The sequence below is a fragment of the Rattus norvegicus genome, chromosome 2 (genome assembly GCF_036323735.1).
Source record: "Rattus norvegicus strain BN/NHsdMcwi chromosome 2, GRCr8, whole genome shotgun sequence".
Taxonomy (NCBI): Eukaryota; Metazoa; Chordata; class Mammalia; order Rodentia; family Muridae; genus Rattus; species Rattus norvegicus.
The window spans coordinates 229,275,688-229,419,866 of record NC_086020.1 but is presented as its reverse complement, the minus strand read 5'-3'; the positions used below and the strand labels follow the sequence as shown (position 1 = coordinate 229,419,866).

At 43.1% G+C, this 144,179-nt stretch overlaps 3 protein-coding genes, 1 long non-coding RNA gene and 1 pseudogene across 8 annotated transcripts; 3 read left to right on the top strand and 2 right to left on the bottom strand.

The window, feature by feature from the left end:
* The first annotated feature begins 5,879 nt into the window (after positions 1-5,879).
* On the top strand, positions 5,880-7,753 carry Metap2-ps4 (methionyl aminopeptidase 2, pseudogene 4; annotated as a pseudogene).
* A 16,439-nt stretch (positions 7,754-24,192) lies between these two features.
* Positions 24,193-52,652, top strand: C2h4orf17 (similar to human chromosome 4 open reading frame 17). Of its 2 annotated transcripts, NM_001134579.2 has the most exons (9): positions 24,208-24,439; positions 30,321-30,410; positions 35,733-35,936; positions 39,105-39,169; positions 45,936-46,079; positions 47,148-47,229; positions 48,192-48,393; positions 50,257-50,300; positions 52,259-52,652. In NM_001134579.2, exons 2-9 carry the CDS (start codon positions 30,338-30,340, stop codon positions 52,447-52,449), a joined length of 1,005 nt encoding a protein of 334 aa, NP_001128051.2. In that variant the 5' UTR covers positions 24,208-24,439; positions 30,321-30,337; the 3' UTR covers positions 52,450-52,652. The 2 variants fall into 2 exon arrangements, with proteins under 2 accessions (XP_063138296.1, NP_001128051.2); XM_063282226.1 differs by lacking the exon at positions 30,321-30,410 and having other exon boundaries at positions 24,193-24,439; positions 52,259-52,599.
* Positions 51,253-52,260, bottom strand: LOC134485979 (uncharacterized). Its single transcript, XR_010064457.1, has 2 exons — positions 51,597-52,260; positions 51,253-51,529 (listed from the first exon to the last, which is right to left on the bottom strand). It is a non-coding gene; the product is annotated as an uncharacterized LOC134485979 (long non-coding RNA).
* Positions 52,653-62,293: 9,641 nt separating the features above from the next.
* On the bottom strand, positions 62,294-77,014 carry Trmt10a (tRNA methyltransferase 10A). 4 transcript variants are annotated; one of them, XM_017590789.3, is made up of 9 exons: positions 76,375-76,695; positions 74,241-74,270; positions 73,113-73,308; positions 72,213-72,375; positions 71,085-71,156; positions 70,094-70,168; positions 68,343-68,492; positions 65,948-66,053; positions 62,294-64,218 (listed from the first exon to the last, which is right to left on the bottom strand). In XM_017590789.3, the coding sequence occupies exons 2-9, from the start codon at positions 74,242-74,244 to the stop codon at positions 63,962-63,964; spliced, it is 1,023 nt and encodes a 340-aa protein (XP_017446278.1). In that variant the 5' UTR covers positions 74,245-74,270; positions 76,375-76,695; the 3' UTR covers positions 62,294-63,961. The 4 variants fall into 4 exon arrangements, with proteins under 4 accessions (XP_017446278.1, XP_038958037.1, XP_038958038.1 ...); XM_039102109.1 differs by having other exon boundaries at positions 74,241-74,341; positions 76,375-76,648; XM_039102110.2 differs by lacking the exon at positions 74,241-74,270 and having other exon boundaries at positions 76,471-76,641.
* Positions 77,015-92,216: 15,202 nt separating this feature from the next.
* On the top strand, positions 92,217-133,366 carry Mttp (microsomal triglyceride transfer protein). Its single transcript, NM_001107727.1, has 18 exons — positions 92,217-92,375; positions 98,753-98,940; positions 100,112-100,255; positions 105,602-105,709; positions 107,357-107,473; positions 107,753-107,892; positions 108,629-108,779; positions 109,763-109,920; positions 111,276-111,444; positions 112,121-112,228; positions 116,713-116,925; positions 118,337-118,548; positions 120,648-120,745; positions 120,838-120,959; positions 122,269-122,496; positions 128,329-128,453; positions 130,468-130,638; positions 131,981-133,366. Exons 1-18 carry the CDS (start codon positions 92,315-92,317, stop codon positions 132,156-132,158), a joined length of 2,691 nt encoding a protein of 896 aa, NP_001101197.1. The 5' UTR covers positions 92,217-92,314; the 3' UTR covers positions 132,159-133,366.
* The last annotated feature ends 10,813 nt before the right edge of the window (positions 133,367-144,179 follow it).

Below are 144,179 nucleotides of genomic sequence, written 5' to 3'. Positions count from 1 at the left end.
GCGTGCGGCTATAATGTGGCTCTCGGTGTGTGGCAGAGGTCTCATCTAAAGATAAGAGACTAGCAGTCGCCTCAGGCCTGAGTCCAGTAGAGGACACTGCAGCAGAGAGAAACTCCTGCTTGATGGTGTAGCTGTGCAGAGGAGCCCCAATTGTCACACCTAGTGTCTTGCAGGGTGGTGGCAGTGCCATCCTGGGAGTTAAGGTTAAGAAGTAAGTTTAAAGCTGTGATTGCTCACAAGACAAAAGCAGACCTCGAATCGATAGGCTAATGATTCTCTGCGAGCATTAGAAAGCAAGTATAAGTTAAACCTAGAGGAACTAGACAAATCAGTGAACTAGAAACTCAAGGAACAATAGAAACAAAGACATAAATAAAACAAGATAAAGACCAAAGAGTCCGTAGCCAAACTAGTCAAATGAAAGACCAAGTTAATGAAATAAAAGAAAGGAGAACAGACAACAGAGAATCATGAGAAAAAAATACTTGAACATTTTATATTCAAAGAGCTGGAAAGTCTCGGAGAAATGAATAAATTCAGAGACATATAACATGTAAAATTTGTATTAAGTAGATATAAACAGCTGATCTGTAATGAACAAAAACATTGATATAGTAACAGTCTTCCAATAAGGAAACCTCAGGACAGTAGGATTCCGTGTTGAATTCCTCAACACATTTTAAAAAATGCTAACAACGGTACTTTTCAAATAATTCCATATTATCAGAAGGTACACAGCAAACTAATCCTGTTAAGAGAACACCCTGATGCCAAAGTTAGATACGAAACATACTCTAGACCACGCCTGATGGAAGTGTGCAAAACTCTTTAACGAAAGGCTTGTAGACTGTTGGGGTGTAGGAATTACTTCACAAACCACACAAACACCGGGCTAAGTCAGATGGAGAGGGTTTATGAGCAGAGACCCCAGGACTGCTTGACAGGTTAATAGTTCAGAGTCGGGAATTGAACCATGACCCTAAACTAAGTTAAGACCCTACAGGGTTTTTAAGCCCCAAATCCACAAACAGCTGTGTCAAGTTATTTTGCCAACCAGGATATAATGATAGGGGATGTCCTTAGAAGCACATCTTTGTTGTATATTTATCCTGCTCCCACTGGTTGGGGTTTCAGCTGTGACGGGGGATTTGCCTGGTCTCACGTTCATGTCCTAACTTACCAACCAGGAGTCAGTTACCCACATACATGTCTCTTTCTGCCAAGTAGGATGTCAGTACCAAAGACCTCCTTGGGAACTGAAACTTTACTAGACCACTACTCAGAATGGAAATCTTATTCCAAATAGTTTCTTAGATTGGTGCAGGTGTCCCTCTTATTTTGGGATCCACCCCAGGAGCAGCTTATACCATAAAAGCTTGTACACAGGTACAAGAACTGCTGCTGGGTGGTTGGTTCAGGTCCCAGATTATTGTGGGTAACTATACAAAGCATACAAATGACCGTGATTGGCTTCCAAGGGCACAGAACATAACAAAGCATACAAATGACCGTGATTGGCTTCCAAGGGCACAGAACATAACAGGATACGCAACCAATCTGGGCATTAGGACGTTTCCTAGCAACAGCGGAAACATATGAGAAAGTCTCCTTATAGTGGCAGGCTGGTCAGGTAACTGTTACTTAGGCCTTAACATCTTATCTAGGCTTTAACATTCCATTCAGGCCTTAGTACTTTACTTAGACTTCAACATATACTGAATTTAATAATGCATTAAAGATGGGCATAGCGACCCGTGCCTTTAATCCCAGTACTTGAAAGGCAGAGACAGACAGACAGACAGACAGACTTCTGTGACATCGAGGCCACCCTGGTATACTTAGTGGATTCCAGTACTCTCAGAGCTAAATAGTGAGACCTGACTTTAAAAAAGAAAGGAAAAGAAAAGAAAAACAACAAAAATACCCAACCCCCCCCCAAAAAAAAGCAATACATTGAAAAGATCATACGACACAAATCAGTTGGCTTCCTTCAGAGATGAAAGGAAGGATCAGCATCTGCCAATCAGGAAGCTTAGTGCAGTTCATCAGTAGGTTCAGGGCAGAAATCACATGTCCATTTTAATAGATGGAGCTTGTTTCATCCCAAAGTTAAGGAGGGTCTGTCCTGAAAAGAACCCACACAATCCAGACACGTGGGCAAGTTGGGAGGACTCTGAGAAACGTGCTCTAAGAATAAAGGTTTGGGACTCGGTGTGCTTGTCTCAGGGCCTGTATTCCCACTTGGTAACCTCGTCTAGCGCAGATGCAAGAGAGACAGAGTCTACACTGCTCATGTGTCTCATGGTGAGGAAACTCCTAGTACACTGTCCCATTCACAACCAGGAGCAAATATTGGCAATAAGTTGATTCCAGTCGCGTGGATTATGACTCTGATTTATTGCTTGGGTTTTTTAAGTGTTTGAGCTGACCGAGAAAATGTCCTGGAGTAGCTTAGCTATGAGGTCCTAGAAGCCTCCAGAATTTCCCAGCAGCAAGAGTCCCCCGAATATCGAACTGCTACTGAAAATCAGAAGTGAACCATACATGAGTTGCCCACCCGCCAGATTCTCCAGCAGCAGGAAGGTTCCAGAATGCAGGGTTTTCCATGCCCCGACCCACAGAGGCCCAGGTATATGGAGACTGACTGATTGCCATTCTTTTTGAGCTGCCTTGCCTAGTCTGTGAGGGCACGAGACCTACTGGGTGGTGTTAGCATGGGGTTATTAGCTCTAGTTTCTCAGAACACATTTCCTTTTATTTCTCATTAGCTCATCCAGGATGCTGGCCACCCTGTCCCATAAGGACAGAAGGAATAGAGAAGAGCCTTTGAAGTCAGAAGAGCTAGCTAGCATATCAGCTCCAGGGGTGGCCACACGTGCTTAAGGGGACACACTGTGTACTTGGGAAACACAAAGAGAAGCTAACTGTTCCCGTTTGTGGCTTCTTGGGAGGTGTCAGTGAGAGAGAGGTGTAGGGGCATTTTTAAGGCTACCACGAGGAAAGTCATTGCATAAACATGGAAATGGAAGTCAGTGGACTGTTGAATTCTCAGCAGAGCTGTGGAACTGTAAGGCCCAGAAGCACTCAGTCGCCCGGCACCATGGTAAAACATTGCTGAATTTTGATCCACCTTATCAATCACCAAACCTTTGAGGGTGGCCTTCCTGCCTTTGTTTCTCACCTTCTCTCAGCCCAATGCTGAAAACGTCAGCTGTAAGCAACCAGCTGCAAGCTGAAACCCATCCTTCCCTACCTTCTGCAGCTATGCCAGGCCTTGTGGGGATGAGGCATGCCAGGGGCAGGGCAGTGGAAGAGCCCCAGCTCTGCCCTGATGTGGGAGGCTAATCCTCTGTGAGGCACTGGATGCCAGCTCCCAGGGCTGCCTTGGAGACCATGCTTGGCAGTGTCAGCACAGTCGCCTTTGCACGCACACCCAGCCCAAGAGAATAATGAGGATTTTTTTCTTTCAAAGCAAGACAGGGATGCCACATGTGCTTTGAATAAAGTCTTCATTTGTCCAACTTCCAGCCAACTGCTGTTTGATGTGAATTTCAACTTGAGAAGGTCAAGTACTGTGCAGAAAAATAAACCCCAGTTGGTTTTCCTTCTGGTCCTATCTCTTTAAACACACACAGACACAGACACAGACACAGACACAGACACACACACACACACACACACACACACACACACACACACAAAGCACACACATAAGCACACGCACACACATGCACACACACAAGCACAAGCACAACCACAACACACATACACACACAAACACACACACAAAGCACACACACAAACACATACACACACACACACACACACACACACACACACACACTTGCCTGTGTGAGGATCTAGGGTAGGTAGGTGGTGGTGGTGGTAATGTTTCCATGTGTCTATCTAGGACATGTTGAAAATGGCTTCTGGTTACTAAAGCCTAACAGTTATTTCAGAGACTGAGCCTGGAAGCTTCTCCTTGCAACAAACACTAATGAGTCAAGTTCATTATGTGTTTTCTCTTTTAAGTCTCTTTCCAGTGTTTTTGAGAGTCTGAACCTACTCCATCTTGGGACTGGCCTCCATCTTGAGAGAAACTTGACCTATAGCTGAACCTAGGCTGCACCCAAGTACCTGGAAGGACCCCACGGCTTGTCCTTGGCCCACACCCCAGAGCTGCTTCCTAGCATCAGTCAATCAAAGATTAGTCTGATTGTTTCAGATGCTCTTTCGGACCCTTGTGACTGTTCAGGGCTTTGCTTCAGAGCACCCACCTGTCAGCTTACAATGTTCACCACTAGGTGCTTTCCAGGCTGGAACCCCCTCGCTTGCTCACCATCTCCTATAAAGCCTTGTCCTGCTGAAAGCTCGGAGCCACACCCCCCCTTTCTGCTGCGTCAGAGATGGCATGGCCCAAGCTCGAGCTTCTAAATAAAGACCCTGGTGCTATTGCACTACCTTCGGCTCCTTGGTGGTCTTCTGGGGTTCACGAACACTTTCTGGCATAACATTTTCCTCCTGGCTTGCCTCAGTAAAGTACTGGGCAGGAGCCCAGTATGTTATCAGAAGTGTGTGTAGGCCACATCTTCACTGCAGAGGTTTGAGCCCTACTCAGATGTTATTTTTTGAAGTACCTTGGCCTTCGATCCTGTGGTGGGTGGTGAGAGGGGTCCATGCTCCCCTTGAACGTTTTCACCTCTGCTTCAGCCTGTTTTACGTTGACAAATCTTTGTTTTAGCAGAGAGGTCCCAAGCTTCTATAAGAACAGGCAAACACCTCCTTTGTTTTCTGAATCCTGGACACATAAATGTGCAGCAAACACTTGAGATGAATGTTTTCTTGACATAGAGAAGAAATTTCTAGCCCTCGATTCAGGATTATTTTAAACTCATTGTCATTAAAAGGATAGAACCATTTACAAATAACGGTATAACAGTCCTGCGCTTGGGGGAGGGAGGACGGAAGTCACCAGTATCTACCCGTAATCTACTGATTACCGGAAGGAAATGCAAAAGACAGCAAGGACACATTTAGATTTAAGTTCACAGAAATCACGACTGCTTTCATGGACACTGGCTCTGACATTTCTGGCTGCTTGTGGAAGTCAGTGAAGCATGAAAAATCCCAGGATGTAAGTTAAAAGATCCTCAGAGGCCCAAATCTTTCTATGGAATATATGCTGAAATATAAGACAGTTTGCAAGGACAATGAAGATTGTGACAGAGAGGGAAAGACACACAGACTTCCACATAATTTTATAAAATGCACAAACCCCAGGACCAGTCATTCCGTTTGTTTTCTTTTATCTCCTCCAAACTCCATTGCTCTGCAGTCACCATGAGTCAGCTATTTCTGCTCTGACTGCTCTGCCCTGAGCTTCTTGTGGTTTTCACTGCCACCTTACGAGATCTAGGATAGTCACCTCCCTAGACTAACGCCCCACTCTTGTATCAAATATTTTCAGCTCCCTGAGTCTGAGAACTGATGGTGTCAATGTTTCTGACTGTGGTGAGATTCTGAATTCATACCAACTATGCTCCAAAAAGATCGATAGACTAGATTCCAATCGGGTATATTTTATTAATTTATAATGTCAGGCCATAAAACTATGTTTTCCTGGTAGTACTAAAACATGATGGAGATGTAATATTAAGAACATTTATGGGGGCTGGGGATTTAGCTCAGTGGTAGAGCGCTTACCTAGGAAGCGCAAGGCCCTGGGTTAGGTCCCCAGCTCCGAAAAAAAGAACCAAAAAAAAAAAAAAAAAAAAAAAAAAAAAGAAGAAGAAGATGAACATTTATGGCTTCCGGCGTTGCTGGTGGAGGTGGGTGAAGAAGGAGCGGGCCCTCCCCGCTCGTTCTCGCTCCCACCCTCTCTCTCTCTCTCTCTCTTTCCCTCTCGGGCAACATGGCGGGCGTGGAAGAGGCATCGTCTTTCCGGGGCCACCTGAATGGCGACCTGGATCCAGATGACAGGGAAGAGGGAACCTCCAGCACGGCCGAGGAAGCCGCCAAGAAGAAAAGACGGAAGAAGAAGAAGGTCAAAGGGGCTGTGTCAGCAGGGCAACAAGAACTTGATAAAGAATCGGGAACCTCAGTGGACGAAGTAGCAAAACAGTTGGAGAGACAAGCACTGGAGGAGAAAGAGAAAGATGATGACGATGAAGACGGAGATGGTGACGGTGATGGTGCAGCTGGGAAGAAGAAGAAAAAGAAGAAGAAGAGAGGACCAAGAGTTCAAACAGACCCTCCCTCAGTTCCAATATGTGACCTGTATCCTAATGGTGTATTTCCCAAAGGACAAGAGTGTGAATACCCACCCACCCAAGATGGGCGGACAGCTGCTTGGAGAACCACAAGTGAAGAGAAAAAGGCGGTAGACCAGGCTAGTGAGGAGATTTGGAACGACTTCCGAGAAGCTGCCGAAGCACACTGGCAAGTTAGGAAATACGTCATGAGCTGGATCAAGCCTGGGATGACAATGCTAGAAATATGTGAGAAGTTGGAAGACTGTTCCCGAAAGCTCATAAAGGAGAATGCAGGCCTGGCCTTTCCCACTGGGTGTTCTCTCAACAACTGTGCTGCACATTACACTCCCAATGCTGGTGACACGACAGTCTTCCAGTACGACGACATCTGTAAGATCGACTTTGGAACGCATATAAGTGGTAGAATAATTGATTGTGCTTTTACTGTTACTTTTAATTCCAAATATGACATATTATTACAAGCTGTAAAAGATGCCACCAATACTGGAATGAAGTGTACTGGGATTGATGTCCGTCTCTGTGATGTTGGTGAGGCCATTCAAGAAGTTATGGAGTCCTATGAAGTAGAAATAGATGGGAAGACCTATCAAGTGAAACCCATACGGAACTTAAATGGACATTCAATTGGGCCATATAGAATTCACACTGGAAAAACAGTGCCCATTGTGAAAGGAGGGGAGAAGAGGTGTATGCCATTGAGACCTTGGGTAGCACAGGGAAGGGCGTGGTTCATGACGACATGGAATGTTCACACTACATGAAAAATTTTGATGTGGGACACGTGCCAATAAGGCTTCCAAGAACAAAACACTTGTTGAATGTCATCAACGAAAACTTCGGTACCCTTGCCTTCTGCCGAAGGTGACTGGATCGCTTGGGAGAAAGTAAATACTTAATGGCTCTGAAGAACCTGTGTGACTTGGGCATTGTAGATCCATATCCACCACTCTGTGACATTAAAGGATCATACACAGCACAGTTTGAACATACCATACTGCTGTGCCCAACCTGTAAAGAAGTTGTCAGCAGAGGAGATGACTATAAAAACTTAGTCCAAAGCCAACTCAACGTCTTTATTTTCTAAGCTTTGTTGGAACACATTATACCACAAGTAATTTGCAACATGTTGTCTGTTTTAACAGTGGACCTGTGTAATGCCGTTATCCATGTTTAAAGGAGTTTGATCAAAGCCAAACTGTCTACATGTAATTAACCAAGGAAAAGCCTTTCAAGACTTTACTGTTAACTGTTTCTCCCGTCTAGGAAATGCTGTACTGCTCACTAGTTAGGAATTACTTACACGTTTTGTTTTGAAGACCTAAGAGATGCTTTTTGGATATTTATATTGCCATATTCTTACTTGGATGCTTTGAATGACTACATACATCCAGTTCTGCACCTATGCCCTCTGGTATTGCTTTTTAACCTTCCTGGAATCCATTTTCTAAAAAATAAAGACATTTTCAGATCTGAGAGCCACATTTTAATGTCTACGCTCGTAACTCTAAACAGAAAGCAGCTTGAGTGTGGATGGTGTTATCTGACTGTGCATACAGCAGATACCACAGATTCTCTTCAGGCATGGTGGCTACAAGGTCTTCATGTGTATGAAGCAGGCAGGAATGAGTGCAGTTGAGGAATGTGTTTTGTAGAAGCATATTTAAAATGTCTCCCCCACCTCTCATAGGAAGATGTACTGATTTAAGCATCGTGGGAGGGATCACGGTGCCAACTGGAAAAACCTTGATGTAGTGAATGTCCCTTAACCCATATATGTATTCCACATTAGAAAACCAAATCAACATTAAAGCCACAAGCAAAAAAAAAAAAAAAAAAAAAGGTAAAATATCCTAGGAATGGCAGCCATCGTGACACTTCAGGATGAACTAAGTCGATGCCATCCCTGGAAAAGGTGGTCAGAGGTAATATTTGAGTAATTCTGCTACTGTGTTACGTTCTAGATTCATTTTTGTTGCTATGATAACATCCTGATAGAAAGAAACTTAGGGAATTCTAGTTACAGTCCACTGCTGTGGGGGAGCAGCAGTATATACAGCTTGAGAGAGCTGACGGCAGTCAAGAGCAGAGAAAAATTAAAGCATCCAGACCTGCTCCGCGTATCCTTTCTCATACAGTTCAGGATTCCTTGTCTAGAAAATAGTGCCACCCACAGTGGACTGTGTCTCCTAGCATCAATAATCAATCAAGACAATCTTCTACAGACATGTTGATGGGCAAACTTGATTCAGAGAGTTCTTCAATTTCCCAGTCATTTTCTAAGGTGTATCACATTGACGTTAAGAACTATCACTATATACTAACATATGATATATAATCAATTTTGCGGGTTATATATACATTTATACATTGAGAACTTACAGGTAAACATTTAAGAAGCCATGGTTCTGAGTCTTTTGATAGGTTTTTTTTTTTTTAATTGGTCTAAAATGCAGTCTGAAGGGGCATGTAAGGAATTGGGACTTAGTAACTTTAGATAATTTGCCTTTGGTCTTATAGGTAATGAAATGTATAGTTTGGCTTATAAATGTTGCTAGTCTATTTGGGTGCAGGGGGTGGGGTGGGGAGGGAAAGGGGAGGGAAAGCCTGGGAGAGTGGGGCCTAAAACTGAGGTGAACTAAAGTCTCATGCGATAGTCAACTTTATTCAGAGCATCAGACAATTTATACTTTGAGGGTTAGGGGAAGGGCTGGAGAGATGGCTCAGCGGTTAAGAGCACTGACTGTTCTTCCAGAAGTCCTGAGTTCAAATCCCAGCAACCACATGGTGGCTCACAACCATCTGTAATGAGATCTGATGCCCTCTTCTGGTGTCTGAAGACAGTTATAGACCCACATAGAACAAACAAACAAACAAACAAACAAATAATAAATAGATAAATAAATAAATAAATAAATAAATAAATAAATAAATAAATAAAGGCGTGTCCAGAGTAAAGTGTAAGATCACAGGGACAAACCGCACATGGCAGTGTTTTTCCGTAGAGACATTTGAATAGCCAGAGTAAACGCCTATTTGCTGCACGTGGAGGGAGCATGAGCGCCCATGTCAAGAACAATCCAAGTTATGAAGAGATTGCAAGACTCCGTCTTGTTTACTTGGAGTTATCCCACAAGAGCTCAGAAATCTAACACAACTTCATTCGTGGACTGTGTTCCGGCCATAAACATTTCATGTGTACCATAATATACACATAATGTATTCTCTCTTGGCAAAGTCATACGGGAAACAGATTTAGATCAGGTAGTAGCTCATATTGACATGAAGGCAAAATTTATAGTTGTTTCTTTTAGAATTCTTTACAGTTTCTTTGTGAATGTCAAGATAGTCTTTAAAATGTAAAAACTAGACTTTTTATTTTGGTTACATTGGGCTGGAATGAGTAAATTCCACTGACTGATATTATAGCAGATCTGGCTATTGGTTGGAAAGAGTTGTTTCAGTAAATCAATGTATTACATTTTAAGGCAATATTTCTTAACTGTGGTACACATTAGGAAGACTAGGAAAGTGGTTAGAACACAGAAGACCAACTCTCACACACTCTTCTTCCAACCAAATACGAATGCATGGAAAACTTTTTCCATTGATTCCATGAGAGGTCACCATGGGAACCAATTATTACTCTAGTCTGACAGTGCTGTGACCATAAGCTATGGCTCATGCGATCACTCTGCCAAAAGACTGGGAGATAGAAATTAAGTAGAAGGAAATTCGTTGGAGTTTGGCTTTGATTAAAAATAGAAAAGATTTATGTCTCAAAGATCCATCTTTGAATGTATTAGATGGGCTGAGGGTGTTTATACAACACATTAGGTTACAATGAAGGAGTGGGTAGAGAACCCCATTGTAGGGAGACTTTCTCTTCAGGTCACATATGTGTGCACTTGCACATGGAGGCTGAAAGTTGACGTTGGGAATTTTTCATGACAGCTGTCCAGCTATTTATTGAGATGAGTTCTCTTGCTGAACTCCATAGAGCTCACGTTTGGGCTAGCTAGTTGGCTTGCTCCAGGGATCTCCTGTCTCAACCTCCTGCATGCTGGGGGCCATCTTGCCCATTAAGCATTTATATGGGTGATGAGAATACAAACTCCACACTTAAGTCAAGCTTGCAAGACAAATGATTTACTGCCTGAACCATCTCCCCAGACCCTAGTGGGTGGATTTTTCAAGTCTAGAAGTTGGAGAACCCTGATCAACCTTAACCTTCAATAAAATCCTAACGAGACAAAGACTCAGACCAACCACATCTTTCTGGTCTATCTCGGTTTCCCTTGCTAAACAATACTGTTCTTTCATTGGGATCTCACTTATCAAGGATCTCTTACCCATTTCTTTGATGCCTAGTTTGCTTTTGGGAGAGTCCTCTTGAGTAGTCATCTTATCCAAGGACTGAAGTAATCACCCGGCTTGTTGTGAATGATACAGCTATTTTCATTGAGTGAGACCAACTATTACCTAACAAGAGAAAGCTGGAGGCAAGTTGAGACCTGAGGTGTAACCCTGTCAGAGAGGTCTCCTTAAGAACAAGTCTGCAGTCTGGATTATTTCCAAAGAGAAAAACTTCAAGTTCAAACATAGAAATGGTTTAGCTATGCCTAAGCTGTGGTAAATTTGTTTTTCTAATTAGAAGTGTACCTGACAGAGTGGTATACACCCAGAACACCTAATGAGCAAAGACAGAAGAACGGCTTAAAGTTTGCGGCTAGCCTGTTCTACCTCACAGTTTCAGGTTAGGGAGAGTTGTAAACTGAATGAATGAATGAATGAATGAATGAATGAATGAATGAATGAATGAAAAACAAATCATTGCAATCTGACAAGGATTAGGGTTTATTGGTGGTGGGTTCATTCCCACAGCTGAGACCTAGTCTTGGAAATGTTCACTTCGGCATTCATATCTAGGGATTTCTGAGACATTTCAACACTTTGTGGGAAAATGGCATAAAAGATTTTGTGTCAGAGAAGTTCTTAAAAGCCAGAGATAGTTCTACATTTCTCCAGTGTATAAAGAAGGGAGATGACTTACTTTCCTCCAAAGTAATTTGTTGGGAATGACCTCGGTCAAGCAGATTGTTTTCTTTACGACTTAGTGAGCTTTCCTTAAATAATTGAATGTAGTGCTTACGGCTCATTAATCCATTATCTAATTTAATCATTAACCCCTGCAAGCTAACTAATCTTGTAGTTTATTTTAAAGATGAGACCAAGACGCAACACAAGCTCAGAGGAAATCTCAGGAAGGAATGAGAAGCTCCCTGAAGGACATGGGACCTATGCGTGGATTGTGGAAATGTTTATAAGCTAGCTAAGCAAAAGTGGGGGAGAAGAAGAGAAAAAATAGAATAAAATGGAATGGGGGGCTGGGAATAGAACAGTGTGCTGGGCCCTAAGACAACTCCCTTCTATCAATGCGCAAAGCCCTGGGTAGGAATTCTCGAGACCCCACATCCAAGGAGCGCATGTTTGAAGCCCTTGCTGTCCTGTTCATCCATGTGCATGCACAGTCTCACCACCATGAATGGGGGTCTTGTACAGCTGGTCACAGCCGGGTTGACATGGGTTCCACAAGCTCTTAGACAAACATGTCCTTCTCTCTGGTCCCCCTCCTCCTTTAGTGATCTGCTGTACCTTCAAGGGGCCAATTGCCCCCTTCCCCTCATCTCTCATCTTTTAGGTCCCTGTTGGATTTACCTGATAGATGCCATAAAAGGAGTTTAGATTTACATAAAATCAAACCAGGGTTTGTCTTTCAGATTCACTGGATATGCGACATTGGGAAATGATTTCTTGTTCTCTACATTTCCCCCCCTCATCTGCAAATGGAGAAGGTTTATATATACAGAAAATACTGAGCAATGCTTAGGAATTCAAGGTCTGAACTCTGACACCAATTTAAAACGACTGCAATTTTTGACATATTACCTGATTTCTGCAAACCTCATTCTCTGCATCTATAAAAAGATTTAAAAGCACATACCCCATAGCGTTGTGAGAGGAAATGAAGACATCTAACATATGAGTCACTTGACATGCTCTCTGACAAACGGGGAACAAGCAACAGGTATTAGCTCTACCGCCATTGTCGGCTCAAGTGACTTCCCCGGATGAGGTAGCTGCCTTCACTACAGCATCCTCTGGAGCACTGAGTAACTTCTGTGTGCTTTCCTCTTTCTGAACTGTTGGCCTTTGATGTGCTTACAAGTGATACAGAATTAAGTGACATAGAAACTGTGGACTAAAACTCAAAAAAAGAGGTGAATGCTGTCTCACGTGTGTGTGTGTGTGTGTGTGTGTGTGTGTGTGTGTGTGTGTGACTCTCTGAGAAGAAAGAAGGCTGGGTCGAGTAGAGTTAACCTCAAATTCATGTCTACCCAAATGCCAGAGGGTGACACTATTAGGAATGATTTTCGTGCATATATTTTTGTCCATTAAGGTTGGACCTAAATTCAACATTCAGTGTCTTTGTAAGAAGGTTTCGTGAGAGCTTGTAGGTAGGATAGCTGACGAGAAGGCTGCACCTGTATGACTCAGTGAGGAAGGAAGTCAAAACAACACAAAGAACACTCTGCCTTGAAGAAAGAAAAAAGGGGAATGCTCAAAAACTCTACACTCTCTCCCTACTTATTCAATATTGTACTCGAAGTACTAGCCAGTGCAATCAGAAAACAAAAGGAGGTCAAAGGGATACAAGTTAGAAAGGAAGAAGTCAAAATATCACTATTTGCAGATGATATGATAGTATACTTAAGTGACCCCAAAAATTCCACCAGAGAACTCCTACAGCTGATAAATAATTTCAGCAAAGTGGTTGGATATAAAATTAACTCAAAACAAATCAATAGTCTTCCTCTACTCAAAGGATAAACAAGCTGAGAAAGAAATTAGGGAAACGACATCCTTCACAATAGTCTCAAATAATATAAAATACCTTGGTGTGACTCTAACCCAGCAAGTGAAAAATCTGCATGACAAGAACTTCAAATCTCTGAAGAAAGAAATTGAAGAAGATCTCAGAAGACAGAAAGATCTCCCAGGCTCATGTATTGGCAGGATTAATATAGTAAAAACGGCCATCTTGCCAAAAACAATCTACAGATTCAATGCAATCCCCATCAAAAGGTCAATTCTTCACAGAGTTAGACAGAACAATTTACAAATTCATTTGGAATAACAAAAACCCAGCATAGTGAAAACTATCCTCAACAATAAAAGAACTTCTGGGGGAATAACCATCCCTGACCTCAAGCTGTATTGCAGAGCAATAGTGATAAAAACTGTATGGTATTGGTACAGAGACAGGCAGGTAGATCAATGGAATAGAATTAAAGACCCAGAAATGAAACCACACACCTATGGTCACTTGATCTTTGACAAAGGAGCTGGAAAAAAGATAGCATTTTCAACAAATGTTGCTGGTTCAACTGGAGGTCAGCATGTAGAAGAATGCAAACTGACCCATTCTTATCACCCTGTACAAAGCTTAAGTCCAAGTGGATCAAGGACCTCCACATCAAACCAGATACACTCAAACTAATAGAAGAAAAAGTGGGGAAGAGTCTCGAACACATGGGCACTGGAGAAATTTTCCTGAACAGAACACCAATGGCTTATGCTCTAAGATCAAGAATTGACAAATAGGACCTCATAAAATTGCAAAGCTTCTGTAAGGCAAAGGACACTGTCAATAGGACAAAACAGCAACCAACAGATTGGGAAAAGATCTTTACTAATCCTACATCTGATAGAGGGCTAATATCCAAAATATATGAAGTACTCAAGAAGTTAGACCGCAGGGAGATAAATAAGCCTATTAAAAAATGGGCTACAGGACTAAACAAAGAATTCTCAACTGAGTAATACTGAATGGCTGAGAAGTACCTAAAGAAATGCTCAACATCCTTAGTCATCAGGGAAATGCAAATCAAAACAACCCTGAGATCCCACCTCACACCAGTCAGAATGGCTAAGATCAAAAACTCAGGTGATGACAGATGCTGGTGAGGATGTGAAGAAAGAGGAACACTCCTCCATTGCTGATGGGATTGCAAACTGGTACAACCATTCTGGAAATCAGTCTGGAGGTTCCTAAGAAAATTGGACGTAATACTACCTGAGGGCCCAGCTATACTGCTCCTGGGCATATACTCAAATGATGATCCAACATATAAAAGAGACACATGCTCCACTATGTTCATAGCAGCCTTATTTATAATAGCCAGAAGCTGGAAAGAACCCAGATGCCCTTCAACAGGGGAATGGATACAGAAAATGTGGTACATCTACTCAATGGAGTACTACTCAGCTATTAAAAACAACTTCATGAAATTCTTATGCAAATGGATGGATCTAGAAAATATCATCCTGAGTGAGGTAACCCAAACACAAAAACACATGGTATACATTCACTGATAAGTGGACATAGCCCAAAAGCTCAGAATACTCAGGATACAATTCACAGATCACATGAAGCTCAAGAAGAAGGACGACCAAAGTGTGGGTGGTTCAGTCCTTCTTAGAAGAGGGAACAAAATACTCATGAGAGAAAATATAGAAACAAAGTGTGGAGCAGAGACTGAAGGAAAGGCCATCCAGAGACTGCCCGACCTGGGGATCCAGCCCATATACAGTCACCAAATCCAGACACTATTGTAGATGCCAAGATGCTTGCTGACAGAAGCCTGATATAGCTGTCTCCTGAGAGACTCTGCCAGAGCCTGACAAATACAGAAGTGGATGCTCACAGCCAACCATTGAACTGAGCACAGGGACCGCAATGTAGAGAAAGGACTGAAGGAAGTGAAGGTGTTTGCAACCCCATAGGAAGAACAACAATATCAACCAGTCAGACCTCCCCGCCCCCGCCAGAGCTCCCAGGGACTAAACCACCATCCTAAGAGTACACAGGGATGGACCCATGGCTCCAGTCATACATGTAGCAGAGGATGGCATTATCTGGCATCAATGGGAGGAAAGGCCCTTGGTCCTGTCAAGACTTGATGCCCCAGTGTAGGGGAATGCCAGGGTGGGTGAATGGGAAGGGAGTGGGTGGGTGGGTGAGCACCCTCATAAAAGCAGGGGGAGGGGGATGGGAATGGGATAGGGTGTTTCTGGAGAAGAAACCGGGAAAGGAGGACCAGGAAAGGGGGTAACATTAGAAATGTAAATTTAAGGGTTGGGGATTTAGCTCAGTGGTAGAGCGCTTGCCTAGGAAGCGCAAGGCCCTGGGTTCGATCCCCAGCTCCGAAAAAAAAGAACCAAAAAAAAAAAAAAAAAAAAGAAATGTAAATTTAAAATATCCAATAAAAGGGGAAAAAACAACTTTACAAGGGGCTATGCTGGGATATTTCACGGATGCACGGGTGTAGCGGTGACTTTAAGGAACACACACACACACACACACACACACACACACACACACACACACCAGTTTAATTTTGAGATGACTTGACTAGCTCACTATCTGGGCACTTCTAAAACTCCCCGCAGCCAGCAAACACTCCCCTCCAGTATTCCTGGCTTAACACCTCCTAAATCCGTATTTTATCTTTGCTTCTCAGGCTCCTTCTGGGCCGCCCCCTATCTGTGCAGCCCCAGACACTTCTGGGCGCTTTCCTCCTTGGACTGGCATTTCTGTGGTTACTCCCTCCCATTCTTTCCAGCGTGGGTGGTCCGTCCCACCCCTTCTCCTGCACGCCCTTTCTACCTCCTTCCTTCCCGCCACCTCAAAAACCAATTGGGGACAGGAGCCTTCAACACTTGGACATGCAGTGTCCCGATTTGGCGGGGGGTGGGGTGGGGGGAGGATTTAGACAAAGCATTAGAACCAATCCGCAACACGGAGGAGAGAGGGCAGTGCCTGAACAGAAAGGAAGCCAAGCATCCTGAAAGCTTCTGCAGATGACCTGCTAATGAGTTCTCCTCTGCGAACCCAAGGTGTCCAGATAAAAGACTCGGCATGTACTTTTCTAGGGGATGCCATGGGAGCAAATGGCTGTCGTCCTGTAATGTCAGGACAGTGTGACCAGAGACATAGGTGCACTGAGGTGTAGTCATAATGAGTTATTAGAGACTTGGCTGTTCACATTCAAGAGATCCCGGTGACAGATTCATGTCGCCGTGATGGGACAGTTATGTTAGGGACAGTACTCTCCAGACAACACTCACGAACTCTTTGAAGCATTTAGTAAAAGCTGTTTATCACCATATATTTCAAAGACAATGCGGGGTTTAAATGACAGTATTAAATGAATGTGTATCTGCCAATGTTTATTGGTATTCTGTCTTAGCTCCACCCACACTGCTAACAGCCAGGTATGCTCCACCCCATAGTTGCCTGGCAACAGCCAGCTGTGCCTGACACTATAAAATGGTCTGCTTGCCCCTTCCTTTTCCTCTTCCTCCTCTCTTACTCCCCTCTTACCCTCTCTTACTCTTTGTTCTCCTGTTTTTGCCCCCTTTCTCCTTCCCACGTGCCCATGGCCCGCAGCCTTTCCTCTCCTCTCCTCTTCTCTCATTAAACCTCTCCACGTGGAACCATGTTGTCTGGGTGTGTTCTGTCCAGGCACAGGCCGAGATTTAAAACCCTAACAGTCTAGCGCCCTTTGTTTATTTGAGACAGGATCTCTAATGAACGTTCAATATTCCTGCCTCAGCCTCCCAGGTGCCGGGATTAAAGGTGTTCATGGCTGTAGCACTGACCTTGAATACTTAAGAGTTTTAATTAAGGGATAGCCTACCATGCAAACTATTCTTTTGTTTTTGTTTTTATGACGTGTAATTTTGTTAGTTTGTTTACATGAGCTTAAGATGCTCCACTAAGACTCACTCATTTTGTCATTTCTTGGGAATTTTTTTCTTGCCAAATTCAAACAGATGTACTCAACTCATAGGACAACAAGCAAGCAGTGGAAAGAGGGAAGCCATTCTGGCATGGGTCTATCTCTCTCAGTAGCGGGAGGCACAGGGCAAAGACGGTGCTTGGCGGGCTCACTTTAGGAATTATCCCATTAATTTTGGACCATGCTTAGTCATAGGAAGTGGACTCACAGAGGTAAAGGCAGGGGGTTGGAGGGGCAGTTACTACATGCTACACTATGATTTGAATTGTGCGATGCCTTCAGTCAGGTAAGCCCTGGTAAGTTTCAGGCACAGTTACAATAAGACAGTGGGAATAAGACGAGGGTGTGAAAGGTGCAGAGGGAGACATTGTGCTGGCCCAGTGACAGGTGTGTATATTATCCTATATAATCCCTATAAGTCACAGTTCAGACTTAACTGCAGTATGTCCTTTACTGTTTTCCCACCAGTAACACCATGTCTTAAACTAAGAGTGTTTATGTAGTTTAATCCCACGAAGCAAGGCTTGCAGAAATCCCAGCACGGCGAGAGTTGTCCTGCTTTCAGTTAGTAAGATGGCCGCCAACCTGAAGCTACCTCATTTTCCTCCTTCCCTTTCAGGCACAGTGATGTAGCTCACCCCACTTTCTTTTTAGGGGAAATGGTCTCCCAGACAGCATCCTAGGGGAGCCCCTTTATGATGATCTACAAGAACAGGGCTGCCCGTGCAGCTCTAGGCTTCCACTCGCCATCAGACATCTGCTTCCTGCTCAGAAGCCAACATCCAAGTGCAGTCACAGAGACCGGAGAGGATGGGCAGAAAGTGCCTGCTGGTGGGCAATCTTACTGTGTCCTGGACCACGTTCCACACTTAGTTCTTTTAGAGGAGAAACCAAGAGGCCACTGAATAGTGTAAACATTTTAATATTTGAACTATCATGTTATAAAAAATGATTTACTGAAAAAAATACAGAATAATACTTTTCGTCAGCTCCCCAATTGCTCTGACCCTTGAAAATCTTTTCCAGAGATTTATTGATAACCTATCAACTTCTCAGTTACTCAACTTAAACATACCATTTATTTTCAGCTAAAACTAAACATGACAAAAATCGCTAAATTTCTACAGAGTTACTAAACTTGGTTCCCTTTGTCTTGATGGATCATCCTAAGACTAAGGATCTTATTATTCATCAAATTCCCCCACGGGCTTTCCACCAGAGCCAATATGAGTATGGGTTCTAGATCCTAATCTGGGGACTCTCCTATAAAAGCATCCCGAAGAGACCCTTTCATTACCCTCAGGACTAAGAACGCCTCTTCCCAGGGTTCTCAGTTTTGCTCAAGCACTTCTGAGCCTGTTAGGCATTCTCGTGTTAGGTAGTTCACTCTGCTCGACCTGAGTCTCAACCTGTGAGCATTCACAGCTCAACCTCAACCAACAGGAAACAGAACAGCCCGGAGGGAAATTCAAAGAAAAAGCCATCCGTGTTTCAAGCGTCTGTCCACTAGTGGAGGCCTTCAACTATGGTGGCCCAGTAGCTTACTGCGAGGCCTGTACATAAGCTCCCAATGACACCTAAGTCTCTGAGATGAAGGTTTAATATTTACGGAACTGAATAACCATAGCAAGATCTGCTTCCCAGCTTCCTCTCTATCCTAGTCTTGGACCGTGTTGTCTGTCATACTACAGCCCGTTGCTGCCACCTAGTGGCCCATGTAACATTTACAGACTTGAAGCGAAGACGAACAACACCTCAGAAAGCCGCTATTGTTTTAAATAAGCATGAACGGCTCCTGACTTTCCTCTAATCACATATTTCTTCCCCTCACGCGCATTTCTGTGTGTGCACCGGTGGACGGGACACATGCGCACAAGGAGGTGTACGCATATGTATGGAGGTCAGAAGTCGATGTTGGTTATCTTCCTCAATCACTCCCCACTTTACTTTTGTGTTGTAATCAACTACAAAATGTATTAAACATAGGACAGAAAAGAAGCTATTGATCAAAGTCCATTCTTACTAAGTTCCCTGCAAAGTCGGGGACAGAAAGTCACTACACTTTTGATCCAAGCTATGCTTTTTCCTGACTTCAGATGGCAGATTCACGAAGCCAAACTCCACAGTCAACCTACGTACGAATGAGTGGTCTTGCTCTCACCATGCAGCCTAAAGGGCAGAGGCGACGATCTCTCATGGCCAATACTGAAATAGCGCCAGGTTTGAGCCCGGGGGAACCCGTGCTCAATCACCATATCCTGGTCCTTGCCCAGGTTGTGTAGCCTACCATCCCCCGCCATCCCCACATCCGGAGGGGTGGGTGAACCTGCTATGCTGGAAGGCGGGTTGCAGCAGGCATGGAAAGACACAGTCTGAAAATTCGACACTATTCTCTGACACAAAGTCTCACAGAGAGGAGAACTCAGATTTCTAGACTGGCCTCAGACCAGAAAGTCCCTGGATCCGCCCTTCTACTGGGATCACAGCACTGGGATCACAGGCAGGCTAGTCAGCATGTGGCTTTTCATGTGGGTGCTGGGGACCTGGACTCGTGTCCTCATGATGGTGTGGCAAGCACTGAACCAATAGAGCCACCTCCCCGACCCTCTGTAGGCACATCTTACGAAAGTAAAAAAAAAAAAACAACAACAACAACAACAACAACAAAAACCCTCCTCAGGATCTTTGAAAGGTCCTGTATGGATGTACCAATGGAAGAGAAAGGCGATTAAACCGACACTTGAATAGCAGCTCTTCTCCCAGTGAAGAAAACCCCTCCTTTGCAAGAGAAGAGGTGTGCAAAACAAAAACAAAAACAAAACCGCTCAGTGTTGAGTGCTAAGAAGCAACCTGAAAGCTCGCCCCAGTGTAAGGCTGCTCACTCCACCTTTCCACATCGGAGCTCCACAGACGTCACCCCTGTGGACTCCTTTTGCTCAGATAAGAAACTCGATCACTCAGCCAGTCTGGACACAGACCAGGTCCTCACTGTGTGACCCTGGAGGACCTATTCATGTTTTCTGAGTTTCAATTGGGAGCACTAGAAAGGGATTAACTATGCTATGTACATATACACACGTGCACACGCGTAGCCTGCAGAACTCTCAGACAATACCTTTCTGTAGGTTTAAGTTGCTACTAACTCCAAAAAGATTTGTTAAGGAGACACAGGAAACAAATATATGCGCAATTTTTCTTTTCCGTAGGTATTTCTGCATTATTGATGTGTCTAGTTTAAAATTTCAAGGAATATAGTTATGATCGAGTACTTGCCTAGCATGTGCAAGATTCTGCCTGCAAGCCCCAGAACTTCAAAGATGCTGTGCTTGCTGTGTTTGGTCCCAGGACCACAAACAAAACAAAACATAACAGGACACAACAAGGGAGAGAGTGCTTATAGCAAATGATTAGAAAAGGACCTAAACCTAGCAGGAGATGAGAGAGAGAGAGAGAGAGAGAGAGAGAGAGAGAGAGAGAGAGAGAGCGAGCTTTAGTTTCTAAGTGTTTAAAAATAATGTGCCTGTACTTTTAGCCAGGTGTTATGACACAGACCTGTAATCACAGCATGTAGGAGGTTCCTCAAAAGTTTGAGGCCAGTTTGACCAATAAAGCAAATTTCATGCCAGCCAAGGCTATATAATGAGATCTTGTCTCAAAGAGAAAAAAATCAGATGACCGAACACACACAGACACACACACACACACACACACACACACACACACACACACACACACACACTTCCACACATCAAATGATCAAATAAATGTAATAAAAAGAATTAAGTTGGTGGGTATGTTAATTGTCCTGGGACCGTTGATCGTTCCATATAGTGTAACAAGGCAGTCCTGTGTGTACTATAAAAACATCAAATTATGTCAACTAAAATTGTAATTAAAATGAGGCAGTACAGTTTTTAATAGTACAAGATCTTCTACAAAAGGGGTTGGGGATTTAGCTCAGTGGTAGAGTACTTGCCTAGGAAGCACAAGGCCCTGGGTTCGGTCCCCAGCTCCGAAAAAAAAAAAAAAAAAAAAAGATCTTCTACAAAAGTAGTTTTGCGGCAAAATCTTTGAGGAAACTATGTCTGCATACAGACTGTTTTGAGGGCTTACTCTCAATGCCTCCGCTCTGCCCTCTGCGTTCCTCCCTTACAGCTTCTCTTTCCCTTCCCAGGAGACCATTTTCTTGAATTTCAAGGTTTGTTTCTTTTTCCAGGAGATTCAGTAGACATTATGTGCTTGCAAATCACTTTACCAATAGTCTTACTATATTTCCATTTAAACTCTCCAACTTATTTTCCACCTAACTTTTCCAAATGCATTCATGTCAGACACGTAATTGATGGAATTTTACTGAACCTTGCAGCCGCGTATCCCATGGTAGACTGGCCTGCTAGGAAGAGATTGCTTCCTCGATGTGTCTTACGTGGACTGCTGCCACACCCACTCCAGTAGAGTCTGTGTGACTTGAAGCTCTTATGCTTCGTTTCTATCCAGAACAGAGGCATGTACCTGGAATGGCTTGGCCTCCTGGAGGCCCTGGCCGTCTCCCTACAAAAAGATGGTGACTAGGATCTATGCTTGCAGTGGAGGTGCTTTCTGTGTTCTAGCCTTGGTGATCTTAGCAACTTTAAGCCTGTCAGCAATATCTGATTTTAAGAATACAGCAGTGTGGGAAGATGGTCATGTACCTTTAGATGTCTCAGGACATCAAGTTCAGAGACAGAAACGTCTCACACCATCATGATCCTGATGAACTCAATGGCTGTGATGAACTCATCTGCTGCAGCCATTAGTTCCCAGGAAATAGGAGAGAAATTAATTGCAGCTACTAAGAACATGACTGTTCCAGAAAAGCCTTTCCCCCCTTTTGGGAAAGTTTTGTTTAGCATGATTCAGAGTAATAGTGACTCTTTTAGAAAGACCATGGATAAGTTCCAACAAGGTGAACAAACTTATCAAGAGTTAACTAGAAGGAAAAGAGAAATTAACAGTGAGCAAGAAATGACAGAAATTATAGAATGGTTACAAATGTTTCCATATTATTCTGAGGGGCCATAAACATAGAGTTTAAACCTTATTAAAACAAAGGTAAATGTTGAATGCATATCTGGTGCCCACAAGTCTGGCAGTGTAATTGCAGTTTTCTAAACTATTGTCTGCAGCTGAGAACTGTTTCCTAGACTGTATGTTCTGCTTTCCTCCTTGCAAGGGACATTTGGTGGGGTGATGAATAAGAGCTGGATGACTGCCAATTGTGATGCACCTGCTCTAACTGCTTAAATCTATGCCAAGAAGTAAAGCTTCCAGCAGCACACACCTCAAGTTTGTGTCTGTCTGTCACGCCGAATCCGTTCTCTACCTGAAATCCAAGCCTTGGTCCCTCTGCGGACACACTCCCCTTAGTGGTCTTGTGCTCGAGTATAAATGTTGGCGCTAAGGTGGAGTTTCTGAGCTTTCCATTCTGTCCGAATGTGGAGTTGGATATAGCAGTGATTGTACCTAGTTTCAATGCTAGCGACATTGGATGTGAGTTATCGTGGTGGACACACACTCCAGAACACTTGGTGTTATAAGGTAGTTTCAGTTTGCTTATTTCCAGTCACCCACAAAGACCTATTTGTTATGCAAGTCCACAGCTTTGCTCTTGTAAAATTCCCATGCATAATGCCCATCCCTTTTCCAGTTGTAGCAGGGCGCTAGCCCTTAGTGGGTCCACAGACCTTAGCACAACTGGCTCCATGATGAAAGTGCTATTCAGGCCGTAAAACTCAGCATAGAGACAGCACCGCCTGCCATAACTGAAGCAAAGACCTAATCCATCAAAGGCCATAATTCTGGGAAAGTCACCAAGTGCACTGACCTTGCTTTTGGGAGTCTCTGGTTCTGCTTCTGGCTGTCTTTGTTAACTGAAGAGCGTCAGCCCAGGACATGGTTTTGTGCTTAGAAGCTCACCCTAAGAAGGGCTTGGTGCTACACTGGGATCCCCAACACTCGGTATAGGTTATAGGCTGACTAATAAAGAACTTTCTATTGATTTAAACCCATGTCCGAGCAGTCTTCTCCTGTGGAAACCCCACAACACTATTAAATTGTTTGTGCTACACATATAAACATTCTTAATGTATTTATGCCCCCGGTCAGTTTCACGTTGCTCTAATAAAATGTAAGAGACCAGCTAACTTACAAAGAAAAAAGGTATGTTCAGCTCACGGGTTGGGAGGTGGACTGATGAACAGTATGCTGCCAATTCTATGAGACTTCACGGCAAGGATTGTGGAGCAGGTGAGAGGGGCGAGAGGGATGAGGGGGAGTTGCACATGACAAGATAGCAAACGGTAGGGAGTTAAAATGCAGTTTCTGAGGAGCTCAGGAAGACAAGAACTACATTTCTCACTGTTAATGCTCCCAGCTAGTGTTTTTTAAAAAATATTTATTTTTTCACTTTATGCATATGAATACACTGAGGTTCCCTTCAGAGACACCAGCAGAGGGCATCAGATTCCCTTACAGTCACCATGTGGCTGCTGGGAATTGAACTCAGGACCTCTGAAAGAACAGTCAGTACTTTTAACCGCTAAGCCATCTCTCCAGCCCACCTCCACCCCTACCCCCACCCCCGCCCAACCACCATCTCTTCCCCATCCTCGGGGCCCTCTCCTCTCCTTCTGCCCCGCCCCTTCCTTGCTTACTAGCCCTCCTCTTTCCTGTTATAGGTACTCTTACCCTCTTTTCCTCAATGCCCCCTTCAGATCTCCCCTTCCCACCTCTGAAAATCAAATGGTACCCCTTCCCAGTGACCGTGAGACCTTCCCACAATCCCCACCCGCACCATTCAGTGAGCTGTTTATGTCTCATAGCACACACACAGTGCCTCTTTCTCCCTTTTCTTTTTCTCCTTTCCAGAGATCCGCAGCCCGTCCACGGTACATCTGAAATCAGGAAGAGATGCTCCGTGCTATGATAGTGACGCTGTGTTATAGAGGCCTGTGAGCAATGGCTGCTACAGCGTTCTGGAACTTGACATTTCCCAGAATGCTATTCCGTTGCTAAGCTATGAGTATCTCCTCACAACCAGGGAGGCAGGCGCCTGGGCTCTTTGGAGTGAGAGTGGGAAGAACTGGAGGGACACCACTTTGCTCTTTTGGAGGCGTCAGACAGTCGGCTGTTTCACCGGTAAAATCTCCTTAAGTCCTGAGATTTAAGGAAGTAAAAACTCAGCCGAGACCCAGTATGAGGCTGGAAGGACATCAGCAGACCCGAGTTCCTATCGGTTGATTTATCTGCTTTAAAAACTGTTCTCAGGTATAATTTTCTATTCATCATTAGAAAAATTTGCTAACATTTTAGCTACGCTTACCTATGAGTCTCAAATATGCCTTTTAAGGCATACGGAAACCAAGTAAGTCATTTTGAGGAAAAAGGACGCTGTATTTTAAAGTCAGTCACTTATTCCGAGGGGATCGTACTAACAGCACTGTGCTATTCATAGAAACATTTGTTCTGTGCGGGGAAAATACTAGCTCATTTAACGGCAATTACTGAGTTTATACCAGGTGTGTGCACCCAGCAGGAAAGACGAACCAGCAGGGTAAATCAAGGCATATTTAAAACAAAAAGCGGGGCAGAGCAGGCGCTATGAAGAGTGCTTTAAAGAAGAAAAGGGTTAGAAGGTGGTCGAGGCTGGGGTAACAATGGGGATGACTACAAGGAGGTGTTAGGACTCCGTTTGGAGAAAGAGTGTGCCCAGAGCAATGAACCCTATATGAGAAGAAACCTCAGGGACCTGGGCTGGAAGAGTGAGAGAGCAGTGTTCATGTTCCCAGCAACTGCTGTACAAGATGACCTTCAGCTAATCCTTTCTTGGTGTGTTCCTTTGTAAGCCCCTGTTCTATTTTGAACGTATCGGTATTAATATGTTATGCAAATGGGCAGGGTATTTTTCTGAATAACATTAACTGTTTTTTTTTTCAACCCTTCTCTTTGAAGAATTGTATTTCCCTTGTTGTAAATAAAATTTGATAATTTACTGGTACATGGGTAGATTTGAGAGACCACGAGAAAGGAAAGTTTGCTTTCAAAAGTGTCTTTGAAACTTCTGTTAGTTAATTAATTTATTTATCTAATATATGGATTTTGCCTGAATGTACAGGTGTGGATCACGTGCATGAAGTACTGTGGAAGCCAGAAGGCTTTTGATAACCTGAAATTGGAATTATGGGCAGTTTTGAGCTGCCTAGGGTAGGTCCTGGGAAATGAGTCTGGGTCCTCTGTAAGAGCAGCAAGCGCTCCTAAGGGCTTAGTCATCTCCCCAGCTGTAGGTTTTGGAACGATGGATGTGACGTGCAATTAAATTCCACACACGGTCTTCACATTTCCCTCTCCGGTGAGAGCATCACAAAGTAGAGTACAAACAGAACTCATCGATCTTCTCTGGGGAAATCCCCGGGGTATGCTTGCCTAGGGAAGAAGTCTTAGGCGGGTTTTACAACATATAAATAGTAAGGGCCGGCATGCTTACTAAAAATAGCTAAAGCTCTTGTGTGTCTACAAATGATCTTATTCTTAATAGAATGTGAGTACAAAACAAGGTTAAGTTCTAGACCACTCTCCATTGCGTGTGCTCACTTGATTGGGCTGGCTGGAACTACAGCCCCTGGATGCCACTTTTGCAAGCCACAGTCACGGATGCCGCAGTTGAGCTGGTAGTTGTTAGCATTTGCTTCCCCGTGATTTGAGAGAGGTCTTCTGCAATGCAGACTGTGTCTTCTGCATGACCACCTGACGTAGGGAAAATAGCCTGGGGATTGTTTTCTATAGCATGCAGCAAGAACCTGTCTCCCTATCTGTCTCCCTCCCCTCTCCTCCCTCCCTCCTGCTCCCCCTCATTATGCATCTCTTGATTCTATGTTACTTGCTAACTAATTAATTCATGGCTTACATGTAAAAGTGATCATGACTTTGCTTATGGAATTCATCTATGGTGCACATCAGTCAGTTTAGCACTAACATATCTGATACTGAGTTCAGCAAAAAGATTCAGTCTCTTTATTGGAAATTAACTTCACTTTTGATTTTCCAGTACGGATATTTATCCATTAATTAAGTAACTTATTTCTTGGTCTTTACTACCTTTAATCTCTTAGAATGTTTGCTCAGGGCTGGAGCAATGGCTCAGCAGCTGAGCACAGTGGCTGCTCTTCCAGAGGACCCAGCTTCCGCTCCCAATAAGTACATGGTAGCTCACAGCTGTCTGTAATTTCAGTCCCAGGGAATCTGATCCCCTCTTCTGGTCTCCAAGGCACTGCAGATACATGGGGCACACATACATGCAAGGAAAACAAACCTCTATACACATAAAATAATCAATAAAAATCAAGCGTGTTCTTTTTATGTTGAATTTTCATAAATGCCTGTAGATGTGAGGATCGTCATACTCTGGTTTCTTAGGAGTTTATAATTTTTAGGAAGTCATCACTCAGACTTGTTATCTGCTATAAAAGTACAACTTTGAAAGGAAAATGTGGTTCTGAACCAATCCGCAGGCTCCAGAAAGAGGTTTAATAAACACAGGACATAGTGAAATCAGCATGAGGTGGAAGAGAAAAGTGTGTGCCACCATTATTAGGAAAAAGGAGCTTGAGTTTGCTTCTCTTCTGGCTTGTTATTTTTATTTTTTCATTAGTTCACTTGTTAAAATAATTTAAAGTACAACATTAGTTTATTAGTCAACTGAATTTCCAAAAAATAAATTTCTCTTGGAATTTCAGAGAACACATTCCTAGTCCACTTAAAGTAGATAACAATAAAAATACCACAAGCAGGAAGGTTATAAACAATAGAAAGTTATTTTCTTGTGGGGGGTTATATTTCTGGGGCCTGTGAAGTCTAACATGAAAGCATCAGCTGATTCTCGGGCCGGTGAGAGCCAACTGCCCGACCTTTGAGCAGTGTCGTCTCCTCACGTGTGTGGTAAGATGGCTCTCTGGGACCTTTTCTATGGGACACTAATCTCACTCTTTGAAGACTCCACCTTCATGATCTAAATACCTTCTGAAGATTCCATCTCCTAATATTATTGTGTAGGTGGTTAGATATCAACAAAATAATTGTGTGGGGCACAAGAATTCCGTGTATAGTTTAGATTCTGCAAAAATTTTAATGATGTATCTGAACAAAATATTTACACGCTGTCTTCACTCGCTAAACACTCACCACATAGAACGTATCTGACCGAACTTCTCAAATCATGCATACAGCATTTCTTTAGAAAGAGTGAGATGAGACCAGACTCTTCTGTGGTTCTTCTGAAGAGGACAATGGAGACCATATTGATTTCATGTTTATCTGTTATGCCCAAATTCCTGGACAACGTCCCTTCAGACTGACCTAATGGATTCATGTGGGGCAGATGCATCAAGGAGAGAAATTGGACATTCCAGTTGTCATTTAAGTCAGTTCCGACAGATTGTAGATGAACTAACCTAGAAAATCAGTTTACTGGTCTGTTGATCCCCGAAGGCGCCTCCCGGACTGGAGAGGGTAGTGGTGGGGGCATAGAGTAGGACTCTGGTGTCACTTTAAAGTCTGAGGGTTCAGGATTTTCTAGCTCTCTAACTGTACTGAAATGCTGGTGATAACTTCTAAAAAGTCCTAAAAACGTTCTTGCCCTTTCTGAGGGTAAAAGACTGCTGGCTGAGGTGATCAACACCTGTAGCCTAACAGCGGAGGTCAATGTCTTCGTTCTGTCTCAGCTGGAACTGCACAGCTCTAACTTTCAGCCTTGCTGGTCCGGAGTTGCAGGAGGGAAAGGGGACACTTAGAAAAGCGATCACGGCATGTGTTACTAAGTTGTAAAAAGTTTCCTATGAAAGCTATCTAAGGCAAAAAGCAGAAAGATCCTAAGTGGGAAAAGGGAAAAAAATTCTTCTAAGGGAAAACATTCTTTTCTATCCTCTTCTCGTCTCTTTGTCCTCAGTACTTATACATCTTTCAGAATACATGATCACATGTTTGAAAGTTCATCACAAGTTCACACAAAAAGTCAAATCATAAATTGAGATAGAAGTTTACAACAGGGAATGTTTACATGCATACCATCAGGAGTAATTATCTTGCTCAACATCCATCACGGTCACAGCTCCACCAGTTCACTGAAGGATTAAAACAATAACTAAGTTATTAGTGAAGTTTTGTATAGATAAACCCAGTCAATAGTTTATCCTCTGTCCTAGCACCTATAATAAATCATTAGCTCCCTTTTTATGACTTTCGGTTAATTGTTTTACAGCCTCTTGGAAAGTGTTCTGAGCAGGAGAAAGTCTAAGAGCAATTAACTTGAGAATAATTGACACTTGGGAGACTTGCAGAGTTCTCATTGCACTTTTGACTCTCAGAAAAGGACCTAATAACAGTCCCTACCATAAAAGAGCTTAATAATCACTGATATAATTTTAGGAATTCTTATAGGGTCATCATTAAGACTTGAGAAGTCATGTATTTACTTATATAGCATCACTACAAGACAGTACATCTTCATGGATCTGCAGAGATCTGCTCCAAAGGGTGGGCTAATACCTAGTGATTGTTACATACATTTAATAATAACAGGAAAAACATATCAATAGCAGAATCTTTCCTAAAATGAATTCCCTTACTGTCTTGCTCAATAAGGGCGAACCTGTAGCAGATTATATTACAATCTGAAGCAGGCCATCTGAGGATGATCACCTGCTAGTTATTAGCTTGTCCCATTATGGCTCCTGACAGATCCCAATTTTCATTTCTGGTTATTGCTTCTACACACTTAAATTCCTCTTCTGCACTGTAAATTAATGAACTTATTTGCTTGTTCGAACCAAAGGACCAACATTGGAAGGCTAAATGTGAAGTTTGACTATAGGTCTGGTGTGGTAGACAATTATGATCCCAGTACTCAGAAGGCTGAGCCCACTCTTATACACACACATATACACCACTACCATGAAATAAACGAATAAATAAAAGAGGTCAATAAACTAGACATATTCAATGACATGCTGCATTCAAGGTCCATTAGTTGGATGTGTTTGATACTACATATTCTTCTGACCAGAGAAAATAAATGACAGTAGAAATGTCTATTTGCCAGTTCTGGTATGATGAATAAGGTTTCCATTATAATATAGACATATATTATATACATCATCTATCAAAAATGCCTTTGTTAGATTTCAAGAGCAGTCATTTAAATCAGCATTCATTTTTAGACCTTGGTGTATGACTGATGTTAATTAGTGACAGAAGTCCATTTGCAATCCCTGAATGCTGCAAACGGCTTAGCAAATGTTGACCGGCTTACCAGCTGAGCACGTGGGGTCATTTTCCCCAGCATTTACTGTCTTGGGTATCATTATTCATTTGGAAGATGATATGAATTTGAAAACCTATATTTCTGGGCTGGAGAGATGATTCAGTGGTTAAGAGCGCTGACTGCTCTTCCAGAGGTCCTGAGTTCAAATCCCAGAAACCACATGGTGGCTCACAACCATCTGTAATGGGATCTGATGCCCTCTTCTGGTGCATCTGAAAACAGTGACAGTATACTCACATACATAAAATAAATAAATCTTAAAAAAGGAAAAGAAAACCTATATTTATTATAGATACAACATGAAAGTTTCTTATATAAAGCCAATTAAAGTATTTTTGCAGATATAGTGTTTTAAAAGCCTAATTTACTCATTAAGATAAATACTAATCATGTAAATGATTTGCTCATAGGACAACAGGGATCTTAGACACAATGAAAAATAGAATATGGTCCATTGTTCATAAGGGCTACGATCTTCCTTCCACCCAGGGGAACGTATGTTCTGTTCAGACCTAGAATGCTTATAAAAGTTAGATTGACTACAAAGCAAGCGCTCACTGTACCTCTTTGTTCATTTGTTTATTTTGTTATCCTCACATTGTTTTGACATGAAATATAATTTAATGCAAGGATGGAAAAGTATTTGATAGACACATGGCTGTGAGGATCTTTTCTCGGGATGACTGTCATATTTTGTGACTTCAAGGCTGCAGCCCATCTGTGAGTGAGGCCGATCAAGTTAGATCCCAAGAACTTTTGTGGCAATGGCAGAGAGGGGGGACGAAGAGGCCATGAACCCTTTCCATAAATCCTCAACCTCTTCTCTTCACCCAGAGTCCAAAACCAGAAACATGACGGAGAGAAACAAAGGCTGCTTTATCGTCAGGCACACACCTCATCCCAGAAGAGTTTGCCACATCCAAGGTACCGGGGCCTCGGCTACTCAGATGTTTTTCCCTTCCATGCATAAACTGTAACTTAAAAAAAATGTCTAGTCATTGGTAAAGGCAGGTGCTAAGATACTAGGAGCTGGGTACTATAGACATTTGTAGGCACCTTTAGTCCATCGATTGCTTGGGATAGGGGCCTGGGGAAATGAACAAAGTACTTAGAACCAGGGAAGTCATTCAGGGAGCTCGAGATGTCAATGACTTAAAAGCATTTTAATATCTTAACCACTTCCGTGCCTGTATTAGTCAGGGTTCTCTAGAGTAACAGAATTTATAGAATGTATCAATCAATCTTTCTTTCTCCTACTATCTATCTGTCTATCATCTATCTATCATCTAGCTGAAGGGAATTTATTAGAATGATTTACAGACTATGGTCTAGCTAATCCAAAGATGGCTGCCTAGCAATGGACGATCCAGTAATTGTTCAGTTCATGATGCTGGAAGTCTCAGCTAATCTTCAGTATATACCAGAATCCTAAACAAAACAAAACAAAAAGATGATTTTAAGCCAGTGAAGGGCAGGACAAAGTAGGCAAAAGGAGAGCTTCCTTCTTCCCCCTCCTTTATATAGGCTTCCAGCAGAAGGTGTGGCCTAGATTAGACATGCATCTTCCTACCCTAAAGATCCAGATTAGAAGTGGATCTTCACACTTCAAATGGCCCAGTGAAGCAAAACAGCTACAGCAAAAATCAACAAAAAACATCTTCACAGGTGTGCCCAGCCATTTTTGAGTTCTAGTTAATTCCAGATGCAGTCAAGTTGACAAGCAAGAATAGCCATCACAACACCCATGCTGGGATTTAAACATAAGACCTAGGGAAGTACATTTATGTGCATAAATATGTACGTACGGTGGGGAAGGAGCCCAGGGCCTTGCATATATTTTTTCTCTCCTTTCTTTCTTTCTCCTTTCTCCTTTCTCTTCCTCTCTTCTCTGCCTCCCTTTCTTTCCCATTCCCATATTTAACTTTCTGTAGCAAGCCCCTTGGACATTAGACATTGGTAGTACCTTCTCTTATGCTGAAGAAATAAAGGCACATATGCTTCTCAGAATTACCAAGTACATGGAAAACAAACCGAACTGTTGGTACTAGATACAGTGAACCAGTCAGTTCATCCCAGATGAGGCAACTCTGGGACACCGCCCACCAAAGCCACCTCAGCTGCTGGGTTAATCATTTGTCTCTCATATCCTTCCCTGAGACTCCTCTTGCTTCCTCCATAAGTGTATTCAACCAACACTGACTTAGAGTAATGATGTAGGTAGAGCCCGATAACAATAGTACTATGATGTGGCCATGTATACACACATGAGAGACGAAGGGAAAAGTGCCAACATGGAAAGGCGCATCAGGAAACTGAGCAGACAGCAGGCATGGCCTTACTGAGGAAGACATATATCAATAGTGTATAATGACCCCCGACAGATGAAAATGAGCTGTATTCCTTAAAAAAAAAAGGGAAAAAGAGAAGTGAGAATATTTTCCTGAGGAAAAAGATGAACCATCTTTTGATGGGAAGGGCAGAGCCCAGGAATAAAGAGAATTAGAGGAGGCTGCCAATCCTGTCAAACCACACGAGTCTCACTGCCATACAATGGTAGCCAAGCAACGCTAGAAGGTGAGACTAGAGAGGATGCTCAGGGAGAAAAAAGTCATGGCGACCAGCTGGAATAAAGTATGAAGGGGACCTGATGTGAACTTGTGCTGCTTCGCTTTGCCCCCTAAGTTTATCTGGTTAGCCTTATAAGGTTACAGGAAAACGTGCAGCGTCTCGTGCAGCCGGGGAGCTAAGGGGAGACGCTGGAGACTTTCACTCAGCAGTGGTTTGTGTCTCCATACAGATTGACTTGTATTCTGGATGTAGTAAATATATCAGTAAAAGCCAACAATCTTCCAAAGGCTACATTGTAGCCAAACGCCTTATCAGGTTCAGTGAGGCAGACAGCATTCCCAGTACCCAGCAGTAGCCATCTGCCTGAGTGGAAACCCGAGACTGGTCTCAACTAGAAGGACAAGTAGGGTGCACATTGTGGAGTCATCGACAGAAACGTAGTGTTTAAATCACGGACAGCGATCATCAAGTTAATCACTCAGTCACATATCCATCTATTCATTATTGGCAGAGCCGGGTAGCAACAATGCCGGTGCCATGGTTACGTAGATGTCATGGGAGGTGAAGGGAAAGAGCATCAACAAACAGAGCAGAGAGTAGACTTCGGAGGAGAGTACCTGTGGGAGGCAGAAAGTGGTCACTGGCTGCAGAGCACATTTACAACGTGCTGAATATCATGCTAAGAAACTTAACGTGGCATCTCAGCCTGAGGAGATGTACGCGTGCACTCAGGGTTCTCACATCCTCACCTCTGAGCCACTCCTCAGCACCCTGCATTCTGGCTGCCCCCCTGCCTCGTGCAAATCATATTTGCTAATGTTACCACTATCCTCATTTTGAAAAAACTGACAAATGTAATCAGGAAGGCTGTAAGGCTGATAACCAACGAATAAATCAGTTGCCTTCATCCAATCCATCGTCCATGAAAGCATAAGACTCAGACTTTCAGTGTCTACTTAGGCTCACAGCCCACAGGAGCATTTACAACGATCATGTCTAATCCTGGGATGTGTCTCCTGTCTCCTCAACTCACCTCGAATATCCCCGTCCCTACATGCACGCGCCTTGTAGGCTTACCCAGGATCCTTGAAGATGCAGCAATCCCTTGGCAAGTTCTGTCTTTTCACACATACTTTCTCAAGGCAGAAAACTCCCCCATTAATTGCTGTTTCCTCTTTCATATATTGGTTTAAACTTCACTTCAAAATGTTGTGGTTTGCCCTGGAGTTATCTGTATTTTGATGCTAATTCCACTGCCCCAACGACTGCTGCCTAGTCACATACTCAGGACTCAGGTGACTTCACCAGAACCTTCTCCCCATTGAATTTGTAAGATACAGGTGAGGGGAGGAACAGGACAGAAAGTGGCCTGTCATTGGAGGAGAAGGAAGGATGGGTGGGAGAGAAGTTTGAAAGTAGAGGAGGAGACTGGAACAGAGGAGGAGGAAGAGACAGGAGGGAGAGGGAGAGGAGCTGAGGGACAACAATGGAGGCTGACATTAAGATTCTGCTCTGTGTATTTACAGTTTGTTATTAATGTTCTTAAGGGATGGATGTGTACTGGGCTTTGTATGTTTAGGTGGGCAATTATATCTTATCAATTGGGCCAAAGGTTATTGTGCTGTGTGTTCTTTCATGTGTAGATTTAAGTGTAATGGAGTGTGGGCGGCTGGTCTGGGCCACCACGGAGTTGGGATGTGCTTCTGGAATGGAAACCTGCCTTGGGAACTAGATAGGTAGAGAGATTGCTGCCAGGCTCGGGGAGGGGGGTGGGGAGAGAGAGAGAGGCCTTCAGCAGTGTGATAGGGGATGGAGCAGAGGGGGTGAGACGCTTTGCTGACTGAGACTTAAGATATTTAGCAGACATCTTGGGGCACTGAGGTGCCGGACCTAGGGGGATAAAAGACGACCTTACTTTTTGCATTTTTACAACAACATCAAAAGACTTCCTGGGCCCCATATCCCCTGTCTAGACTGTCTTGTGTTATTTTGGCATTGTGCCCTATATTTCCCTCCAGAGAAGTTTTCTTAAATTCAGTTCTCTGAGGACACTGATCTGGGAATTTGTATCAGGCAGCTTTATTTGGAAGTGCTTTGTGGAGCAACCTCTGCGAAGAAGACAAAGGAGGCAGAATTAAGCAGGAAGGTGAGAGTAACCATGCCACACAGATGTCACAGAGGCCACATTTGAGAACCAGGGCCCTTTTATAGGGTACTCAATTCTGGGTAAAGATCTCAGCCTTTTCTGACTTCCATCAGCCAGGCATGGGGCTTTGCTTTGTCGTGCATGAGAGCTCCCTTCAGCCAGAAGGAAGTTCCCAGACAGAGAAGACTTAGCCTGACACCAGTGGGAGAGAGAACCTTCGCTTCAGTTCCCACTTCCAGGTTCCTTCCTTGAGCTCCTGCTCCGACCTCCCTCAGGATGCCCTGTGACGTGGATGTTTAAGCCAAACAAATCGTTTTTCAGCTAAGTTTTTGGTTATGGTATTTTATTACAGTGACAGAAAAAGCAATGCAGGATAAAATAGTTTGCATTTTCTTAATAACTTCTGTCATATCAAACCTTCTAATTGCTAAGGGACAGTCATCCATTAAAGAAACAGTTGCCCTGGACAAAAAGAACAAAAAAAAAAAAGTAAAAAACCCAAAATGAAATAAGAACCCCAAACGACAACACTCTCCCGTTAGAGACTGAATATCAGTCAGACACCAAGGGTCTGAGGACAGAATCTTTGCTTGCCTCTCAGACAAGGGAGCCATTATAACCTCTGTAGCAGAAACTTGACTCCCCAGAGTGGGCAGGATCTCTCTGCAGCTCAGTTCCCAAGCCCTCCCCTGAGCTGCAGGTCACCTTTCACTGTTGGGTGCAACTCACAGCTCTTCCACACACTTTCAGCCAGGAGCCCTGTCTCATCGGACTCTCAATCCACCATCCTGCCATTCTATCTTTTCCTTTACAACTTGTAAAAGCAGTTCTTACCTAACTCTTGAATCGATGGAGTCTAAACGTGTTCATATTACTTCTGTCTCTTGTGAGATGACCATGCATGCACATTTGTGTGTGAATATGGGGAAAGTGGTCACCAGTAACAGAGAACAAACAAAATGGCAGCAGAGTGGGCTGTGCTCCTGTGAAAGTCCTCCAACACATACAATCTGCATACTGCGTGCTTTCTTTAAAAAAAAAAAAAAAAGAACAAATTGAAAGAGAAATTAGGGGTTTCAGTGAACATGTGTGTTTAAGCTTGCCTAGATTTAATTTGGTATCCAATTTTTTTACTGTGTTCCTGGACTAATCACCACTCTAGTGTTTAAAATATGATGATAACATATGATACTGTCTGTAAGATAGTTGCTATTCGTAAAGTTTGAAGTATATAACCAAATAAAATGGCTGGTAGTATTCCCCAGCCATTCATTCCACCATTGAAGACCCCAGCTTTCTGCCAGGCACTGGAATAGGTGCTAGCCACAGACAGTACAAACAAGGAGAGGGCCAAAACCCCCAACCACAAGGCTCACGGCCTAATGCAGATCTCACAAGGAGTTTACAAACATTTAATAAGACTAGTGAGAAGGGCTTGGGGAAACATAAGAATGTTAGGAGACGGTATGTGATGGGTGCATTGCAAACAGGTTTGTCAGCAAATGAATAAATGGTTCCCCCTGTCCTTCCAGGTTTGAACAACGTCCCCATCTGCACTGTGAAGGATGACTTGCCCATCAGAATGCTGTGCTGCCCTCGCCAGTTAAGTCCTTCACAGAAGAATGAGACAACACTAGCAAAAGTCAGTAACCCACCCAGAAGCGCATCCCCAGAGAGCCTGAGTATCCGAGGAGTGTCACCAGCCAAAAACAAAGTGCCCGAAAGGCCTCACTCTGGTGAGTCCCTCTGAAGGAATGGAATGTGTTCTTAGGCCTCCTGCAAGTGACTGAAAAGAAATCTGATTGCTTTAGTAGCTGCAGCAACTTAGGGGCAAGGCTATTCACTACAGACAACTTACATTCCTCTCACCACAATTCAGTAAGACACTGTTAACAAATACTATTGTTATTATTATTTTTATTATTGTGTCCAGGCCAGGTTTGTAGTGGCCAATCTGTAGATAAATAAGGGTGATATCTGATTTCAAGTCTCAGCTCTTGACTGGATTTGGAAGGCACACCTCCGGGTGTGTGGAGGAGGGCATTTCTGGAGAATGTGGGCGAGCAGGGAATGTGGATGGCACCATTGCACGCACTGGGTATCCCAGGCTGAATAGAAATAGGGAAAGAAGAAAGAAGCCGGCTGAGCCTGGCCCCACATCTTCTCTGCTTCCTGACTCCACAGTTATCTCATACTCCCTCTGTTAAGCCTTCCCTCTGTACACCCTCAAACCACCAGCCAGAATAAGTCTGTCGTCCTCTAGTACGCTTCTGATGGCTATTTGTTCAGTGCGATGAGAAGGTAACAAGCTGGCCAAGAGATATCAGATATGAGTGTGTAGTCAGCACTGACTGAGAAGACCGACAGACAGAAGGTGGGTCTAGTAAACACAACATCTGCAGTCATGCAGTCAGGAGCAGAGAGAATTCACTGCTACTGCTCAGCTAGCCTGTTTTGTTGTTGTTACATTTATTTATTTATTTATTTATTTATTTATTTATTTATTTATTTATTTATTTATTTATTTATTTTTACAGTCCAGTCATTGCCCACCTCCTTGGTCCGCCCTCCCATAGTTCCTCATCCCATTCTGCTTCCCCCCGGTCTCCAAGAGGATGACCCCCGCTGCCTGCCAGACCTCCCCATTCCCTGGGGCCTCAAGAGTCTTGAGGGTTCAGTGCATCTTCTTCCACTGAGGCCAGACCAGGCAGACCTCTGCGGTACATGTGTCAAAGAGCTTAGGCCAGCTTGTGTGTGCTGGTTGGTGGCTCAGTGTCAGAGATCTCAGGGGTCTGGGTTAGTTGAGACTGCTGGTCTTCCTATAGGGTTGCCTTCCTCCTCAGCTTCTTCCAGCCATTCTCTAATTCACAGGGGGTCCCCAACTTCAGTTAAATGATTGAGTGTAAGTATCTGTGTGTCTCTCAGTCAGGTGCTTATTTGGCCTCTCAGAGGGCAGTCATGCTAGGCTCCTGTCTCTATCTTTTTCTCTTTTTCGGAGCTGAGGACTGAACCCAGGGCCTTGCGCTTGCTAGGCAAGAGCTCTACCACTGAGCTAAATCCCCAACCCCTAGGCTCCTGTCTCTAAGCACACCATAGCATCAGTAATAGTGTCAGACCTTGGAGCTTTCCCTTGAGATGGGTCCCAATTTACTGGACCTCTTTTCCCTCAGTCTCTTCTCATTTTTGTCCCTGCAGTTCTTTTAGACAGGAAGAATTCAGCAAAGTAACTGGATATAAAATTAACTCAAACAAATCAGTAGCCTTCCTTTATACAAACGATAAATGGGCTAAGAAAGAAAATAGGAAAGCAACACCCTTCACAATAGTCACAAATAATATTAAATATCTTGGTGTAACTCCAACCAAACAAGTGAAAGATCTTTATGACAAGACCTTCAAGTCTCTCAAGAAAGAAATTGAAGATCTCAGAAAATGGAGAGATCTCCCATGCTCATGGATTGGTAGGATTTGCCAAAAGCAATCTACATATTCAATGCAATCCCCATCAAAATCCCAACACAATTCTTCACAGACACAAAAAGAGAAGTCCTCAATTTCATATGGAAAAACAAAAGTCTCAGGATAGTGAAAACTATCCTCAACAATAAAAGAACTTCTGCGGGAAATCACCAGCCCTGACCTCAAGCTGCACTACAGAGCTATAGTGATAAGAAACCAGCATGGTATTGGTACAGAGACAGACAGGTTGATCAATGGAATAGAATTGAAGACCAAGAAATAAATCACCTAGCATTCTTAATATGATAGAGTCCAGTAACCAAACCAGTTCTGTCCACTTTCAGGCTGGGTTACACCACATCAACTAAGACAATCAAGGCAGTGCCTCATAGACATGCCCACAGGCCAACCTGCTCTAGAGAACTCCTTACTGAGTCTTCCTTGGTGATCCTAGGTTGGTCAGGCTGTCAATCTGATGTCTAGATCTCAAGACAAAAGTTTATAGCCCAGTCCTTCCAATGCAATTGGATGTTCAGTTCCTTATATTACTTAGATTTTATCTTAAAACAGAATAGTTTCTGTTTCCAGCAAGGGACCCTTAACAGAACATTCTGCCTGGTGACTCTGTTCAATGTTCTGTTCATTACCACAAGGTAACACTCTTGCTTCAGACAGAACTGACGAATTTAGTTACTATGGGGAGTGTGCACAAAAAGTTTACTTTTAAAAAATGGTGCATAACTATGGCTTTGCTTAGAAAAGACCTCTCTTCACATCAGTAGAAAGGAAGCCAAGGAAGGCTGTGGATGATTTCAGGCTGAAAGGGATTTAGTTAGATCATAGATGAGCGATAGGATCAGAAGATGAGACAAATAAAGAATACAACTATAGCCCAGCAAATCTTCTGTCTTTGGGCAAACAAAACATACATATTGTCTATGAAACAGAAGTGACAGGGACATGGGTAGGAACATACAGTAAGATTTTGATTTACAGTCAATTTAACTGAATCAAGAAACCCTGGAGTAGCAAGGGCTGCTGGAGGAGACCTGTAATTCTAGTGACTTGGGAAGCTAAGGTTCACAGGTCAGCCTGGGTAGTGGTGTGAGAATGAGATAGGGCAGGGAGAAGAAAGGGAGAGAGGGAGGGAGAGAAAAAGGGAGAGAGGGAGGGAAAGAGAAAAGGAGGGAGGGAGAAAGCCTAGTTTGCAATCTGCTTTCATCTTATGCTGGGAATAAGATGCTGGAATCTTTTTAGAAACATAGATGAACTTGTATGACATCATCACACCCAGTTTTACAGCACAAGTTTCCTCACGTGCACACACCAGTCAGAGCTGACCTTAATTTAAGTTTAGATAGACTAGGCTATTTTAGCAATTAATACATAAAGCATGTTTGGAACTGTTTGACTTAATTTAAATATATTTTCCCAATTTCTTTCAGAGCCATTTAGAAAAATCAATCATAACTTCAGAACTTCCAGAGACAATCCCTTGGTGAATAAGAAGGTAAAGACCTGGCTGTCTACGCTTTGTCGCTTACACTGACTCCTGGCCCTTGACCTTCATGGCGCTTCTCACAAGTCTCTTTCACACCATTTTACATCTCTATTGAAGTATAGCTAATGAGATATAAAATGTTCATATCCAAAATACACAATTTGATGCACACTGACAAATACAAATGCACCCCCTTCCCCCAGGGAAACAGCACCCAAAACAGGAGAGTGTGTAACTCCATGGGTTTCCTCAGGAGTGCCACCAAAGACAAATGTTGGTCTGCTTTGTGTCACTAAGGTGGCAAAAACTTTTAATTTTTGTGTAAATGAGACCACATGTGAGTTCTCTTTCAAGATTTCACTCAGTAAGATTATTCTAGAATATCCCGAAGTTGCTATGCTGATTATTTTGTTTTGTTTTGTATTGTTTTTGGGTTTTTTTGGGGTTTTTTTTTGAGTGAAAAAAACAAATTTGCTTTATATTTGAATTTTTATACTATTTTGAGAAATACATATCTTCAGCCCATAACCCTCTGATGGTATGTTTAAAAACCAGGTTCATATAGATGATTCTAATTGAATTCTAAACAAATAAAAAAAAAAACTAAACTGAGCAGCTAAACAACTAAAAGCTGAAAATCTAAACAAACAAAAGGAAATAAATAAGAGAAACTGATTGGGACAGGGAATTGGAGAACAGGGATTGGGAGAAGTTACAGGGAGATGAACAATGTATATCACACATGTAGAGAAGTGTGAAAGGACAACATTCCCTGGTAAAATAAAAATAATAACAACATAATAATACTTAAGTAATTCATATCTTTTTACATAAAGATATTTTGAATAGATGAATTAACATATAAACTATTGTGAGGTAAGCAAGGGAAGTGTTATAACCTTTAACCCATATACAGCTAAACAAATTACCATAAAGTGTTGACCTGAGGTTCATTGGCATTTGAGTCTCTGACACTATTTGTTAATGAGCTGCTGGATCTGAGGAAATGCCTCAATATCTTTTTTTTTTTCTTTTTTCTTTTTTTCGGAGCTGGGGACCGAACCCAGGGCCTTGCGCTTGCTAGGCAAGTGCTCTACCGCTGATCTAAATCCCCAACCCCAATGCCTCAATATCTTTAGGATGAATTCACCACACTTGATTGAACCAAAAAGTCATGATTTATAGATGACTGGCTGGCTGTTTAGAAAATTCATGAGACTCATCTGAAGATATTTGATGTGACAAGGAGTGTTCAGTAAGATTTCTGGACATAAGATGAACACAAGGAGAAAATAGCATTGCTATTGACCGGAAACACGTAATTAGAAAATGTGCTATGTGAAAGATCTGATTCATAATAGTAACAATGATGTCAAAAAGAGGAAAAAAGCTATTGAGCAATAACTAGAAATTTAACAGGCTTATTTATATGAAGGCAAACCATATTGCTGAATGTCATAAAGAAGGCTGGAATCAATAAAGAGGTATAGTGTGGTCCTAGGATAGAAAGTGTCAATCGATAGCTTTAAGATATCAGTCCTTCATAAATTAATGAGAAAACTCAAAACAATTTTAATAAGAACTTATGTGAGCAAAAGCAGAGGGTGTGAGATGGTTGATTTCTTGGACAGTTGTGATCTAGATGTATGAAGGTGAGAGAGATATGGCCTTGGAACCAGAGAGACTGAGAATGTTAACTTTCATCTAGCCACTCTTAAGAAGCTTGGGGATTTTAGTGGAGGTCATAGTAAGATCAGGACTATATTTGAAATGTTTGATTCTAGGGAACATTGAGTGTAAAAGCAGTGGGAGCCCAGTGAAAAAGCTGCTATCTTGTTTGACACAAAGGAATCCCTTGGTGAACGTTCACATCTTCGTTTCCTCATCATCTCCCTTTGACTGACGAGGAGATGAATTGGCCAGCTGCTGTTTTATTGCTATGCCATGCTATTGCTGATAAAGCGCCACTACCAAAGCAACTTGGGAGGAAAGGGTTCATTTCAGCTTACACTTCCAGGTAACATCACTGAGGGAAATAAGGGCAGGAATTCAAGCAGGGCAGGAACCTAGAGGTAGGAGCTGATGATGAGGCTATGAAGGGATGTTACTTACTGGCTTGCTTCTTAGGGCTTACTCATCCTGGTTTCTTATAGATCCCAGGATCACTTGAACCAGGATGGCACCACCTACATTGGGCTGGTCTCTCACCCATCAATCAGCTATGCTGATTCTTAAGGCCAAGGGACTCGGGATTTTTAGTGCCAAGAGATCCGTTTCCTCTCAGGTTGAAGTCACATGTTGATGGGCATTGGGTCATGCCCGTCTTCTTACCAAGCTATGATGAGCACACACAATCTTTATATGCTTTTGTCATTGCTTCCCTCCAGGTCAATACCTGCAGGTACACTTACAGTGGTTTTGTAGCCACATTTTAAAGAATGGCCCAGCTGTTTTTCACGTACCAGTCCCTTAGCAGCATCTGGGTTTCCTTTCCTCCACTCTCTCCTTAAATGCAGTCTGATAGGTTCTAGTTTTTAGCTAATGGAAGTGAAGTGCAGTTGCAGTAGCCGTCCTAACACAAGGAGGCTGAAGTCTGGCTGCCTTAAAACCCAAGCAAAGCCTGCTAATCCAGGGGCTGGTGGTGGTTAGTTGTGTGGATTTACTTTCGATTTTCCTCTCAAAAGATGAAGATGGCAGCTTTCCTCTCCTTCCCTGTCATTTGTGCAACCTTTCAGGTGTTCAAATCATTTGCCTGTCTTTAAAGTTGAATTGCTGGCTGTTCTGTAATTGTGATATGAAAGCTTCCTACATAGTCCTTTTCCACTTTTCCACTCTTTTTTTTTTTTTTGCAGATGTTTTCTTTAAGTCTAAATCTTGTCTTTCTGTTTCAATGTCTTCTCCAAAAATTATTAATTTTGGTAAGGCCTAAATTTCTAATTTTTCTATAATGTTTAAATGTGCACACTGCACATCTCTGTTATGCTTTACTGTGGTGGCTGAACTGCTGGTGTGTGTTAATTAGAAGCAACTGGAGCCGGCATCCTCCTCGCCTTATACTCGACCCCTAGCCTTCCACTGCGAAGGGCAGTGTTGGTTCCGTCTGCTCGGATGACCACGTGGCAGCTCCTTCTTGTTTCCACACTTGGTCAGACATGGAGGATGAGTTTGCCAATCGACTTTTCTGCTTTTGAGATACTAGGGTATGAATGTAGTGCCTTGCATAGGCCAGTTTCCCAGTATTAAACCGTCCTTGCATTCTGGGTTAACAAACTGACTTTGTACAGTGTGTTGTTATTTTCAATATTACGGTTTATAAAAATGCTGTTTAATATTCTTATGTCCTTGTTTGTGAAAAGTTGTAGTTTTCTTATGTCTTTCTTTCTGGTTTGCCCTCAGGACAATGTAGGAGCCATTCAGTTGGTTGGGAACTCTCTTTAATCTTCTAGGTGATCTGAGCTGATGGCTAAAATTCTCCAGTACAGCTAGCTAGGCTTGCAGCTTCCCTCCAGTCCAAGTTTTAAACTGGAAATTCATTTCTTTTGTTTCACAGATAGAGATTTGCTTTTTATGCTGCCTTTTGTGATCTTAGGCAACTTGCATTTTTTTAAAAAAGAAATTTGTCTATTTCACTTAACTTTTAGGATTTACGAATACATTTGTACACAAAAAACATTCTTCCATGATTTTACCCCTGTACATTTGTTTGTCTTCTGGTCCCTAATATTACAACTCTGTGCCTTTCTCCCTTGATGTATGTCCTAGTTAAGGTCATCATGGCTGTGATGAGACACCATGAGCCAAAACCACTTGGGAAGGAAAGGGTTGATTTTCCTCACAGTTCATCAAGAGGGGTGAAGGCAGGAACCCAAACAGGGCAGGAACCTGGAGGCAGGCACAGATGCAGAACCCATGGAGGGGTGCTGCTTACTGGCTTGCTCCTCATGGCTTGCTCAGTCTGCTTTCTTATAGAACCCAGGACCACTAGGTCAGGGATGACACCACCCACATGCACTGGGTCCTTCCCCATCAATCACTTACTAAGAAAATGCCTTACAGCTGGATCTTACAGAGGCATTTTCTCAATTGATATTCCTTCCTTTCAAATAACTATAGTTTGATTCAAATTGACATAAAGCTAGCTGGAACAATGTGTTTCCCTCCAGGCTTACAAGTTCTGCTCATATTCCCCAAGAATAAATGTTAACATTTCATCAGGAATTATAAATGTCTTGTCTCTACCATATCTCGCTGATCTTATTCAGAGATTGTTGCACAACTGGGCCACCATCATCTTGAGATGCAGTCTTTGGGTGATCCTCTTTGAGCCCTCTGGAGATGGAGTCCTTGGGTGGTCCTCTTTGAGCCCTCTGGAGATGGAGTCCTTGGGTGGTCCTCTTTGGGCCCTCTGGAGATGGAGTCCTTGGGTGGTCTTCTTTGAGCACTCTGTAGATGGAGTCCTTGGGTGGTCCTCTTTGAGCACTCTGTAGATGGAGTCCTTGGGTGGTCTTCTTTGAGCACTCTGTAGATGGAGTCCTTGGGTGGTCCTCTTTGAGCACTCTGTAGATGGAGTCCTTGGGTGGTCCTCTTTGAGCACTCTGTAGATGGAGTCCTTGGGTGGTCCTCTTTGGGCACTCTGGAGATAGAGTCTTGGGTGGTCCTCTTTGAGCACTCTGGAGATGGAGTCTTGGGTGGTCCTCTTTGAGCACTCTGTAGATGGAGTCCTTGGGTGGTCCTCTTTGAGCACTCTGTAGATGGAGTCCTGGGTGGTCCTCTTTGGGCCCTCTGTAGATAGAGTCCTTGGGTGGTCCTTTTTGGACCCAGAGCTTTGAAATCTGTCTTTCAGACAGTTTCAGGATGTTAAAAAGACAAGTTCTTGTTTTTCATTATCATCCAGTGATCTCAAGGTAAAACTATCTAGTGCATCTAACCAACTTCTGGCTCCTCACCTTCCTTTAACTGTAAACCTGTGAAATCCTTGTTGTTTTATACATTCTGATTCTTCGACTTATTTGTTAAAACTCCAGGCATTTCAGTTATGTTCAATGGGGGTGGGGTGGGGGAGAAGCAAGATGTGTACCACTCTTCTCCATTCCCATGAAGTGTGTGCATGAGAAGTGTTCAGTGAGAGTCTGCATGTGACGCAGCTTTCCTCTTACAACTGCCAGCAGTTAATCTTGTTTCTTATCATTCCAGTCATCTCAAGTCCAGGTCGACTCATTACTTCATTAGCTTGGTGTCTCAGGGTTTACTGCTGTGAACAGACACCATGATCAAGACAATGCTTAGAGGACAACATTGGGGCTGGCTTACAGGTTCAGAAGTTCAGTCCATTATCATCAAGGCAGGAGCATGGCAGTATCCAGGCAGGCATGGTGCAGGAGAAGCTGAGAGTTCTACATCTTCATTTGAAGGCTGCTAGAAGCCAGTCTTCTAGGCAGCTAGGACTAGGGTATTAAAGCCCAAACCCACAGTGACACACCTACTCCAACAAGGCCACAACTCCTGGCTCAAGCATATACAAACCATCATACTTGGTGTGCTGGTCAATATTAACCACAGCTGAAGGTGGTTGAAAAGCCTTCCTGGAACTCACAGAGATCCAAGGCTTTTTTTATCTCTTTTGGACATAAAGTCCTCATCTTGTATTGTTACCATTGCTTAAACTGCAGGCTATATTTCTAGCCCACCCCACCACAGGCATTTCTATTGCTTCTTCCACTAATAAAGAGAAGAAAATTAGTTCCTAATTCTACGTCTCCAGCTCTTAGCAGAGCAAGGATGTACAGCCCACATAGTGAAGTCTCTTCATAGACAGAACACAGATCTTCTCGATATCCTGGTGATAAAAGAAATCTTCCTAGCTCAAAACATATCCTATTGGGGTAGGAGTTCATTGCTGCCTGGAAAACAGTATACAAACAACATTTAAACTATTATCTAGAGTCTCATCAGGAGCTTTAAGTGATTTCAACCAACGTGAATCATGTTTTGTCTCCAAACACATATGTTTGATAGAGTTTAAAGGACACTTTGAATTATTAGCATTGTGGTTCTCTTCTTCTTCTTCTTCTTCTTCTTCTTCTTCTTCTTCTTCTTCTTTTTTTTTTTTTTTTGTTCTTTTTTTCGGAGCTGGGGACCGAACCCAGGGCCTTGCGCTTCCTAGGCAAGCGCTCTACCACTGAGCTAAATCCCCAACCCCCGTGGTTCTCTTCTTAAAGAAAAATGTTTCTCTGGCATGTGAGATGGGGCTGTGTATAAAGGCATTTGCTGCCAATCCTGATGACCTGTGGTAGACACCCAGGACTCACAGGGTTTAAGGCAAGAATTACATCTGAAAGTTGTCCTGTGACCAAACATGTACTGTGCCATGTTCCTGAGCAAGCAAAACTCTCAAACACACACACACACACACACACACATATACACACACACCACACACACCACACACATACACACATACACACACCACACACATACACACACACACCACACACCACACACACACACACACACATACACACACACCATACACACACACCATACACACACACATACACACACATACACACACACACCACACACACATACACACACACCACACACACATACATACACACACACACACACACACACACACACACACACACGCAGAGAGTTAAATAAATAAATGTAATTTAAGCAAAGCCAAAAGCATCTTATTAGTCTAATTACATTTAGTTTGGTAGAAATTGCATATGTAAAACTGCACGCCAATCATACCGCCTCTTTGATTTAGGATGAATATAAACCTAAAAAGCCACTAGTAGCCTCAAGGATGTGCTCTGGGGCTGCCTCCCCGTCCTCAGATGTGATGAACACCAGAATCAACAGGAATGAAAACACTGTGTGCATACCTAACTACCTGGATCAGGAGATAAAGGTGAGAGGCAGGTTTCTTCAATCATCAGTTGAGAAATAGCATGAGCACACACACACACACACACACACACACACACACACACACACACACACACTTTCTCTAGATACATAAATATTAATGCATTTAAACAAGAGCAACTAAAAACTATCCAAACTAAACTAGATACACAAATATAAACAAGCCTTATGGAGCCATGAGAATATGTTGAGTAACCACAGATTTGTGTAACAGGAGTCCCAGAAGCAGTACAGATTAGAGCATATAAGTTATGGGAACAGTGAGAGGCTAATATTCTCCTAAAGTTGACAGAAACTCAGACCTAAGAAAGATAAACTCAGAGTAGATCACCTCTGAGCACTGCAATCCAACTGCTGAAAACTAGAGAAAGAAGATACATTGCACAGGGTGCTACCGTGACTGCTGACTTCTCGGTAGAAACCTGCACACCGATGACAGCGGAATGCCATCTGTAAAATGCTCTCATCTCAGAGTTCTCTTCCTTAAAAGGGAAGGATAGTGTGACAGGGAAAGGTTCTTAGCTGCAGGGAAACTTGAAAAAAAAAAAAAAAAAAAAAAAAAAAAGCAAGCAAGCTCCCCTCCCAGAAGCTCCCAGAAGCTGGTTTCTCACTAACGGAAGGGATTTTGACTCCTGTCTCAATTGGTCAACACTGTATTCATAGAACTGAGGCACCTCTAGCTCGATCCACACCCTCTGAGACACACTAAGGAGAGTAGCAGCCAAATGGGTGACTTCTGTGACCAACAGATTCCTGCTAGAGCCTCCCCCACCCCGCCTTACCTCAAGCCTCCATAAGGGGTCTACTTCCTGAAATGAATTGCTCCTGGCAGACAGTAGAACTGGACAGACCCAGCAGACAAACAGCACACATCACTTGTACTGGTGATGGTTTCTGTGACCCACCTTTGCACTGTCTGAAATGGATCCCAGAGTGTCATGTACAGAGAGACTTGTGGGGAGATAAGCTTCTAAGGAAAGAGAAGGAAACCTCGTGGGCCTGGTACAATGGATGCTCTTCCTCACGATGTGACTCTAATGTTCCCTGTCAGATCCTGTTGAAGCTCTGTGACATTTTACATACTGATTCTCTGACAGAGGTTCTGGACTGGCTGCTTCAAGCAAGTAACAAAGGTGAGGTGAAGACAGTCGTTTGTGGGCCCTGACCTCAGGTTATGGTCAGATGATGAATATGCCAAACTGAAGCTGCCTCCTTGACATTTGCAAATAAATCTTGCAAAAGTTATTTGCCCAGAGAGCCTTCCCAGTGTCCTTGTGGGCCTGTATGCTGGCTCTTCAGGGAACCAAGGTAGTGTATCTCAAACTGAATTCAATAGAGTAATAGGAAATGTGCATTCTCTGCGAAGGCTGGTTTCAACATCTCCTCCTTGCTGTGGGAACCGCCGGGCTCTCCATGAACACATCCCAAGCCTGCTGTGATGTCTGAGTGCAGGCTTGTTTCCTTCCTTGGTGTGGAGGCAGCATGTTTCAGAGTCCTAGTAGCTATGATCACTTAATCTTAGCTAATGACACGGTTGTCTCTTGGGCTCCTATGGGCTTCCCTAGTGCATGTCATGAAAACACCATTCCCAGGCAGGGCAATCCACTCAGCACACAGCAGATGTCCTCAAACTAGCTGATCATCAAATCGAGCCAAAAACCTCCTACAGGGGCTCCAACAATCTGCTTTCGTGACATGTTCCTGGGTGATGCCAATGGGTGATGTTGGTGTGGGGGACATGCTTGGAGAATAGGGAGCATTTTGGAAAAACAGTGCCTTGCTGTAGAGTTCAAGACTACCTTTTAATTGGAAAGGGCCTGGGGCAAATTTCTGTTTATTTTGGAGGGGGAGGCTTTTAAAAGAATATGACATTTAATAAATTACCCAAATAACTCCTTCTTTTAAAACTGTATGTGTGTATACGTGTGTGGCTGTGTGTGTGTGAGGGGATGCGGATGAGTGCATCCATGCATACATCACAATGGAAGTTGAAATGACATAAATGTGTGATGGTGACGGGCTTCTAGTCAATGGGACAATAATAGCAGTAACCCATGCTCTCCAACCTTTTCTTTCTTTTTCTTTTCCAAATCAGAAAAGGAGTGGTTATCAGCTCTGATTCATTCTGAACTATCTGAGATAAACCTATTGACTCGCCACAGAGTGAACACCCCAGAGCCAGCTGCAGAGTCCAGGAAGTCACCCACCTCTGTAACACCCACAACCAAACTGCTGCAAAACTCACATGCCAAGCTGAAAGCGCTGCATGAATCTAGAGAAGAGCATCAGCCTCTCAGGTGATTAAACACAGAAACTGACGTGCTTATAACAATACAGAGGGAGGTGGGTCAGGTGTGGGGGAAGGGGGTGCTCTGAGGACCCATTCTGAGGCATCCCCCCCCTCATGGACCAGCCACAAAAAGGTATAGTATAGAATAGAGTTTATTCAGGGCATGTGGAGGGCAGTTAAGAGGGTAGTAGAAGGACAGAGAGAGAGAGAGAGAGAGAGAGAGAGAGAGAGAGAGAGAGAGAGAGAGAAAGAGAAAGAGAGAAGAAGAAGGAGGAGGAGGAGGAAGGGGAGAAGGAGAGGAGGGGAGGGGAGGGGAAAGAGAAGGGAAAAAAGAGAAGAGAAGAGGAGAGGAGAAGAGAGGAGAGAGGAGAGAAGAAAGGAGAGAGAAGAGGAGAGAAAAGAGAAGAGGGGGAAGAGAATGAGGAGAGAGCAGGAACAGAAAGGCAAGAGCAAGAGAGGCGGGGCAAGCAGCCCCTTTTATAGTGAGTCAGACACACCTGTCTGTGGCCAGGTAACTGTGGGGTGGAGCTTAGACAAAATGCTAACAGAAACTACCAAGTGATTAACTACAGAAGCCACCAGGTGATTCCATCTGGAAGCCATCCGGGGACCTCTGTAACAAAGACTTCATGCTTTTTTTTTCAACTACTGAGGTTCTAAGTCTCAACTCCACCCAGCAAGTGACTGCACATATGGAATTGTTTTCTTCCATTTTTACACGTGTAAACAAAGTTGATCTTAGTTGCACTGTTTAGAACATGTTGGCAAAGGTTGTGTTCTTTAGCCAATAATAACTTTTTTTTTTTTTTTTTTTTTTTTAGGAAAATGCCCTTTTCACTAAGTAAGACTAGACATCTAGAAATCTAGGAAAAAAATAAGGCATTTTAAGGTTGTTGTTAAGTGTGTGTGTGTGTGTGTGTGTGTGTGTGTGTGAAGAGGGCAGCAGATTACCCTATAGCTGAGTCATAGACGGTTGTGAGCTTCTTGGCATGGGTGTTGAGAAGCAAACTTGGGTCCTCCAGAAGTCTGTGAGCTTCCTCAACCATCTTTCCAGCCCCGGGGGCTTTACAAAGGCTTAAATACGCAAACCATAACAGAAATTGAAACTATTATTTGTGTTATGGCTCTTTTGCATATTTTGTTAAATGCTACTATTATACAGGGATGATTTTAATGTAAAGCACTGAAGATAAGAATAAATGGCTTCAACTGATTGTCACTGATCTATTCCTGGAAGTTCCAGAGGGTAACATAATTACTAAGCCATTTGCAAACTATTTTCAAAGAAGTATGCAATTAAACCATGCAACTGTAATAAAAGAAAAACAGAGCGAGGTGTGGTATGCATCTAGAATCTCAGCTCTGAGGAGATGATACAAGAATTTTGCAAATTTAAAGCTAACCTGGACAACATAGCAAGACCCTGCACAAACAACAAACAAAATAAACACACACACACACACACACACACACACACACACACACACACACACCATGTTGAAGGAATACTCGAGGCTGGGAGAGAAAATTTTGTTGGTTTAAAATTAAAAGTTTAAGAGTTGGATTAAATGTAAAGTCACAGAAATAATGTGATAAGGACAGTATGTTACTTTGAAAAGTACACATCCTAACTTGTCTGCACCATTACGTATCCATAGAGTCAGAAAGTAGGATATGGTAAGAGCTGATCTCTTCAATTGAGTGGCTTATGACAGGCCTGCTGGGTATTTGCTCAAGGTTAAGTTGTCACTGGTTAAGTATTTAAAGCAAGCATCGGGGAATACTGTGTTTAAGAAAGCCCTTATTAGCTTGGTGACACTGTAGTCTATTGCTATCTCTCAAATTGTTTTTCTTTCTCCAATTGATTTAGAATGACAAGTCAAGGATCCGAAGGAAACAAGATGGCATCAAAAGGTTAAGTTCAATTTGTAGCTATTGCAGATGGTATAAGGAAATCCGTTAGTGCTAAAGATCTATGCTTCTAAAGGGAAAACAGTAAGGTTTAACATTGGTTTCCAGCTCCAATTCCTCAGAAATGCTTCTGCTCAGTTTTGCATTGAGATGAATCTGACAGAAATGTGTCTTTGGGGACAAAGCACCCTAAAAACACAGTCAGACATAGGAGGTGCAAGTGGACAAGATCGTTGACCCACACAGAGACAGTGATTACAGGTTAACTCTACAGCTTAACTGTCAGTATCTAAATGATTTCACAATAAAGAAAATCAGCCAAGTGAAAAGAATACAGCTGCATCAATGCCAAGCAGGTACCCGTGAGGCAGCTGGAAAACAATGTGCCCCAGTCAGAAGCCCTATACCAGCCTGAAGTTGAGACCAGGAAGACCCAATGGTCCTAAGAAGCCCTACATGGGTCCTCAATAGTCCAACAGAGGCCTCTTTGGAGGATAACAGAGAACTGTCAAGAATGTTCACAGGCCTCAAATTAAACAAACAAACAACAAAAACAACAAAGACTGTCTTCTTTCTCCAAGTTTCTTTTGACCAGGGATGAGAGGTATATCCCGTAGAATTCCTTAGGGTCCCTCTACACCCCATCACTTGCCCATAGAGTTCACCACACCCTAAAGTGGCTCTGTATGTTAGCAGCAAGTGAAGCTACGATCGGAAAGCAATCCTGCCTCTTTCCTCCTGGCCTCTCCGATTCCTCACTCTAGGACCACAGTATTACATGATGGTTTCTAGTCAACTGTAAGTCTTCCTGACAGCCCACGCACAGGTTTACCCTGCCTAGACACATAAGCTTTCAAATAAGAATCTCCAGATCCTTCTGAAAAGCTCTCAGGGAGAACTTTCCCTCGGGATGGAGACCCTCCAACTCTAAAGACCAGACCGAGACACCACAGGATGCAATCAGCAAGAGGATTTGGTTTATTGTCGGGATACACAGGCACAGGCACCTGCGGGCGCTTCAGTCACTCGGGGGACTGGCGCGCCCCACGGAACCAAGGATGGGCTTTTTATAGGATTCTGGGGAGCAGAAGCAAGCATACAGAAGCAGATGCATGGTTACAGGGATATAATTGGTGGATTCTAATGTGGCAAGGGTTTAGCCCGGGGGCAAGTTTCTTAGCTGCTGACTTGGCCCCCCAAGGGTTCAGCCCGGGGGCAAGTTTCTTAGCTACCTTTCTGGAACATAACGGCTGACTCGGCCCCCCAAGGGTTCATCCCGGGGGCAAGTTTCCTAGCTACCTTCTTGGAACATAACGGCTGACTTGGCCCCCCCACCAGGGTGTGGGACCTCTCCCAGGGCTTTTCTCATTGTCAGGTGTTCAACCGCAGTCGTCCTGTTGCCAGGCCTTCAACCAAACACATCTTGCTTGGCAACCGCTGTGTACTCAGTGTTCTAACCTTTCTCTGAACCAGTCATCTTAAGTACAGCCTTGCAAAATGGCGTTACTGCTGCTAAGCTGGGGTCTTTCACTTCTACTACTCTCCACGTTTGGCATTCAGCATCTCCAGACCTGCACTGTGTTAGGTAGGACTGTGTAGGCTTTGAGGTCTAAGCAGTGTGGTTAGATTGTTCTAAGATGCTTGTCTGTGCTCTTGCTTCACTGGCTGGGATAACAGGTCCTTTTATCTCACTGTTCAATCATTGCCCCAATACCCTCACACATCACAACTCTAAATCATTCCCACCAACATCTCTAAGGCTGCATATGTTAGCACAAAATCTCACTGAAGGAGACATGGTAAAGACAGGGACTAGACTATTGTGACTCTTGAGTGTTTTGATTCATCTAACCTCCATGTTTGTTTTGTTCTTAACCCCACACCATTCAATAATAAAACAAGGCAGAAGTTATATTCAATCTTTTGACTATGATCTTACTTAGATTGCTTTTCTATTTCAGGAGCTGAGACCCCACTGTTTATAAGAAGAAATAAGAAATTGCCTGTTACAGAATATTTCAACAATCCAAAGTCTCCTTTCAAGCCCAACACTCAGGAGAGCAGATCAGCAAGACCAATGTCAGTAAGGAGTGTGCAAGGCTACAGCCCTCAGAGAGCACTCTATCCCTTAACACATGGAAGGGAGAAGTGAACACTAGGTGGTCCTTTCACAAAAGTGGACTTCACACTGACAGAACATCAACGTAGTTTAAAAATGACCAAACAGTCCTCTATCTGGTGGCACATGTAAGTCTCAAAAACACTTACATATAATGCTAGAAATAAATATTAATGAAGACTATTTCTATTTGTAGTTGTAATATTTGTAGAATAAATACACTTATTTAAATGTCATTTCCTCTCCTGTACTAATAATATTTGTACTTAAACATAGGGCCAGTCCCAGAAAACCATCCATAATCAGAATTAAGTGCTGAATCCAAACTTAGAGTCGGGGAAAAGAGCTTGAGAATTTTAACATTTGAGCCAATTTTGGCAACCTACAATGTTTCCATGTTTGGGGACCATTATGGAGAAATTCTTATCTCTCCTCCAAAAAGAAAAAAATGTAAAAGTTATCTTTAAATTCATGAACCAGAGAGGAGTTTATTTTCACTCATTGCCAATGGTAGATGTTAATTTAATATAGAATGTGTGTGTGTGTGTGTGTGTGTGTGTGTGTGTGTGTGTAATTAACTACTCTTGGGATACAACTCTTATTCGTTTAGTATACAGTTCTGACATGCTGAGGTTCAAGTGTAACAGGGTTTATGTCTTAATTGAGGAGTCTGAGGTTCATGCTCTCACTTAGTGGCTACTTTGCACTGCTTGTTGGTTGGAGGTGTGGGATCCTTCCACCTTGCAGCTCAGTGGTCCAGGGTATCAGTGCCAATTGTAACCAGATGACAGGAGAAAGTTAGACCAGAGGAAAGGACTAAATTTTCTACGGTTGCTGTGACAGTATTACAAACTTAGCAATACAATTCCATTCTATTACAATTCTAGAGGCAGAGATGTGGGCTGGTCTAAAAAGAAAATGAAGTGATTTTCCTTTGGGAAGTCCTGGGAAGAGCTTGTTTTTTATTTTCTACAGAATCCACACTCCTTCACCCATGGCCCTTTTCTGTCTTGAAAGAGAGCAATAGCTAATCAAATTGTTCGCTTCCTGTGAGAAAGCAATCTGACACTCTTCTGCCTGTTTCTTTTAAAGACTCTCATGATCGCACTGGGGGTCTCTTATCCAGATTAATAAGGATCTGGGGAGATGGCTCAGTGGGTAAGGGGCTTACTTTCAGATTTGATTTCCTCTCTCCAGTTACTTAGCTTTTTCTTCTTGTTTTAAATGTATAGGTAGTGTTTGCATTTAGTCTAGGCTCTGCCCCACAGTTACCTGGCAGCAGCAAAGTGTGCCTGACTCATTATAAAAGAAGTTTGCCTCTCTCTCTCTCTCTCTCTCTCTCTCTCTCTCTCTCTCTCTCTCTCTCCCTCCCTCCCACCCTCCCTCCCTCCCTCCCTCCCTCCATCCCTTTCTCTCAACTCTCTTCCTCATACCCTGAATAAACTATTCTATCCTATGGCTGGTCCCTCAGGGGTAAGAGATGCCTCAGCATGGGCCCGAAGAGGCACCCTTTCCCCCACGCCTGGCTACACCTCCATCAAACCTATTCCTTCTTTCCTTATCTTTTCATAAAACACAACATCAGGGACCCCAGGAACAACTATCCCCAGTCACCCCAGCCACAATGGCAGCAGCCTCAGCAACAATGGTCGGGGACCTGATGCTCCACCTGCAGAGACCTTTCCTATGAATACCCAAGCAACAGGGCAAAGACCACTGGCTTGGTACTCCCTCCCAGGAACAGATCTAAAAGAATTGTGCCAGGCCATCTGTGAGGACGGACTCAACGCCCACTGGACAAAATCTGTTTCACAAAGCCTGGGGAATGATAATCCCCTGGGCCCCCAGGACTAGAAAGGCCTCTTTGTTTGTATAATGGGAAGTTCTGTTTAGAGATGAATGCCAGAAGCAGGATAGAAAACAAACAAACTAGGGCCACAACAAAAGGGCAAGACCTTCCCATTCAGTTAATAACTTGGAATTATGACCAACTCTTGCGTCAGGGTGACTTCTCTGTACGAGAGTTCCACAGGCTGTACTCTCTGCTGGCTGCTTTGAACAGGGCCCTCTATATATGCTCCAGGTCTGGGACTATCTAACCCCTTGCCCACCAGACCTGGTGATGCCTCCTCATTAACTTTGCTAAAACAAAAACATATGGAGACCCTCACAGATTTTATACTAAGAATACAAGCCAGCTTAGAAAAATAACAGATCCTACAGCCAAGGTGATGTTTTTAAACACTCTTATTTGGGAAGGAATGACCCAGAACACAGACAGGCATGCCAAGGACTAAAGGATGAACATTATGATGTATGAATTGTGGCTACTCATGGCATTGGGACTTCTTCCTACCAGGATCCCTCTCTTTCCCAAGCCTTAGCAGCCACAACATGGTCCAATTCAAAGTGTGTTAAATGTGGGGAAACTAGACACCAGAAATGGAACTGCCCCCAGAATTGTCCAACTGCCCTTAAAATGCCTACATCTGCTTCCAGTGAAGGAAGGGCTTCCACTAGAAAAAGGACTGCAAATTTAAATATGGTCAAGACAGAAAAACCCCTACCAACCCTCAACCCCATCAGTAAGAGGGGAAGACCCACAATTCCACTGGGTCACAACCATTTTAGAGAAATCTCACCCTAAGCTTTCAATAAAAATAGAAAATAGAAGTTCTAAATGCCTAATGGACACGAGAGTGGATAAGACCATCCTAAGACAAACCAAGATCCCTTCACATTGGACCCTCCTTCAAGGACCTCAAGTGATGGGAGTAGATGGTCTCTCCTGAGCGTTTATTACCTAAGACAAATGGGAAGACCCAGATGGGACAAGTGGGACCACTAGTCCCCTAGTGTCAGATATGGCCTCTAACCTGCCAGGTAGAGATATCTTAGAGTACTTAAATATGGTCCTTATTAGTGGTGAAGAGGGAGAAGGCCTCCAGATACAAGACTACCCAAAATATCAAGAACAAAAGAATCCCCAATTCTAAGGTCCACTTTTGAATATCTTACCCCCTGTCTAGAATGAATCACAAACAATTCTGTCTGGATGGAACAATGGCCATTAAACAGAGAAAAAATTAACAATATTACAACAATTAGTTAAGCACCAGTTAGATATGGGGTACATTCGAACCTCTAGGAGCCCTTGGAATACCCCAGTTTTTGCAATTAAAAGGAAGACTGGAAGTTCCTCCAGGACCTAAGAGCAATTAATAAGACCATGACAATCTGGGACTCTCCTCAACATGACCTCCCCTTTGTCTCTGACATACTTACAAATAGCCTGCTATTAGCATTGGACATCAGATATTGCTTCTTCTTAATACCACTCCATAAACAAGACTGTAAGCATTTTGCCATCTCTGTACCCAAAATCAATAACTCAGGACCAGCTGATAGATTTGAATGGACTATACTCACACAAGGCATGGCTAAAAGCCCAACTATTTGCCAGGAGGCTGTAGCCCATGGATTAAAACCCCCTATTAAATCAAGTCTCCATATATATCATTACATGGGTGACTATTAATGTGGCAAGACAAAAGACAGGATCAAGAACCTTAGAAAACTCTTTAAAAAAAAAATATATATATATATATATCCCTTCACATATTATATATATAGTAAGATCATATATATATATATTCCATCTCATTTCCCCTATCACATTCCTAAGGACAGTCTGGCCAGCTCTATCTGTTATTACATTAATTGGTGAAGACCTTGGCTCCTCGTACCCACCAACCAATTATGGCCTTTATTTGACCTACTTAAAGGTGACAAGAACCCTCCTTTCCTCACTCTTTGATGCCAGCTCTACTAATAACTAATTACATTAAAAATGCCTCCCTGGCTCACTATGACCCACAGTAGCCAGTCCAAGTCCTTATATTCTTTTCTTCCTTCACAGTAGTTGGAGCCCTACATCAGGGGATCCTAGAATGATAACCCTCTCCCTCCTCTGTGAATAAAACTTTCAAATATAGCCAAGCGAGAACATGTCCCATCTTTGTCAGTCACATAAGGTCACACTTACCCCTCCCTGAGCCCCTCCCTAACGAGAACATCTTAGCTGACAGGGCTGCCACACCTGGGGCCTTCGCTATGTTGCCCCTCACTGGTAAAGAACTCCATCAACTGACCCATATCAACTTAAATTCCCCAATACCCCAACAAAATTCCTTAAATGTATTCTTTTTTTTTTTTTTTTTCTTTTTTTCAGAGCTGGGGACCGAAACCCAGGGCCTTGCGGTTGCTAGGCAAGAGCTCTACCACTGAGCTAAATCCCCAACCCCCCTTAAATGTATTCTTAAAACTGGCTCCTCTTGTGCCTCCCTAATTCACACTCCTGCTATGCAACAATTGGGGACAGAATCAAGAACCCCAGAAGCCTTAAGGAAATGCCCTTTGGCAAACAGATGTTCTCCAGATCCAATCATTTGGTAAACAAAAACTTACATTTGTTACCAAGCTACTTATTCCCACTTCACCTGACTAAACTCAGACTAAAGAAAACTCACAGAAACGGAATTAGAGCCCTGTTCTCCACCTGTTCTGTCATGGGGTTCCCTTTCCAGATCAAAACTGATAATGGTCTGGCCTTCAAGAACCTCCCGTTTAAAACCTTCCAGCTTAGAAAACAGCTCACCACACAGGCATCCTTCACAGTCCCCAGGGCCAGGCCATTATTGAGAGAACATGTCAAGCACTTAAAAGACAAGCACAAGGCTCCCCGCCATCTAGCATTTAGCAACCAGATCACTTGAACGGGATCTGCCCCCACCCCTCCAGCCACTTTCCCTGTTATTCTAAAGGTCGTTTTTACTGTGTTTAATGCCAATGCCTCACCTAGCCCCATTCTTCTTAGTACAACATTTTGGTGATTTTATGCCAGTGAAACGTGAGGGGAGGAACCAGATAATTGGGGGCTAAAGACTGCCCACTGGTGGGATGGTGACAACCCCTAGAGATGTAGTGTACCCAGATGCCAGTGTGCGGGTGTTCTACTGAATATGCTTGCTTTCCTATCCTCAGATAGACCCCTTGTGCCTCCAGGGTGTCGACACCGTGGAGGTTGTTGCTCCTGCAGGACAGAGCATGGGTTCACTGAGCCTCAGCTGGTGCAATGACAGGACATAACAGACCTCTCTATTTAGTGGACAATGACAGGCCCTGTTCTATAATATGCATGACAGACCCTTGACAGAATCACTGGCAAGGTAATGGGCAGGTTTCACAGAGGTGAATTCACTAGAGACTCAGCTGACTTCCACAATTCAGCAGCTCATGCCTGTCACTAGGCCTATGCTCTACGGGAGAAACAAATGGAAAACCAAATAAAACCCACAACATCCTGGGGTTGATACATCCAGTGTTACAGACCCTCCTCCCGTTTACACATCTGAACTCCCCCCTACCCCCATTGTTTCTTTCACACCTGTAGCACCCACCACCTACTTGCTGCAGTGCCCATGAATATTTTAATGGTAACTCCAGCTGGCTGAGAGAAATGACACTTGACCAGGCCTTTGTGACATTCCTGTTTGTCACCAAATTGTTACCATAACCCTTCGCATTTCTCCTAGGCCTACGGCAACAGACCGCCAGTATGATGCTACTGAGACTGTAAACCGGGATAACCTGTGCACAGCCCCCTTTCCTTCTCTGGTGTGAAGGAACAATAACTCCCTGTGTAGATATCCCCTGCCAGGATTCTGCAGCCGTTATGATCATTCCACAGGCCGGCTCTGAGGAGGAGGCTGCACTGCTGCCACAAACCAGATGGGGTTGGGAAATATTTACCCTTTATGAGTAGGATGGGGCTCAACATCTCCCTTGGGTCTGCTGGGGTCACAACAGCTGCCACTGTCAGACACACCACCTGGCCAAAGACTTTGAAAACACACTCTGCCAGGTGATGGCATCTGCAACTGACAGCCTCAAGTCCCTCCAAGGACAGATGAACTCTCCTGCAGGGGTCCTGCTCCAAAACCAGATAGGCTTTGATAACTGCTGAGCATGGGGGAAGGAATGTTGTTTCTTTGTTAATGAGGCTAACCTGATAGAGCAAACTGGAAAGAGCCTTAGGAGCCTATACAATGCTCTCCTGGTCTGATATCCACCCCAAGAACCTCCGTCCTGGTTCCAAAATCCTTTGTTCTTGGCTCCTCCTTTTGTACATCCTTAGATTATGCTTCATTTTTATCCTTGTATCCTCATCTAATTTTAAAACAGCCTAAGCAGCAAAAATCATTGCCAGTCAGGTTCTGGAACTCCCTTCCCGACAGGGTTTCCCAGGGCTTTACCAGACAGATTTCCCTCCCAGACAGACTTCCCAGCCCGACACCTCGCCCCCCCTCCACCCCCAACCTCTACCTGAGCAGTGTTCAAGTCCCTTTCTGCCAGTAAGAACTTGTGCAGCCAGCACTGAGTGAAGACTAGGAACTGCCTTCTCCACTGCAGCACCCTCTTTCCCATGCTTATGTGCGATGCTAGAGTTTCTCAACTACTAGGTCTTTGTTATTAGCCCCGTATGCCCCTTTTCTTTTTAAATTTCATTATTTAAAATAACTTCATTGTTTAAACAGTGGACATATTAACATTTTTATCTAGTGATTACAATGTAAACATATTAATATCTAATAATAATAATACTTGCTGCAGGACATGAGGATTTGATCTTGTATGACTGTGATTTATGTTAGCATTGCTTTTACTGTTTTAATAAAGGCTTCACCTGAATGATCTGTTTATTTTTTTTTGCCCCTGTTCTGGCAGAAAGCAGATTTTAAAAATCTTGTCAAGGCTTGTACTCCAAAGGAACAAAAAGTCTGAAGCAGGTTTACTGCTATTTTAGAGCAGACAAAGTCAAGGGAGAAACAGGGATAGGAACAGTAACGGGAAGGCATCACTAAGTAAGATCATGGTGTCTGTTCACAACTGTAAAACCCTAACTGTGACAGAAGTTGGTATCAGGGAAGTTGGTACCTGGGACTGGAGTATTGCTGAGATAGGCCTGACCACACTTTTGTTTTGAAGAATGCGGATTTCGGGACTTTGGATTTGGAAAGCAGTGGAATGCTTTAAAATGGGGCTTAATGGGCTATCTTAGTAGGAATATGGAAGACTTTGTTATTGAGAGTGATTTGAACTGTTTGGACCTGTTCCAAGATGGTTCAGTGAAGAATTTCAGTATATGGCCTAGAGACTGTTTTGTGGTATTTTGGGGGAAAATGTGGCTTTTTGCCATTGTCCAAAGAGTGTGCCTGAGGCTAGGGTGAAGAGATTTAGATTAATTGCTTTGAAAAAGTAAATTTCGAAACAGTCTGGTGTACATTCTGTCATGTAGTTACTAAAGTTCACTCTTATGAAGAACATTTTAATGAAATGGAGCAACTTGAGAAAGGAAAAATACAAAATATATGGCTCGAGTATTAAAAGGACACCAGGAAGGGAAACGGAGCTGGATCCAGTGTTCAAGGATATTAAATTAAATTCAGGGAGTAATGACCTTGGGGCCAGATCCCACCCAGCTAAATTAGCTCTAGGTAATTAAGTACAAACCTTTAATCCCAGGAGGCAAAGATAAGCAGATCTCAGAATTCAAGGCCAGCCTAGATCAGAGCAAGTTCTTGGTGAAGGAAAAACTTAATTCCAGACTTGGTGGACCACACCTTTAATCCCAGTGCTTAGGAGACAGGCATGCAGATCTCATGAGTTCAAAGTCAGTCTCCGGAGCAAGTTCCAGGACAGCCAAGCTTAGGCAAGCAAGGAGTTGGAAAACGAAAAGCTGGTGATAATGTAATAGAACAAGGGGCCTGTTCCAGCCCCAGCAAGCATCAAAACTCGGCAGCTTTGGCCATGTGGCTCTGGCTTAAGAGTCCAGAATAAAAGGGGATACTGGGAAAATTGATGCTTGTTAGCTGGAGCTGGGAGATTAGCGGTAATTAAGAGACCAACATCGCTGAGGTAAAATCTTCTGGGAAGTGTTTTCTGAGAGCACAAAGAGGCTGTGTTCAGAGATAGCCAAGGTTGTACCTTAGGCTGTAGCTGTACTTGGTAATGTGTAAAAGTCACCCAGGTGGTACTGGTTTTGAAGGCATAAAGATGTCATGGAGAGCAGCTGAGGCTTGGCACTATGAGAGGCCATGGAAGGCCACTGGTGAAGGTGCAGCCTCAGTTGCAGTTGACGGCCCAGGACAGAGGGGGTCATGTAAAGGATTTGAGGCTTGGCACCATGAAGAGAGCTTATGAGAGGCTATTGGTGAAGCCTAGTTGCAGTGGAAGTGAAGACCACATATTGGAGATGCCAGTGCTATGGATGACCACCAAGAACAGCAGCAGCAGTGGAGTGGATCAACCTGAGCTTAGAGTGGTATAGAGGGCAGAGCTGGAGAAGTGACACCAGCCCTTTGGAGGAGCCCAGAAGTTCCTGTGTGGATTTCATACATTGAAACAAGAAGCTGTAACACTGAAGTTGCCTTGGAGACCCAAGATGTTCGAGATGCCAGAGCCACGGGCTACCTGGTAAGGAAAGAGCTATTAACAGGGAGTGGAACCATCCCAGTAGAAAGAAGTTTGTTGCAGTCAATAAAGATGAAAAGGGAGCTGGAGATCTGAAGACCACTTTGACATCAGACATGGAGATGCAGAGTTTGGAGTTTTTCCCAGCTGGTTTCCTGTCTTGCCTTGGGGATTACAGTTAAGTGATTGGATGAATCTCAGAAGAGACTTTGAACTCTGGACTTTTGACATTGTTGAGACTGTGGGGACTTTGCAAGTTGGACTAAATGTATTTTGCATTATGCAATGTTTAGGTATGGCCCCCATAAACTCATGGTTTGAACAAGTCTATGGGCCAGGGAGTGGAGTGTGAGGGTTTGTATATGCTTGGCCTAGGAACTGGCACTATTAGGAGGTGTGGCCTTTTTGGAGTATGTGTGTCACTGTGGGCTTAAGACCCTCATCCTAGATGCCTGGAAGTCAGTATTCTGCTAGCAGCCTTCAGATGCAGATGTAGAACTCTCAGCTCCTCCTGCACCTGCCTGGATGCTGCCATGTTCCCATCTTGATGATAATGGACTGAACATCCGAACCTGTAAGCCAGCTCCAATTAAATGTTGTCCTTATAAATCTTGCCTTGGTCATGGTGTCTGCTCACAGCAGTAAAACCCTAACTAAGACACCAAGTTACTATTATCTCACACTCACATGCTGCTCACAGGATAAATATGTAACAGTCACATTTTAAATAAGGACACTGAGTTCTAACATGCCCAGTTTCACAATGTAAACATGAGTACCAAGGCTTAAGCCTCATCTAATTCCCTAATCTCCCCAGCGACGATCCTGACTCTGGAGGCTGCCATCAACTCTCTTCTTCACATACAGTAAGCTCACTGCACACACCCTCGCAGTGAACTAGGGAAGGAGGGACAAGGGTCTCCATGAGCTCGCTCACTGACTACTCTAGGTCTCTGCTGCCATTAATTCAAACCTATCCTTTTCTCCTTTTTGTGTACATCTGTTGCTGTACAGGGGAAGAAGTTGAGAGGAAGGAATACATTAAGGTTAGAAAGGCTGTCTTGTGAGTCAGAGGGAGCATGGCCTACCAGGCTTGATTCTGTATTTACAGCCTCTGAAACTGTCGAAAATAAGTTGTGGTTATTTTAGCCCACTAGGTCTGTGGTGCTTTCTTACAGCACACCCAGAAAATCAGTAGAGCTTTTGCAATTAATAAAAATTAAACTATGTGGTACTTGAAATAACTTCCTTCACTTTTATAGTTAATTGGGTCCTAGTTCCATATAAAATGTATGTATTAGATACTTCATTTGCTGCATGACAAAATACCTTGACAAGAAGCCAATAAGGAAGGAGAGTTTATCTTGGTTTAGAGCTCTACAGGAGGTAAGGAAGGAGAGTTTATTTGGTTAGAGCTCTACAGGAGGTATATAGTCCATCGTGGCAGGGAAGGCCTGCCATCAGGAACATTAGGCTGGCCTGGATGGCAGGAAGTGTGATCACACAAGAAACAGGACTGGCTGTAGACAGGAAAAGCCCACCCTAAGTGACATGCTTCCCCTTAGAAAGGTCCCACAACCTCCAAAACAGAACCATCAGTGGAGACCAAGTGTCCAAACACACGGGCACATGGGGGACATCTCACCAAATCTGAATCTTAGAAAAGTACAGTAACAACATGAACTGACTTTACTCACTAAGAACTGCACTCTGACTATTAACACACCTCTGTGGACAGTGAAGGACCTAGCTACCATAGGTAACTAGGAATAAAGCAACAAAAACAGGCAGTGAACATCCACACCAGATCTAGTGAGCTTCCCTCTAAATTGGTGTTAACACAGCACATACATTACATAATAAAGAGAAAAGACCAGAAGCTGATTTCCTCCCAATTCAGTGACCGCTCCTGAGGTTCCACTGCACCTGTGTAAGGGGCACGTGATCCAAACACACTTCTCTGCAGACACTGTGCAAAAGCCTAACGGCACCCCTCTGCTCTGTCTTCATCAGCTTCCAAACCGCTGTTTAATTTCTGGCTAATGAATTCAAATTAGTGAATTCAATACAACCTTTCCACAAACAATACGTATCAGCCTGCCATCGTGGATTAAGGCATGAAAGCTAAATGTGATGTGACAGATGTCAACATTACATGCACATGGTATTTACAGAAACACATTTACACTGGTTGGGATATTACAGCAGGACGGAAGATGTACAATATTCACATTATGTTAAATCCTAACATTATGGAAATATGTTAAATATGTAGAAAATAAATGGAAAGGACAGCTCCTTTGTTTTGTTTAACTGAGGTAAAGGCAAATTGATTCTTCAGAAGTAACCTTATAAAGTAATCTATCCAGCAAAACTTGTGTAATTGAGTAAGTTACTGTCACTACGGGACTTAAGATTATTCTTGTGACTATTTCAGAAGCATAAGAAGGTATCACAAGGGAGGCACAGGAGTCAACTCCGCTGTCCAAAAGGAATGGATTGTTGAGCCCAGCAAACAATCGGTGTCCTCCCAGAATTAATGTTATTTCTTAGAACTGAACACAGAAGCTACAGAAAGAAAGGGTAGCTTCCCAAGTCCAACATTTTAGAAGACTCAAGGGACAGTTATGAATATCTGTTCCAACAAACAGCCACCAGACCAAAGAGACACAGGGAGGATGAGCATGGAAGAACCACTGGGTCAGCAGGCTGGCCCTGCAGGACGTGCCCCGGTGAAGGACGGGTGGAGGCAGACCCCACACCACGCAACAGCCTCCACGACCGATGTGAGTGAGGCTTAAGCTCGTCTGAAATCACACCTTTGAGTCTTCTTCTTACACAAAACCAAGCAATCCTTTCTTAGTGCTTAAAGGGTTTTTCGTTATCATTTAACTCTTTAAAAAGATTTAAAATTCCACAACAGAGACGAGAGAAAGTTTTCTCGCAGTCTGAGCATTCTGGGAAGCACCGACCACACTGTCTGGTTTCTCTGAAGCAAGAGAACAGGGGAAGGTTACTGTGGGTCAGGGCTCACTGCAGAAACCGAGCTGCTTTGCTGGCCCTGCTGCTCTTTGTGCGGAGAGCCAGGATCATCTCTGCCATGCTCTCCCTCGATGGCACTGTCCCATCCTCCTGGCAGGGCCTGGTGGTCCTGAGGAGAGCTTTCGCAGGCCTTGTGTGCGGGGACAGCTCCTTTCCGTGGGGGTAAGATTGTAAAAAACGCCTCTTGCCAGTCTCCTGTCTCCAGGAACTCCAGGATAATCTCAAACACTGCAACGAGAACCAATGTGGATGATGCTTAGTCAAGGTCACCGCGATGCTACACTGTGGTGGAAGGCGCCCCTTGTGCTGATGCTGACGTGTCCTAACTACTTTCTCCTGTTGGCTATGAGGCACCAGCTGCCCACAGCTCTGCAGCCCTCATGACCCCTCCAGCTTTCCCTTAGGCAGTTCTTTAGACCCACAAGCTTACTGGCATCGGTGTGTGTTATAGCCAAGGCTGCAGCATACTTTTCACCTCTATGTACTAGCTCATGACCAGCATACATGATTAACACCCAGTCCATTGATTGTCACTACAAAGAGCCGCTGTGAGGGGCTTTTGCCTGCTTTCTGCTCTTGCTTTCATAGTAGAAAAGAAAACCAATGCTGTCCCTAGGATCACAATACGGAAGGGCTTCCTGGGTCATTTGCAGAAAAAAAATTTCCACTGGGTATCAAAGGTTTTAGAAGAAATTTGTTCCTTGAACAATTAATTTCATTTTTCTAACTCCAGATAGCCTGCTATATAAAAAGTATGTAGGATTATATAAATTACTGTGTACTGACTGAAACTGTTCCTTAATTACAGGAGCTAGAGAGATGGCTCAGTGGCTAAGAGGACTGGCTCCTCTCACAGAGGACTGGGGTTCAGTTCCTCATATCCACATAGTTGCTTACAATTGCCTGCACTCCAGTTCCAGGGACATAATTTTCTCTTCTGACCGCCACAGGCACCGAACATGCACTAGGTGCACCTATAGACATGCAAGCAAATACAAAAAAAAAAAAAAAAAGAATCTCAAAAAAAAAATTAAAGCTCAGTGGCTTGGTGTTATATGTCTTTAATCCCAACATTTGGGAAGGAGGCAGAGGCAGGTGGATTTCTCTGAGCTCAAGAGAAGTCTGGTCTACGTAGTAAAACCCTGTCTCAAAAAATTTTTTATTATGATTTAACTACTTAATACTTAAGGCAGTGAATTATATCTAAGCAGGGATGTACCACAATGTTACTCATGACAGCTGTTCATTTTGAGATTTGCCAGAGAAAAACAAATTTGTGGCCAAATTTAAGGTAAGCTTTATTAAATATTAAATACTGACCAAGAAATGGGCTTTGGTTAGGACCATTCCCTGGAATTTACCACCTGAGAATGTAGAAGGGCTTTATAAGGATAAAGCTACAGGCCACCATCCTTTCCCATGAGGCTTTGTTATTTTCCAAGAACTACAATTCCCAGCATTCCATGATGTTATCTGGTTCCTGGGTAGGTCAGGATTATAGGTTAATTTGGGGCATTACACAGCAAAAAAATAAAATATAATTAAATTTATATTTTACGGTATAAAACAAATTAAAAATATTCGCAATGGAGAATGATTAAATGATTATCTATTTAGGAGATGGACTATCACACAGTCACTAAAAATCAATGCCATGAAAACTACAATGAAGTGGAAGATAAGTACCCAGATCAGTAAAGCTGACAGACCACAGCCACAGAAAAAGAGTTGGGAGGAAACACACCCAAAAGTTAGTAACAAGTACAAGTTGTATGTGAGTCACAGTACAAATTTACAGCTAGTTGTTTTTATACTTCGTAAACTTTCAAAAATGTCTGAAGTATTCACTTTTACTTCTAGTAAACAAACGACTCCATCTTTCTATCTGTGCACGTCTGAGATGCACTGTCCCTCAGTGTTCACTCAGGGACTGTGGGCGCCTCACAGCACAGCTTACCGTGGTTAACCGCCAGGACTTTTCGACTGTTCATCTTCACGAACTCTGCAAGAGGGAGCTGTGCATGCTTGATTCCATAACTGGATGCTTGCTTAAACGTGAGTCCCTGAAAATAAAGATACTGGGACTTAGGTGTTGTACAGTCTAGGAAAATGTAGATCTCTTTCAGACACGACTTCAGTGCGGAGAACATTATCTGAATAGCTTATAGTCCTGGCAGCAGGAGCGTTCACAGCCTTGTTTAACCACCTCATTTTGTAGGAGTGAAGAAAGGACGTTCCCAGCAAGTCGGAAGCCCCTCAGTGGCAAGCAGGGAAACCCTGTTTCCTGCTGTGACTCTTCTCTTTCTAGTCCCCTACCCCGTTTCTCTCAGTGAAGCACTCGTCATTCTTTCTGTGAGAGTGAAGGGTGCCGGTGGTCTAGGTCATGCTGGATAACTGGTCCAGGACAGAGAGACACCACTACAAGATGAGTTCAGGTTCCTCAGCAGCACCGGGATCAGCCTGTCACAGACTGAATGCTACCAGCTTAGCACAAGTGCTTTTTCTTTAACATAACAGGCACTGTTTGCAATTCAACTTCCAAATACCAGAACCTCTTATCTGACCTAGGGGTTGTTGAAACAACATTACCTGAGCAGGTCTCAGCCATAGGAGACTTTCCGGTTTGCCAGGTAAGTATCCCAGACTGCTATGTAAGGGCTCTGAAATCCTTCAAATGAACGAACACCCTATAAAATCTCAGATAACAACCACTGACTATTTACAAAAGCTTACCTCAAAGCCTGGGTGCTATTACTCATGCTGGATACAATGGCTCTGTTAAAATTCTGCTACAAAAAGTTTTAAAGGAAATTCTGTTTCAATTATACACCAGACACAAATATTTCAATGACATAAAACCCTGAGTGAAGAATATTTCAATTTTTCTTACATTTTATTTTTTTCTTTCTACCAACTATTATCTAACAGGATTTTATATTTTCTCAAATGTAAAATGCTTGAAATCTGAGTCTATCCCAGACAAAGAGACGGTCCAGGAGGTATAAGCTTAATTTCTCAACAAGTACTTAGCCTATGTAGAGGCAAAAGATTAGAGGAGCCAGGTCTTTAGAATGAAAATGCTTTATTAGAGAAACAGACACAACTTGAGAAGAGAATCTGCTTGTGCATATATTATACATTAGACTTTCCCACTGACAAGAGAAAGGCTAATGACCATTCTGACGAGGGCCCTGGGATATTCTAGAGTTGATCACCCAATGCCTAGCCATACCTGACAACTCAAAATTACAATTAAAGAGAAGTCCAGTTTCTCAGCTATATTATACCTAGGAGCTCTACAGCCATGCAGTCACCACTGGATGGGCAGACGTGACCATGGGTGACACGGGAGAAACTATGTACATACTGCTGCTGAAGTATACAATTACGTCCTATACTGTGCTGACAGTATTTCTTTTTTTTTTTTTAAAGATTTATCTATTTATTTGTTTATTTATTTACTTATTATCTGTAAGTACACTGTAGCTGTCTTCAGACACACCAGAAGAGGGTGTCAGATCTCATTACAGATGGTTATGAGCCACCATGTGGTTGCTGGGATTTGAACTCAGGACCTTTGGTAGAGCAGTCGGTGCTCCTAACCACTGAGCCATCTCTCCAGCCCCAGTATTTCTTTACTTAGAAAAAAATACCTTTTCTTTAGAAAATTGAGATGAATTGAGCATGTGGCAAAGTACATAATAATGTCCTCTTTAGAAAGTAACTTTTCATCTGTATAAAAACATGAGGTGAGAAAAGAAAAATAGATGAGAAAAAATGATTTGAACAATCATACATTTAAAAACTAGTATAGGGCCGGAGTGATGAATCGGGAGTTAGCACACAGCTGCTCTTCCAGAGGACCCGAGTTCAGTTCCCAGCACCCACAGGGGCTCACAACTGTCTGTAACCCCATTTCCAGAGGAACTGACCTTCGAGGACACTACACAAGCACACAGAACAGGACACTACATGCAGGCAAAACACTCATGCACATAAAAATTGACTATTTTAAGGATTAGTATAAACTCCAAAGGCTGAGCAATTCACAGTATCAGAGTTTCCGGCAATGCAGCAGAGCTCTGCAGCTATCCAGTCATTTCTAAAAATCCACTTTGCCACCTGACATGGTTGATTTTAGGCATAACCTTTGTCCCTCAGATTCTGCAACTGCAAAATATAGTTTTTTACCTGCAGCGACTGACCTCCCTGAGCTGCAGGAGGGTCAAGTTTTTTTTTTTTTTTTTTTTTTTTTTTGCTTAGCTTAGGTTACCACCACAGTAGTAGGTGCACCAGAAAAATCATTCACTATAGGATTTTGTCAGGTTTTAGGTAGGAACAAAGCACAGTACCTTGTGGTGGTTGTGGTCCACTAACCCTCCAATCACATAGGCCTTTGACTCATCTAAGTCCTTTAATACATTAGGTGAGTCCGACGTCAGATAAACCAGGTCTTCTTTTTTTATGAGTTCACTATAGTGCTCGGACTTGATGTGAATATCCTTCAACAACAAAAGGAGAATGAGTGTGTTGCTAGCATGACACTGAAAGCTGGCTAACATGATATCCTTTTCTCAAAATAAACCTGTCCCAACACCTGGGATCAAGCTTGAGAGACTATTGTTATACTAGCCTGTGACACCCATAACCGACTCCTTACTTCACATCACAGTCCTTGAAATATTCTACCAACCTTCCTCCCTCGGCTGGGCTCAGTTCCTACTCTAATTCCTCACTCTGACAGCAAGCCAAGTCCGAGACCGCACTTGTATCGTCTAGTCTTCCTGTAGGGTCAACTCCGACTCCTCAGCCTAGGAGCTCTTTCCTCAATGTGGCCATCAGCCTACCCTTCTCACTTTATCTCCATTCCAAAAATAAAAATAGAAATGCATTTTCCTGCTTCCTGATCACACTTTTCCTGACGAGAAATGTCTGTTCCAATTATGTCTCCCATGTGACTCATCAAAAGGAAACTGTCAATGTAATTAATAGAATGTGTCTGTTTCTACAAGGAGACATATCTGAAAGCTTCTTTGCCAAAACTGTCAGGTCAGAGACACAAGACAGAGTAAGATTTTTCAAGTCACATTAACTGCCTGAATAGTATGTCTCCAGGCTCTGACTGTTAGACAATAATTTTGAAGAAAATCAAATGAAGCAAACACTTAGATTGTGTGCTACTGATTAATACAGTTACTTTTCTGAGAAAGTATATGCTATAAATCTGACTCTTATACTTAATACGGCCTCAGAAAGGATCTGAGTAGCTAGAAGCCAGTAAGTCTGTACTTCTCTACAAACCAAGAATACAAATAAAGACACAAACTATAAAGTACACTGTCTAACATATTCAGTATTTCTTAGAAAGAGGCATGAATCTAAAGACTTGCAAAAGTTTGCACATGGGCTCTTAATATATGCAGCTATTAGATTTGTAGACACTAGTGGGGAAAGCTGGGCTCTGTGGGAGCTGAAAACAGTAAACAATGCTGCATAGGCTAACACAGCACCGCTGAACATGAGAGTCCCGAGCCAAGATGGCCACATCTGCACACAGCCAAGATGGCCACATATTTACATATACCTAGAACAGGAAAGTTATTCAAATACATTTTAAATCTGCTAGAAGCTGCGCTAAAAAGGAGAATAGATAAGTGACCAGTATATTTTAACATAATATGCCCATGATATATCCCCACTCCTTCTAAGTCAGCGTATCCCACATCTACAGCATATGCCAACTCACAATCCAGACTTTCACATCTCAGGAATGTACAACCGCACAGGGCCAGTGGTCACAGAATGGACAGTATGGATTGAAAAGAAACAAAATGTAGAGAAAGTTTCAAATTTTCTTTTGATGCAAAAGATCTTACCAAGTCTTTTGGATACTTCTTTTTTAGGAGTGGCTCTAATGTAGCAGCCAAGACAAATGAGAGGGCATATACATGAGCAGACACATCAGTCTCTTCTTCAGCTTCCGCCCTTGTAACTTCAGACATGGTACAACGGTACCCAGAGTTTTGTAGCATACTGTTACTGAGAACTTAGGTAAAGCAAAAAGGCCTTTTAGGAGCTTAGAAGAACCTGGACTGTCTCCTACCTTCCAGTTGACCCATCCTTGGTCATTCTCATCCATGTTCTTCTTCAGTTGGCCTCCATGGCTTGTCAAGTAAAACTGATGAGCAATTAGTAGGCAGAGAAAAAAGAAAAAGTCCAGTCAGTTCACCATTTTATCCCCTCATCACCAGGGAAGCACAAAGTAGTTTTCACTGAGCTAGAGAAAAATAACTGTGATAGACTCTGAGTGCCTGACACAGCAGGAAAAAGGGCCCGTTAGGTGGGGTCTCCTCAACCCATCAGCTCCAGCATGGCCCCTGCATTTCCTCTCTACCCGCTGGCTGAGCGGTTATGATCTGCCTGCACTGGTGAGCACCCTGCAGACTCCCTGGTTTTCATCGAGCTCTCATACATCCCCCCGGGAAGGTGTTTCTAAAAAAGACGTATCCAAAAGCCTTGATAAGATCTTTATTTTTGCTGCTGTTGCCCCTTCCCTGACATCTCCTTTATAGCTCACTCGAGTAGGGTATAAAATCATATAAAAGCCCAGTCCCATGCTGCTTCCACTTGGTTAACATCCACGGGGAGTTCCTGGATCTTCATGTCACAAGGTGGCATTCACAGTAGCCATCAAGTAGTGTCCACAGTCGCTCTCTAACTAACAAACGCTTCTCAGAACTGTCAGTGGCTCAAAAGGAAATGTGACACACATCTAAGAGGCCCTGCTGTACAAACAGGCAGTGGCAGCCTACTTCCCCGCTTCTGCCACTTCCCACAGCTGGAAGGAACGAAAGCGGAGAAACTGCTGTGAAAACAGGCGCACATCTAAACAAAGGCAGCCAACACTACACAGCAGTGGATGAGGCTGGTGAGCGGGCGTCTGGGAACGACACTCATGTCCTACATATTCTTGTAGGAAAAGTCAAGCATGACACAGGCGCCTAAGCCTGTCAGGGAGGGGCCAGTGGAGCCACTCATGCTTCTTGTCATGGGAGATGGGAAAGCAAGCAGAGCCTCCCTAACCCTTCACACACCTGAACGGGATGTGATGCGCGGCGGTTCTCTGCATAACATCGTTGAATCTGTTTGTGAAGTTTCTTAATATCCTATAGAATAGCACAATTTAAAAAGGAGAGTCGTCAAAGTCATCTAAGGCCTTCTATGGTATTACAGGAACAGTACAAGCAAAAGAAATGGCCAGACAGGCAAAAATCTTTCTTTTAAAATGTAATGCCATTGTGATAACTTTCACTTAATTTTCCCAAACACTAGCAAAATTACTACATGTAAAGATAATGCTCTGTAATTCTCATGTCCTTTTGAAGTTTTTATCTATTCAAAATGCTAATAATGTTGGTTTAACAGACAACAACAAAACCTTTTTTTTTTTTTTTTAAGAATCATGCTATTTCCAGACTTTACCCTAAATGGCATTGCTAAAATGCCAGATTTAAAACAAACTGTGTGTGTGTGTGTATGTGTGTACCTGGATACATGTATGTACAACATGTTTGTGCAGTGCCTGTGGAGGTCAGAAGAGGGGTCAGTTGCCCTGAAACTGGAGTTGCAGATGATTGAGTCAGTATGTCCACACTGGGAGCCAAGCCTGGGTCCTCTGCAAGACCGATGAGTGCTCTTACCTGAGATCTGTTTCTCCAGCCATGCTACAGAGTTTTTGTTTTAAATTTTGAGATCGCGGGGTTGGGGATTTAGCTCAGTGGTAGAGCGCTTGCCTAGCAAACGCAAGGCCCTGGGTTCGGTCCCCAGCTCCAAAAAAAAAAAAAATTTTTTTGAGATCATATCTCACTAAGTAGTCCAGGCTTGCTTCAAATGTGCTATATCTTAGGTTGGCCTAAAACTCTGAGGTTCTCTGACTCAGTCATGGAAGAGATAGGATTACAGACTTGTGCCATCAAGAAACTCCATAATCTTTATAATTAATATGTGGTTACTGAGTTCTATTATCTAACTGTGGGGTAAATGTCTGTCTACATATATAAAAACATATACATAAATATGCTATACATATCAAAGCACTTAATTTAGGAGTAAGAGAATTTGAAAATCTTACTACGATGTAGTCTAGTATATAAACATTATCTGTAATATTACTTAAGAAAATAGAAGGGACTTAACCTAGTCACACAGGGACCTCGTGATACCTTTAACACCATCAAGTCATCAAAGCTGCAGTCTATGATAAGGCGGAGGTTGCTAGGAGCAACGTGTCTTCGGATCCGTTTCCTGTCGTTTCCATCTGAGTTGGACTCCAGCTGACACCGTCGTTCTAATTTCTTTCTCTTGCGTTTTTCTTTTCGTTTTTCCCTAAAATAGCAACCAATTTTGTTATTTGTATATTTAGATATTCATAAAACTTCCAATTAAACAAAAATTACATTTTAAAGTAGTCATGGTTGTGTGACATATCCCTTCTGTGGGGAGAAAAGGGTCAGACCTTCGTAACCTGATTTACTCCAGACAATAACTGCACATTTCAAGAAAGGACTCTGCAAAGCTACAGAGCTTTCTTCAGTGAAAAACTTCATTATCCAATCGTTTCATTACTAGTGTCATATAAGACTCAGAAAACTTATGATTTATAAAGAATTTATTCACAACTCAGCCCCTAAACGATTTTCTAGTTCAATATCACAAGGAATACTAAAAAGAAAATTTCACTAAATTAACTAAAAGAACAAAAATAAAAGTCCAAGTTTTTCTAATCTCTTATACATTTTGGCCTTAGACACTGGCCCTAACAGAAATGCTTTCATGAACTCCTGTATTAGGCACATCCATGTCAGGACAAGTTGACCTTCCTGTGTTGTTGCTTTACCCAGACCTAGGGCACGGAGTCTGAGCTGTCCTAGCAGGTCTGCTGCTGCACAGGCAGTCTTAGGTGAGAAAAGACGGGGTCTAAATTCATCAGTATTGCAACTCAGCGTTAGCTAAAAACATGCATAACCTTATTTTGTCATGACTTCAGTTTCAGGGCAGACAGCTTCTAATAGGACCTGATACCCCATTTCTCAGAAAAACAGCGCATGCTTTGAAGTACTCACTTGCGCTGTTCCCGCTGCTCTTCCCATAGTCTCTGTTTCATCAGCTTCTTCAGTTGCCGTTTAGATATTGGCTGGGCCTCTGCATCCACTCTCTGCTTCTGTCTCTCCTCCTCACTGTCACTAGCGCCCGGCTTTCCTTCTACATTAGGAGGCTCAATGGATGCTGGCAACACTTCAGATGACATATTTGTTGTCTCTGAAAAAAATTGAAAAGCCAAATTTTTTTATATGAACTGAAAACTAACAAATTTAACCCAAATGGCCAATAGAGACCACTACATGCTAAACTCATTGATTAAATACACATTTTAGATAGTTAAATTCCGTTTATTGGCAAAGATCTTTAACTATCACTTGACACTGAATTAAGTATTATGTACTGACAGTACTGGAAGGACTGAAGAAATAAGAGTTTACAGATACTATAGAAGGTCTTCATATGGTTTTTCCAGAATGCAAGTATGTTTTGAGAGTTGAAAATGCACCGACACTGTCCTAGTTAGCTTCCTCTGTCAAGGTGACATAGCCTAAGCCCAGAGTTATGTGAGGAAGGCTCAATTGGGGATGGGGGTGGGTAACAACATGGACACTGCCCGGATGGTATGTGGCCATCCCTGGGCCACATCAGAAAGCTAACTAAGCATGAGCAATGGAGTAAGCTGACTGGTAGACTCCGTGGTTTCTGTTTTAGATCCCACCCTGTCTTCCCTCAATGACGAACTGTGATCTAGAAGCATGAGCCAGGGACCCCCTCCCTTTAACTGGCTTTTGCTTCAAGTGTTTTATCACAACAGAGACTTGAACTGCTGTGAACACTCTCTGACCTAGCAATGTATCTTCTTAGCAAAAATTCCTGTAAGCAAGTCAGAAACGTACATTAAAATCTGCATCACAATTTATTCATCCTAACATTTTTAACTGTGAAAACTCAGAACTTGAGTGTCAGCAAAAAAGTATAAACAAATAACGGTTCCTCTATAATATAGGTTAGTTATGCAGGCTAAGCAGCCATTAAGGATGGTATTTCCAAAATTACTTATTGATGATGGGTAATGGCTATATTTTAAATCTGAGAATCAATGCAGATACTAATATGCTTATTATATTTATTAAAGCACATATACATACCCATGAACAGACGTTGAAGATGTGTACGCGCTTTAATGAAATAGACAAGTTTTCTTTCTCTAACAAATGTCACAGTATATCTGTAAACACTTTAGTTATGGCTAAAAACAAAATATGATTCTGTAATCAGTCTGCAACGCTAAGGCGTTGACTGAAATAAATCTCCATTTAAATCCAACCACACACATTTTTATCCATAACAACTAGAATTCAACTTGCTGACTGGGGGAAGGCTAACTACACTGAAATGTCTTTTCTCTTTAATATGTTACTAATAACAAAGCTTACAAGCGTTTGCCTTTTTGTCCCTGCCTCAGACTAAGCATGATGTACTAAGCATCGTAGGGCCTTAAGAAATGTTCTGAGATTCTTCTTACAGAGGTAGCTAGTTAATCTAAGCCACACAAAAACAAACAATGAAACAATTACTCTTCAGGACGTAATAATAAGGACAACACATTTACAGAACTTAAGCAGTAGTTTTACTATGTGCATCTCACTTTCTCTGAAAGTGCAGTGTCACGTTACTTGAGACGAAGTTGACTCTTACTTCAAACTGACCGGATAAGTGAGTAGATATGGTATTTCAAAGGGTTTTTTTTTTAAATGAGGATAATTATAGCAAAGCTACTAACTCCTCCCGTCTCCAGTAATTCCTAAGAAACAAGGTATCTCAAACAAATCTACAGGGAGAATATACTCAAAATAGTTGGTAGAATAAAGAGATGAATGAAATTATGGCAATATGACTCAAACCCAGCTCCAAGAGCAACACTTCCCAGTAACCTAACACCTTGAGAGTGGGGGATTCTGAAGGGATAGTGCAGACTGTACACTGCTGACAGATGACTCTAAAGGCATTAAATAAAACTTTAAAATGTATATATCCAAAGCCACGGACGGTGGATAAAACAATTCCCATCAAACATGCAAACTTAAAAGCAAAACTGAAATTAACAGGAAAGCATTTTCTGAGACAAATATTCAAGAGAGCACATTTCTGTTTATCTGTGGCAATAGTTTTCAATAGTTCTCTATGTTTAAAATTCTGAAGTGCTGAGCTAGCTATACTGTGAGAATTACAAAAGCCATGCTTTATAGCTCTCTTACACCAGGGGGAGCCTTTGCCTTTCACATCTAAAATGTCTCAAGTTAAATTTAACCTGACCTATCAGAGAACAGAAACATTTCTGAGCAGCCTATCATAAGCCAGTCTAAACATTAATGTATTTTATCAATTCTCGAAGCACTGTGCTGGGTGAGTTTCCTAAGCTTTAATTAAATAAGCTATACTACTGAACAACACATGAAATATGTTTCGTTTTATAAAATATATGAATGCAGATAAAATAGTAGCTGGGTGTCTTATTTTGGCTAGACTTTACCAAGATTGCTTCCGCTCCGACTGTCTACTACATAATAAATACAGTGTACGAATTTGATACAACTATGTAAAACATGGCACTTGTGAACGCACTTGGTTTTAGTTTGGGTCACGACATAAATCTCTATGGTAGCGAGTCTGGGGCTCCTCCCTGACCAGCAGGGATGCTCGCAGCACATTTTCATTCACTAATCCAAGTTTAACAAGTATTAAAGAACATTTTACAGAAAGATAGAACGTAAGTGTGAGACTTTTACTTTAGCACATCTTAAACCGTGGATGGTTAATTCTTGGATATAGGTTATCAGATGGAATTACACAACTCAAAATTGAATAATGCCGACAAAGACTATCTGGTGTGGGGCGAGCATACGTCACCTAATGCCAAAGACAAAAAAAAACAAAACAAAACAAACCAAACAAACCAGGGCTGCTATCAAACTGGCTAAAACAGCCCTCGTAGTTTTAAAGCTTTCTTTTCCGTAGTTACTAGAATCAACACATGCCGGCACCAGTGTATTTCTGTATCATTTTATTATTTAGCGTGTTGGTCAGTATCGCAGTAGCAATAGCCCTTTGTTCAGTTGTTAAGTCCCTTTGGCCGGAATTCTGGCTTGGGAAGGAATCACAGGACAGCCTTTCTTTCAATGTGAATAATGTTACACCTCTGGACACATAGCCACATTTTAAACACAAAGTATTTCAGTGACAACCGGTAACACCTCCATCTTAAACTCATCCTCAGCTCACCACGAGGCTGGGCCGCATCTGCAGCAACCGCCCCTCGGCTCCCTACATCCGACCGCCAGGGGAGAGGAAAGAGGAAAGGCAGGGAAAACGCCTCGCCTGTCCTCTAAGCATAACGCAGCATTGCGACAAGCCACCCTCAGCCTCCACATTGCCCTTTCTGCCACACTTCCGGCAGGATTCCCACGAACAACAGAAACCCCGAGCAGCCAGCACGACAGCGGGTCACGAGCACGCGCAGACGCAGGCCGGGCGCGCACGCCCCGAACGGGCCCTGCGCCCGCTAACGAACCGCAGCTGACCAATCACGATGCGGGAAGATGTCACGTGAGGGGCCGAAGGGCGGGGGGTGGCGAACGCGCCACCCGACGCCACTTCCTCCGCGAACCCGCAACTACTTCCCAGGCCCTTGCCCTCTACTCCGGAAGCCCTGATTGCAGCGGAGGATAGGATAGTTCACGCTCCTTTGGCATCCGAAAGAATACTAAAGAGCAGGGGCGCAACAGCCGCAGTGCCATATTTACCAAGCCGTGGGGACGATGGGGAAAGCAGGGATGCGGTCAGAAAGCCTTTCTGAAATGCTCTCGGCTCCACGCGTTAGTCCTCCTTCAGAAACTTCAACTCCCAGAGGCAGAGGCGGTGGTTGCACGTCTGCTTACGGCACTTGCGTCATCGAACTGCGCTAACTCCAACCTAGAGAAAGGGGAGGGGCCTGTACGGGGCGGGGTCAGGAACTGGGTTTTTTCAGGAGTGGTTAGTGGCTACCACGAGGTGTTTTTCCCTGTCCAGCGTTTGTATTTCTACCTACAGGCATTTATTCATGTGTAAGCTCCGGTCTCGAGGCGAAGATAGCCCCACTTAAAGAAATTGAAATGCGAAACAGACGAAATGCCCTTGTTTTTTCTGTGTTGAAAGGATCTAGTATTGCCCAAATTCTAATTTGTGTAGGAAAAAGTTAACCAATATCACATGGTCTTTCATAGGTGAAGAAAATGTAAACTGAAATAATAAAAATTCATTGAAATTGGGAATTTTAAAGTTTCCTATGTCCTTAGTAAAACGTGTACTTTACATTCCATTCTTTGATGTTTTTCCCATGCTATTTTGCAAAACACTAGTGATATTTCATCGTTTGTAAATACTTGACCTTATATAATCTTGCTAAATATAGACCAAGTCAACCGAGGCGGTGGGAAAAACAATTGGGTAGGTTGGTCTTTTTGTTTTATTTTGTTTTAATTTGGCCTTTCTGATTGACTAGTAGTAGAATTTGAAGATAAAGAGACCCACAATATAGATTTTTTCTTCTTGCTTGACCTTTGAACATGTTACAGGCTCTTAAATAAACTGAAACGTCTCTGGATTTAGTTGGGGGAAAGGCTCTTTCTCTTTTAAACTCTCCGTTTTTTATTTGGAAAAATGTGATCCAGGATTCTCTTGTGGATCTCTCAATGTAAGAGACTTCTGTTAACGGAACATTGGCAGTAAAATCTGGACCCATTTATGGTCTGTTTGTAGGGCATCTTTTTTCAGCTGCCTCCGTAGCTGAGGGAGGATTAGTAATTGGATATGGAGCCCTTCACATGTAGGTCATTAAATTCAGGCTGGCAGAGTGGTGCTCCGAATCTTTCAGCAGCTGTTGGGTTGCCCCTATGGGATCTGTCTTATAAATAATGATACAATTTCAGAGGTGATGCCTAGTATCCTGGATATTTAAAGGAGTTTTTAAGTTATAAGAAAATCCTCCTTTAAATAATGTCACCAAATTTGTCTTGGTTATTTGTTCTCGTGGTTGCAGAATCAATCCAAAGTATGAAAAAAAAAAAAAAACAGTAAAAACTGCAGTTTAGCCAAAGACTGAAGCATAAAGAGTTTAAGGTAAAGTCTTGTGATTTATAAAACTCATGCTTGTTTAGCACATTTGACCCATGCACCATTGTGGTTGACTTAGAATTTTATACAACAATGACTAGATGATTATATCCATCAAAGAAATAGGGGATCCAGAGGTGAATACATATTTAAGATGCCTATAGATAAAAAGGAAGAAATGAATATTTCTTGAGCATGTAGTTTCAGAGATTTTGCAATTTTGCTCCACATTGGAAAGTATATAGTCTTTAAATAAATAAAAAGAATGTAAAAGCTGGGGACAGTAAAAGCAAAAAAGCAAAGTGTGAAGGTTTTACACAGCGACTGAAGAGCAATGGGTAGGATGAGGAAAATAGCTCTAAAGATGTTTCTAATTTAAACAGTGGTAGAAATACAATCCTATTAATATTGGGCAGCTTAGAGAATACTAGAAGGAAGCTGTATTTTAGGCAAACATAGCAAGTTTGGATTTGAATATATATGGAGGCTGGGGAATCTGCAGGCATCTAAATAGAAGCAGGCTTTAAAATCAATAGTTCATGTTTGTCCTTTTAACGAATATAAGAGGCTTCTGTGGGCACAAGCCTTTAATATTTGTAAGATCAAGGAATACAGCAAAGGAGAGAGGCTATCTATCTGCAGGGAGGGTGGGGAGGGCAAGGAGGGCGGGGAGGGCGCTCCTTTCTAAGTACAAGCTCCAAGTGGCAATCTGGCCGCATGACAGCAGGGCTTATGTTTTGAAAGAGCAGTCAGAAATAGAATTTGTATGAAATCTGGTTTGTTGGTATTGACATTGCTTTGCTTTTTAAAAACATCGAGGACCCATTCTAGAAAATAATACAGGGGATTCTAGAGAAGTTGAAAATAGAACTATATACATAAGTCTGAGAAAATGATGTCACCGCCTCGGATATATTTGCACTGCTGGGTTCCAGGTAAGCATTCCATCCCCCATCACCAAGATAGGAAGACTAGTATCTGTCAGTGCCAGCAAATGAACGAACTAAGAAACCATTAAATATAAAATGAGCTGCTAGCCCTGGAGGAAAAAAAATGGGATCTTGGCACTTGCCTAAGTATGAATGGAGGTAGAAGACATTGTGCTGTGAAATAAGCTGGACACAGATACAGTTTTGGGTTTGCACTTATGTGTGGGAAATAATCTTCAAATACACTGAAATAGAGGATAAAGCAGCAGTTAGCAGAAGAGGAAGCTCAGGGGAGGTTGAGGAAGATATGAATGAAAGTGACCCACGTCTGGAGAGTAAATGTATAACCTATGAACCCTGTATTATTTTCATACTAATGAAATAGGCTCAAGTTGATTTCATCACAAAGGAAACAACAGTAGTTGGCTAACTGTGAGTGACAGAGGTGTTAAGTGGCCTCACCATAGCTACTAGTCAAATGTAGCTCACAGGGCCTTGTCGTAGGCCTTAAATGTATGCAATGGCATTTATAGAAAAAAATAAGGTTTATGCAACTTAACCACAAATAAATAATGGACACCCCAAGTAAATCATATCTGTGTACCAGTCTCAGAGAGCTGTCAGCCAGTTTGTTAGGTCGGACTGCAGACTGTAGCGTAGGAAGAGGGCTACTGACAGAAGAGAGTTTTAGGACACAACACTTGGTAGTAAGTGTGATTGTGAGCATTGCTCGGGCACCAGGAGCTCCATTTTTGCCAATCTGCTTATGATTTTAAGTCTGAGTAGTCTTGTGTGTGTGTGTGTGTGTGTGTGTGTGTGTGTGTGTGTGTGTGTAGTAACATGAGTAAACAGAAAGAGGGGGAAAGAAGTCCAGATGCAAGAATGAAGGGCAGGCATGAAGGTTGTGACCCCAGTGCATGTATGCCATTTTGTGATAGTGACAGAAAAGGTATTTGTCGTCTTGAAAGTAGAAAAGCAGTTTTATCCTCCTCTTAAAATTACAGATAATACCTAGCCAGCAAGATGGCTTAGTGGGTAACAGTGCTTGCTGCCAAGTCTGAGGGCCTAAGTTCAATCTCCAGGACCCTTAAGGTGGAAGGAGAGTGCTTGACTTCTGAGAGTTACCCTCTGAACTCCTCAAAAGCACCGTGGCATAAGCTCACCCACAGTAAATACTTTTTTACAGTTTTTATTGATTCTTCGTGAATCTCACACCAGGCAACCCCAATCCCACTCATCTCTCCACCCCTTTGTACTGCACACCACTCTTGAAAACCCCCATCCCAAAAGAAAATAAAAAGTAAAACCAAAACCAAACCAAACCAAACCAAAACAAGATTAAACCAAAACAAAAAAAAAAAAGATGAAAAGAACAACAAAATATCTTGTCATGGAAGCTGTAGTGTGTAACACAGTACGGCCACTTGTTCATACGTCTTTACTTGCAAATGTTCATTGCGATGAGCCATTGTTCTGGTTCGAGGCCTCTGGCTTCTGGTACACTGTCAATACTGAATCCTCACTGGGACTTCTCTAGGATGGCTGTGGTTACCCTGTGTTACGGAGATCCTGCAGCCTTGGATCTGTAGGATCAGCCCCTTCACAGGCTCAAGCATTTCACAAATGGGGTTGATGTTGGGGTGGGCCAACTCAAAGCCCTGGATCTGGACCTGGGTATAGCTGAGTTGGTCAACTCACAAGGACTCCTGCACCCACACCACCAGGGCAAGCTCTCCAGCACTGCCCTGGTTAGCTTACCTGCTGCCCCAGCTAGTAAAGGTTGTAGCCAGATCTCCCTTTATCATGCCCTTGGGGCTGTCTCCCGTGCCTTTGCTACTTGGGCCAGCTCTATTGTGCTGCCCAGTTGAGGTGCAGGGCCCCTCCCCAAAGCACTGCTGCTGGTGAGGGGCCAGGCCAGCTCATAGCCCTTGGACATCAACATGGTCCAGGCAGCAGCCTAGACAAGAGATGTCCGCATGTCCCCTGATGGTAATATAGGTCAAGAACATTGACACAGACCCCTGATGCTGTGTGGCCGTGGGCTCACACATGACCCTCAGTGGGAGCACAGGCTGGAACTTCATCATGGCCTCCTGGGCCAAGGCAGGCTACTCATATCAGACTATTCCTCTCTGCCTGGTGACTCCAGTTATGCCTCCCTTCATAATGGTCAAACCCAGTAGCTTCTCTTCTTTTCCCATTTCTCTATCATATACTGCACATGATAGTGGCTTCTGTAATGGCCAGCCACTTGGCTTGTAGGCCTCTAGGTGTCTTTCACCCTCCCATAACCACAGTGAATATTTTAAAGAAAACCACACAAAAAGATTATGGTTTAATACACATACTTATTGCCCTTACTTAGGTTTTTATGCTTATCAAGAATAAAAGGAACCAGAGAGCAGTGGGAAATCCCAGGAGTTTAAGGAAACACACAAGGTGAGTTAGTAACCTAGTAACTAAAAAGATAAAACCAAATCTAAACACATCAATATGGGGTACGTCAAAGGATGACAACAATAACCTTGAAAGAACTCATGAGTGGGGATTGAGGCAGATAGGGATGGGAGTTTGTGGATGTTCATATGTATGTGTAGGTGTTTGTGAGTTCACGTGTGTGTGTGTGCGTGTGTGTGTGTGTGTAGGAGTCAGAGGTCAACATCAGGTGTCTTCCTCAGTTGCTCACTACCTTGCTTTTTGAGAAAGGGTCTCACTGAATCTGGAGAGCAACTACTAGCTAGACGTGTTGGTCAGCAAGCCGCCAGGACCCCACTGCTTCTACATATTCACCTGGTTTGCGGGTGAGCACAGCTATACTGGACAGCCATCTATCTCCCTAACTCCCCGAAAGGACTCTGAATGAGAAAGACAAAAGCAAAAAACAATTGTAGGAAGATTAAAGTAGTATTGGGTTATGCCCCAAGGTATAAAGTATCTGTGAGTTCTGATACAAGAAATTCAAGAAATGGGCAAGAGAAGAGAGAAGCATGTCAAAGAAACCACATTAATTCATATCACTCCTCCATGGCTAGGGAGAAACGAAGCTCCAAAGAGTCTAGAGTTAAAAAAAAATGAAAGTGAAAAATAGGAATAACTTTACATGGAGAATTCTGACAACAGTTAGCCAAGGACGCATGGTAACAATACCACTTCCAATCACATTGACCTTCTCAAGCATTGTCATGAAAGCAAACCTTGAGCTCTGGGGCTTCTATTGGAATAACTGCCGGTGATATTCCAAAGGTCTCAATAGAAGAACACTGTACAAAATACTAGACAGGATTCCTCCATACAATATTTGCACAGCCAAAAAAAGAACCCAAAGGGACATGGCAATCAAAGGTAATGTACCCTGGGTAGGATATTGGAACAAAGGGAAAGGACTAATTAAAAACATGTAGTCAAGGGCCTTGGAGAGATGGGTCAGCAGTTAAGAGTATTTTCTGTCTTGCAGAAGACCCAGTTTTGATTCCTCGGACCCACAGGGTAGCTCACAGCTGTCTATAACTCCAGTTTGTTCTGAAGGAAGGCTACCCTTCATATGGGACACATAAATATGCTTAGGTGCAGACTTATACACATGAAATAAACGTCTAAGACAACAAGTGTAATCTAAACAGCCATGGGCTTTAGTTAACTACTTATAGATATGTGTTTATTAATATTGAATCTACCACATGGCTATAAAACGTTAGCTATAGGTAAAATTGGATAAATGCTATATGAAAAATCTTTTCATTATTGTAATTATATCTTGTAATATAAACCAAGTTCTTTTAAAAGTAATAGAATATACAGACTATAAGAAGATTTAAGTGGGGTTGGAGAGATGGCTCAGTGGTTAAGAGCACTGACTGCTCTACGAGAGGTCCTGAGTTCAAATCCCAGCAACCACACAATGGCTCATAAACATCTGTAATGGGATGTGATGCCTTCTTCTGGTGTGTCTGAAGACAGCTACAGTGTTTTCATATACATAAAATAAATAAGATAAAGGAAGATATAAGTAAGATGTAAAAAAGAAAATACAAATTATTATAATAATCAGTAAGAATTACTAGTTTGGTGAATTTTCTTCTAGGGCTTTTTTTCGCTCACATCTATTTCTATATTTAAAGAAGAAATGGTCTCAGAGTATCTGCATCTGCTGTTTAGTCATCTACTTCTAAAGTTCAGTAGCTCTAGGACTAAACATATTTGCATAGTAGTCTAGATGGCTCTATGTTGAATTGATCTACATTAATTTATTGAGCTAATTACTGCCACGGAATAAACATCTAAATTTTTGCTATACCAAAAAAAAAAGTGATGTGACATCTTCTATGTGCGCTTTTCTTATACCTTAAGATCAGCTTAATTACATAAAATATTAACATTTAAAGCATATGTTTCCTCAGATACCACTTATTTGTTCTTCACCTCAGTTTGCAACTTTGAGTTACGGTCACTAACCCAAAGTTTCTGCTGGAGCAGATTTCGTTTTCTTTTGAGACAGGGTCTCTCAACACACAGCCTTGGCTGGCCTAGAACTTGCTAGGTAGACAAAGCTGGTCTCTGACTCAAAAAGAGTCTCCTGCCTCTGCCTCCAGACAGCAGGGATGTGGGTGCCCTTACATCTTCTGTGAAATAGCTTATTAACGATCTCTTTGGAAGGATCTTTTAGTTGTATTTTTGTTTTCCTGGAAACATCTTTACTTCCGTTGTAGGTTCAAAATATTCACACATAATAGAATACTATGTTGACAGGTATCAACTTACAAGCTAATATTGTTTACTCTGCACATCGGAGACATCATTTGAAAGCACTAATTCTCAACCTTCCTAACGCTGTGACCCTTTAATACAGTTCCTTCCGTTGTGGTGATTCCCAACCCTTAAAATTGTTTTCATTGACACTTCATGACTGTTATTTTGCTACTGCTACGAATCGTAACGTAAGCATCGGATAGGCAAGACCCACAGGTTGAGAAACACAGCTCTAAGGCCTCATTTTCCTTAGCGGTGTTAATGATTATACAGTCGTCTGTTTGTTTCCTTTAAGGTGATCTGTCTTATCTGACTCTTCACATGACATCCCTTTCTACTGTTAGTGTGCAGTTTATGTTGTTCTTGAGACTGTTCTCTCTCTCTCTCTCTCTCTCTCTCTCTCTCTCTCTCTCTCTCTCTCTCTCTCTCTCTCCCACCGCCCCCGGCATTATTCTACTTGAAGTTTGCATTTTGCAGAGCCCCTCACATCTGTCTGATGACTGTATGTGTGATAAGAAGAAAAATAGCTCCCCAAAGATGCCTGCGACTTAGTACCTAGTCAACATCCATCCATGTTAATGGTGTAGATTAATTTAGGTCACGGATCGGATAACCTCCAAGTGAAATCATCGCACTAGGTTATCCACGTAGGCCTGACCTAATCAACTGTGCTCACACGGTGGAGGAAGCAGACAGACATGTTCAGAGTGATCTGAAGCAGAAGGATTCGGCTCACTCATGCCGATTGTGAAGGTGTAGAAAGGGGGCCACGAGCCAAAGAATACAGGCAACTCTGGAAGGCCGGAAGCCGTGTCCCCTAAAGTCTCCAGAAAGAAGCACCCTCTGCCATCATCTTGATTTCAGTCCAGTGAACTCTTGTAGAATTTCTGACTTCTGGGACCGGAGGACAAAATTCTATTGCTCTAAGCTAGTAATTGGCTATGACAGCTGAAGAGTTAACACAGTGCTCTCCACAAGTTCTGGAAAATTCTTCAAATACAATCCGGAAACACGGTCTTTTACTTGCTGTCTTTCCTCCATCTCTTGACCAATCTTAAGTATTTTGTATCTTTTTTTTTTAATTTTAGTGGTTACTTAAAGCTATTGGCTTCTGATTCTGCTGTAAATTAACTCCTATATTCATCCCTGTAAATACTTTAAATATAAATATTATTGAGTTATGGTATGTATACCTTTAAAAAAATTTGTACTTCTACTCTATATTGTATTTTAGGCTTGAAACTTTCATTTTAAGAAGTGCAATAAACTTATTTTATCAAGTAAAAATTTTATTTTCTTTCTTTTTTATTTCTTTTCAAACAGATTTATTTACTTAGGTGTATAAGTGTGTCCCTCGGTGGATGTGCACCAGGTGTGTGTGTGAGTGCCTGTAGAGACCAGAGGTCACTGGATGCCATGGAGCTGGAATTACAGACGTTGTAAGCCACTTCATGTGAGCGCTGGGAACCAAACCTGGGTTCTCTGAATGAAGAGCAAGGGTTTTTCTTTTCCTTTCCATTTGACGTTGAGAGTGGCTGGTGTCTGGCACATGAGACAGCATGAACTGAACATGGATTCTCTTCAAGAGCAGCAAGGACTCTTAACGGCTGAGCCATCTTCTCTAGCCCTAAATGCACACATTACCAGGTGGGTTTGAAACACTGACCTTTTGGTTCACTGGAGGAGAATGTGTAAGCAAATTGCACACAGAATAAGACGTTTCATAAAAGGGACTGTGATCCAGTTCCGATGCCCACACACTCTCCTTTAGTCCCTCTTCTCATAAGTTGCTGACAGACAGAAAGGCTGTGTTTCAGGAGCTCCTCTGGGTTAGTATTCCCCTGGCAGTGGGTACACTCAGTTATAAATACAGCTCTAGATACAAACTTAATACAGCAGCTTCTGTCTGAAACTGAGAGCTGGGGTGTATGAGTGTCTGCTACCCATTTTGTAGTGGCCTCTGTGACATTACCATCTCATGAGTATCAAGTGTTCTAAAGTTACAAGGCTCTTAGAATTAATTTTTTTATTTTCATAAAAAAGTACAGTACAGCTTTAATAAACCCTGAATATTATATCATCATGGTTAAGAATATTAGCTTTGGAATAAACATCTTTCCCTTATCACAGTTTACTTATATATTTATTCTTTCTTCTCTTTAGGATATATATATATATATATATATATATATATATATATATATGCATATATATGTGTATCTCCAAAATGTACATATACATTTCAAATGTTATCCCCTTTCCTTGTTTCCTGGTCATAAGCCCCCTATCCCATCTCCCCTCCCCTTGCTTTTATAAGGGTGTTCCCCCATCCTCCTACTCCTGTCCCCTCCCTATCCTGACCTTGGCAGAACCAAAGACTTCTCCTCCCATTGATGCCCAACAATGCCATCCTCTGCTACATATGCAGCTGGAGCCATGGGTCTATCCATGTGTACTCTTTGGATGGTGGTTTAGTCCCCGGGAGCTCTGGTTGGTTGGTATTGTCCTTCATGTGGGGTTGCAAACCCCTTCAGCTCCTTCAATCCTTTCTCTAACTCCTCCATTGGGGACCCCATTCTCAGATCAATGGTTAGCTGCAAGCATCTGCCTCTGTATTTGTCATGCTCTGTCAGAGCCTCTCAGGAGACAGCTATATCAGGCTCCTGTCAGCATGCACTTCTTGGCATCAGTAATAGTGACTGGGTTTGGTGACTGCATATGGGCTGGATCCCCAAGTGGGGCAGTTTCTGGATGGACTTTCAGTCTGCTCCAAACTTTGTCTCTGTATTTCCTCCTGTGAATATTTTTGTTCCCCCTTTTAAGAAGGACTGAAACATCCACACTTTGGTCATCCTGGTTTGTGGATTGTATCTTGGGTAATCCGAGCTTTTGGGGTAATATCCACTTACAAGTGAGTGCATACTATGTGTGTGTATGTGTTTGTGTGTGTGTGTGTGTGTGTGTGTGTGTGTGTGTGTGTTTGTGTTACCTCACTCAGGATGATATTTTCTAGTTCCATCCACTTGCCTATGAATTTCATGAAGTCATTGTTTTTAATAGTTGAGTAGTACTCCATTGTATAAATGTACCACATTTTCTGTATCCATTCCTCCGTTAAGGGACATCAGGGTTCTTTCCAGCTTCTGGCTATTATAAATAAGGCTGCTATGAACATAGTGGAGCACGTGTCTTTGTTATATGTTGAAGCATATTTGGGTATATGCCCAGGAGTTGTATAGCTGGGTCCTCAGGTAGCACTATGTCCAATTTTCTGAGGAAGCTCCAGACTGATTTCAAGAGTGGTTGTACCAGCTTGCAATCCCATCAGCAATGGAGAATTATTCCTCTTTCTCCACATCCTCGCCAGCATCTGTTGTCACCTGATTTTTTTTAAAGATTTATTTATTTATTATAAATAAGTACACTGTGGCTGTCCAGACACACCAGAAGAGGGCATCAGATCTCATTACAGATGGTTGTGAGCCACCATGTAGTTGCTGGGACTTGAACTCAGGACATCTGGAAGAGCAGTCAGTGCTCTTAACCACTGAGCCATCTCTCCAGCCCGTCACCTGAGTTTTTAATTTTAGCCATTCTGACTGGTGTGAGGTGGAATCTCAGGGTTGTTTTGATTTGCAGTTCCCTGAGGACTAAGGATGTTGAACATTTCTTCAGGTGCTTCTCAGTCATTCAACATTCCACTGTTGAAATTTCTTTGTTCAGCTCAGCACCCAATTTTTTAAAAGAATTATTTGGTTCTCTGGAGTCTAACTTCTTGATTTCTTTGTATATATTAGATATTAGCCCTCTATTGGATATAGGATTGGTAAAGATCTTTCCCCAGTCTGTTGGTTGCCATTTTGGCCTATTGACAGTGTCCTTTGTCTTAGAGACGCTTTGCAATTTTATGAGGTCCCATTTGTCAATTCTTGATCTTACAGCATAAGGTACTGGTGTTCCATTGAGGAAAATTTCCCCTGTGCCCATGTGTTCAAAGCTCTTCTCCACTTTTTCTTCTATTAGTTTGAGTGTATCTGGTTTGATGTGGAGGTCCTTGATCCACTTGGACTTGAGCTTTGTATAAGGCAATAAGAATAGATAGATTTGCATTTATTTACATGCTAGCCTCCAGTTGAACCAGCACCATTTGTTGAAAATTTTATCTTTTTTCCACTGGGTGGTTTTAGCTTTTTTGTCAAAGATCAAGTGACCATAGGTGTGTGGATTCGTTTCTAGTTCTTCAATTCTATTTCATTGATCTACCTGCCTATCTCTGTACCAATACCATACAGTTTTGTTTTGTTTTGTTTTTTATCACTATTGCTCTGTAATATGCTTAAATTCAGGGATGGTGATTCCCCCACAAGTTTTTTTATTGTTGAGGATAGTTTTTGCTATCCTGGGTTTTTTTGTTATTCCAAATGCATTTGCAAATTGCTCTTCCTATCTCTATAAGAATTGAGTTGGAATTTTGATAGGGATTGCATTGAATTTGTAGATTGATTTTGGCAAAATGGCCATTTTTACTATATTAATCCTGCCAATCCATGAGCATAGGAGGTCTTTCCATCTTCTGAGATCTTCAATTTCTTTCTTCAGAGACTAGAAGTTCTTCTCATACAGGTCTTTCACTTGCTTGGTGAGAGTCACACCAAGGTATTTTATATTATTTGTGACTTTTGTGAAGGGTGTCATTTCCCTAATTTCTTTCTCAGCCTATTTATCCTTCGAGTAGATGAAACCTTTTTATTTATTTTTTTATACTCATGCTGAAATCACATTTTTTCTAGTTCTCCTCTGTCTGTCAAGCCAGTTCTAAGTGACCAGACACACTGTTAAATTCTCTTAGTGAGACACAATGTTTTCATGAATATTGATAATATGCGCATATGTGTTTATGTATGTTTACTGAATTCTGCTTTTAAAAAAAAAAGACTATGTTTTATCTTAGATTCCAAATCCGTCATGCATAGGCCTCAATTTTATTTTCATTAAAGTTAATAATTTAATGTTTCTCTATTTAAAAAAAAGAGATCTCTTACAATATTTGTTGAACTATATTTTGTCATGCCATGAAAGACTTCACCTGTCTATAAGAATGTTCTTGTTCAAGTATGTTTCTCAGGATTTTGTGAAAATGCTAAGTCCCTCAGTAAATTACAAATGCCATCACACTTTAAAGCATATGAGCTTCCGAGATGATTTAAAGTGTCTGATATCTCCCTTCCTCCCTCCCTCCCTCTCTCTCACCTTCCTTCCTTCCTTTCTTCCTTCTTTCCTTTCTTTTATCCTTCCTTCTCTCTCTCCTTCCTTCCTTCCTACAATGTCATCATTTCTAAGAACAGAGCGACATGTTCTGATGACATTGATAGACCTTCTCAGGGCTCTCATATCATACATCCTGGCTTGCCACATCTATAAGTAATAGGGTAACTCATTTCCTTCCAACCTTCAGTGGGCTAAAGTTCATTTATCTTCTAATATCGGGAAATAAGTTAACTCCTAACAACCTATGATACTCTCAGAACACAGCTGTACTTTGGAATCAGTTATCCACCGCTAATTTCAGTTCCTCATTTGTCAAGGAACCGTGGCAGTATTGGGTGGTATGGCCTACCACCGAACAGCGTTGTGTTAAAATGTCTTGTCTGTGTTTGTGCTGATCAGGACCCATCAGTGTGCCCCCGTATTGTCAGCCTGGAGTACCCATCACAAAAACAAATGTTCTGTTAACTTCCATATTAAATTATCATGGCTCTGTGAAAGGACTGCCCCAACTAATAACAGTTTCATCCCACGATCAAAACTTCTGTAACCCCAACTTTAATATTTTTTAAGCAACCAAAAATATTAATTCTCTCACTTTAAGGATCACTTTCTCTTTGTTCCTTCAAGTAGTTTTAATCGATTAACCGGAGCCAAGAGGAAATGACAGTTGTGATGGGCAAATGTAAGCTATGGCATTGATGCCAGCTTTTGTTATTTCATGCTGTGCTGTCATTCTTTCCTACTTTATGAGCCATGCAAAATAGGTGGCAAGTTTAGGAGACACATATGTTGTACACTGTTTGCTCTGTGGGCTGGAGCAACACAGGACGATGCTTCGTACCATCCAGAGTTTTCTGGACGTGCAAGCGTTTGGCACTCTAATTTCATCCCTGAGAAACAACAACGTGGGGTCTTTTCTCAAAATTCTTCATAAAAAGAGAAGTATCTAAGCTGAATGTAAAAGGATAGGGTTATGAGCAGCAGGGGCAGCCTTTCTGTGCATCTTATGACGAAGTGACTCCTGACTACAGTGCTTTCTAGTGGAAATCAAACGGTCAAGTGAAACAGCCCTCACTTGATTAGGTAATCGAGATATGCCGTTGGACTCTGATAAGAACTCCTGACAACGACTAGAACTTTACCCAAAGAGACACGTATCACATACCACATAGCATAGCAATAGCTGTAAAACATACCCCACTGGGACTCCGAGATGGAAACGCACGGTAGTTCTGAGACACTCGAGTGGGACGCAAAATAGTTCTTTATTGTAATAAACACGCACGTAAGCCTCAGTGGCTAGAAGGGCTTTCTTGTCCGCCTGTCTGACATTGTGGAGATCTGTGAAAATGAAAGCCATGATACACACTGGGGCACATGTGTTTAATCCCAGAACTTGGGAGGTGGAGGCAGGAGGATCACTGTGAGTGGAAAGCCATTGCTTTGCACGGTGACTTCTGGGTCAGCCAGTGCCATCTCAAAAAATAAAATTTAGTAACAACAACAGCAGCTAAACAAGCAATTTCCCATTATATCATATGTGCATTGTATGTGGACACCTGGTATCCACAGAGGCCTTCCAGGAAAGGTTTGCGTTTTTTGTGCTTTTGTTGTTGTTTGCCTGTTTGTTTTGTGAGTGTGCCCTTTTCTGTCTGGCCCCAGGAAAACCAGTAATAAGAATTGAAGTTCTACACCCAAAAAGAGGTTAGAATAATTTTCACCTTTCAATTTTGCATATGAAAACACGCTTCAAAGGACATGCTTAAGTATGGAGATGGTTTTTACTCTTGCATTTCATTTTGTAGCTTGATTGCTTGCTATCTTTTACTCAAACTGTCTAAAAGACTTAAGCTCAAGGTTAGGGGAATGGCGGGTTTTCAGAGGAAGCAGGATTGATTTAAGATCTCATTTTTATGTAAGATACGGCCATGAGTATTCTCACAGACCAATGTCCCCATAACCCTCATGTCTATACTTTCTTCTACCCAGCCAACCCCTTCCCCAACATACTTCAACCTAGAAGTGTTTAGGTTTCTATCAGGACTTCCAGAGACAAGTGTTGGCTGGGTCACCTAGTGTGGTCTGAGCTATACAGGGCATTCTCTTTAAAGAGGTTCCCTAGATGATATTCTGTTGCAAAAGTGGTGAGAACTGGTACTCGTCCTCTGAATCTCTTCTTAGAAATGTAACTGGCCAGTTTAGGAACCTGGGTATCACTTGGCATCACTTGTCCTTACAAACAGAGGGTTGCTCTGGTAGCCTCCGTTGGCCTACTGACACAATAATAATGGTAAATGCTGGTCACCCCAGTCCCTGAAGTTTCCCACACATGAGGGCAATGATCTGTTCTTCAGGAACGAAAAGGCCTAATCACAATATTATCCTCATCAATGGTGGTATGACCTAGCTTAAATTCTGAAATTAAAAGTCCTTTTGTAATGGTTGGTGAATAGTTTAAAAATCCCAAAATAACCGTGGAAGATGTATTCTGGTTCAACCTGCCTCAATGAGATTGGGATTAATTAATCGAACCTCACTTTTTCATATAAATTATGGAATACTCCAGCTTTGGTGATGATTAAGTACTTCAGCAGAAAAGTATCACAACTAGGTTTTTTTGTTGTAGGTGTGTGTGTGTGTGTGTGTGTGTGTGTGTGTGTGTGTGTGTGTGTTTTGACCTGGCTCCTCGATGCTTCTACTTTTCTGCATTTGTAAGAGTGTGCACTGCCTGGGGTTGGGGATTTAGCTCAGTGGTAGAGCGCTTGCCTAGCAAGCGCAAGGCCCTGGGTTCGGTCCCCCAGCTCCGGAAAAAAAAAGAAAAAAAAAAGTGTGCACTGCTTTTGTTTGGTTCTCAAGATGAAAACTTCCTTGATCGTCCTCCTCGGATGAAACAAATGTCTTAAAAGCGAGAGACTACAAACTATAGCCCACCTACGTTTAATCATTAATAGTGAGCCCTTCCATGAACTTAGGTCCTGATTTTGGAGTTTGGAATCTGACCTTTCCCCTATAGATAAACACTGTTGTCGCAGATTCTGAGGAGGGTCACTTCCTTGCTGGCTGCCACCAGAAGAGTCCACTGCTCAGTGACTCCTGGGACTGGATGCGGTAGAGGGGAGCCAGGCAGTATGATCCTCTTAGCTGTGCTTTTCCTCTGTTTCTTCTCCTCGTATTCTGCTTCTGTCAAAGGTAAGTTTATGTTGCCTTTTCCTAACTCGAATCTCATCTCCCTCCTCTCTCTCTCTCTCTCTCTCTCTCTCTCTCTCTCTCTCTCTCTCCCAGTGTGTGTGTGTGTGTGTGTGTGTGTGTGTGTGTGTGTGTCAAGAGTTCCTAATTATACAATTTTTGGAAGTATATAAGATTGGACTATCTGGGGGAAAGGTGACTAGGTGGAAAGGAAGACAGAATTTAATTTCTGACTCTCTTTTACAAAAGTGGAGGTCCCGCCTCATTTCAGCCCGCCATCCTCCAGACCAGTGTGTCTCTAGCTTCAGTTTCTCACTCTTGGGGAGAGATGTGGGCTATTGTTACTTGTGCCTTCATTTGAATTGTAAAATAACCCAGCCCTGAAATTTCCTTCTAGTTGCCTAGCGATGGAACAACAAGAAGAATCAGACCCAATTAAAAAAAAAAAGGCATTTGATTGCCAAAGAATTATGAATGAAATGGTAAAGCACGTCTAAAGTCTATGCTTTTCAAAGGAAGTAGAATATCCCTACTAGTCAGTGAATTAACGAAAATAAAACTATATATATACTGTGGATCTAAGAAATAAGACGTCTTTTAAAAACAGCGTCACTAGTTAACAATTTTTGTTTTAAGACAAATATTACTTTAAAAATGTGAATTAATCACATCAGGAAAATATGAGAGGGAAATGATTTCATAAAGAATGGTTTGAAAGTGTTGTGTGACGTGTACTGGTTTGAAATCTGTTAATCCCGTCAGCTTGTAAACTCTTTGGGTTTTGGATTGTTACTTTGTATAAAGATGTCGCTTTTCATAATTCATAAAAAGTTATACGGTTAAGGCTGATTGCTCTAGAGGCAATCTGTCATAGTAGTGGTGGACACACAGAATTCTAGTACTGTGTTCTCTGAGTGATCGACAAAATAGCCACACATAAACTGTTTAAAATCTGGGATAAATGTGACTTTTGATCACAAGGCAAAGTTTGTCTCAAGTGTGTGTGTGTGTGTGTGTGTGTGTGTGTGTGTGTGTGAAATTTCTACATGAAAAAGGACTGTTACTACAACGAGATATAGAGGGCTACATACAATTCAATTATTTTACCAGAACAAATATGTTCTTGAGCTAGAGGGAATATTTTCAGTATTTAAAAAAAAAGCATTAGTGTTTAAGATACAACCAACCCTTCCTCCAGTGAATAAAAATACTTGTAAATCATATCTGACTTGGAATTGTTATAAGACAGAGTTTTGTTTGTCTAATATGATGCAAAGAGTATACAACCCAATACCATGGTTATTTTGAAGGGAAAAATAGCGGAGATATAGTAGCTCCTGTGGTTTCACGATGGATTCCCACTTTGTTAACCTAAAAACAGCAAACACACACACTCACACATACACACACAGACACACACACACTCACACACACAGACACACACACTAACACACACATACACACATACACACACACTAACACACAGACACAGACACACACATACACACATACACACACACTAACACACAGACACACACACACTCACACATACACACACTCACATATACACATGCACACACAGACACACAGGTACACACACATGCACACACATAGACACAGACACACACACATGCACACAGACACACACACATGCACACACACAGACACACACACACTCACACTCTCTCTCACACACACACACAGACACACACAGGCACACACACACACACACACACACACACATGTTCACAGGCACAGCAACATGCAGGCACGCCACCTGCGCATGGGGAAACTGTGGCTTGGAACATGACAGTTTGCTGTGTACAAACTCAATGACAAATCCAGGTTTTTAGAACCCAGAGCTTGTGCAATTGAGAGGCTGCCGTCTTTGAGAAAACATTACAAGAATATCTTGTGCTTACAAAGATTATGGAGGGAAGATAAGGGATGAGAACAGGTTGCTGGGGCCTCTTTCCAAAGACTTAGGAGGAGCCTGGAAGTGAGGGGCCGAGGGCCTACGCTTCTTTATATGAGCTTCTTCATTTCATATCACAGACTTTCTTTTGCTAAATGTCACAAACATACAATATAGGACTCAGTTCTCCCTCTCTGTGTAGCCTTTGGAATTAGGGTATAATAACTTGATGGCACATTCTGTGCCCTCACAATAATTGATAGACAATGAGCAAACGTCCCTTCTTAGGATGAAGGGCAGTGTGGAGAGCACCGATTTGTTTAGTGGGACCTCCGAAGGCTGAAGCTTTCCCCACTGGCTGTTGATCAGGGCTGCTAACCATGGATCCGTTCTCAGTGTAGGCTCCGGTTTTGTTAATGAATGGCTTTTACTTTCTGTTTGCTTTGCCTTTACTCAGCCCCTGATCCAGTCCTCAGTTTTAGTCCATTTGCATTGATCACCCCACAGATCCCATCCCCCCTCCTGCCTTCCATTTCCCTGTCAGATGCTTGATGCTTGCCTTTTATTACCTCTTCCCTTATCTCCACAACCCAACCCCCCAGTGGACTCATCTCTGCTGTCTCCTCGCTTCAGTCAGGTAGCAGCTCTGACACACTGTCTGTACTTTGGGAATAGAAAATACCATTATGAGGGCTAGAGAAATGGTTCAGTGGTTAAGAACACTGACTGCTCTTCTGGAGGTCCTGAGTTCAATTCCCAGCAACCACATGTGGCTCACAACCATCTGTAATGGGATCTGATGCCCTCTTCTGGTGTGTGTGAAGAGAGCGACCATGTACTCATATACATAAAATAAGTAAATCTTTAAAAAAAAGCCATTATGTCCAGTCTAAAGAGCAATACCCAGAAACAGAAAGTAAGCCAATGACATAGTAGATGCACAGTGCAGCCGGACCCTGGACAGCACAGGCAGAGAAACACTCTAGGGAAGGGATAGCGAGTAACACTGGGCCACAGACCAGTTTTTTGGACCATCTTAAACTTTGATGAAAAGGACAGACACTTGAAGTCTGTTGAAAGAGGTAGGAGAAGACATGGGCGAGCAGAGCCCTTTCTGCTCTGGGCTTCATCGTCCCAGCATAGCCAGGAGGTGATCGGTCACATGCCCCTTGTTAGGAGTGCGTGTGTGTGTGTGTGTATGTGTGTGTGTGTGTGTGTGTGTGTGTGTGTGTATGTGTGTGTGCGTGTGTGTGTGTCGGTGTCTGTGTGTGTGGGAATGAGGAAGTACCCTCATAGAAGCGGGGGTCGGGGAGAGTGGATAGCGGGTTTCCGTAAGGGAAATCGGGAAATGGGATAACATTTAAAATGTAAATTTAAAAAAATGCAATTAAAAAATGTGATAAGTAGATGGAACAACAACAAAAGAGTTACTCTCTCCTACACATTTTTCAACATGACTTTCACCACAAGGCACCTCCACGTAGCCCATAAACTCAGACTTCATAAAACCCAAGCTTCAAAGTCTACCCCGTGTGTGAGCTGAACTCAGAGTCAGTCTCTGTCAGCTCCCTCTTGTACCGCCTGCCTTTTATAATTGCTGTCAGGATAAGATAAGACAGCACACAACGTCGCACTTTTGTGCCCTCTATGGAACTGGATAGGTGTCACTAAGGAAGAAAAGAAAGGGGGAAAAGGGTCTTTCTAGCTTAAATATCCTTCCTGGCCACCAGGCAGTGTTTGAACTGCGGCAGAGGGCCAGGTCAGGATACAAACAAGGTGGAGGGAGAGAGGCGGGGAGAGTTACAGGCTCCGCCCCTTCAAGATCTTTGGGACTTCATCTTCCTTCACATCTTGTGCCTGTGCTTCCTGCCTGGCTGACCTGGTGCCCGCACTTCCTCTTGCGCGATGCCAACTTTCACTCATCTGTCACCTGACCCTTCAGGATTCCCACTGGAACCCTTGCCCTCCTTTTGAACCTTTGTCAGAGCACGGACCCTGGAATTAGGTCAAAACGCTCTTTCAGCTTCCCATCTCACTGAGTTAAACTCTTAAGACTGTGGACCTGTCCTCCGAGTCTCCCGGCTGCTCTTGTATCTGCATAAGCCCTCGGCAGGGCCTTTGCACTTGATGCTCTTTGTGAGAATGGGAGTGGGAGGGGCAGAGTGTGACTCTTGGGACAGATGTGAAGGTGGCCAAGCCTAAAGCTCACCTTGCCATAGAGAGGTGCACCCAGTCCCTTTCCTATTAGACTTGTTTCCATTAGCGTGTCTGTTGTCCTATGATATTTGCTCATATGTAAATGTTAACTCTGGAAGGGTAGAATTTTTTGTCTCCTTGTTCACTGGCATGGCTGTTGGCTCTAGAACACTGCCCGTGTCCTAGGAGTTTCTCAGAGCATCCTTGCTGAAGGAGAGAATGAATCCCTGACTCCTTTCCTAGGAATAAAAGAGAACTCTATCTAAAATTTAGAGGGGCGTGGTAGAGGTAAGAACGTGATCATTACAGCCAGGTAGGCACAGTTCCCATCACACCAGCGTTGTTAGTTCCCTGAGCACCCTGGGTAATTGTGTAATCTCCATGCCCTTCAGTCTCCTCATCTAATGAAGAGTAGTAATGGCCACTCAGAGCCAGACATGGTGGTGCAAAACTGCAATCCAGGCACCTAAAGCAAAGGGCAAGAGGAAAAAAGAGTTCCAGGCTAGCCTGGGCTACATAGTGAGACCCTGTCTCAAAACAAATAAACAACAGAACGAGCCTGGACTTACTAGATTTTTATGACTGTCATCACACATAACCCTCAGGCAAGATGTCTTGGTCTCTTTTGTTTTGGAGATTAATGGTCATTACATAGGGTGGGTGAGCAGTAACTGATGAAGACCAGCCTGGCCTTGAACTCACAGATTCACCTGCCTCTGCTTCCCAAGAGCTAGGATTAAAGGCGTGTAGCACTCCACCTGGCTATGTGCATCCTTTTTTTTTTTTTTTCTTTTTTCTTTTTTTTCTGGAGCTGGGGACCGAACCCAGGGCCTTGTGCTTGCTAGGCAAGCGCTCTACCACTGAGCTAAATCCCCAACTATGTGCATACTTTTTAAGGGGAAAGTAAGTTATGACTTCCTGATAGAGTTAACTGGCAAAGCAGCCCAGGAGCCCCAAGGAAAAACATGCATTCCCAATCCTTCTGGACAACACCTAGCAAGTGACTCACAGAACATATACAAAGCCAGTTTATGTAATCATAAATATTTTGTGTCTAGAAAATTCTGAACCTTCCTCTTTGTATGTCTTGGGAATAAGTTAAACTGAATTGGAAACTGTGTGGACTTCTCCTTTGTGGACTGATTGATTGATTGATTGATTCCCAATACCGACTTGTATACTATTTGATATTAAACATAAAATTCAATCCCATGTTAAGATTTTATGTAATTAAGTGTCTTTGGGGGCGACACAGTTAATGTAAACTTATTTATTGGTGACTCTGAAATGTTCCAATTTTCTTTAAAATATTATAATAGAATAATGTACCTGGGTGAGGATTTATTATTATTTTTTAATTTATTCCCTTTGGTCTTTTTGAGACATGGCCTCACATTTTTGTCTAGGTTGGCAGGGAAATCACTATGGAGTCCAGGCTGGCCTGGTATTATTATATAGCCCAGGCTACCCCCAAACTCATGGGTATCCTCCTGTCTCAGTCTTCAAAGCATTGAACTTATAAGTATGAACCACCACAACCACCAATGAAATATTCTTTGGACAAGTTTGCTAAGTAAGCTTATAGAGAAAACTACAGAGAGAAAACATTCTTTAAATGAACCAAGTACGCCAATGAAAGAACTGTCTTTCTGATAACTATTGAAATTAAAAAATATATTAATTCTGGTGCTTTAAAGATGGATCTGTGGTTTGGTTCAAAGTACTTGGGACTCTTCCAGAGGACCTGGGGTTGGGTCCCAGGACCCACACAGCAGCTTACAACTGAATGTGGCTTTAGTTCCAGGAAATCCAACGCCCTCTTCTGACCTCCCTGGACCCTGCATGCATTTGGTGTACATACATGCAGGCAAGACACTCATATACATAAAATTACAAATGATCTTACTTAATTTGTAAAGCAATTCCTGTCAAGACCTCTGCTTGACCTTATAGTCACATGATTAAGAGCAACATGTCTGCTGCTCTAAAAGTGTCACAGTGTTCAGCCAGGGCAATATAGAGGTGACTTCATAATTTACATACACAATGCTTCCTGAAGTGAAAGCATGTTTGTAGCTCATCAGTTAACTCAGTTACTTGTGGTTTTTAAGCCACGGAGGAGCACGCCGTCTTGGGTTCAGCAGATGCTTGTTAAGCCCCGCCGAGCCTCGGTGATCTGGAAGAACGAAACGGTGGCAAGACAGTCTGTTCTCTGGCCTGACAGGTGCCTGACAACTGAAACTCGACCCGTGTCCCTCTTTTAATGCAGGTCACACAACTGGCCTCTCATTAAATAATGAGCGGCTATACAAGCTCACGTACTCCACCGAAGTGTTTCTCGATGGGGGCAAAGGAAAACTGCAGGACAGCGTGGGCTACCGGATCTCATCGGACGTGGACGTTGTGTTACTGTGGAGGAATCCCGACGGTGACGATGATCAACTGATCCAAGTCACGGTGGGCACTTGCTACCAAAATGAAACACAAGACTTCGCTAAGATTAGATGTCAGAACTACATCTCCCAGCAGCCCTTGTTTCATGCCCCTGGTTATACTTGGCTTCTTGGAGTTCACAAAGACAAGTGAAGCAGTCACAGTTGTGAAATTACTGCTGACCAGTAGTGAGTGTTCTCTAAACTGTTGGAGCAGGCTATTAGGAGATATGTGATCCAGGTTGCCAAGTAACTGGAGTCCGATCTCTAGGTCTATATATCATTTTAATATGAAAGGGACATGGTATTGGAATCCATTCAAAGTGTCCTGGGAGGAAGGGATTTACAAAGCAAGTTATGCAAGGAACCAGGGGGACTGAAATGGAGAGGCATTAGGAGAGGCCTCACTTAACAGGTGGGATTACTAAGGAGGGACAGAGCCTCTACTAGAAGAAACCAAGTACTCCACAGAATGAGAGTGTTTGGTCAGCCATGGTGGCTTAGATTTGTGAGACGTTTTCCTAATGCAGATATATTGTAATTCTACTTTCCGTGAACCTGACGACAGTGAATTCCTTTTAAAGTTAGGTATTTTTCTGGAGGTTAATGTCAAATCGGTGCCCTGAACCAAAGCTATCCAGTAGTTTGGATGTTTTTTATAGTGTGGTTTATAGCAGCCTGTTTGCCAATCTGTTGCTTTTTTTTTTTTTTATGTCTATAGTGGTTGTTGTATTTTCAAAGTTGCATCAAAACATCACCATCCACTCCTCTGAGTCATTTATCACAAGAACAGCAAGCGTTCTTGAAGAAGACGCTGCCTACACCCTTGTTCTGTACCTCTGCTGCCCACCTTCCGTTTAGAACACACAGAGGCAGAGTGGGCAGCATCGTTCAGACAGTGCTACAGACAGGGAAATGATGAGGCAGGCAGGGACCGCTCAGGACAAGTCAGAAAGGGGACAGGGAGCCAGGAGAGCCAAAATATCTAATGTTAAACACCTTCTCCATCCTTACAAAGGGAGTGACACAGTGAGACTTTGTGGCTTAGTCGGTTAAGGAATTTGTGGCACAAAGGACAAGCCCTGTGAGTCATGGTTTGAGAGAGGACACCCTCAGTTGGAGCCCTTCACCACTTTACCTTTCAGGAGGCAGATGTGGGATTTTTTTTTCTAATAGTTTTCTTTCCTGGACCTTAGATAACGGCTGTCAATGTCGAAAATGCGGGTCAGCAGAGAGGAGAGAAGAGCATCTTCAAGGGCAAAAGTACACCTAAGATCGTAGGAAAGGACAACTTGGAGGCTCTACGGAGACCCATGCTTCTTCATCTGGTCCGGGGGAAGGTAATGCAATGGCTCTGGTGTTTTCTTCCCCTACCTCCTAGGCTTCCTTTCATCAGGGAACACTCTGAGGGAGTCACACTGTTGCCACCTTTCTTCTGGGTGGAATCATCTCAAGAACTGATTAAAGGCTGCTGATTAAACATCTCCAGAGTAAATCAAATCATGCTCTGAATTCTATTCCCTACCCAGGTTCTCTGTCTGTCTCTCTGTCTCTGTCATTAAAATCATTGTAATGGGATGAATGTAATGGGATATGGATGAGAAGGACGATTCTTAAAGTGCAGCTAATTAAATTAGGAAGGATTATGGAGCTAGAATAACAGAAACCATCAGAGCACACTTGGGTAAGTTCAGGAAAGTAGGGTAGAACGGAAGGTTAGAGGAACGTAGATAATTCGTGAAGCTGTCTGTCTGGGCAAAGCATAAAACTGACCTTTTGCTGTGTCATATTGAAGACAGCTTTCAAAAAATATGTAATGTTCATTATAAATATAACTTGGGAAAGCACTAAACATAGCAAAATGATGAATGAATATTATAATGTCTGCCCAGAACTCCAGGAAGGAAATTCTGTAAGCTTTCAGAAGTTTTATGGTTTAAACCTAACTCATTTTAGGGTCTTAGTCGGTTGGAACTGAGAAGCAACTGTGATCAGTTAATTATCAGGCATTCTGCGTTCTTGTTTAGGAAAGTTGTGGGTGTTTTATTCACATTAGGGGTGATGGGGGGGTCAAGCTCAGTCAAGACATAGAAAAACAAATGGGGCGGTGGGGAGGGTTATAGCTGTCAAACTTCAGCTTTCCACACTCAAGATGCCGATGGCAAGTACTTGACTGTAAAAACATCAGAAACTTCTGTTGTGAACATGGCGCAAATTTTTTTGTTATGGAGCACTGAGAGAAGGATTCAGGGGTAGGCATGTGCCAACGTCACGCAAAATGTGAACCCGGAATGCCTTTGTCCCCACTATTCAGAACGATTACAGTGATTCAAACTTTGCTCACATGTCCTTCTTTCTTTTGTGTTGTCCACACCCTCTCAGTTAGCAGGAAGTGAAGTGAGCCTTCGACTTCCCAACATTCTCAGTACTTCAGATCCTTTTCATGGTTTTCCCATTTTCTTTCAGCCATCTTTACTCCTTGCTAACATAGTTTTCATCAAGGAAACGTCCAATCTGTTTATAGTCCAGCCCCTCCATTCCCTGCCCTGTGCCTTTCTTTCCCTTCCCCAGAGCCTTGTGCCTTCTGCTGTGTCCATAAAGCTTTCTTCACATCCCCCAAGCCCACCACCTCTTCTGAAGTTTGTCACAATGCAGTCTAATTCTCTCATGAAGTAGCAACGAGTTTCTCACGAGCCGCAATTACATCTCTCTCTCAGAGCATGCTTGTGGTAAAAACTTAATGTACATAAAGGGGTGACTGCAGGAGCTGGTGTGAGGCTAAATAAGGCAGACTTGGCTCGTGATTGGTTAGTGACAAGCAAAGAGAACTCCATGCTTGTGGCGTGCTGAGCTCCGCCTGAAGACACTATGAACATTTGTCTCCTGCGCTAGTCAGAAACCTGGGAGCTGTGTTGATATCATCCTGCTGTGACAGATAAGGACCTAGAGTTCTGAGCAGTTAAGGAAATTTCATGAAGTTGGCACTTGGAGCAAAGTCTATGTAACCTCGTCCTCTCGTTGCGAGGCCTCCTGGTCTGATGTGGAAAGTTCTTTCTATTTTCACTGTATGAATTCACTCACTTGATTGGCAAACGGCTCAACTTCATTAACACACAATGCGGTCCTCTTCTTCTCTGGACCTCCAAGGCGGCAAATTTCTTGAGTCCATTAAATATTAATTGCATTTATTATCTCAACCGCAATCTATCATTTTACAGTGCCTTTGCCAGAAGCTGAGTACAAAGTCTCCTTACACACACACACACACACACACACACACACACACACACACACACACAAGAACTGGATGCCCTCGGTGAGCAAAGGCTGGAGGAGAAGCTGCCACATCACTATTTTGGTGACACCAATGTACCAGCCCAGTGGAAGCTGTCTGTGGTCTGTGATGACTTGCTGTAGCCACGGGTTAAAGTACATCATTATATCTCTCTCAATTGCACAATAAAAAGCTTGGAAAAGACTCTACCCTGTAGACTAAGAAGGAGCCAAAGGGAATTTCCGGTCACATCGCTGTTAGAAAGGTCGTTGTCATTTCAGGTTTACGAGGAGAGAAACTGAGAAAGCAGGGAAGCTGCTGATGAACCATTTTCTTACAGGACATTTCTATCCTAAGGCAAAATTAAATTCTATTCAAAATTCCTGGGATTTCTAGAGAATCTTTTTTTTCCTTCCAGAGCCTCCCTTTCTCCTCTCCCATTCAAAGCTCCCCTATTTACGTTGTGAAGGAACCTAACAAAATACTTAGATACCTATTCATCGCATATTTTCTTTTCACTCATCGCCCCCGTGTAAGTGCGTGCGCCTGACCTGACTTTGTCTACATGGACTAAACTAGGCTGGGAAGGTGGCAGTCTCTGTTCAGTTCATTGACACAGAGGGATGGAAGGTGCCTGTGTTCATAGCACAGACACACTCTTGACCGGAAATGCTAATCCGGTCAACTAGACAGCTTCCGGATTCCACCCTGGGTTTTGCTTGTCTGTATCTATGAAATTAAGTTTGCCTCTTACTTTGTGCTATTTCCTGGGGGTGGATCTGCTATCTAAATCAGGCTTTGCAGCTCCTGCCCACACACAGACCCTACAAAGAGGCTGTGTGTGGTAGTTGTCAACATCAGCTTGGAAGCTTCCAGGTTCTTCGCTTGTGCCTTTGTTTACTCTGACAGCATTCTTAACTGTGCTTTGCCTTAGATAAATATCATGTGACTCCCTGTTTGTCAGGATCAATTCAACTTATTTCTGTTGTTTAGGCAATGGATGTAAGTTTGCCCTCTGTAATTGTACCCATTTAAGAGGGGCAACTTCTTCCTAAGGGAAAATACAGTTCCAAAGAAAAGAATGGCCCCAGGCTTAACCACAGGATGCCGGGTGTTTCCTTCCTGGCAGTCTCCCTAGCCTTACTCTGAGTTCCTGTGTGGAAAACTTAACATACTGTTTCTGGAAACTCTGGTGACTGTGGATTCAGATTGGAAGCCTTAGCACTTGGGTATCTAGAACTCATTTCAGAACTAAATGGAGTTATCTGCTTTATGGCCTGAACACCATAAAACATACTTGGCCCCTCTTGTGAAATAGTGAATTTAAGATTACTGCGTTGACAGTCACATGGGTCAAACTTCAAAGTTCCGATTTATTAATATTATCCTCGTTGAGTAATTCCGATGTCTGACAAGTACGGATAAGAACATTATCTTCACTTTGGATCAGATTGGTCTGCTCTAAAAATGCACAGCATTTTAGCTTCTGAAATAGCAGCCCCACAAAGGGAGAAAACAAAAGGCTGGTTCGATTTTCTAGCTGTAGGAAGACAATAGATACTAATAGAAAACAATTAAAATGTTTTTGGTCGTGTCTCAGAGTTTATGCTTTTTGGATTGTTTACTTGGAAAACAAATAACACTGCATCATCATCATCTTAAGTGTCAAGACAGCAAGCTGGACGTTGCAGAGGCGACCAGTAATAGATGAGCATGTGGTCTTACTTGTAGACTGAATACAAGGCCAGCGTCTCCTGCAGCCCAGCCAGAACTCTAAGAACTCTTTATAGACTGGGGAAATGGGAGCTAATGTAGATATTGCATTAACATTCCCCATAAATGGCTTCTGAAGCACTTAAGACTCTGACCAAAAAAAAATCACCCTCCACGAACACACATCATGGCTAAGCACTTCTGAGATTCCTGGGCCTGAGAATTCTAGTTATAAGCTTTGTGTAGCCATGAAATCCAGAGATATCTTTCCCCCAGGCACATGCACTAGAAACCATACTGTCGCTGCCATGGGAAGGGAATCCCATAGCATAGAGCATCAGAAAGGCAGCTTGCATCTGAGAGACAGCCAGGGGTTTGTTTGAGAATATGATCCCTGGATTTTCAGACAGTGAAGTCACTGGCACAGGTCCCCTTTAACCAGCGCAGACAACACGATTCCAACCCTTAAGGATTACACAGCATAGTGACTAAAACTGATCACAGACACAGTATCCAGCAAACCTGTTACTAGGCAGGCGGGAGTATGTCTAGGAAGTCAAAATAGAAATTGGAAGTACTTGTGTGGTTAATTCTGACACAATATTGTCTCTTAGTGCATGAGAAGTTTTTAGGGAGGCTGAATTATTCAGGTTGGTATTAATTAGATTCATTACATTCCTGAGCTTGCTATTTTGTTTGAAATTCTGATTCTGTTGCCGTTGTTTGTTTGTTTGTTGTTTTTTGAGAAATGGATTGGTGGGGCAGGAACTCTCTGCTACAGCTTCTGTAGAGCATAGCAATTTTTACAGGGAAGGCATATCCGTCCTCTGCTTCTGAGCCGAGGGATGTGTTTGAAGTCAGTCTAAGGTGGATGTACTAGGCTGCCCTCTGCAAATCTCTATGGTTTTTGCGCTGTTTCTTGTAGACTCATTAAAAATCCTAAAAGATATGGGCCAATAATTGTCAAGGATAAAGGAGAGCCAAGTCACTTCCTATTCCTGCTCAATCCTCAATCACTCCTCCTTTCAACCTCCCCGTCCCCCATACTCTCTGATGAGAACCTCCAGCAGGAGCCATGGGCAGGCTGTACAGCAGAAGCAACCCCTCCAGTCCTGCGACCTCTGCATATTTTTCTACCTGGAGCAGCATTGACGCTCTGGAAACACTTCAGTACTCTGCAGTTTGTTCACGGACATCATGGCTGTTCACGAGCAAACCCGAGCCCATGCCATAGCCTACTGACGTCATGACATTTGAGGAATGTTGACTGCTGTTTGTAGTGATTCTCCTTCTCATCGAAGAACCTTCCATTCACGTTCATTGGTTTTTTATTTGCGCGATTATTCAGCTTTTGTTTCCAGCAGAATTACAGGGGAAAGGTGTGCGCTGTGGAGGAGAATGATGCTCCTGCCTTTTCTTGCCCGCACAGCCCTGGTTTTCATAGAAATCCCAGGCTCTCCACAGTGACCTTCATTTTCCACTCCTAAGTTCCATTTCCTGAGGATCTATTCCTGAGGATCTAGCTTCTTAGAAACTGAAACCGCTTCCTTTCACAAGAAAGAAATCATGGCTTTGCACTAACAGAATAATCTCTCACATAATCAGTGGGTGTAAGAACCTGCCTTCTCCAGCCAGTGTTTAATCGAATCTGATAAACAATGTATCATGGCTTCAATTTTATTTCTCTCCTTCCCTTTAGGTCAAAGAGTTCTACTCCTATGAAAATGAGCCCGTGGGCATAGAAAATCTCAAGAGAGGCTTGGCTAGCTTATTCCAGATGCAGTTAACCTCTGGAACCACCAATGAGGTACTTAGTGACAATCCTAAGAACTCAGTATCTTGGTGAGGGGGGAGGGGCGCTCCCTGTAATCTCAGCTACGTGGGGGCTAAGGCCCAGTTTTAAGCCAAGGTCTACCTGGGTCATAGAATAACTTTAAGACAGTTTGGTTACTTAATGAAACCCACCACTCTGGCCACTCGTGTTGGGTAACCAGTGAAGCAGGCAGAAATAGGTGAATTCTGAGAGTTCATTGACCAGTTCTGTTGATCCAATTGGTGGACTGCAGGTTCAACGAGAGAACCCGTCTCAAGGGAATAAGGCAGAAAGCACTGGAGGAAAATACCTTATATCCTCTATGGCTTACATGTATGTATATGGATGTGTACACACATACACACAGACGTACACAAACACAACACACACACACATATCCCCCAAGCAATAATAAAATAAGATATCAAAAGAACGGGAGATATAGATCAGTAAGAGAGAGCTTATTGAGCAAGCATGAGGCCCAGTTCAAGCTCCAGTACTACAAAATAAATGAGTAGATCAATTAAGAAGTCAACCAACATCGCATTTGTCGACAGGTATATCAAAATTGTTTGTAAGCATTTTTGCCTGTTGAAAGTCCACAGACAATTATAACAGCTTTCAGGATTAAATACTCCTTTAAGAAAGTTGGCCTAAGTTGGATAGTCAAATTTCACTGACATACGAAATGGTTTATTGCTTAAATATAGAGCTAAGGAATTAGAATCAGTTATGTTAAAGGAACTTTGGATAATTGTAAAATATGCAGAAAACTTTGGGGGTTGTTAAGTGTCCTGCTGCCTTGTGGGAAACATATTAAAAATACATTCTCTAGATTTATCCCAAGGATGCTAAAATCATAGGTAAGCAATGAGCTGAGTCGCTGTATTTTAATAATCTCAGGTATCTGGAACGGAACACTGGTATTCAGAACCAAGTCCCCTAATTCAGAGAGGAGATAGAAATGAGAGAATTCTGGGTCCTCAGCTATCCCCCCGAACTGAGTCAATCTGGATACCAGTTTTCCTGATCTTAACTCATCCAGCCCACAAGCAGAGGAGAAACTGTGATGGCAGGGCTGGGCCAAGGGAATGTGGCTAGCTTACTAAAATAGCAGCCGGCATGGTACTGGCAGGGGCCCAAGGGGAAAGCTTACAGGAGCCGAACAGAGTCTATTTGGGGATGTTTTTGTCTAAACTCAAAATCTTATTATGAATGACAATGAATTTAGTTAACCTCACAAGTTTCAAGAGTTTTTGACCATCTTTCTCTCTTAAAAATCATATGTACCATCTTGATACAGCCTTTAAAAACATTCTTCTTCAACAGACAATTACCCACATGGCCAGAGAGTTCAGTTATGGTCAAGCAGTTTATTCAGATCCTGGGCTCCGAGAGAAGTAGGGATGGTTCATGATTTCTGAGACAGCTGATGAGATGTTCTAAGGTCTAACCAAAGACAGTGAGATTAAGCATCCTGTAAGAGGTCTTTGAGGACTTCTGTCTTTCTGTCTTGTAGTCCCGGGTTGGGGTGAAGTTCTCAGTGGCATGTTAGGGACCCCGAGATTCAAGCCTCTTCTTGTGAGAGTGGAGAAGACCCACACGGCACCCCAAACATTATGCTTTTGTTTTCCGTTCCAGGTAGATATCTCTGGGGATTGTAAAGTCACCTACCAGGCTCAGCAAGACAAAGTGGTCAAAATTAAGGCTCTGGATACATGCAAAATTGAGAGGTCCGGATTTACAACAGCAAATCAGGTATGGTAGCTTCCCTCAAGGCACTCGAAAAATGACATTGTGTAGAGATTTAAGATAGTAGAAAAGAAACAAAGCAATACACCTAGAAAACATTTATCAGTTTCAGTATAGGCTATGTCTTCATGAGCACCAAATGAATAGATATTTCATGGCATTGTAGGTGTGTACGGGGTGGGGGATGGCATCCAAGAGGCACTTTTTTGAAAGTTGAAAGACAGATGCTATTCGCTTCAATTAAACTTTAAGAATAACTTCCTGCTAATCCACTTACTTATGCAGGTGCTGGGTGTCACTTCAAAAGCCACCTCTGTCACTACCTATAAGATAGAGGACAGCTTTGTCACAGCAGTGGTTGCAGAAGAGACCAGGGCTTTTGCCTTGAACTTCCTACAAACCGTGGCAGGAAAAATAGTGTCGAAGTAAGACAATGCTAAGAGTGTTATTTTCCTTCATACATTGTTAGAGTCAATGTTTTCTTTTATATATTGTGTTTGACTTGTAAATAGGTGTGTGTGTGTGTGTGTGTGTGTCTGTATGTCTGTGTGTCTGTGTGTCTGTGTGTGTCTGTGTATGCACACAGGGCCTCTTCATTTCGACTGTGAATTCCTTGTAAAAATTGACTTCAACTTGTTCAACATAAGTTTTCATACAATCTACAGTAACACATAGGAAATACTAGTTTCAGTACAATTGCCTGTCTTTTGATGGCAGAAAGACAAAATTCTGGGAGAGTATGTCAGAAAAAAAATTACCATTGAGACAATTTTTTTTGAAAATGAGCTTTGCTGTCTTGGTTAATAGTTGACACATGATTGCCTGAACACGATTTTCAGAAAGCTAACTCAAAAGGGCTGACAGACCTCCCAGGTCTTCTACATCCTGACAGACTGTCTTTCTTCTATCCTCTTGGCATGATATTTTGAAAGTCTAGACCTAAATTTGCAAATCTTTGAATAAAATAGTCAGACCAGAAAAACTGAATGGTGTTGTTGGGGTTCAGGGTATCTCTGGAGATGCCGTAGACTGTGTGTAAACGGATAGAGTAAGTTAGTTGGTTTTGTGTTTTCTGAAAGAATTGCAATTTTAGCGTTTTTTTTTTCCTCTCTCACACACATAAATTCTTATAATGTGCCGTTTCCATTTGGTGTTGCACAGGCAGAAATTGGAGCTGAAGACAACGGAAGCCGGCCCAAGAATGGTACCTGGGAAGCAAGTGGCAGGAGTAATTAAGGCAATTGATTCCAAGTACAAAGCCATTCCCATTGTGGGACAGGTCCTCCAGAGTGTCTGTAAAGGCTGTCCTTCTGTAAGTGCGAACAGACTGGGGTCTAATGCTGAGCTGTAATTGTGCGTTCCCCTCACCTCTCTTTCTCTTCCTCATTCTCTTTCTCTGTCTCTCTGTCTCTCTGTCTCTCTGTCTCTGTCTCTGTCTCTGTCTCTCTGTCTCTCTCTCTTCCTTCCTTCTTTCCCTCCTTCCTTCCTTCCTTCCTTCCTTCCTTCCTTCCTTCCTTCCTTCCTTCCTTCCTTCCTCTCTTTCTCTCTTTCTGCAGCAGAAGTAACCACTAGTCCTTTAAAAGAAGGAATTAATCATTTTAAACAGCATGGTGATTTTACCACATGATTAACAGTCACACTAATAGAATTTAACTTTCTATACAATGAGGTAAGAAAAAAAAAGTAGGGAAGTTATTTGGCTTGTCTCGAAAGTGAAGGATGCCACTGATTAGCATTATTACTCTTCTCAAAACCATTGTATGATAACTGTAGCATGTGAGAAAACGACCCTCCCCATTATACACATAGAGACAAACTCTAGACAGTTCAGATCCCAGCAATAGCACGGCATTGGAGTCTAGGGAAGCAATGCCATAAAGAGAGTAGGGAGCTCAGACTGTTTGGAACTTCGATTTGCAGTGAGGTTCAAGCAAGCTAGAAAGCAAGTACAACTCTGTGACAAGTCTCACTTTGCCCTTCCCAAATACCAAATCCCCGGCTGCACACTTCTGCACACTTTCCCTAGTGTGCTCACAGCCTGGCCGCAGATGTGCTTGTCACAACACTGTCATTGGTGGACCCACACATGCGAACATCAGTTAGCTCATGGGCCAAGGTCCTGCAAATCCAGTTCTAGCGTGGCCCCCCCGGGAAAAGCCAGCCTATGTATTTGCTGCTGGTTTCACACAGTGTATGAGATGGCGGGGTGACCATCGTATCTCTGTGGAGAACAGCAGCTCTCCTAAGGCGGGAGTTCAGAATTAAGGGGGTTGCACTTGCGGCTGTGTTTTGTAGCTGGCGGAGCACTGGCAATCTATCAGGAAGCACCTAGAACCTGAGAACCTGTCCAACGCCGAGGCCGTCCAGAGCTTCCTGGCCTTCATTCAGCACCTCCGCACTTCGAGGAGAGAAGAGATCCTTCAGATTCTGAAGGCAGAGAAGAAAGAAGTTCTGTAAGCCACATTGCTATTTGGGGCCATCTGTCAGGAAAGTTTCACGCTGCCATTGTCTTTTAATTTATTTTTGAAGATATATTTGCTTTCCGTGAATGAACTCTTCGCTGCCTGTATGTATGTGCACCATGCATATCTGTTGCCCTTAGAGATCAGTGCAGGGAGTTGGATCCCCTGGAGTCAGGTGGTTGTGAACTGCTGTATGGGTGCTGGGAAACAAACGAGGTTCTTCTGCAAGAGTGGCAGTGCCCTAAGCCACTGGGCCATCTCTCCAACCCGGTTAGTTTTTTTATTAAGTAAGAAGGACCCAGAAGAAGCTTTCAGTCTTCTGTCCTACTTCTAAACCAGTGCAACTGTTGGCCTGCGTTTTCTAACAGCTGTAACTTAATGCTCACTTGGCCAGAGATGTACCAGCAAGCTTTACACTGATTCTCACGACTATTGTTTTGTGCCCATGAGTCCAAGTTAGTACAGGCTTGAGTTTATCATGCTCTGAGATGCGGGGCTGCCTTCCTTCCGTGGGATTCTGTTCTCAAGCTATTAATCAACTTGTTTGATGGATTTTGAGACAAGGTTTTACTCTGTAGCCCATGCCATCCTAAAACTTATTATGTAGCTCAGCCTGGCCTTGAACCTGGGTTGATCTTCCCGTCTCAGCTTTCTTAGGGACTGGGATTATAGGAGTGGGCCCCTGTGAGCATGAGCTCAGTCTGTAATATTTACATTCCTATGTTCTGTATGTGTGAACAATTAGTCAAAATTTTATCATACCCAGACTCAACTAGCCAAAGACGTGTTTTCATGACCATGTTTTAACTACACATTTTTCATGAGAGACAATAACATATTTATTGTGAATAAAACATAACTATATAATTGTGTCTTTTATTTTTAAAGGGCAAAAACTTCCCCCTTATAATATGAACTTAAAATAGTTTTCATTCTCTATCAATAATGAACGGTGCTCTAGTTAAATTAGGCATTTGAGAAATGTATATATGAGTAAAGCTAATTAGAGAAAATTCACCTTGAGACTTTGGGCAATATGTATTATTATCCCACATAAAATATTTAGAGCCTGATTTATGATATTTACATAATTTTAACTTACAAATCTTAGAGTGTATTTTGCTTGGGCTAGTATAGTGCAATGGTTTGTATGTTTCAAGACAAGAGAAGGGAAGGAGAAATTTGAGCAGAATAAAGTGGTTTTTGGGAATGTATTATTTATGATTTCTGTCCAAAGGGAAAGATGTACTTCTTTAGGAAGTTCAGATTGACAAAAAGCTGTGAGCGGTGGGGCTGCGTAGCACTTTCCTAAGCGCCGTAAGCATTGCTATCCGTCTGTCTCACAGCCCTCAGCTGGTGGACGCCGTCACCTCTGCTCAGACTCCAGCCTCACTGGAAGCCATCCTGGACTTTTTGGATTTCAAAAGCGACAGCAGTATCATTCTCCAGGAAAGGTTCCTCTATGCATGTGGATTTGCCTCCCATCCTGATGAAGAACTCCTGCAAGCCCTCCTTGTAAGTCTGGGACACTGGGAAAATGGTGACCATGGGCTGCTAGAGTAAAAATGATAAACGAAACGTCTTAAATGGAAGCTGGTATTAAAAGTGGATCCAGTCAGAGTTGAGGCCAAAGGAGAGAGTCCTCCTGGCATTCACATTGCCAGCCTCTTTTCTGTGCATTAGCCAGCACAGTCAACCTTCTCACTTGGGGGCTCTGAGGGTCTAGTGACCAGCATGACCTACACTTTATGACAACTTGAAGATTGCAGCCACCTACCTTATCATGTGGCAAAGGACGAACAAAACAGGAGACTTAACAGTTTGTACGATGCTTCGATAAGCGGTTAGGATTACTTTGACATCAAAAATATTCATGCTATTTTTACATACACACTGATACCTCTGGTTCATATAAAGAATATTACAGACTTTTGGGGATCCTAGATGAAACTGAATAATCAAATCCTGAAGGGTACACAGAAAGGGGGTAAGATCACTTGGGATCGGTCAGTCTAGCAATCCATGCAAAACTAGACAACACATTTCTAAGTGTCTCAAAAATAAGATTCTGAGTTTATTGTCTAGAAACACAAAGTCATCCCCCAGATGTTGGTTCCTTTATTAGCTGAGAAGTGTCCCTTTGGAAAGCTGTAGTGTCCTGGTGACCTAGTTGACCTCTTTTTGGCCACAGAGCAAGTTCAAAGGTTCCTTTGCAAGCAACGACATCAGAGAGTCGGTTATGATCATCATTGGAGCCCTAGTCAGGAAGCTGTGTCAGAATGAAGGCTGCAAGCTCAAGGTAAGTGCCACAGACTCGTACCCACTGTGTCCAGATTGTGCACGCACAGTGTAGCCATACAGCCAGCATGGCCATTCCCTAGTCTCCAACTCCGCAATCATTCTCTGTCCACACTTTACAGTTGAGCTGCTCATTGGTATTCTTCTTAACTTCTGTCTCTCACTGTAGCTCCCCACAGTGATGAGTCTTTGTTTCTCAACACCAGATGTTTAAAGGATGCTTCCTTCTCCATGTCTCGAAGTCTCAGATCTTCTCAAGTTTAAATATTTAGCTACTTTGGACCTAATTCTTATAGAGGAGTTAGTAAGGGATCCACGTTTATTCTTCTGTATGCGAATGCACATTTACTCAACAGCCATGATTGAAGACACCGCCTTTTCCCCATTGCTTGTCCTTCGCCTTTTTGTAGAAAATTCTTTGACCATTGCTCTGTGGGCTTATTCATCCCAGGCTGATTACACAGGCTGTTGTTTCTACAAATTTATGCAAACACCATACCCTTTTTTATGACTACAACTTTGTATTGTATTTTAAAAGTGTGATGCCTCTAGCTTTAATATTTGATCTTTCTCAGTTGATTTGACCATTTGGTCCCTGAAGAATGTCATTGATATGCTTATGTGCCTTACATTGAGTCTGTAGGTGTCCTTGGGTCATATACACATTTAATGCTATTAATTCTTCTAACCTATAAATATAGGAGATCCTTTTATTTATTGGCGGACCTGTTTCTATCACTATTTTCTACGTTCAGTAGACAGTGTCTCGTGTCCTGGCTTATAATACTCATAAGTGTTTTTTGATGCTATTATAAAAAGGCTTTTTGGATACTACATTTTTAATGTTTAGAAATACTGCTGATTTTGTTGGTTGACACTGTTGTTCTGCAACTTTACCAAGTCTATTTATCAGTTCCAATAGTGAGATAGTGGAGTCGTAGACTTTCCCCTGTCTAACTCTACTTGGCAATGAAACAGGGGAACCCACATATATCTTTTCCTACTTGAGGGTTTTTATTTCTATTTCTGGCGAGGACTTTTATAATAATGGGGAAGAGTGGTGCCTACTAAGTGTCCTTGTCTTGTTCCTGCTCATGGAGAGTCCTTCAGCATTTCACTGTGCAGTGTGTTAGTTATGAGTTCACCACCTACGGCTTTCATCATGGGAGACACTCTTTCTACACCCAATTTGCTGAGCATTATCAGAATAGGACGTTTAGTCCGCCATCCCTTCTTCATCTGTTGACACGGCCGTATTATTTTGACCTTCACTCTGCTTCAGCCACCTTTGTTGATTTGCCTTTGCAAAACCATGGCTGAATTCATCACAGGGTTGAATCTCAATCATGCAGAATGCATAGGTTGGTGTTTATTTTATGTGTAGGAGTGCTTGGCCTGCATGCGTGTAATTGCACTGTATTTGTTCCTGGTACCAGTGAACAGCAGGGAGGGTATCTGATACCCTGGAACTGGAGCTACCAATGGTTGCCAGCTGCCACTTGGGTTTGGAAACCGAAACAGTGTCCTCTTCGAGAGCGTCATGTGCTTTTAACTGCTGAGCCATTTTCTCCTTCTCCCGGCTGATGTCGCTTGGTTGAGAAGTTTCAAGTCCATGTTCAGCAGTAAAATTTGTTCCTAGTCTTCTGATAATGTCTGTGGCTCTGGTGTCTTTGTGCAGTGGTAGTAGCAGTATTCCCTTCCCTTCAGTTGTTTGGGAGAGTTTGAGAATGGTTTGGTAGAGGCATTTTTTTGAAAGCGATGCCTTCTGGCTGACAGTCTTTCCTTCACAGGAGACTTAACTACCCAGTCAGCTTGTTCATTACTTGGGCGTTCACACCACTGAATTTTCATCCTGTAATCTTGTTTGCACTCAACATTTTAAGTAGCTGGGCGGCTGCTCTAAGCTGTGCTGTCTTCTGTGCGCCCCTTGCTCCTCACGGCTTGCCCTGGGGACCTTTTGTGTCTCCTCAGCAATTATCTCTCATCTTTCATTTCTGATTTCACCTACTTGAGTCTTCTATCTTCGTTTCTTATTTTGGCACAGGGTCTGTTAATTTTTTTTTATGTTTTTTAAAACTCACAATTTTGTCTTTAAAGCAATTTTCATCAAAATTTTTTTGCATTATTTTCTATTTCATTTATTTCTTGTCTGGCTTTTGTTATTTTCTTCCTTATGCTAATTTTGAGCTTAGTTTGCTCTTAACGGTTATTTGAAATATAATACGCTATGTATTGGAGATGCCTTTGGATGTCATCAATTATTGCTATAAGTTTTATTCTTAGGGCGGTTTTTACTGCAACCATAAAGTATGTTGTATTTCCTTTTTTACTTAACTAAAAATGTATTTTAAGTTCTTTTAGCCAAGTTACTCACGAGAAAATTGTTCAATGTGCACATATTTGTTACTTTTCCTTGGTTTTTTTTTTTCCCTGTTATTTGATTTCTAGTTTCACATAACTGTGGCTGAAAAATATTTTATGTGGATTCAGTCTCCTTAAATCTGTTAAAACTTGTAGTGTGTCAGATATAACACAGCACAACTTTAATCACAGCACTCAGGAGGCAGAGGAACATAGATCTCTGTGAGTTTGAGGACTACATAGTGAGCTCTAGGCCAGCTAAGGCTACCTAATGAGACCCTGTCTCAAAAAGGCCCCCAATCAACAACAAAACACCGAAAGGTATAATTTCACCTAATACACAATGTCTGAGAAAGAAAAATCTACTTCGTGGGAATAGGATGTGACAGTCAGTGGATGACTTGGGTGTGTTTGCCTCAAGAGGAGTTCAAGTCCAGCGTTTCCTCATTTGGTCTAAACGGCCTGTGAAGTCCTATGTGTCTCTTGAGCTACAATCTTTCTTCTTTCAGATTTCTTAATGCATATTTGATATGTGAGGATGCTCTCTTGTTGTTGCTGTTGTTGTTGTGTATAGTTCTTACTGTCTTCCTGATAATTCAACCCTTTACCACAATCAAATGAGCTTCTCTGTCTCTGTTGAGTGGTGTGTATAGAATAATTCTTGTCCTTAGACCTTTATGAGGTGCTACCACTTCCTCCTTGACTGGACCCTTTTCTGTGATGAATGCAGTGTTCATAGGTGAGCTTTGCTGATATGAATTTACTTGCTGTTGCTCACCTACAACTTTGTATCTTAGTCTTATTTGTTGAAAGCTTCTTTGCTGGCCTGAGTAGCCTATCAAATCTCTCACCTGTTCCATTAAAAAAAAATCACATAACTTGCTTCATAAACATAACGAAACACAGCAAACCCAAGTGGGTTAAATCTAGTAATATCCATCTAAAAGCCTTTTGCTACTTTACAAGATTAAAGTGCCAAATCTGTGCAGCTCCTTTTCTCCCCTTTGTTATTACGAGCTCACGTTCACTCATACTTTTCTTCTGCTATTTCCTCCGGTCCCTACTGTCTTCTGCTACAGAAAAACATGACTGTGTCACCTTTGCTTCTCAATGCTTGTTATTACAGACAATATGGAGGATCACCACTGACACCAAATGGTTTCATAGGGGTAGCCTACAGAGAGAATGTACGATAAACAAGCAAGAAAAGCAGGGACGTTGAAAATGATTGTCAGTCACGATAGAAATTAAACGTAGTATTACATCTAAGACACCCAAGAATGACAAATCCCTACATTTCCAATTTCAACCATTATTAAGCAGCTGATTTATTTGATCAATTTCTGCCTTAAATATTATGGCCAAGGTAAAACCGATATATAAAATTCTCAGGTATCATTATTTAGTGAATGCTGACTTTTATACTAGACACATCAACCCTTTACTATAAAGATGCACAGAACATCATTCCAAATGTTCTCAAAGAATTCCTTGTCCGTTTATCAAATACAAAGATGCCAGTATAGTGGTTCCCTGTACATATGTGGATTCTCCTCTTGAGATTTAACCAGCCATGGGTTGAAAATAGCGAGCGGAAGCAGATGTTCATGACGATGTATTCAGCACAGCATAGCCATTTGCACAGAGTCACCTTATTATTGAGGGCAACAACGACTCCTGAGATGACTCAAGTAAGCAGGGTGGTGCATATAAAGAAGCAAATGCTGTCTTATTTTATCTAAGGGTCCCAAGCACTCATGAAGCATGGTATCGCCAGGAGGTCCAGGAGATTATCCCCATGAACGCTGCAGTATTAGATCATAAACAATTGGCTCTGGGGATCTGGAACCACAGTTGTCTTTTGTTCAGAGTGCTGAGGAAGTTTTCTCCACACGTAACAACTGAGCTTAATCCGGAATCGCCCTTATGCACTGAGAGTGTGTTAAAGGCTGTCCGTTACTAACCGTGCTCTGCTTTTCTAGATCTCGTAAGCGTACATTTGTGAGGACTCCATACCTTAACAAGTTTTACGTGGCAACCAAAGCAAAGCTTCCTAGAAGTTGATGTTGTTTCCCTGTGTGAGTGTTGTAGTTGGGCATTTGTCTGAGGGGTGTGGTGTTTTAGGCAGTGGTTGAAGCTAAGAAGCTAATCCTGGGAGGACTTGAAAAACCAGAGAAGAAAGAGGACACCACGATGTACCTGCTGGCTCTGAAGAACGCCCTGCTTCCTGAAGGCATCCCGCTCCTTTTGAAGTACGCTGAGGCTGGGGAAGGGCCCGTCAGTCACCTGGCTACCACTGTTCTCCAGAGATACGATGCCTCCTTCATCACAGACGAGGTAAGCAACTTGACTGTCTGCAACATTAGCAGGAGGAGGGAGGGAAAAACCAAGTCATTCTGGCTCTGTCTGTCTGTCTATCTATCTATCTATCTATCTATCTATCTATCTATCTATCTATCTATCTATCTATCTATTTTGTTGTTGTTTTCCCATAACAGTCTCTCTCTTTTGCCTAGAAATAATCCTTCATTTGTATTTATGGTTAATCTCAATTGGCCCTACATTTTGAGCAGCTATGTCCTGTATCCCCAAGCATTTTCTTATTTTAAGAGACAAATTCCAGCAGCTGGCCAGGTGGCTCAGCTGGTGAGAGCACGATGCTGAGAAACAGATTCTCTCTGGAAACGGCTTTGCTTTTGTACGTCTCAGAATGTCGTTAGGGTTTTCAGTGGGTATGTCAGAAGTATGCAGCCTCACCTGCGCACGCATCATTTTCTGGAAGCCCCCTACATCGTGATTTTGTTAGAGGTGGTCGTGTTTCGATATGAGCTTTCCACAAGAGTGCTTGTCACTCAGGATGCCATCTGCAGGTCGCAACTGAGTGTCCCTCTACCAGAAGGCAGTGGGCTGGGAAGCACGAGGTGTAGGCTTTTAAGAAAGATCAACCTAGCTATATGTTCTCGGGGTCCTTTCCCAGCTGCTTGTTCTTGGGTGGGATATGTAACTCCTACAGGTCTGAGAGCAAAGGCAAGATGTAAGGAGATAGGGAAAAGCAAAGGGCAAGAACTGAAGAATATGGCATGGTATACATCAAGATTCAAGGGAGGAGTTGTAATCCCTTTTAGACAACGATTCTTGAAGGAACTAGTGTAGCCCAGTGAAACCTGTGTTGAGTCCTCCTAAGGGCAACTCTTCTAGGACCCAATTATGCTGTACCAGACCCCACCTCTCAAGTGTGCAACCCTCTTAACACCACCATACAGATGACTGCATCTAATTTTGGAGGGACACATTCAGACCATAGACTGGTGCGGAATGTTGATATGGGGGGCAGGGATTGTTCAGAAGTTGGGTTGAAGATATTTGGAAACTGTTTTGACCTTTATGATGAACCTAAATCTACCACTAGAAACTAGCATGCTAAATTTTCTTTTAAATAAGAGAGGAAAGGAATCTGAGGTACTTTACTGTAAGAAAATATCAGTTCATAGTGCCTCACCCCCAACAAAAGGCCCATTGCCACATCAGCAGCCTTAGAAGTTTCTATCAGGTGATGCACACGCATCATGGCACACATGAAGAGTTCAGAGGGCGACCTTTTGAAGCCAGTTCTTTCCTTCCACCATGTGGGTCCAAAGAGTGGAACTCATACACATCATCAAGGTTGGCCACAGACCCACCTTACTGTCCCTCCAATAGCAATTTTAAAACTCCGTGGTTGTGCTAAACTTAAAACATCTCCTAACAGGTGAAGAAGACCTTGAACAGGATATACCATCAGAATCGTAAGGTTCATGAAAAGACTGTACGCACAACGGCTGCTGCTGTCATCTTAAAGAACAACCCCTCCTACATGGATGTGAAGAACATTCTGCTGTCTATTGGGGAACTTCCTAAAGAAATGAACAAATACATGCTCACCATCGTGCAAGACATCCTGCATTTCGAAATGCCTGCAAGGTACCATGCATTCCACAGGCCTCTTTTTATGCAAGCCTATCTGTGTATTGATATGGTGCCACATAGCTAATAACCATGATCTGGTCAGTACACTGGGCAATGTTACATGCACCTAACGAGTGCCAACTTTCCCCAAAGAAACTCTTTAGTGAGTTGGATAAAACAGCTTTCTTTTCACTGATTGAGATTGGGAGCTCTGGGTAGGGCTGCCTCTCTGGGTATCCGCTCAGTATGGTAAATATATATATATACATATATATACATATATATATATATATATATATATATATATATATATATATATCACCAAATGTTAGTAAAGTTTCACAGTCTAATTGCATTTTCAACAGGACTATTTTTGTAAGTAGCACAATGAGACAAAGAAACTTAGCTTTTCAAATGTGAGGACTTTCTGGAGACTTTTATCACAATCCCCCTGAATTTGCCACTTGAGTTGCAAATCTTAGTCACCGCCCAGTTTAGGAAGAGCCAGGCTCTGAAGAGCTTCACTGGCTGACTTCCTGTGCTCAGTCATTCTCCCTAAACTCACTTTATCACATCTCCCAAAAGCCGCCTTCCACATTCACTCTGAATGTCACCCACTCTTTTTTTTATTAGATATATTTCTTTACTTACATTTCAAATGTTATTCCCCTTCCTGGTTTCCTGTTCATAAGCCCCCATTCCCTCCCCTCCCCTTCCCCCATGCAGGTATTTCCCAGATACATCCCCTTTATTCCCCACCCCCATATTCCCCTGCACTGGGGGTCCAACCTTGGCAGGACTATAGGGCATCTCTCCCGCAAGGGAGGAGCGGGACAGTCAGAACAGAGGAGTCAGGAGCAGAAAGGAATCCAGGATGCTCTTGCCCACATGGATCAGATTCTTCTGTTTCTTCTATTGTTACTCAGGACCTCCTTGGAGGAGGCCCAGGTGTGGACCATGCCTCTGCTTTGCGAACCTAGTTTTCTGGGGACAGGAAAGAGGAGGGAGTGGGACAGAAAGCAGCCTGAGAAATGTGAAGAAGCCATTGTAAACATTGACATCACTTTCTCAGAAACAAAACCCTTAGAGCAGGCAGGGAAATTAAGGTCTACCTTGCTTGGTATGTATCTCTTTCCAGTGTAGGGGTGTTTTGTTTGTTTTTGTTTTGTTTCCTGGCAAGTGACAGCAGATTCCACTGACTGTCTATGATGTCAGGGAGCTCACTGCCACCAAACGAATCTGTGACCCAAGTTCAGGACTTCATTATTGTGTCTTCCTGTTTACAATGTGCCTTCTCATTGGCTCTGGGTTTGCCTCTGGAACGAAGCAGAACGTGTCTGAAGTTCATCCACAGAAAACCCTTGAATATTTGAGAACATGATCTTTTCTCTTCTAAGCTTAAAATCCAGTGACCTGGTGATATTGACGGATAGGGAGATTATTAATAAAGAGCCATTCCTACCTTGCAAAATGCTCCTGCCTCCGAGCTAGCCTGGCTCACTCTGGTTGATTAGTTGGGGGCTTCGGTGTGTTGTAGTTGTACGGATCAGTGTGGGATGATGAGAAGTGGGAAGCTCTCAATGCTAATTCCATAAACACGACACAGGGGTGCAGGAGGAGCTAAAGCTTCAGAGGAGAGAATCCTCCTCCTGTGGGCTCTATTGAGCTTTTTCTGTGGCAGAAAATACACAGATAGCAATCCTAGAAGTCTCTGGTTTTGTATCGTTTGCCAAGGGTGATTTTAGAAGGGAAAGAAAAAGTAAAAAAAAAAAAATGTACGCAGCAGCCTCCTGTTTGGCACAGCTTTCTTAATGTATAGACTATTTAAGTCCAACCGTGATGAGTCAAATTGAGTTTTCTGCTCCTAAAGCTGAAGGTATCTCGTGGCCGGGTATCCTTATGGTCTGTCCTTTTGACATGGAACTACCCGTCAGCTATTTGAGCAATGAAGGGGAGAGCCCCCATCTTGCCACCGATGCCCAGCCAGCACTTCCTTGGGTCTCATGATGGCATGAGGACTTTTCTTCTTCAGCACTGGGATTTGGTTGTGTTCCCAACTTGACCTGGGAGGCAGACGTGACCGTGAATGAAAAGGCCTCTCTTCTGTGTTGCAGCAAAATGATCCGTCGGGTTCTCAAGGAGATGATTGTTCACAATTATGACCGTTTCTCCAAGAGTGGATCCTCTTCTGCCTACACTGGCTACGTAGAACGTAGGTGACACCCCCCCCCAGGAGCTGCCCCTCCCGCCCCCTTTCATCGTTGCTGGAACTGTGACTGAGTCCCGTGGTCCTTTTGTCATTAGGCAGTCCCCACGCGGCGTCCACCTACAGCCTTGATATCCTCTACTCTGGGTCTGGCATTCTGAGGAGAAGTAACCTGAACATCTTCCAGTACATCGGAAAGGCGGAGCTGCATGGCAGCCAGGTACCTCATGGCCATGGCTTACTAATGAAAGGAAATTGTCTGAGGGAAAATGTCATGTACTGAAGGTAGCTTTACAGAATACATTTTATATCTTACAAATTAGTTTGTAAGTTAATGGTGGTATATATATGTATATATATGTGTGTATATATATGTGTGTGTATATATATATATATATATATATTGTAATACACACAAAAAGAGACAGATAGACAAACAAACTTAAAGCTGCACCAGAAGTTGCCAGTTAGACTTTCATTCAGGAATACATTACTTAGATATCCCTAAGTGTTTAATTTTATGTTGTGTTTGCCTTTTGGCTTATCTCTACCAAGACTGATTGCCCCTATAAGAAACTTCGATGTACAAAATCTTACAATGTACAGCTCTTGAGGAATTAGTTTATACTTCCCCAATACTGCCAAGAAAGAGAAGAATCAAGTATTAGCAGTTGAGAACTGATTGAATTTTAGTCCTAAATTAAGCAATGATTTATCTTTACTGTGAACCATGATGTCACTTTAGCTCTATGAATAACAGATTATAACCTTCTAATTGAAGTTATCCAAGCCTCAACGATGATCTGTCATTATGGAAACCTGGGGGCTCATCAATATGAACTCCTCATCCTGTTCAATAGCACCATGGTCAGATCCCATACCTGCCGTGCCAAGGCATTGCCACCTGCTGTCTCGTGTGTCTCAGAAATGCCAAGCACACAGTGGTTAGAGCCTGTCTATGAGGGATGGACAATAAGCCAAACTCCTTACAGGCTAGTCATGTCATCTGGGTGTGAGCTTTCTCGTAGTGTGGCCTCATTCTTGTGGTGAGGGATGCAAGTTTGACATGGAGGAGCATGAGTGTGCCCTCTTGGAACAGCTGATGGGTGGAGTGTCCGTGCCCCTCCATCTCCTGTCAGAGGCTCATGAAGACGGCAAGTCTGTTGCTTGAGGCAGCTTGGGGAAAGTAAGCTCTCCAAGAGAATGCCTGTGGTCTTTGTAGTCACACAGCAAGGATTCAAGCCATTTCTGCCACATACTAGCTAAGTGAATAATATTCACCTGTCCTCACCTCATCTACTAAATGAATAAAACCTTCCATACATCCGAAGGTAGTTGTGAAGCGTAGACAGGGAAAATTAATCTCCATTGTGTTAGACACAGAAGTTTCGTTCTTACCCTTGCCTAGTTGCAGAAGACACTTGAAGTTTTGTTCCTGAAAAGGTCTCTCTGTAGCTCAGAGACCTCTCCATCACCCGTGGAGCTGGTGGGGAGCTGAGGCTATCAACCTTGTGTCCTTTTCTCCCTAGGTGGTCATTGAAGCCCAAGGGCTGGAAGGCTTAATTGCAGCCACTCCAGATGAGGGAGAGGAGAACCTTGACTCGTATGCTGGTATGTCAGCCATCCTGTTTGATGTTCAGCTTAGACCTGTCACGTTCTTTAACGGATACAGTGATTTGATGTCCAAAATGCTGTCGGCGTCCGGCGACCCTGTCAGTGTGGTGAAAGGACTTATTCTGCTAATAGACCATTCTCAGGTAATTCTCTACCTCCCTCAGCCTGCAAGAACTTACTGAGTTCCAGTGTGTGTGTGTGTGTGTGTGTGTGTGTGTGTGTGTGTGTGTGTGTGTGTGTGTCTACATGTTTGTGCACAGTAAGCACATCTATGAATGACTAGATCATGTAGAAGCCAGCCATCAACCTTGGAAGCCTTCCACAATTGCTTTCCAGCTTATTTTTTGAGACAGTCTCTCACTGACTCTAAATCATGCTCAGTTAAGCTATGATAGCCAGACAGCAAGTCCCAGGGATTCTCCTGTCTCTGACCCTCAGCACTGGGATTACAGGTGTACACTACTGAGCCTTGATTTTAGGTGAGTGATGGGGACGGAAGTCAGGCCTTCTGCTTGTGTGGCCGACGCTTTACCCAATTGAGCCTCTCCCCCGGCTCAGCAGACAAAGTCTAAACATGTCTAGAAAATACGAGTTAAAGCACCAGGGATTCTGGGGCTCACTCCCGTGTCGTTGGTCCTCTTGCTATGGCTGCCCTTTCCCCTTTGATTGGTGAGTGCCGTTTGCTTTCTCTGTGATCAGCTGCTTGGTAGAGAATGCCTGCGATAGGACAGAACATAGCTGATTTTACTTGCAAACACGGTTTTCCCTGCACTGGGGGACAGAGTTGTGGGGGTATCTTATCTTTTTACCCTGAATGCAGGTGCTGAAGTAGCTGGCATCATTTGTGATGACAATGATTATGAAAATCAATGGGGTGCATTGCTTTGATGACATCCAACTAGTGAGCCCCTGAGCCCCTGCTGACACCAGCCCTTGTTCCCCGGGCATAGAGAAGCTGTCTCATCCATAGGGAACACAAGTACTTTTATTTCCTTGACTTTGTTCTTCAGGGTTTTTTCAGAGCTCCTTGGTGCTAAGTCTTATAATAGTTCTTCTTATGTGGAACCGTGTCTATGTCTAAGATACTGTGGGCTTTAGATGACTTGTCCAGTTGGATTTTTCTGAGAGACAGAGAGGGTTCGTCTCTCCGAAGAGCCCTGGAGAGTGAGTGCTTGATGCTTACTTTTTTTCTTTGGTGCTTTGATGCACATCCTGTCTTAGCAGGGTGATATTAAAACTGGAAGGTTCCTAGGTAGCATCTTATGGGGCACTGGTAGGTACACTAATTCATATTTATTGTATTGAAGCACCACATGGAGATTTACTTTAAGATGTACGCACTGTGGGACTGGCTTCTTTGGGGCTGAGGTGACATCATAGCTGGCCGCCAGAGCTTGAGGTTGGCTTTTACGGCTTCCTTGCTGTGATCTTGGGAGGAAAGCTACTGTGTAGCTTCGAGCCATGAATTTCTGCTACAAAGCGAGGTGGTTACGACAGACACGAATATTGTGTCAGCTGTATGGCCCTTCACCAAGTGATGTGAAGATTCTGGTTTTTTAGGCTCCTGGTTACGAAGTCATGGGTTTTAAGAGCTGGGGGAACCTTTGATAGTGCATTTTGTTAGAATGCACCCCAAAACCTCAATGGCTGAAATGAAATATCATCGTGTCTTGATCTTTATTGCTCCTTACATAAGTTCAAGGTAGCCACAGATTGCAAAAATGATTTGACAGCTTGGCTTTTATGGCACAGTAAGTATTTGGAAGTAGAGAGTCAGGCGTTAACACAGAAATCTTTAGAGATCAGAACCTGCACTTTAGCTCTGCCTGCCTACTGTGACTCTTTTTTGTTTGTTTGTTTGTTTGTTTGTTTGTTTAAATACTGTGTAGCATTGGCTGGCCTGAAAATCAGGTTTAAAGACATGCACAACCACGCCCAATTTTCCTGTGACTGTTCTTTAAATTTAATTTTAATTGGATATTTTATGTATTTACATTTCAATTGTCATCCCGTTTCTCCCCTCTCCCATACCCCTCCCCGTGCCTCTATGAGGGTGCTCCCCCACCCACCCACTCTTGCCTCGATGCCCTGGCCTTCCCCTACACTGGGGCATCCAGCCTTCACAGGACCAAGCCCTTTCTTCCCATTGATGCCCGACAAGGCCATCCTCTGCTATATATGAGGCTGGAGCCATGGGTCCCTCCATATATATCTTTGGTTGGTGGTTTATTCCCTGGGAGCTCTGGGGGAGGAGGGCTGGTTGGTTGATATTGTTGTTCTTCCTGTGGGGTTGCAAACCCCATGACTTTTAATCTCACACTTGTCACTTTGTGACTATGTGATGGCCACTCCCTTTCTGGCACGGAAAACCCACCCCGTCTGTTCCCAAAAAGGAAAAGGGGATGGATGAAGAGTTGGGTGCCCATCCAGAGGGGCTAGTAGAAAGCTACTGGGCAAAATCCAAAATGGCGGCACATAGCTCTCTCTAGCTGCAAGGCAGGTGGAATTTTGCAGCTTTGCACTGGGTATATGTCTTCATTAGGGATTTATTCCCATGAGGAGACACCATGAACATGACATCTCCTACAAAGGAAAGCATTTAATTGGGGCTGGATTATAGTTTCAGAGGTTTAATCCATTATTATCATGGAAAAGCATGGTGGCATGCAGACAGACATAGTAATGGAGAAGGAGCTGAGAGTTCCATGTCTTGACCCTACCCCCAGGCAGCAGGAAATAACAGTGACCCACATCCTCCTACAATGCCACTCCCCATGAGCCCATGGGGGCCATTTTCTTTCAAACCACCACAGTGTAGGTGCACTCCGAAGGAAAACGTGTTTCTCTTCCTGTGAATGAAGAGGAGGAGAAAAACCAGAGGTGCGACAACAACCAGAGGTGCTGGTGATGCAGAGAACTTATAGGCTACAGCTTGTTAATCCCTGATTTAAATTTTCTTATGTGATTTTTCTGTTCATTAAGGTAAGGCACGCTGGGCAAGGTGTGGTCAAAGAGAGATCACCCCTACAATTTTAACCATAACCAGTGTCTGTAAGTGTCAGGCTGAAGTATTTGGCAGATTTGAGATCATTTTATAAGTAACTGAGGCTCTTGTCTCTGCAGAACACTCCAGTGATGCTGTCCTAGCTTGAGAAGTGCATACCACTCCAGGTCAAGTACTGACATTGAGGGAAATACTGGCAGCTGGCAGCCAGTCACAGCTGCCAGGGCAGATAGAATTACCCAGTCTCTCTCTCTCTCTCTCTCTCTCTCTCTCTCTCTCTCTCTCTCTCTCTCTCTCTCCCTTTCCCTCTCCCCTCCCCCTCCCTTTCCCTCTCCCCTCCCCCTTCCCCTCCCCCTCCCATTTGTGTGCATGTACACATGCGTGTGCATACATGCATGTGTGTCTTTCTATGTGTCTGACTATCTGTCTCTCATTAGAATTGTATTACATTTCAGAGACAGATGTCTGAAAAAGAAGAGCCTCTTTAGCTAGGAAATAATGTACTTTCTTAGAAGTAGCAGGAGGAGCTGCCAAATGTCAGTGTCTATTCTACAAGAAACAGTTTTCAGGTCACAGTCAAAGAGCAAAGAAATCACACCCATCACAAACACAAAGTTCTGACACCTTCTTCACGAAGTCCATTGATAAAACATTAAATCAATGGTTATTCTGGGCCAATTGAGGATTTAGGCTCATGCACCGTCTTCATTGCAGTATCCCTCAGAATGGACATGCAGACTGTGAGACAAAGAGTGGTGACTGTGTGACAGCTGTGACAGCAGCTGAAAAGCCCCAACCTTAGACACGGTCTGGCTCTAAGTGCAGCTGGTGAGCCATAGTTTTCCTATCAGTGAAGAATACCTCCGATGTAGATCAGCCTGTTTAAACAACCTGTCCTGTGTAAGGCTTTGGACGTACTGCGTTTCAACCTCTGTTCGTTCCACTTATTACAGTGCACTGTATGGCTTAGTCCCCTCCACAGAGGCAGGGTGGTGAGTGTGGGTGGGTTGGTTTGTCCTCATGAGTGGATCCAGTACAATTCACTGTGACTTCTTCCCTGGTCCCTTTGTGGGTTAGAAAAGGAATCATCTGAGGGAGACAACATGTTTCTCCAAACCAACTGCAGTGAACAAGGTCTCCTCACACAAGGCCCTTTGTCTGATAACTGTGAAATGCTCTGTCTTGTGGCTTGGATGCTTTCACATTCAGATGATGTATGGCCAGTGGGAAGGTGGAGATCTACATGCTAGGGTCCTACTGGACTAGATGGATTAACAGGGCTATGTGTTTCAAACCAAGCAAACAAAAGATTATGCAAAAAAAAGAAGATATATTTCTGGGGCAGGACGCATTAAGAGATACTTGGCAACAGACATGGATGTGGAGTTCAGCAGACCTCTGATGTCTCCCCTGTTTTTCACAGGTATAAGTACACACTTGGGCATGACCGCTGTGCACTTAACAGGAGAGGTTGTGTTTTTTTACATTAGTTATGAAGCATGACATAGCCCCTGTATCCAATGGCAACCACATTTTTGTCCTAGAGTAGGTATAGCTTTAAGCATCCTTAGGGATGTTGCCATGTGTCCCAGCCTGGCACTGAGCACCCCCTGCCTGCTCTTATGAGGGGTGATCTTCAGAATGAAAGCATTTCCATATCAAGGTCAAACTTTCTTAGTTCACTTCGGTATAAACCAGTTCTCTGAGTTTTCTGACCATGTTTGGCTCTCTTATTTGTTTCAAATTCAGAGAGAAGAGCACAATCCTTTCTAAAAGGTGCAGTCATGGCATTTGGCGAATGCCATGCTGGTGAATGCATGGCTTTTTGGGTCTCCTCATGGCAGCTACAAAAGAAGTTAGTTATGCTCTTAGCTGCCAGGAACTCTTGACATCTTTGGAGGAATACCAGAATGAAGGGTACAGAGCTGTCTTTCCGGAATCACTGTTACTATTAGCACTGCTCCGGACCATCAGATTTCAGTCTCACCTCTTCAGCCAGCACCACCATGACCACTTAATTAATGTAAATGGGAACTCTGATAGGCAAAGTCTAAACACAGGCAAACAACACTAAGTGGTGTGCTTCAGACAACAGGAAACCAGGCAGGAGGGTCCCTGTGCCTTTGGGAAATGCAGTGGGGATTGTGCTTGGCTTGACCAAAGTGTGGATGTCATTTCAGATGTCAAACAGCAGGGCGCAGAAGCCTTGTTCAATTGCCTTCCTCTCCTTTTCTAGCTTGACTTAGGCAGCTCCTGGAGCTCGAATCCTACTCTGGGAATTTTCATCCTGCCTTTTTTTGTTTGTTTGTTTGTTTGTTTGTTTGTTTGTTTGTTTGCCAGAAGATGCAGTTGTCTGTGTTTGCCTCAACATACAATTAGCAAAGTGCTTAAGGACTCAAACAGATCATTTTGTCCAATCTTCATGTTTCCAGAAAAGCCAGGGCTAGGTTTCTGATGGAAATACCTTCATCTCCTTGGTCCACTGGTTCTCAAATTTAATTGTGTCAGAATCACATGAAGGCATAGTAGAAGCAGATTGCCGGGCCCCGCCCTCAGTGTTTCTAAATCAGAAGTTGTATTTTGAAACTGTTCCCAGATAGTGCTGACTCCCTGCCTAAAGCCACTCACTGAAAACGAATGGTCCCTCCCAAAGAGAGGCAGTGATCGAAGGAAAACAGCCTTCTCAACTGATGCTCTATTCCTCTACTTTTTTAATTGATTTATTTAGCAAATCAGCAATGCCTTCTTTCAGTGACCAATATTGGGATGCTATGTTTTTAAGCCTTCTTCACTGGGGGTAGAGTTTGATGGCAGAACACTAACTTAGTAGGTGAGAGAGAGGTCATGGGCTTGCACAGAAACAAATTTACAAAGTCCTCTAGCAGAGGACTGTAGATCAGGAAGCCATGTGTGTCTCTCTCTGAAAGATGTGTTGACTAATTTGTGCTTTTATTGTATTTTTTGCTTCTAGGATATTCAGCTGCAATCTGGACTAAAGGCCAATATGGACATCCAGGGTGGTCTAGCCATTGACATTTCTGGTTCAATGGAATTCAGTCTGTGGTACCGCGAGTCTAAAACCCGAGTGAAAAATCGGTAAGCACAATGCAACAACAACAACAACAACAATAGCAACAAAGCAGGAATATGTCTTGGTTGCTGTTTAACCTTCAGACTGTTCCAAATCTGTGCTCGTAATGTTCGTAAGCCATGGACCAGAATCAACTGTGGGAACTCATTACATTAATAGAATCTTAGAAACAGGTCAGTGTGAACAGAGCTGAGCACTGAGATGAGCACTGAGATGAGCACTGAGATGAGGAGTACTGAGGTAGGAGCACTAGATGAGGAGGACTGAGATGAGCATAGAAATGAGCACTGAGATGAGCCCTGAGGTGAGGAGCACTGAGGTGAGGAGCACTGAGGTGAGGAACACTGAGGTAAGGAGCAAGGAGATGAGCACGGAGGCTCTTCCTGCTTTTGAAGACATCCTCCTTTCCTATTTCACTTTAGCAGTTGACAGTTGTCTTAGTTGGGGTTTCTAAGGGTTTATTGCATCTTTCAGGGAAGCTGGGGAAAGAACGCACAGCAGGAGTGGATATAGAGGGCACTGAGAGGCGCTGCTCACTGGCTTGCTCAGCCTCCTTTTCTTTCTAGCACCCAGGAGCACGAGCCTGGGGTGGCAGCACCTGCAATGAGCCAATGAGCTAACCTACATTAACTGCTAATTTAAAAAATGCCCTACAGGTATGCCTGCAGCCTGATTTTGTGGAGTGATTTCCTCCATTGAAAGTCCCTCTTCTCAAATACTTGAACTTGGGTTGATATTGAGCTAGCCAGCAAAATTAATCCCTCGTCAAACTGATGCACAAACATATTGCTGTTAAACCATAACCTTTCCTTTCTCATTTATCCCCAAGATTTCATATTAACATTACAACATAAAGCATAAAAGTTTAAGCCTTTCTCTGTTATTAGCATTAATCTCTCTTTATTTGCTAATTCTACTGGGTTATAATAAAATGATAATGCCATTTTCAACCAAGTTAAAACTTTTCATTGTGGATACCCATTGTCCATAACATACATTCACATGGGTATATTTTGCTTGGTGAGCTCATTGCCCCTCCCCCCTCCATTCCTCCAGTGTCCATGTTGTAACTATTCTGTCTTCTATCTCATTTGCTTGTTCATTTGCTTAAATAATAGCCCTTAGATGTTTGCATGAGTAGAAGACAGCGGAAGATCTGGTAAAGTACTAAAGGCTACCGTGCGCATCTCAAACTACCTGTGTCCTGTTCAATACTGAGAGCAATAGCAGCAAAATTCTTTTATAATTTCCCAGACAAAAATTAGCATTCCTCTTTTTAAGATACAAAAGCATGGGCATGCAAATCTGATCTCACCCGTGAACACAATTTCCTACGGTTTAGCTAGAGGTTACAGTTGCTTAAAAAAAGCCAAACTGGAACTAAATTTTTTTTAAACTTCTTCATTGTCAACCAAGGCATGTCTCCTAGTCATCCAACCTGTCTGTCTGGTTTTCTAAGTGATCACTGCTAAACCCATCCTATCTGTGTATACATATCCCACCATAGGAATGGCTCTTTGACATACAGCACTCTTTCATGTATCTTGGCAACCACATACATGCCTCTAGCAAACCCTGGGAGAAAGTAGTGACATGGAATTGAAATAGCTAACAAAGACAATAACAACAAAATTCTCATAAATGACAGGCATCTTCTCCATGTGCTCATACTTCCTTCTAAGAAAATGTGGATGTTTCTGGGACTGAGAAAGGACTAGGTTCCAGGCATGTTTCACCTTGGTGTTTTGGGATGCACATTCCAAACAATTTGTAGGTGATATACACTTAGCTCCCATGTCAAGAATTCAAAGCAAGAGAAGCCCATGGAAAGAGCAACTCTTCTCTGGCTAATCTCTGGCAACACTGTGTCCTGCTTTCAACAAAGCTTTATGTGTACTGGGGTCACACCTTCATTCTTAGGTATTTCCTTACGGTGCCATGAATGGAGATTTGCTGAAGTTCTGTTAGCCCTCCTGCTGAGTTCAACGTGACAGTAAGAGATGCTCGTTAAAATTGCAGGGTGGCTGTGGTAATAACCAGCGACATCACAGTGGACTCGTCTTTTGTGAAAGCTGGTCTGGAAAGCAGAGCAGAGACAGAGGCTGGCCTGGAGTTCATCTCCACAGTGCAGTTCTCCCAGTACCCGTTCTTGGTCTGCATGCAGATGGACAAAGCCGAGGCTCCACTCAGGTAAGACGAATACTCGCACGAGGTCCAGAGTCTCTCCTTACCTCATCAAGAGCTTGCATTCACTCCTCAACGTTCAGTGCGAGACTTAAAAGAGGACAGGGGAAACCAAGTAGGCAGGCAGTTATCCTTAAAGAAGAGAATGACAGATTCAAAGAAAACTTGGTTTCTAAGGTACCAAGGATCCATTTGTTTGATATGGGATTAAGTCATGTTTAATCTAGAAATAAGTTTTTAGGGAAAAAGAGGGATTCAGTTTACTCTAGGAGTTACCACCTAGTTTCAGAAAAGAAAAAACAAAAACAAAAACAAAAAAATCCACATGTGTCTTTGCTGCTGTCTGGTATATTCTCGATTGCTTCCTGGACAGAATACATCTGGTCACCTATTTCCTATAGCCCAAGGGAATCCACAGTTATTTGTACAACAGCAACTTGACCTTGTTTAAATTTGGGCTCAATCTTGAGAATTTGGCATTCTGAATTTTTTTTTTTTAAAAGTATGAGAAAGCCGAGGTCCTTAAAAACCTACTACACAATTGTCTATATATCAGAACAGCCTCTCTTCCATTCTGGGCTGAGCTCTCGTGTCTTTGGGTCTTGTTGCTGCCCTTTGCAGCAGACCTAGCCTGTCGGGCAAGCATGATTTGAGTCTAGAAAACCCCCAACTCCTCCACAGTAGTTAGGAAGATTTTCATGGACAGCATCTAAGCATAAACTGTAATTTGTACACTCGAACTAGCAAGTCACCATTTACATCACCTTTTGGGATAAGGCCAAAGTTGAGTACCTTATTCTACTAGTACTTCATGATCCATATTTTTAAAATGCAGCAATGATTTAATTACAGTACCAGGGTTTTACATTTTCCTGGCACAAATAATAATGGCTTATGTTCAGAACTTTTGGTGTACACTGATATTAACTTATGTTTTTGTCTGGAGTAATTCTCCATAAATACATGCAGTGGCCACAAGCTCAGCCACGTGGTTAGCTAAACTGCTTGGCCATTTTGCTCTGACCCTATGCTGGGTATATTTCCCTCCCAACCTTCAACCCTGTTTAACTCAGTGCTTTGAGTGCCCTGGAGGTGGGAGGCAGGAAGGCCTGTAAGGCTTAGCAGCCTCCTAGGATTTTAGTCCTTCTTTCCAGAACAAAGCAAGGTAGGATTCCCAAACTCCATCCAGTCACAATGTACTTATTAGTATCAGAAGAAACGAGACCCCTTAAAAGAATAGTACCTACACTCCTCGTCCAACAGAGCTTTCCGAGCAGGGCAGAAGCAGGGACCAGCGTGGAGGGGCTTAACTGTGTGTAACTCTGCCCTTCCTCTTCTTGCTACACAGGCAATTTGAGACAAAGTATGAAAGGCTATCCACAGGGAGGGGCTATGTCTCTCGGAGAAGAAAAGAGAGCCTAGTGCCCGGATGTGAACTCCCGCTCCATCAAGAGAACTCTGAGATGTGCAACGTGGTATTCCCGCCTCAGCCAGAGAGCGGCAACTCCGGTGGTGGATGGTTTTGATTCCCCTGGGTCCATTTCCTCGAGAACGAAATGCTTTGACGTGCCTAATCCTTGCTCTCCGGGAGCACAGTGTTTACATATTTACCTGTATTTAAGATGTTTTTAAAGAGCAATGGAGAACTTCAGTTGATTAAAGTCGAGCCTAGTCAGGAGATGACCCACAGTGTCCCTCTGAGTCACCGTACGACGCTTACAGCAACATGCCTACTTCTTACACTTTGCAAAAGTCCTAACAAGTACAGTGAGTCTAGTTTTGCGCCGAGAAACTAGTATTCGTATAAAAACAAAGGCAAAAACAAAGAAACAACAAACAGAACCAAAACCCACACCATAAAAGCTTAGGCAAATGTGAATTTGATTCAACCACCCTTCAGTGAAAGTGAACCCGTGACAGAACCCCAAGCTTGCTTTCTATAAAACACATTTCCTGAGAAGGGCAGGGTGGATGGAACCAAGCAAACTATTTCCCTTTTGTTGTTGTTTTGTTTGTTCTTCTTCTCTTTCTTTACTTTCTTTTTCTTCTGGCGTAGCTGGGAAGGTTCCAAGAAAGGACAGAGATAAGACTTAAGAGAATTGTGTTAGTTAATCTCAAGAATTAATATTTATGTTTTCTGATAGTTTTATAAGCATGGAGGTAAGAGACAGAATTAAAACACACTGTGACACGTCTCTGCTGGCCTCACAGTGAGGCCACTTGGAAATTATTCACCCTTTTAAAAAAAATGGAATTATCATATGGGAATAAAATAATTGAGTCTTAGAGCAGCCATTAAATTTTTCTCTGGATGTGTTGTTTTGATACCGTAATGTGATACATTGTTCTTTGTGGGGGACCCCCTTGTAGCTATCATTTTCTCTATGCATCGGTTGCTGGGTGGTAGGAACTCCATCTATTTGATTGCAATTTATGCAACATCCAGTAACAATTGGGATAATTGTTGTTCAAGAAAATGATGGATGTGTATTCCAAAACTATGAAATTAAACAAAGACCATGTTTATGTGTATGAATTAAAAGGCCACACCAAGCATTTAAACATATTTATTAATAGAGCAGATGTGTTTATTATAATGTCCACCCCCCCCATCAATGTCAGGTGCTTGTTTGACCACAGATGGGAGTTTAGAACGGAAGTGGAAACACGTAAATGCAAGTTTAACTGAAGTAGAAAATAAATTGTGATGATGAAAAATAAAGACGTGTAATTTACTGAGTTCCTCTGGTCTTGTGTTACTTCAAATCCATGGTCCTTGGACCCATGGGATGCACTGCACTAAGCCCTGTAGCAAGCCGAGCACACAGTCTCTAGGTGGCTAGTCCGCTCTCTGAGGGAGATGGGCCAATCCTTCAGGACCTGGCGGGTTGCAAACAACACAACTCGAGTTTCCAACAAAGCGACAAAGATCAGCGCGTTTGTGTTACTGACGTAGATTGGCATGTTTGTGTTACTCACATAGAACGGTGTGCTTGGGTTACAGACAAAGATCAACACACTTGTGTTACTGACATAGATTGGCACGCTTGACTTACTGAAGAGATCGGAAAACAAGTAAAAAACTGAAGGTGAGTGGGAATGTTGGAAGGTGGTGGGTTGGCTTTGGGGGAAACACTGTCCTGATACTGGGGGTTGGGCAGGTTGATCTGTGACACAGGCTGAGGGGTCATGGGCTGAGGAACTTCAGTTCTAAACCTGTGGAATACACCACAACTGCCTCTGGTGAAATGTGGAGCAAACATCTCTCTAGAAGGGGTGATTCTGGTACCAGGAGCATGAGTGCCCCACTAGCCTAGCTGAACCCAATCACTGGAGACCGGGCAGTGCTTAGCAGGCTCCAAACATGCTCCAAAGAGACAGGGATCCATAAAGCCAAGGCGAGCAATAATTCGTTTTTCGATAAACAAGATAGAAATTTAAGAGAACTAGACTATATGCCAGGATGAAAAAAATTGAGATATTTGATTCAGAAACAGAAGTTTGAATTCACTTGGATTCCTCTCTCCAGTTGTGGACACTTTCCTACTCTGCATATACAACAACCTTTGTATTTTGAAGAGATTTGGAAGCTGTGGGATACTCTGAAGATGGATTTCCACGCTCTGCTCAGCCAGCACCTGCCAACATGCTTGGAGAGTTTAGCTTGGCTTCTCTTCCAGGAATTGTGACTGCCATCTCCTGTCTTTGACTGCATGACAAGTTGTTCTCTGCCTCTCAGACTAATGTTTCAAGTGCTTGGTAGACTTGCAGGGTTAGTAGGTACTATACTGAGCGGCTAATTTATTGGTGGAGAAACTGAAGCACAGAAGACATTTTCTGACCTAGAGAATGATAGAATTGGGCTTCATTTCTGAGCAGCATTGCCCCAGCCCCTGCTGTCAGGCATCACTGTCCTATATCTGTCTTTTAGTTTCAGTTTATTTATGGCTACGAGCATCCAGGTGATAGGCTTTGGAAAGATGCAGCAGTTGCTGGAAAGTTTTGAGGAAGAGTCCCATGTTCCAGGAGCTCGTGCTATGTTCCTCTGTAGATCCCAGTCTATGGCTGTTCATACGTCCTCTCCCACTCTATGTATTCTAGGTCTCTTTCTCTTCTTTTCCCCCTCCCTCTTTAAAGAGTGTCTAGGTCCAGAAGCAACTTTAAATTCTCAATAACATAATAATTTTTGGCACAATCTCTACAGGTTTAGAACTTACGCACATCGCCTCTTTTATAGAAGTCAATATTTTAGTGTAATTGCGGTGTATAGTCATCATAGTTATTTTAGAACATTTGCATCATTTCAAAAAGAAATCTTTCCCCTTTTAGCTATTGCCTCCAATAATTTCATTCTCTTTTTAAATATTTATTTATTTTATGTATATGAGTGCAATGTAGCTGTCTTCAGACACACCAAAGAGGACATTGGACTCCATTCCAGATGGCTGTGAGCCACCATGTGGTTGGGAATTGAAGTCAGGATCTATGAAGGAGCATTCAGTGCTCTTAACCATTGAGCCATCTCTCCAGCCCCCCATTTCATTCTCTTAACCCTAGAAAATCAATAATCTGTTTTCTCTGAACATCTTGTGCTAATGGAATGAGATCTATTACCTGTTGTTTGAGGCTGACTTCTTTCACTCAGCATCGTGTTCTCCACCTTGTCCGGACTGCAGCTTACTCACCTTTCATGCTGTTGTGTGGCCGAGTAACATTCCATCACATAGATGTATCTTTTGTTTACCTTTTAATTAATGGAAGGACACAGGACATAATCCTCTGCTTCAAGGACCCTTAAAAATAAACAGGAAAGGGCTGGAGAGATGGTTCAGAGGTTAAGAGCACTGACTGCTCTCCCAGAGGTCCTGAATTCAGTTCCCAGTAACCACATGGTAGCTCACAACCATCTGTAATGGGAACCAGTACCCTCTTCTGGTGTGTCTGAAGACAGCGACAGTGTACTCACATATATAAAATAAATAGACATTTAGAAAATAAACAGAAAAATTCTGCAATGTGATAAACACATTCATCAAAATAGGAGGATACATCACTGACATAATGACCAGTAGCTTCTCTATATACCAATAACAAGCTTTCTTAGTTTGAACCCAGGAGCAAAATTCTGTTCACAATATATTAAAAAACAAATCCCAGGAATAACCCTAACAAAGAAGGTAGCAAACCTCTGTAATGAAAACAGAAAGACACTGCTAAATGAAACTAAATAGCATACAGGAAGATAAAAAAGACGGCCTGTTCATGGATTGGCAGGATGAACACTGTGAAATGGCTTCATCAAGAAAAGCAATCTGCCATGTGCCTCCACTGAAACTGCAATGTCGTCCTTTACAGAAGCAGAAAAAGACCTCAGGAGTTCACAAGGAAGCACAAAACACCCAGAATAGAAAACACAACCCTGAGCAGAAAGAGCGCCCCTGGAGTCACAGTAGTGCCTGACCCCAAATTACACCACAGAGCCTTTGTAATGGAAACAGCAAGGTACAGACACAAAACAGATGTGTGGACCCGTGGGATAGAATAGAGGATCCAGAAATAAACCCACCTAGATACAGCCACTGAACATAGATTAGAAAAAAGACAACTTGTTCAGGACATGGTGCTGGCACAACAATGAAACTGGATCGATATCTTTCACACACACACACACACACACACACACACACACTTTCAAAATGGGTCAAAGACTTCAGTGTGAGCCTTGGAAGTCTGAAACAGAGAAAAACTCAGAGGAACTATCTCAAGACATAGGCATAGGCACTGACTTTCAGTAAAGAGAATCTAATAGAGCAGAAATAATCCTAAGAACCGACAAAGAGAATTGCATAAAATTAAAGGCACTCTGAACAGCGAAGGAAACAAGCAGCAGAATGGGGGGAGGGGAAATCCTACAGAATATGAGACAACCATTGCCAACCACACATCAGACAAGACATTAATAGCTGCAGACTCTAAAGGTTTTTGTTGTGCTTTGAATGCAGTGTCCCCTACAGGCTCAGGCTTGAATATTTGGTTTCCAGCTGGTGGTGCTGATTTGGAGAGTTGGAAAAGTTTTAAAAAGCTGAGCCTCACTTAAGGAAGTAGGTCACAGACGGTAGGCCTTGAGATCGTATAGCCCAGACGCATCCTGTCCACTGTTCCCTGACCGGAGACCAGCGTGCTCCATGTTCCTGCCGCCATGCCTTCTCCACCATGATGGACTGTATCCTCTCAAATGGTAAGTCTTCCATGAGCTAGTGTTTCTCAGGGACCTGGTCACAGCAACAGAAATGGCAAACGAGACAACCTGCAGTAATTAAGCACCCAAACAATGTGACCAGAAAATAGACTGCCGAACGGACAGTTCTTCAAGAAAGAAATGGAGAAGTGGTGAAGATCCATAGTCATGGGGGGGGGGGTGGGATGCAAACTGAAACTACATCAAGAGTCTACGTCATTCTAGTCAAAATGGCTAACATCCAGAGAACAAACCCTAATTGCTGGCGATGATACGGAGAAAGAGCAAGAGTTGTCATTCATTGCTTGTAGGAATGTAAACTGCTAGGTTCTCCATTGAAATCACTCAAAATGCATATTCCTCTAAATGAAAACTAGAGCTGCCGTATGAACCAGCGAGAATACTCTTAGGAATTTGTTCAACAATAGCCAAGATATGGAACCAGCTTAGTTGTCCAAGTAAACCGGTATATATAAGACACATACACAGTGGAGTTTTATTCCTCTATAAAAAACGTAATCCTGATGTTTGCAGGAAAACGGATAGAACTGGAGATCACCAGGTTAAGTGGTGGAAGTCAGACTCCCAAAGACGAATACCCCAGTTTCATTTACACGCAGTGTCTAGATTTCCAAGCCTCCAGTGTGCGTGCACGTGTGGGTGTATGACAACAAAGCCCATGACTTTGTGTGCCAATTTTTAAAACCTTGAAACCTAATAAAAACTTGTTTGACATCCTAACACATTTAAAACTGTAAAAATTGAGGCTACGAAGCTAAGACCATGTGTTGCCCTTGCAGAGGACCTGGGCTCAGTTCGCAGCACCACATAGAGGTTCACGACTGTGAGAGTTCTGAGAACAAGTGACTGTTGGCTACTCAGCTATGAACATCCTACCTATATCCCCTCCTACACCAACACTCAGAGGACACAGTGGGAGGGGGTGGCAAGGATGTATCAGCTGAGGGATGAGGAGTGCTATGAAGTGCTCTCTCCCGGACATGACGTGGCTGTCGAACTCAGGAACTGGCAGCAACTGTGGTTACCTGTACAGGATCAAGCCTGTCAACCTTCCAGTATGGTTGGCGGTAGGGTAATGAGGCCCCACCCCTAACTGAGGAGACAGTGGCAGATCATGGCTTCTGGGGAAGCATGAGTCATGTTTCATTGCCCAGTGTTCTCCAGTAATAACTCTAACCCATGCTTGTTGTGCTAAAAAATAAAAAGGTGGCCGCTTGTTCCGGCTCCAACAGGCCATTCGAACTAGTGCTCATTTATTTCAGATTAGTGTCTCTCCCGGCAGTGCCCTGCTAGCTGAGAACTCTCTGGTTCCAGCTACCCAGTAAAAATCATGGTTCTCGAAGTCCAGCAGCTGCTGGCCTATCGCAGCTTCTTGCCATGCACGCTGCCCACACTCCCAGCAACCGCCCCCTGGTAGTTAAAGTACAAACTCCCAACTACCTGGTAAAATCAAGACTCAACAAACTGTAACCCAACAAGCAGATTTATACACTAAATTCTAAATCCACAATACACCCATGCGATAGATCTACTGCCGATTAATAAAGATATAAACCGCCCACCTAGACAAGATAAAATTGACCGAGTCCACCTGGATCTGCATCATCTTGCTCTGTTGTCTCCATCTTGATTCTTCCACTTCTCCTCCTCCTCTCTCCTTCCTAGACTTTTTCCCCGCCTATCCTTCCTTCTCATCCAATGATAGGCTTCGCCTTATCCTGGACCTGCCTTGCTGCATAATGACATCATCCTACACATGCTCATCCAGTGTGCTCCAGTAATAACCCATGTTCCTATAGATAACCATAGAGCCAAACAAACCAACCAACGTAGACATAAGAAGTACATTTTAGTGGGATGGGCATTACTGAGGGTAATGGGGAATGAATGTGATCAAAAGACATCACATATTATATCACGTATAAAGCGGTCAATGGCCAGTTTCTTTGTTCTTTTGTTCAAAGTTCTGGTTTTCTTTTTCAATCTACTCAAGCTATATTGTATCAATTCAAGAAAGCTTAAAGGAAACAATACAATGTACAACAATATCCGTGTGTTACAAATCCTAAGGGAGCATAGAAGGTAGGAGACAAAACACCCAAGAAGTGATACTTGAGGTACATTCCAATGTTTCTTCAGCTCTGTGCCAGCCACTAGTTACCAGAATGCGTCTCTGGATGTCGCTGTTCCTCAGTTTCCCTTACTGTCTGGGTCATCGGAGATCTCAGAACCGGGTCAGGTCTACGTCTTCAGCAGGAGTGTGCAAACAACTTGCGCTCAAAGACGCCTAGCTGTACAGTTGCAAACCATATGTGATTAGATTAAAAACAACACAAAATTTCAGATTCCTAAAACCTCCACCATTGGAATAAGCCTCACTAATGATTTCTCTTTCACCCTGGGGTCACAGGTGGTTTAGAACAACCTTGATCCCCCATTAATGAAGGTTTAATTTATTTATAGTTGACTTGCAGTATCACACAAACCTATCTGTTTTTACTAGAAAGACACCTGCTATCATCCTCCGGGATTGTACATGAAAGTATGGCCATTTTCTTTCCAGCATAGACTTAAGGTTCAAGTGACTTGGTTTCTCAGTGAGTCGATTCCACCCTGCTTCGGGGATCTGTCTCTATGTTTTTATACATTGTCGCCTCACTCTGCTTGAAAATCAGCTCTGTAAATGCAGTCACAGAGCTCTAGTCTGTGTGAGATGAACTGCTGAGAGACAGAGAAGTGCTTAAAGGTAGAGGTGGTCTCGTGCTCTTCAACCAGGAAGTTGGGCATTGGTTCAGTGGCGACATCTGAGGGGGTGTCAATACGGAGCACTCGGATGGTAGACGGTTTCCAGAAGTTAAGATTCCCCACACTAACCAAAGTCTCCCTTAACTACTCCACACACAGGCTATAATTGCACATAAATGCTGTGCTCTGCTCTAGCTCCTTTGCGTATATCCAACCATTCCTGCTCATGACAGTCCTTCCAGGTAGGAACTAGTAATTTACACTTGTATGTATAGAACAGAAGAACAGAGACGGTTAGAGAGCTTCTGCAGTCCATTCCAGACACCCGAGCATGACCCTTCATGAACCACACCCCCTTCTGCCTGTCAAGGCTCACTTTTCCCAAAAAAGTTATACATCTATTTGGCTGCTCCTTTCTAGTCTCTCATGCTTTCTTTTGCCCTTCTGCCCAAATGGACCTTCCCAAGCCACCTCTATTCTGTTCCCTGCACATAGAAGCCATCGGCAACAAAGACACCTCTCTCCCAAGTGCTTGTCAAGTATCCCCGGGTGGGATTAACCACGGCACCAGCAAACCTGGCTGTCCTTTGCTGTCTCCTGCCTTTGTGTTTTAAGTTTCTAACTTTATTTTTCCTTCTCCAATGTATTTATATTTTAAGTTGTGCATGTGCATGTGTGTGTGTGTGTGTGTGTGTGTGTGTGTGTGAGTGCATGCATGTGCTCTCATGCCCTTGGAGTCTAGAAGATGATTCAGAAGACGGTTTCAGGTCCTCTGGAGCTATAGTTACAGGAGGTTATGATCTTCCAATTCTAAGAGCTATGATTGAGTCCTCTGCAAGAGCAATATTCACTCTCGACCACAGAGCCATCTCTCTAGTCACTAAAATTTTGTTTTTCTTGTGTGAGTGTCTTCCCAAGTTAAATGTAAGCTCCTCAGGCTAGAACCATGCATGTAGCTTACAGTATCCTCCATGCAGCAGATGGTCTGTTCACTGGCTGCTACGCAAGTCCCCACAGCCTCTATGGCATTCCAAACAGAGCTGCTCTCCAGGTCACTAGGGTGTTTTTCAAGAGGACAGGTCACGGATGTAGCCTCCATAACTGAGCTGTTGCTGCTCTCAAGCACAGTGTTTCCATGGTGCTCTCATAAGAACGAAAGAACTAAGAATCCAAGAGTAAAGTTTAGCTCTGGGGATGCAGCATAATCAGGAGAGCGCCTAGCATGGGCTGATCCTTAGCACTTTGCAAACTGGTTGTGGCAGCCCAGTACATAATCCCAGCACCTGGGAGAGAAAGGCAGGAGGATCAGGAGTTCAAGGCCAGCCCGTTACACAGGCAGTTTAAGGCCAATCTGGGTTATCTAACACTCTACCTTAAGCAAACAAACACACACTACACACACACACACACACACACACACACACACACACACACACAGAGTTAACTTTCTGTTAAAAATGAAGGAAAATTAGTATTTCTTGAGCCCTCAAAAACCATTCACACAAATCCTTAGCATTTGCTGTCTCAAGCTTACAAAGCAATCATGGCAGACAAAGGTGCTAGACAGGAAATAACTTTCATGGAAACTATTGGACCAACATGCTGTGGCAAGCAGAGCCTCAGACTCAGTAGCCACATCTTCCTTGCTCCTTTCTCAGAAGATGACCACCCACAGTGGCCTGGGCCCTGTGGTCCAGAGCATGTTGGGGAAACCGCTCAAAGGTTCCATAACGCAGGCTGCTCCTTGCCAGCCTCTCTGTCATCAGCAAGAAGAAAGCGAGTCAGGATTTGTGCTGCACACAGGTGTCGTTTCCCAGATGATGCCCGGGATGTTGGTGAGGAGATCAAGTGAGATCCTGTTGAGGAGCTGGGACCCAGGGAAAATGGAAGACCCTTAAATCACAAGACAGTCTTCCTTATGTTTGTACTCCAGGATGACGGAGGAGAGCAGATGAGAAAGTAAAAGCTCGTGAGCTCTGTGGGAGAGTGTATCTTTCTACAAAACATTGAGTAGGTGGTGGGGGTGGGGGTGGGGCGTGGGAGGGTGTGGGGGGCTGTGTGTGTCTTGTCCTCCCATTGTCAGGGTGATTTGAATGAGGTGAGTGCTAGGACAGACATTTCTAGCTGAGGTATTTATGGGGTGGCTTGTCCTATGGGGTGCCGGTTTTCTTTCAAAAGTGGTAACTTGGTTGTGTTGAAGACAGTCAAGCAGGACACAGGGAAAGCCAGCTTCGATGAGGCCAAGCTGAGGAAAACTGAGACCCAGGAGAAGAACACCCTACCGATCAAAGAGACCATTGAACAGGAAACGAGGAGTGAAATCTCCTAAAGCCTAGGAATATTTCCCCACCCCATCCCTTCATCTCCAAGACCCCTCGTGATGTGGAGAAAGAGCCATAGAGCTGCAAGCTGCACTGTGAACCTGGGCACTCCACGCTGATGCCACCATCCCCACCCCCACCCCCCACTAATCGGACTGCCAAATTTCACCGGTTTGCCCTGGAATATTATAAAAAAAATTATTTGTATGGTCGATGAAATAAAAACACACCTTATGGCAAAAAAAGATACTTGTGTCTTTTATTCAGTAATTCTAATTATAAAATTTTGTGCCATGGAAATGATCAAAGGTGCTTGCAAAGAGTTAGGCCTAAAGGCACTCTTGTAGCATTAACTGCATGGCCTCAAAGAACAAAAACGACTTTAAAGACATTTTTGTGTGAGACCAGTTAAACATACTCTGATATGTGTAAGGAAATAAGATGTAGACATTATAAAGTTCCTGGAGGTCCAGTGTGCTGAGGAAGTGTGAGGGAAAGCACTGCTGGGGGGCAGGGCTGAGGAAGTGTTCCAGTGTGAGGGAGAGCACTGCTGGGGGCAGGGCTGAGGAAGTGTTCCAGTGTGAGAGAAAGCACTGCTGGGGGCGGGGCTGAGGAAGTGTTCCAGTGTGAGGGAGAGCACTGCTGGGGGCTGGGGCTGAGGAAGTGTTCCAGTGTGAGAGAGAACACTGCTGGGGGGCAGGGCTGAGGAAGTGTTCCAGTGTGGGAGAGAGCACTGCTGGGGGGCGGGGCTGAGGAAGTGTTCCAGTGTGAGGGAGAGCACTGCTGGGGGGCAGGGCTGAGGAAGTGTTCCAGTGTGGGAGAGAGCACTGCTGGGGGGCGGGGCTGAGGAAGTGTGAGGGAGAGCACTGCTGGGGGGCGGGGCTGAGGAAGTGTTCCAGTGTGAGGGAGAGCACTGCTGGGGGGCGGGGCTGAGGAAGTGTGAGGGAGAGCACTGCTGGGGGGCAGGGCTGAGGAAGTGTTCCAGTGTGAGGGAGAGCACTGCTGGGGGCTGGGGCTGAGGAAGTGTTCCAGTGTGAGGGAGAGCACTGCTGGGGGCTGGGCTGAGGAAGTGTTCCAGTGTGGGAGAGAGCACTGCTGGGGGGCGGGGCTGAGGAAGTGTTCCAGTGTGGGAGAGAGCACTGCTGGGGGGCGGGGCTGAGGAAGTGTTCCAGTGTGAGGGAGAGCACTGCTGGGGGCTGGGGCTGAGGAAGTGTTCCAGTGTGAGAGAGAGCACTGCTGGGGGCCGGGGCTGAGGAAGTGTTCCAGTGTGAGGGAGAGCACTGCTGGGGGCTGGGCTGAGGAAGTGTTCCAGTGTGGGAGAGAGCACTGCTGGGGGGCGGGGCTGAGGAAGTGTTCCAGTGTGAGGGAGAGCACTGCTGGGGGGCGGGGCTGAGGAAGTGTTCCAGTGTGAGAGAGAGCACTGCTGGGGGGCGGGGCTGAGGAAGTGTTCCACTATGAGAGAGAGCACTGCTGGGAGGCGGGGCTGAGGAAGTGTTCCAGTGTGAGGGAGAGCACTGCTGGGGGGCAGGGCTGAGGAAGTGTTCCACTGTGAGAGAGAACACTGCTGGGGGCAGGGCTGAGGAAGTGTTCCAGTGTGAGAGAGAACACTGCTGGAGGATGGGGCTGAGGAAGTGTTCCACTGTGAGGGAGAGCACTGCTGGGGGGTGGGGCTGAGGAAGTGTTCCAGCCTGAGAGAGGTCTCATGCTGGGCAAGTAGGACCTGAGCTTAAATCCCTAATATATATATATTCTATATTTCTGGAGCTCCCTGGCTACCCTGGCTAGCCAAAGCATAGCTTCAGGGTCAGTGAGAGACCCTGTCTCCAAAAATAAGGTAGAGAGAGATGTAGGAAAACAGTTAAAGTTCTCTTCTGAGCTGCACACGCATGTCCATGGGAACGTGCACTTTGACCCTCACGTGCATGCAGCACATATGGGGTTATCCCACCAGGGAGCTTAGGAAACACAGATGACACAGCGTTTCAGAATTGTGGGGCGAATATGTAGACTGCAAATTTGCATGTAAAGTACCAAACGCACCTCAGAATATTTAAAACTTTCCAAAGTTCTTTCATTGAACTTGTGTTACATTTTCAAACAAAGGAAGTCCCACACTTCCTTTGGAATGGAATGAGCATTTCTAAGCCATCTGTGTAACAGTGGAGTTCAATTTTCCAAAGGTAGAAGTGAGGAAATAGAGGCCTGTCATGGTAGTTACTGTT

Excerpts from the sequence above, each read along its gene's own strand:
- Mttp (NM_001107727.1), top strand. The coding sequence starts at position 92,315 with ATGATCCTCTTAGCTGTGCTTTTCCTCTGTTTCTTCTCCTCGTATTCT. Across the intron at positions 98,941-100,111 it reads ATCAACTGATCCAAGTCACG|ATAACGGCTGTCAATGTCGA; the intron begins GTGGGCACTTGC and ends CCTGGACCTTAG. Across the intron at positions 120,746-120,837 it reads CTACACTGGCTACGTAGAAC|GCAGTCCCCACGCGGCGTCC; the intron begins GTAGGTGACACC and ends TTTTGTCATTAG.
- Trmt10a (XM_017590789.3), bottom strand. Across the intron at positions 72,376-73,112 it reads GAGCAGCGGGAACAGCGCAA|GGAAAAACGAAAAGAAAAAC; the intron begins GTGAGTACTTCA and ends TTGCTATTTTAG. Across the intron at positions 71,157-72,212 it reads ATGACTTGATGGTGTTAAAG|GATATTAAGAAACTTCACAA; the intron begins GTATCACGAGGT and ends GCTATTCTATAG.
- C2h4orf17 (NM_001134579.2), top strand. The coding sequence starts at position 30,338 with ATGACGGAGAGAAACAAAGGCTGCTTTATCGTCAGGCACACACCTCAT. Across the intron at positions 30,411-35,732 it reads AAGAGTTTGCCACATCCAAG|GTTTGAACAACGTCCCCATC; the intron begins GTACCGGGGCCT and ends CTGTCCTTCCAG. Across the intron at positions 46,080-47,147 it reads ACCTGGATCAGGAGATAAAG|ATCCTGTTGAAGCTCTGTGA; the intron begins GTGAGAGGCAGG and ends GTTCCCTGTCAG.